The 144179-nt window shown below is 37.5% G+C and overlaps 5 protein-coding genes across 7 annotated transcripts; 1 reads left to right on the top strand and 4 right to left on the bottom strand.

Annotated features, from left to right (window-relative positions):
- Positions 1-2960: 2960 nt before the first annotated feature.
- LOC113048077 (shaker-related potassium channel tsha2-like) lies at positions 2961-5831 on the bottom strand. The gene has a single exon (XM_026209582.1). The coding sequence runs from the start codon at positions 5487-5489 to the stop codon at positions 4053-4055; it is 1437 nt and encodes a 478-aa protein (XP_026065367.1). The 5' UTR covers positions 5490-5831; the 3' UTR covers positions 2961-4052.
- A 44821-nt stretch (positions 5832-50652) lies between these two features.
- Positions 50653-91161, bottom strand: LOC113048076 (PHD finger protein 21B-like). Of its 2 annotated transcripts, none has more exons than XM_026209580.1 (13): positions 90701-91161; positions 66873-67094; positions 60486-60578; positions 59473-59817; positions 59184-59309; positions 57601-57652; positions 57289-57365; positions 57148-57202; positions 56840-56862; positions 55931-56089; positions 54533-54599; positions 54355-54458; positions 50653-54219 (listed from the first exon to the last, which is right to left on the bottom strand). In XM_026209580.1, the coding sequence occupies exons 1-13, from the start codon at positions 90752-90754 to the stop codon at positions 53962-53964; spliced, it is 1635 nt and encodes a 544-aa protein (XP_026065365.1). In that variant the 5' UTR covers positions 90755-91161; the 3' UTR covers positions 50653-53961. The 2 variants fall into 2 exon arrangements, with proteins under 2 accessions (XP_026065365.1, XP_026065366.1); XM_026209581.1 differs by lacking the exon at positions 90701-91161 and adding an exon at positions 90278-90639.
- Positions 91162-99316: 8155 nt separating this feature from the next.
- LOC113048074 (nuclear pore complex protein Nup50-like) lies at positions 99317-110599 on the top strand. The gene is made up of 8 exons (XM_026209578.1): positions 99317-99478; positions 100150-100228; positions 100362-100445; positions 100530-100722; positions 106203-106817; positions 107588-107669; positions 107750-107868; positions 109570-110599. The coding sequence occupies exons 2-8, from the start codon at positions 100160-100162 to the stop codon at positions 109767-109769; spliced, it is 1362 nt and encodes a 453-aa protein (XP_026065363.1). The 5' UTR covers positions 99317-99478; positions 100150-100159; the 3' UTR covers positions 109770-110599.
- An 838-nt stretch (positions 110600-111437) lies between these two features.
- On the bottom strand, positions 111438-121119 carry LOC113048075 (uncharacterized protein KIAA0930 homolog). The gene is made up of 10 exons (XM_026209579.1): positions 120851-121119; positions 117536-117684; positions 117153-117257; positions 116925-117002; positions 115399-115500; positions 114654-114794; positions 114379-114567; positions 114106-114265; positions 112485-112640; positions 111438-112394 (listed from the first exon to the last, which is right to left on the bottom strand). The coding sequence occupies exons 1-10, from the start codon at positions 120972-120974 to the stop codon at positions 112354-112356; spliced, it is 1245 nt and encodes a 414-aa protein (XP_026065364.1). The 5' UTR covers positions 120975-121119; the 3' UTR covers positions 111438-112353.
- A 2634-nt stretch (positions 121120-123753) lies between these two features.
- On the bottom strand, positions 123754-142625 carry LOC113048073 (LARGE xylosyl- and glucuronyltransferase 1-like). 2 transcript variants are annotated; one of them, XM_026209576.1, is made up of 15 exons: positions 142113-142625; positions 140055-140234; positions 136328-136620; positions 134847-134929; positions 133132-133255; positions 132580-132751; positions 131883-131987; positions 131594-131706; positions 130452-130577; positions 130100-130255; positions 129804-129967; positions 128932-129210; positions 127658-127804; positions 127223-127418; positions 123754-126362 (listed from the first exon to the last, which is right to left on the bottom strand). In XM_026209576.1, exons 2-15 carry the CDS (start codon positions 140158-140160, stop codon positions 126165-126167), a joined length of 2262 nt encoding a protein of 753 aa, XP_026065361.1. In that variant the 5' UTR covers positions 140161-140234; positions 142113-142625; the 3' UTR covers positions 123754-126164. The 2 variants fall into 2 exon arrangements, with proteins under 2 accessions (XP_026065361.1, XP_026065360.1); XM_026209575.1 differs by having other exon boundaries at positions 140055-140239; positions 142113-142624.
- Positions 142626-144179: the final 1554 nt, after the last annotated feature.

The following is a 144179-nucleotide window of genomic DNA, read 5'->3' as shown; positions in this document are numbered from 1 at the left end:
CTTTCCAAAAATCCCTGGAATATTAAATAAATAAATAAAATCCTGGAAAGTTTCCAAAATTTCTGGAATTCCTCTGAAATTTGCTGGAAATTTTCCACCTTTTTGCAGCCCTAACTGTAATCAACAACACCATTCAAATTCAAAATTATAATATTTAAAAAATAACATGTAGCCTGTATATTTTACTCAGTTTTTAGATGTTACCCGCCTAAATACTTTTTTTCCCCCACTACTGTCACCTGATAGAGTTCAGGTTCTTTTGCTTGCTGAACATAACTGAACTGAGCTGGATAATGACACTAAAAACATGGCAACATCACCACAGTTATGAAAATGTATTGAAACAACATAACAATGAATTGAGCTGATTAATGACACTGGTGCCTTCTTAGAGCTGCTTTACAGTAACAGTTGGAGTTAAATGTTTTATAACTGATGAATTCTACTATATTAACACTGTTACTTTCCTCTTAATTCATGTGATACTGCTTTGAAACAATCGGTACTTTATAACACAGCTACATAAACACCATGACACTTTTTGGCTGATGGCCCAACAAGAAGTTCTTAAACCTTTTTGGTGCTATTATATTGCAGTGACATATATATTAAAATCCACATATATTAAAATCAGCGATTTTTTTATTGTAAATGATTAAATACAATTTTATTTATTCAACTTTTTAGTTATTTCAGTTTCTGACAAAGGTTATTTATACAACATTTTACTGTACAACTACACAACACACTTTTATGCATCCTTTATTACTTTTTTTAACTGTAAAATGTCTGATTATGGAGCACAGATATTTAAAAGAATAATTACATTTCATGCCACTCAGCATTGAAATGACGTACGCGTGAGTAATAATGAATTGTTGTTTTTGGGTGCACTATCCCTTTAAGAAGTCAAGCTGAATCAGTTTAAGATTGTTAATAGTTCAGAAGAAACCCTAACTAGACTGTCTTAGGAATATCAACACTATGTTGCCATGTAACCGTGTAAATATCACCCCAGTGAAAGCCAGAGCTAAAGCTGTGCTGTTTCATTTTCACTGCGGCAAGCCACAAAGTCACACTGACCTATTCAACACCTGCGAGCTGTAACACAAGCCAATAGCACGAGTGCCACGCATGACAACAGCATTACCCAGTCGCTCTTATTGTGTCTAGCTCGGCATATTTTCCAGCAGAAAAAACAAAACAAAAAAACCTATGCCCGTCCATGTGTATTCAGATCCTTAGACAGAGTTCTAAGGGACAATATTCCTGGGCCATGAGGAGGTATATGAAAGTCACATGAAAGCCACTAATCAACTTTAATTGCCAAAGGTTCCTGGATTATGAAAATATCCACAGCTTGAAATAACATGACCTTTGATAAAGTGAACATGGCAGTCAACACACAATACATAAAAAATACAAATATATATATATTGTTTTTATTATTATTTTAAGATCCTAACTATTTAATCTGCATTATCTTATTATATATTATAAATAAAATATTGACGGCTCCAAACATTTTTTGTAAAAAATAACTAATACCTAACTGAAATCATTCAATCTTACTGTACACGGACTCAATTAAATGATCAATTCTGGCTTTACAAGCAAACACTACAGAAAAGGATAAAACATGCACATACTGCCACCTAGTGTACATAAAGTAGGTCAATTTTAACTTGTGGGGTTATTTTAGAATGAAAAATTCTAGTTTTGCAATCTGCATACTGCAAGCCTTACATGTATCTCATACACATATAGACAGAAACACTCACATTGTTATTACTACATGAAAACAGGAATTAATAACAGTATATGGTATATTTCTTAACCAATAAAATTATATATATATATATATATATATAAATAATCAATAGTGAAGAACAAATATAAATATATATATATATATATATATATATATAATTTTTCTTCATTATTGATTATTGATTTCTTCATATGGCTATATTTTTTTCTTTTTCTTTATTCATTAGAAATTAGATTTTCAATATATGAAAAAGTTTCTAAATATATTTCCTCTTTTTGGGATATTTATTTATTTATTTTTTATGTTCAAATTTACTAAAATGCTTTGGCAAAATATTTTCGATTTCTACGATTATTATAGACTGTTTTGAAAGAATGTGGTACCAGGCTTTGTTGATTACCATAAAAAAAAAAAAAGACTAATACGTTTCATCCTGTTCTTTTGCACATTTCATTTCACAGATCCTCATATTCAAATTCTAGACCTCTCTCTCTCTCTCTCTGTGTATATATATATATATATAATTAATTGTGCAATATCTCACATAATTTAAATTGCCTATGAAAAAAAAAAACATCTATGAACAAAAATTGTTAAACTTTTCAGTGCAATTTTTGTCTGTTTTAGTGACATAATACTTTCAGTTTATACTGTTTGTGGTTTTATTTTTGTATATGCGCCTAGAAGTATTGCTTTCATATGTTATAAATTGAAATACTACAAACTCTAAATATTTTTCACAAATAGCTCTTAGATACTTTACACCACCTGCACAGTTATTTTTCATGGATGAGCAGTTATTACTTACCTCTTCCTGTCTGAACTCTTCTTGTTAATGTGAAAATCCGAGAGAGAGAAAAAAAGGAGCAGGGAGTTTTAAAAACATGCAGTCAATTCCATTTCCGGTCCATTACTGATCCTGCATGAGTCGATTCTCCAAGTCCAGTCAACAGACTTCCTCACAGTGACGTCATGATGAATCCCTGTTTGTGCTGAATTCATGATCCCTTTTGATGCTGTTGCAGTGCAGAAATATAGACGTTTCTCCATTTTCACGGATGCAGGCTATACGCTGTTATACTGACACTTTGTATTCACATTTAATATGTTGGAAGCCTCTGTGGGCTCTTTTGGTTTAACCAGGCCTAATAAGAATGTAAACCTGCCTACCTGAGATTTTTTTTCCCCCCTTTTCCTTCTTCAACTTAACTGAATTCATTAATGTACCTTGTTTTAAAATAAAAACACCCAAAGCCATCTTTCCTGTGAATAAATTAAGGGAGCAATAATACCCAAATGTTTCCAGAACCGTCTGGAAAGTTGCTATGGAAACACATTTAGTATTATAAAGACTGCAGTTAGTGCCTTTTCCCGCTAGATAACACTAGTGTATAAAGAATAGCTCCTAAGTGTCCAGATTTGAGCGCACGTTGTTGAAATCAAACCTTTTTTCATTCATTCCCTACGCGTCTGTTGATAATGATGCGTAATGATGCTTCTCAGTGTAAGTCTATCCCTGAAGTGCTCTACATAGTTCGAGTGAAGTTACCAAGTACTCTTAAGATGTCATGATAACCTTTCAATGTTATTGCAGAGCCACTGATATGATGACAACCTGAAAACGCAGTGTGATCCTAATTAAAAACCAAAAGCTGGTTTGCTCTTCTAGTCTACCTATCGTCCTCAATACAGCTCTGAGATATGTGTCTCAAATTTCCAAATGTAACGTTACACAAGACACAACTAGCTTTTTAAATGGTAATAATAATAATAATAATAATAATAGTGCCATTTTTTAATAAGCTGGGGCAAGTCTTTTTTTTCTCTTTTTCTCTCTCTCTCAAAACGACCTTGCAGTTGAGCTGTACTTGTTAGAAAACAAATAACAAAAAATTACATATATTGGTCCTACTATTTCTTTCAAATGAGCGCATTTGTAAACTGTATCGCACTGTCAACGAATTTGTGGAGAACTAACGAATCACGAATCCGCGGAGCTACACGAATAAAGTGCTACACATCGATTTAATTCAGCTTTCTAATACATAATGCGCGTTCTATTTGATTCTCTTTTTATTTTCGCGCCTACGTCTCGCGCTTCGATGCTCTACATTCACAACAATGGAAGACCGTTTAGAAAACAATCGAAAATCACGTCACGGTATAAATCCACTGTCGTCGTTTCCAACTGAAAGTGTTCCTCAGATTATGACAGGGGATGAGGATGTACTCATGGAGAAAGGTGCTCTTCTTTGGGTTTAGAATCGTTGGCTTTCTACATTCATACATCAGTAAGCCTCCCCGTGTGTGCTTTATGGGGGCTGCAGTTGGTGTACTTGACCGAATCTCCATCCTCCGAATCCAAATAGTCTGATTTAGCAAGGGACGGTTTGCTGTCACTCGTATTAAATTCACCGAACGAGGGCTGCTGCTGGCCACACGTCACGTGCGTGTACTCCATCTGCTCCTCGTGCTCGGTCTCCCTGTGGTAGAAGTAATTGAAATTGGACACGATGACGGGCACTGGAAGCGCAATGGTGAGCACACCGGCGATGGCACATAAAGAGCCCACTATTTTGCCACCGATGGTGACTGGGCACATGTCCCCGTAGCCCACAGTGGTCATGGAAACCACTGCCCACCAGAAGGCATCGGGGATGCTGCTGAACCCCGATTCGGGGTCGTCCGTCTCGGCGAAATACACGGCGCTGGAGAACAGTATAACTCCAATGAAAAGGAAGAATATGAGGAGACCCAGCTCTCGCATGCTCGCTTGCAGGGTCTTGCCCAAGATCTGAAGCCCTTTTGAGTGTCTGGAAAGCTTGAATATGCGGAACACCCGCACCAAGCGAATGACCCTCAGGATGGCCAGAGACATGGCCTGCTGGCCGTTACCCTGATGCTCGGCCAACTCCAGACCCAAGGTGATGAAGTAGGGGATAATAGCCACGATGTCAATCGTGTTCATGATATTCTTGAAGAAGGCGGGCTTGCTTGGGCACGCGAGGAACCTCACGAGCAATTCAAAAGAGAACCAGATTATACACAGGGTCTCCACAATAAAGAAGGGGTCTGTGAATGGATTGGGCTTCTTTAAACTGGCCGTTCCATTGAGTGCGAGGCTCTCCTCGTTCATTTTCCCATCCTCCCTAAACTCAGGTAAAGTCTCCAAGCAAAAGATGACAATTGATATCAAGATGACGAGCACCGAGACGATTGCGATGCCCCTCGCGGGTCCAGAGCTCTCGGGGTACTCGAACAGCAGCCAGACCTGTCTCTGAAACTCGTTTTCGGGCAAAGGTCGCTCTTCCTCCTTGATGAACCCCTCGTCCTCCCTAAAATTCTCAATGACTTCTTCTCCTAACTCGTAGAATTTGATCTCCTCCATGAAGATGTCCACGGGAACATTGACGGGTCTCCTCAGCCTGCCCCCAGACTGATAGTAGTAAAGGATGGCATCAAAGCTCGGTCGGTTCCTGTCGAAGAAGTACTCGTTCCTCAGAGGGTCGAAGAAGCGCATTCTTTTCCTGGGGTCACCGAGTAGGGTGGCGGGGAACTGCGCCAGTGTTTTTAGTTGGGTTTCGAAGCGCAAGCCGGAGATGTTGATAACCACCCGCTCGCAGCACTCCTGGTCTGCCCGTTCAGGGTCGTAAACATCTTGGGACAGGGCTGCCAATGCCACAGTCTCTTCGAGGTTCTCCCCGGGCACCACAGTCATGTTTGTCCCCTCAACAGGGCGAGTCCTTTTCGCGCCCCGGTTCTCGCGCTGTTCTTGGAATATCGTTTAGAGCACTTGTAGAGCGGCGCGTGTCGCGTCACTTCGCGCGCATTTTCCTCACGGAGGTTTCTCCACATTCCCTCCCCAAGCTGAGGCTGACAGTCTGGTCTATTGGCTGTCACATTCACAGCATTTTAAGCAGCAATGCCCTCCCTCACTCGCTCGCGCGCTCCAAGAGCTATGGCAAGCCGTTGTAACATTTATTCCTTTAAACAACAGAAAAAATGTTACAGGTGCTTTTTTGTCATTAGTCTAATATTCTAGTATTCAAAGTATACATATTAAGATTACACCTTTTTCAATTTTACTAGCAACTTACTATTCCAGATGTGGACAGATTAATAATCAGTTAATAATAAGCAGTTGGGGTTCCAGTGCCTTGCTTAAGGGCACCTCAGTCATGGTACTGAGGGTGGAAGAGAGTATTGGTCATTTACTCCCCTTGCCTCCAACCCCTGCCAGCACTGAGACTCAAACCTGTGACCTTCAGGTTATAAGTCTGACTAACTATTAGTCAACAACTGCCTAAGTAAAGAATCTTTTCTTTTCTTTCAAATATCAGTATTCAACATTTTATGGTTAAAATATCATAACATTGTTTACGAATTTGTTTACTGCAAGTTAAATCTTTCCCAGTCCCTCTGAACTGCATTAAACAGTATGTAAACACATCTGAATGTCACTTCAGATGCAGTTTCTGTGTTTCCTCTGCATTGCAAAGATGAACTTAGTTGCTGATTTCAGTTTCTTGGTTACAGCCCAAATATCTGATTAAATGACTGATCATGACTGTATATATATTTAAACTTGATATATTTAAACTTAATGGAAAATATAAATTTATATCACTTCTTTGAACTGACCACCACACAGTATATGAAGAATATCAAAAACTTTAGGACTTCGCTGTCCACAGTAGTCCTAAAGATACCAGCACAATAACAGACTCGGCAAAATATTGTCTAATTATCATTATCTATTAAATCCCAGAAAATACTGACATATCATTTCTAGTCAATATCGCACACCACTAATCATAGCAACATGAAAAAGGCTGTCTCATTTCAAAGGGTAATTTAAATGTGTCCTCAAAATGCATCCTTTGTTTCGAGGCCACAATTAATGGTTCCTTAATGGCCCAGACTATACCAAGATTCATTGCACTCATGTGACGACAAGATTTCTTTCAGAGAAAAATACCTGGATTACACATTTAAATTTGAACATTAATTTTCAACTTACCCAAAAATCTAACTATACAAATTTAAACACACACACACACACACACTTGTTTAAAGGTGGGGTGAAATGCTCGGTTTCACTCAATATCCTGTTAATCTTGAGTACCTATAGAGTAGTACTGCATCCTTCATTACTCCAAAAAGTCTTTAGTTTTATTATATTCATAAGAGAAAGATAGTCTGTACCGATTTTTCCCGGAAAAACACAACCGGCTGGAGGTGTGACGTGTGGGCGGAGCTAAAGAATCACGAGCGCGAGTAAGCTTTTGTGTTGAGAGCATTTGGAAGTTGTGACATTACGGTGAGGAAAAAAAAACATTATCCAAAACAAACCATGGCTAACAGTCAGATTCAGCTGTTTATTTATGATCCAGAATCAGATCCCGAGGCTGAAACTGAACGAGAGCAGCAGCAGCAACGACTCGCTCCAAGCGGGGCTCGAACCCCGGTCTCCGACATGGGAGGGGACGCACTAACAAGGAGGCAGAGATATTTTAAGCAGTTTTACTCACCGCCTGTGGTTCCAACACACGATTGTAACCCTTTTTCGTTGGGATTGCATTATCCTTAAGAAATAAACGATGTGCAAATCCGGCGTCAAACTGGGCCTTGTTTGTAAAACAAGCATCTTCGAAATGCAGGGAACAAACACAAAGTACAGTGTAAAAAACTCAGTATATGAAATAGCATTTCAACCCCCCCCCCCCCTTTAACAATGGTTCAGTTCAACCTTCATGGACTTTGAAGGATGTAGCCTCTGAATTAGAACAGCGATATTATTTACAGAATCACAAAAATAAATAAATAAATAAATAAATTTTTGCTTGTTGTTGTTTGACAGGATAATAAATGTAGGCTGTAAGTTAAATAAAATGTACTAGTAACATAAAAAGAGATTCATTTTATTTATGACCTTGATGCAAAAACTGCTTGCCATAGAGATCCGTTTATGACTGTACACACTTAGAGTTAATATGGGAATGCACATAAAAATACAGCTGCTGTTTAGGAATAATATTGTTTGAAAAATTTAAACAAACCATTTAAACAAAACATTTAGTTGCTTAGAAGTTGGTTTGTAATTTCATTGGTATTTTGTTGTTTATAAGTTGTTGGAGCAAAAAGCACAATGGCTCTACATTTGAGATTCTTAACATTCCTGGTTAGACTGTGCTTAATTTTAAACAATATTTGTAGCACTCATCTTGTGCGGTCATTATTCAAATACTCTTAACTATAAAAACACTTGCAGCTATTATGCAAGTGTCTGGAAAAAACTCTAAAATGCTTCAACAGAACATTCACTGGTGGTTGGAGTTGTGGGCCAAGTTGAAAAGTATGACGTGGAGACCCAAAATAGAAATAGATTTATTTTCCCATGGAGTAAATCCGGGAGCAGCACATGGGGGAGAGAGAAAAAAACACTACATAAGGGTCATACCCTTTGTTAAAAAGAAATTTGCATAGTTCCTAGATTTTCAAGACACAGATTCATGTTTGAGGGACACTGCGTGTTATTCAAATTGTTTTAAAATAGACAGAAATTATATTTGAGTTATATTAGGTAAACTTTTTAATATGAGAAAATTTTCCAAATTTTCAACGGTCAAAAAAAAGGTAAAAATAGACAATCAATCATCTGGTCTAAAGTCATTTTTGCACATCAGGTTCATTGGTAATTGACTCATTCAACCCTTGCTTTATTACAGATGTGTCCATTTCATACCCATAACATAATGTTTAATTAGATTCAGTGAGTGTTTTAATGACCTTCACACTATTAACTATTTTAATTAGTAACTCACTCTAGAAATCTGCCAATTGGTTTATAACACCATGGTATTAACTTCCAATCTTGAAAAACATTTGGATGTGATGCCTTTAAGCTGTTTTCATTTACCTTTTTTTCTTTATTTATCATAATTGGAGATTGAAGGATCACAGCAAGGGCATTGCTGTGGTTTAATTGATCCTTTGATATTTTTATATTTAGTTTTTGTGCCGATTTTTTAATGAAATCAGTTCCTACCGTATTTATCACATTGCTGAGTCCCCTTTGAACCCCCTCTGAACCCCCAATCATTACTCAAGAACACAGCTCACTCTCTCACACACACACACACACACAGCTCAGGTATCTAGCATCCTGCGGACTCTATCAAGGTGACTTCCACTCCATCAGCGAGCGACTGCTGCAGTGATTCATTTGAGAGGACATGTTTTTATGCTGATGCAGATGAGAAGAAGGTTTTCTTAGACAGTCTATGTAGGGATGCATTTAGGTAATGCACAGGTCAATGCCGGTGTCCTGAAAGATTACATTTACATTCTCTGCCTGTATAACTTTATAGTAGGGTTTCATTCATCGTGAGTATGTGGGGGACATATAGAGGATTCAATTCAATTCAAGTTTATTTGTATAGCGCTTTTTACAATACAAATCATTACAAAGCAACTTTCTACAATATTTAGTAGTAGCTTATAAGTGGTGACTGTCAGTTTGTGCACTTATTTTTCCGAAAAATTAATACAAGACATAATCAGCCAGACGATGAACATTATTAAACGCAATTATTATATGATGCAGTCACATTTGTAGCAATAATTGTTAGTTCTGTTTGTTGATTCATGCACTATATCTTTATGCTTAAAACCTGGAACATACCAAATGTATTATCAAATAGACATGAACATGATTTTAATTTGAAATCTGTTTATAGATGGTGAAGTTGATATATTTTCGAAAATGTAACTTCTCAAAATGTTTTCACTATTCTGAATAACTTTTTTAACTTCAGAATCAGATAATTGCAGTGATCCTGTGTTGTAACAAAATATTTTTAAGTAGAAAAACAACATACAAGTATACAAGTAAAAATACTAAATGCAGATCATCAAGTAATATGAGCTTGTGAATATGGCATGGACGATAATTATAGAACATTTATTTATAAAAATGCTCTTTTAAAAAGATTTTAAGTCATATTGCATGTCACATGCAGGGCAGTTCCGCTATTTGGACCCACTGGATTGCTGAAAATATTTATTTTTCCATGGTGTGGAGGTGTCAGTGTTCTTGGTACATGAACAAGGAAAAAGTTCTATGTAAATATTATTATATTATATTATTAAATATTATAATTTAATTAATAGTATGATATGAACTATGAAAACCTGTTTATACTCAAACTATAAAATGTTAAATGTGACATTTTCTATACATGATGCAGAGACTACCAAATGAAGTCTGCATTACAGCTGCTTACATGCTGACTTACTAACTTTGAAGAAATATGCTTAAAGGCAGCAAGATTGTTGTTAGTTTGACCCATTATTGCTGTCATTACACAGTCATCATATTTACTCAGGATTTGTTTGGTAAAATGCTCATTTTATTTCCAAATACCCAAAGTATACATACAGTATCATTGTTATACACTTTTGTTAATCCAACAACAGTAACAAGCATTGGAAATCTTAATGCTAGAATGCACTACACTTTGCATTGACTTTTGCCCTGATTTGTAGTGTGGAGGGGTCGACTCTAGCTGCCGAAAATCAGAACCATTCTGCAGATTTTGGCCAAAAGATAAGGCATTTGACAGAAAATCGTGTGGTGCATGATGGGTACAGTTTGCAGTGTTTTAGATTTAGACTAGGATTAAATGGATTCCACTGATATGAATGTTTGATCTTCTGAGGTGATTTTGACCTAATAAGCTGCTTGCAGCCTCTCTTAATGACTTCCATCAGCTCAGAGTTATTTAATTAGTGCGTAATTATCTTTTGCTACCTCACAGGAATTTGAATGTAACTAACTCTCAGCAGTTTGAAAAGTCTGTTTTCTAAAAGAAATGCAAGAGCTATGTAATGCTCATGTTAACTTAAAGCATGATCTTGTTGAACAACAGAAAACAAACCATCATACTTATACATCATACAAAGCATTACTTAACTTGATATTTGTCATATTTACAACACTTTTGGGTCTGTTCGATGTTGATTTTGCTGTGTGATGCCTGTTTGTTAGAGTTCTGGCTCTCAGCAGTGGTCAAGCCTGTAGCGCTGCAGCAAACAGTGTGTCATTAAAGAGAAGCTCAAATTTTTAGTGTGACTGCCTTTACATAAGTATGAATAATAATCATGCCATTGATTGCAGCGTTACTAGACTGGGAGTGCTGTGGATCTTTTGTAATTCAATTATTTGTCTGCCTTCCACTGTATAGCAAACATTTAAACCTAGTTTTACAGTCGTGACAGATGACTCAAATAAAGTGTTCACTTCAAACAACTATACATGTGGACAATGATTGTGAGATCACAGATAAATGTCCTGCTGTTTTCTGTATATATACATGTACATTAACTGTACTGACAGTCTTTTTTTAACGAGCTCAAACACTAATGATGAAGCAGTATAGATCATTCAGTTATGTGAAATGTTTATTTGCATCTTGTGTTATAAATATGCTGTCAGGTGGAAAGAACTGGTTGGTGAAGGAGACTGAATATGTGTATATGCTGCAAGAATAATGCATAAGAAATCAAATAAATAAGATTTTTTTTTTACCATTTCTTTTTGGTATGTCAACAAGATAAAAATTGCTTCTGTGACATGCTTGTGGTGGCATTGTGCTCTGTGTCATGCCAGTCCCACTAACATCATTATTCACATTACTACTTCAGATGAACAAATAAGGATCTACATGAGCTGACTCCAAAATAGAGCTCCACATAAAAAGACACTATGAGCTACGGTTGCTTATAATACAAAACTCTGCCTGTAACCTTGGTAACAGTACTGGTTCTTGTGTCTAAGCATTGAGGTGACTGTCCGGTCAGATTTTATCTGGGAATCAATTTTGTGATGAACATTCTTCAGTTCATGATTGCCTTAGTCCCTTCAATAAAATGTATATTTTCCCCAACGTTTAAATACTGCCATTTACTGACCTCATCGTCATTCAATATTTCTGTGTTTGTGTGAGCATTTTTTTTACTGTGCAGCATGAAACAGCACAAGTTTTGAATCATTCTTCATGCAGCTCTATTTCATTCATACTGTAGAGTTCTTAGTGACCATGACCGTCAAGCTCCAAAGCTATCAAAAGACCAAAATATTCTAAAGCAGTCCATCGTCATCTGAAGTCATATAAAAACTATCTGTTATCCGTCAATTTTCTGCTGCCACTTGCTGACAATAATGCAGTTCGTAAGTCGGGATGAAGGAGGTGGGAACCGGCGAACATTCAAATAAAACTTTAATGATAAATAAACACAAAACAGCGTGACAGCCCCTCACGGACGACTGCCGCGCACGACAGAAACCAACACACTAAATAAAGCCCAGGCCTGGTCCTCTTTCGTCCTTCACTGTCGTCGCTCCTCTTTTGTATCCTTCTGATCTCCTCCGTGGGACTCGAGACCGGTGAGTGGAGAAGGTGTCGCTCATTTCCAATCACTCCACCGGCCTCGACCCGTTCCTACGACTTTCAGCCGCGCCCCACTCGTCACACTGACATGACATTCATTTTCATATTTTTCAGTGAATAACAATTTATTTCTTCACACTAACCTAAAGTATGACTTCAGTATTAGCAATATAATAATATTATTTTTATAATTATATTTTCATGGTGTATTTGTCTTCCTTTGTTAAGCCATAATCACTATAAATTTCGTATGGAAAAGATCTGCATGAAGATTCTTTAAATGGTTCTACTAAAATCAACTATCACTTAAAGTAAAACAAGAGCATAAATGTAACTGACAAAAAAGAAATGGAGATCTTATGAAAGTCCAGAAGTAAACAAGGAGTTCCCTGCCTTCCTTCAGTCTATTTTATGATCAACAGATCCGATTTAGGTCAGACCAAAGGTTGCAACATGAGACTGTAGGATATCTGCGCTAGCATCTGGTGGGATATACCACAGCCAAACCTCCTTGGGTGTTTCACACATTGATTCTCCTGTGGCTATACGGCCTCACTCCAACTTGTCCTACAGGTGCATCTCAATAAATTAGAATGTCGTGGAAAAGTTCATTTATTTAAGTAATTCAACTCAAATTGTGAAACACGTGTATTAAAGAAATTCGGTGCACGCAGACTTTGGTTCCTTAATTGTGATGATTTCGGCTCAAATTTAATAATAATAAAAAAAAAAAAAAACCTCAAAGACTTGGAATATTAATGTTGTTTAAGAAATCATGATGGTAGTTGTATCTGCCAGTTATATATTATGACTTATTGACAAATGGTAGATTTAGGGGCAGGGGTTTGGTTACATGCTCATGAATGTGTAAGTACTGTAATATAAATAAAACAGTTGTGACTGTTTACACTGAAAAGTCACAACCCAACATATATGCAATAATGGCACTGTTATTGCCCAATATATAATTTAATCATGACGATAAGCCTTTTGCATCAGCATATTGATGGTAAGGGTTTTTTATTTAAAGCAATGGGGGACCCTGCAGGTCTAAAAATTTCAATAAAGTGGTAACCCTGTGCATCAAAAAGTGACACCAAAGTGTTCTGACCAAGCGTCAATATGTGACGAGTTGGAGCGAGATCGTGTTGCCTGTGGAGAGGAGCTGTGCAGCAAATTTACATCAGACAGACTACAGCTCATAGTGTACCTCAATGATAGCCAGCACTATCAGTATTTACAGGCCTCAATGAGACATTCAGTAGTTCTTATTATTGTGTTTGTTGGAAATTCAGCATGAAAAATGAACTAAATTGATACTGATAATACATAAGCTAGCAAGCACACATTCACCCCCCCAAAAAAACACATCCTAAAACAATGCTTTGATTATTTTCAAAAGTAAACAAACCCTCTAAGGAGGAAGTATCAGTGTTTGAATTTTGGTTCTTCACCCTGTTGCTATGTATTTATCTTGTTGGTTAATCATAAAGCTATTTGAAAACCAAACAGTATTGTTCATCTTTTATCTTATCGAATTTTATTTCTTATCAGTAGACCAGGATGTTTCAGGTGTACCTTTGGTCTGTGTAAAGATATTTACTGCACTGTAGTTATTAAAACAGTTTTTATGTTAAGGGGACCGCTAACATCTAATATATGCAAAGATGCTAATTATGCAAACCTTCAGGGAGGAATAACCTTGCAGGACATTTACAGGAAACATGGCAACTCTGAGACATCTGTTCAGTTAGAGAATGTATTACCATTTTAAGTCAAAATAATACTGACATATACTGTACACTGTATACAGTATACTGTATAGATGAACAGACACTAACATTTTACTACATGTACTTTCTACAACAATGAAATGGAAACTATTTTTCTTACAGTGATTTTAACTGAAAGAAGGAATGTGGAGCCATGCCTGAGCTTGGCTTTTGGGTTGCTTAGTTGGGGACATTTAATTTTTGTCAGTATTATTTACTTGACTGCACTGACACTACATGATAAGAATTGTGCTGGATGATGAAATTGCTGCTTTATAGATGAACTTTTTCATAATTGATTTACTTCAAGCAGCTATTGAAGTGAATCAACAATTAACTGGTTATAGTTGAATAAAGTATACCAACTTGTTTTGCTGCTTTAGAAGTTCACAACCTGTTGTTTTGTTAGCTTGCCCAGTAACTGTACCCTATGCTGTTGTATGAAACTTGTGATTCTTTGTTGTAACTGATGTATTGTCACTTATATCACTCTGCCTCTGAGAGTAGTCATCATCTTCAACTGAGGGAAGACGTGGTGGTGAGTGAAGACTATCTCCCACTGAAGCAATGTCAAGAGGAATGAACACAATACAATTTTTCAAGGAAAACTGGTGTCTGGGTAACGGATGCAAGGTTTTGTGTTGTAATTCATTTTTCCTTTTGGAATCAAAAACAGAATTGTTCAAATTCTGAAAATTCTGACTGTATTCTATTATGTTAAGAGAACAGATCTGAAGCCCAGTTTTGGGCCTTGACCCACCAGTTGAGTACTGTTGGCCCATAGCATTTGAAGGCTCTTATCTAAAGTTGTTTTATACAAATGAGTAATCCAGTTGTTATCAGGAACTCATGAGCAGATGTTCTGACAAGCAGAAGACTCCAATGACTCCGTTTACTGAGGCAAATTATCTGGTGATTATTAACCCAACGGACACGGATGTTTTTGCTAGTTCAAACTTTGCAGGGCTGCTTCAAAAGACAGTCATTGTTTTATAGCTTACAGGTGCTGGTCATATAATTAGAATATTATCAAAAAAGTTGATATATTTCACTAATTCAATTCAAAAAGTGAAACTTTTATATTATATTCATTCATTACACACAGACTGATATATTTCAAATGTTTATTTCTTATAATTTTGATGATTATAACTGACAACTAAGGAAAGTCCCCAATTCAGTATCTCAGACAATTTGAATATAACTTAAGACCAGTACAAAGAAAAGATTTTTAGAAATCTTGGCCAACTCAAAAGTATGAGCATGTACAGCACTCAATACTTAGTTGGGGCTCCTTTTGCCTGAATTACTGCAGCAATGCGGCGTGGCATGGAGTCGATCAGTCTGTTGCACTGCTCAGGTGTTATGAGAGCCCAGGTTGCTCTGATAGTGGCCTACAGCTCTTCTGCATTCTTGGGTCTGGCATATCGCATCTTCCTCTTCATAATACCCCATAGATTTTCTATGGGGTTCAGGTCAAGGGAGTTTGCTAGCCGATTAAGAACAGGGATACTATGGTCCTTAAACCAGGTACTGGAAGCTTTGGCACTGTGTGCAGGTGCCAAGTCCTGTTGGAAAATGAAATCTGCATCTACATAAAGTTGGTCAGCAGCAGGAAGCATGAAGTGCTCTAAAACTTCCTGGTATATGGCTGTGTTGACCTTGGATCTCAGAAAACACAGTGGACCAACACCAGCAGATGACATGGCACTGTAAACCATCACTGACTGTGGAGACTTTACACTGGACCTCAAGCAACGTGAATTGTGTGCCTCTCCTCTCTTACTCCAGACTCTGGGACCCTGATTTCCAAAGGAAATGCAAAATTTACTTTCATCAGAGAACATAACTTTGGACCACTCAGCAGAAGTCCAGTCCTTTTTGAAGCGAGATGCTTCTGACGCTGTCTGTTGTTCAAGAGTGGCTTGACACAAGGAATGCGACAGCTGAAACTCATGTCTTGCATACGTCTGTGCGTAGTGGTTCTTGAAGCTCTGACTCCAGCTGCAGTCCACTCTTTGTGAATCTCCCCCACATTTTTGAATGGGTTTTGTTTCACAATCCTCTCCAGGGTGCAATTATCCCTATGGGTTAGTTGCATATCTCCGCCACCTTGGATTTCCGGTCTTGCGAGTGTGTGCGTAGATATTTCCGGTTGTGCTAAATGTCAGTGCAGAGAACCGGAGAAGTCCAAATATTACCCTCATATATGTTTACAGGATTTATAATATCATTTCATATGCAAATAAGATATATACGGCTATTATCACTATACTATGAATGTTAACTGAGCCAGTGGATTTGAAACTTGTGTATGTTTGAGTCCGGTGAATGAATTAAATACACTAATGATCCCTACTGTTTACGAGATGAAAGTTGAACTCATGGTGTGTATACACAGCTACATAATGTATTTTTATCTGACCAAATATGTGAATGTACAAATGACTTATTTCTCGAAAATGTTTACATTATTATTATTTTTTTATATATTAAATATTTACCTTGTGAGACGTGGGCTGCGATTTATCTTCAGAATATCCATTTCTCAATTGTACACATACATCAGTCTGTTTCATTGTTATTTTCACAACATTATTTTATTATTTTACACAGTAAAAAAATACATGACTAATTTTAATATCTGTTTAATCTGATAATTAATGCAAAAGAATAACAATATACATGGCTGCTCATAGACAGATAATGATTTATGCTGCAGATCTTTCACAAAACAAATAAACATAAAAACACACATGAATGCAAACAGCGATCTTTTATTTAATGCAAACCTACAATAATTATATTACGTTTAATTGTACAGTTAGTTATAAATTATGTTATCAAATAAAGTTAATAAAACATGCTTTATCAGAAATCTCTGTGCGTCTTGTTTGACAGACAGAAACATTGCTCTTACATAACAGAACAAAACCAGCTGTTCGAAAATGAAAAGTTTTGCATATTTGAGTGGTTTGTGTTTGAAAGAAGAAATCCCTGTGTACTGATTAACCTGACGCTGATCCGCATAATCAACAGAAGAATGAAGCAATTTCCGCGTTGAATCTTGATTAATTTCCACACAGAGGTACGCAAAATCTAGGGAGGATGTTTCCCCATGTTTTTGATATACCACTATCTGCTGTTAAATTTGACAATTATTAATTATATACATCTAGCCAAGTTTCGTATGTGAGTTTCCCTTACAGTCAATGCGAGCGTCGCAAGACCGGAAGTAATTATGCACACACTCGCGTCGCTGAAGCTCACCGGCGCCATCTTTGCACCTAGCCCATTGCTTATACACTTTTTTTCTACCACATCTTTTCCTTCCCTTTGCCTCTCTATTAATGTGCTTGGACACAGAGCTCTGTGAACAGTCAGCCTCTTTTGCAATGATATTTTGTGTCTTGCCCTCCTTGTGCAAGGTGTCAATGGTCGTCTTTTGGACAACTGTCAAGTCACCAGTCTTCCCCATGATTGTGTAGTCTACAGAACTAGACTGAGAGACCATTCAAAGGCTTGCAGGTGTTTTGAGTTAATTAGCTGATTAGAGTGTGGCACCAGGTGTCTTCAATATTGAACCTTTTCACAATATTCAAATTTTCTGAGATACTGAATTTGGGATTTTCCTTAGTTGTCAGTTATAAACATCAAAATTAAAAGAAATAAATATTTGAAATATATCAGTCTGTGTGTAATGAATGAATATAATATACAAGGTTCAGTTTTGAATTGAATTAGTGAAATTGACTTTTTGATGATATTCTAATTATATGACCAGCACCTGTAGTTTGACTTCCTGGATAACACAGAACTTGATCTTTACAAGTATTTCCACACCTCTTTGAATTTATGGTGGAAATGGAAATCAGCACTTGAATCTTTGACAGGAGATGTGCAGGAGAAGACTTGATTACAGAATATCGACTGAAGCTCTGAGTGAGCAATAGATAATGCTTTGAGTCTTTTTCTGCTGCACACAAGTGCCTAGAGGAGACCTCTTCTGTTGTTTTTATCTCTCCCTTCGGTTCTCCTTGGCTTTGCTTGTCCTTGGTTTGTCTTCTGTATTAGGATGCTGGCTGAAACTTTAATCCCCTTACCCAGACACAATGAGAGAAAGTTTGTCACAGGATATTTAATATTTGTGTTATTATAATGACAAAAAAGGCACTAGTAATGGGAGATATCTTGACAGTTATATACTGTGTATTGTGTATGTTAGAAGATCCCGATGAATGCTAACAAATGTCATTAATGTTCCGTTTACATATAATACTTTTTTACATGTTCAAATGTTGTGATTATTGTAAATATTTGTTCACGTTTTTGCATTTACCAAAATAAAATTGAAACTATTTATAATTTTTTTTTTTTATGTTTATAAATGTTTAATAATTGTTTAGTATCTTTGGTAACAAATTCTATGAATATATAAGGGTATTCTTCAGGCATTACAATGGATGCATTGTGGAAAACCTTATAATATGTTTTATCATCTCATGATTATTCATAATAACAGTTTTTATTAGCTTATTTGTGGTTATAGCTTTTAAGAGTATGATGATTTATAACACAATAAATTTCAAGTGTAATTGGACACATTTGCTTTGAACCATTTGTATTGTAATATCAGTATGATTATTTTGATGGTGCCCTTTAGACAGCTGTTGATAAGTAACTCTGCAACTACAAGTCAATAGCAGTCAATGGGCTATCATAATGGGCTATTTATTACTCCCTTCTCCTGGACTCCCCTGTCGCACCCATTGTCCTTGGTCACCCATGGCTGGGTAAAAACAATCCGTGAGTGGATTGGGGTTCCAACTCCATCACAATGTGGAGCGAGCGTTGTCATGAGTCCTGTCTGGTGTCTACTTGTTCTGCTTTGTCTGGTTCTGTGTTTCAGGAGAAGTAAGCTGCACTAGGTGCTTAATAAATCAACGATTTTGGTTGCCACTTATGGCTCACGGCATTCACGATTTTGTTTTGGCCTGCTTGGTTTGTGCCAGTGGTAAGACATCTAACCGGCCTCCAGATGTGTTACTGTCCCTTCAAGACCCTGGTCTCACATCCCACTAGATTTTGTTACTGCCCTCCCGCCCTCTAATGGCATTAGGGTTGTTTTGACCATAATGGACCGATTCTCGAAGGCGGAAAGGAAAAGATTGCTATTTAAATGGAACACCTAGGTTCCTAACTGATGACGAATAATTGACAGAGCAGCCATCAAGTCTTAGACAGTGTTCTAGGTTATTACGTGCAGAGTTTTTAGGTCCTATAATTAACACTTCTGTTTTTTTTTGTTTTGTTTTTTTTATTTAGCAGTAAGAAATTACTCCTCATTCAGGTTTTTATATTGACTATGCATTCCGTTAGTTTTTCAAATTGGTATGTTTCGCTGGGCTTTAAAGGAATATAGAGCTGAGTATCATCAGCATAACAGAGAAAGCGACCATTGTGGTTCCTGATGATGTCTCCCAGGAGTAAAATTTAAAGAGTGAAAAGTAATGGCCCTGGTACTGAGCCTTGAGGTACTACTAATTGTCCTATGAATTGATGGTGGTCAGATAAGTATGATTTGAACCATGCTAATGCACTTTCATTAATGCTAACAAAGTTTTCTAGTCTAGTTTAATATAAAGCGGGACCCAATAATCTAACCTTAAGGTAATAAACACATGAATCAACATTTGTGCATTTAACACTGAAAACATAGGTTCTAATTAAGATATGTGGTCTTACAAATGCTAGAAACATGGTTTTCAAAGGCAAGATTGCTATCAAATATATATAAGAAATTTTACCAGATTCCAATGCACAGGCAGCTGCAATTCAAAACTCAAACGTTAATTGTGTTTGTGTAGTAAAAAAAAAAAACAAGATGCCTTGATTATATTTTTTATCTACTTTACTATTCTATATTTTACTATTATAATTGATTTTCCATCTACTTAGCAAAATGGCTTTATGATGGGTTCTCATACAGGTTTGAGCAGTCCGATACCTGATGTATTTTGCTTTTGTCTAAGAATTTGTCTCAGGTTGCCTTTCACATTTCTCTTTCAGGCTACCTGCCATTGTGTTCATTAGCTTGAGTAACCCTGTCAAACTGCTGAAGCTTCGAAACATATCTATTTAACCTTGATGCCTATTGCAAACACATATCTGCAAATTTATAGGGCATTTTAGACATGATTGTGTCCATAAGACCAGTAGCTATACTTTGTAGGTCTTTTTGGTGCTTACAGGCATAATAATATATTACATAAACTAGTTTTGAGCCATTTCAGGCTATTTCGCCTTCTTTAATCACTGACAAAATCAATAAAACTGTTCCTCAACAAACGTTATCACCAGTAATTGTGTAATTACACTTGTGTTAAGTATGATTTTTCTTAAATACTGTTATGTTCCTGGATTGCTGATCGCATGATTTTACCACCTCACATTTTACACCAAGAATAAAGAGTCCAAAGAGCATTCAAATTACATTCAAGGTTATGTTTGGTTACATTCAGGTACCTTCTCCATTAACTGACATACTTCGAGGTCTTTAACAATTTCTCCATATTAAACAAGAGGGGCACACTTTTATGCACAGAGGTGCCATTATCCATTACAGTCTCACTTGAAGCAAGATTTGTTGCCCCATGGATCTGAAAGCTTCCAGCAGCAGCCACAAAGGTTTACAGCTGCAGTTTAGCAGGAGAGGTGCATGTGTTGACAGCGCAGTGACAGGTGCATATGCTGTCACTCTTCTAAGTATAGCGGATGGCGTACTAGCATTCTGCATATGTCGTCTTGTGTTTGGGATTAAAATACAAAGCTGTTTGACTGACTGAAACTGATGAAGTGGTGCATGCTGTGGTGCTCATTTCTCAAACAAGAGAAACCCCTTAGTAATTTCTTACTGCTAAATTCTGAAATAAACAGAAGCGTTAATTATATGACCTAAAAACTCTGCATGTAATAACCTAGAACACTGTCTAAGACTTGATGGTTGCTCTGTCAATTCTTCGTCATAAGTTAGAAACCTAGGTGTGCTATTTGATCATAATCTTTCCTTAGAAAGCCACGTTTCTAGCATTTGTAAAACTGCATTTTTCCATCTGAAAAATATATCTAAGTTACGGCCTATGCTCTCAATGTCAAATGCAGAAATGTTAATCCATGCATTTATGACCTCAAGAGTTCTTACTAGAACCAGGAAGTATGACCATATTAGCCCGGTCCTGTCCACACTGCACTGGCTCCCTATCAAACATCGTATAGATTTTAAAATATTGCTTATTACTTATAAAGCCCTGAATGGTTTAGCACCTCAGTATTTGAATGAGCTCCTTTTACATTATACTCCTCTCCGTCCGCTACGTTCTCAAAACTCAGGCAATTTGATAATACCTAGAATATCAAAATCAACTGCGGGCGGCAGATCCTTTTCCTATTTGGCGCCTAAACTCTGGAATAACCTACCTAACATTGTTCGGGAGGCAGACACACTCTTGCAGTTTAAATCTAGATTAAAGACCCATCTCTTTAACCTGGCTTACACATAACATACTAATATGCTTTTAATATCCAAATCCGTTAAAGGATTTTTAGGCTGCATTAATGAGGTAAACCGGAACCGGAAACACTTCACATAACACCCGATGTACTTGGCATCTACGCTAATATTAGTCTATTTCTTTCTTATTGCGAGGTCACCATAGCCACCAGTTCTATTCTGTATCCAGATCAGATGGTCACTGCCATCACCTGGATCCATTACATGTCCAGCCCAGATGGTGGATCAGCACCTAAAGTGAAAGTTAAAAAAAAGTGAAAGTCATGACATTTGCCAAGTATTGTAGCCCATACTCAGAATTGGTGCTCTGCATTTAACCCATCCAAGTGCACACACACAGTAGTGAGAAGTGAACACAAGGTGAACACACACCCGGAGAAGTGGGCAGCTATATATCCAGCGCCCGGGGAGCAACTGGGGTTCTTTGCTCAAGGGCAATTCAGCCATGGGTATTGAGGGTAGAAGAGAGCACTATTCATTCACTCCCTCCCACCTACAAAGACAGTGGAGACCAGGACAACTAGATGAGCCCCAGAGACAGACCCACAGTCAATATCTATCTCTTAAATGCATTATTGCATTATTGACACACTATTTACCTATTTAATGCTGTTCAGTTGCTTTGACACAATCTGTATTGTTAAAAGTACTATATAAATAAAGGTGATTGACTTGACAAAAGCATGGGAAAGTCTGATAGATAGATAGATAGATAGATAGATAGATAGATAGATAGATAGATAGATAGATAGATAGATAGATAGATAGATAGATAGATAGATAAATAGATAGATAGATAGATAGATAGATAGATAGAATAACTGTAATTTTAACGTAATGTTAATGTGTAGTGGAAAAGCACACAAAGCTGAAGGTCATCTACGTATGTTTAATAGAATCCAAGAATATGATAATCCATGAAAGCAAAGGGAACACACAGCAAATCAACATCAACAATAGCAACAAGGACTGAACAGAAATGGGGAATACTTGTACAAAAGCAGGAGTAAAAGGACTAATGACTAAATTAACAGGAACACAAAATGAATTAACTAATCAAGGGAACTAAGGAAAACCAAGTCAAGGGACTGGAACAAGGCAGGAGAACAGAAAAAAACACAGAAAACAAAGTTCAAACTGTGACATTAACCTTGTCATAACCATCTTCAGCAGTTCTGCAGCCTGATGAACTACCACGTGACTGAGGCAGTCCATGATCCAAAGAAAAATTGGAACTCAAAGGAAAAAGCACAAAACAAAATAATACAAAATAAATAAATAAATAATTTAATGGCAGAGGTCTCGGAAACAGAATTATTTTCACGAATTTATACAATGTATTGCTGAGAACTAATCAATTTTTTATAATCAACAATATTTTGCTATGCCTGATTTTCACTTGTTTTATTTTACATATCAGCATTCACCAGAGTTGTGTGACACATTCATTTATTAACAGTTTTGATCCACCTCTCATTTACATTTTTTGTTCTAAATTTACATTGATGTGACACTTTAAGGTGCATGTCCTCCATAGTTAATTACATACTCCGGATCAAATCCTGAGTTTACAGTGAATGTTTATAGGAAGCATTGTGAACCTAACCTGGAAATGGTCTTTAAAAGGTTGGATTTGTTTGGTTTTATCATCTCTAAACTCAGCTAACTTTATTTAAAAGGCACCAGAGTTAATCATGCATTTGGCTGTTGACAGACATCTTTGAATGTTAAGAACATTGAACCTGAGCTAAACCTGACCTGAATCTGCTCTTTGGTTTTATCAACTCTAAACTCTGTTCAGTTGTTCAGTTTCAGCCTCGTTCAGTTCAGTCTCATTCTACTGACATCATAATAATTGAGAAACTACAAAGTTATACATTACATACATACATTTTGTTGTCACAATTAATTGAGTTAATTAAAAGTAGTTCAACATGACTGCCAGTCTGATATGAATTAATTATTACAGGGGCAGTCAAATTGCCAAACTTGAAAATAGGTTGCATTAATGTGTAGCTAGTACCATGATGTTGTGATTTTGCCATCTGTTGTGAAGAACACTAGACTCACAAGGCCTCAGATATGAGACTACATATAGTTTCAGCCCTACAACCCAGAGGCTTTTAACAGTGATTGTCCTACACTTCTGTTTGTTCACAGCCATGGCAACCATCAACTATAGCCCCTAATATATACTGTACTTCCACAGCCCCAACAGCTGTCCCTTCAACATTCAGTACTTCTGCTTCTGTACAATAGAGGAGTGATTAGAGAGATTAGACAAGCATTTTCATCTGGTCTTTGGATTCACAGTTCCTCAGTTGATGACCATTTTTTTGTACACTGGTTTGTCACATTTAGGCTACAAGTATAATTCAACAATAACAGCTACAATAATAAAAAAAAAAACATAACTTCATCTGAGGTTCAGAAAAGAGAGATTTGAGATCGGTCTGTAATTAACGAGTTCTTCGGGGTCAAGTTGTGTTTTTTTTAGGGCTGCTCCGATCACTATCGGCCGATCATTAATGCACATCTCGAAGGTACAGCCGGTTCTCTAATCAGCGGTAAATTCCATCCGGTGCATGGGTTGGATTTCACATAGAGCAGCTCTTACTACACAGAGCCGTTGTTAACTGAGAAAATGAGCAAATAAATGCTGAAAATGAACGTGGATTTACCCACTAGTGACTCAAGCAAAAATAATTACTATCCAGAATCTTACAGAAACCTCAAAAGCTCACAATGATTTCAGTCATTAATAGAGTTATCATGCTATTCGCTTAAGAATACTGATTCGAGTAATTACTAATTGCTTTTAAAGAATTTGGTAACACTTGAGACACTAGTTAGTTATCTTGACCTTCACTTTAGGATCAATTATACATAATGCATTATTCATTTTAATTATGAAGCTGTTTACAGTAGTTCTTAGTGGTATGGAAAACATAGTAGCTCCTGACTAACTAATAGTGAACTGCCACATTAAATTAAGCACTATTACTTACTAATTCATTAATCAGAATTGCTTGTTAGTTACTAGTAGTTTTTAGAGTGCTACACGTTACACGTGTTCTTGTGTAGTTATTCATTTCTCAAGCGTTACTCAAACAAACCATAAAGCAGCACCTGCTTACCATTTTGAATATGAATCATACTTTACACTTTTTGTCATCACTTTATTCATTCCAGTTGGATGTTATAAAAAAATATATAAGCGTATATGAAAATATATGCATATTGAAGATGACGTAAGATTAGATATACTGTTTGTGTTTGTCTGACTTCATTGTTTATATCTTCAAATCACTTTGGCTTTTCTTCCCATGCACTCAGAGTCATCTGCTTCAACGACTGCTCAATGCCTTTGGTCAAAAACCCACTATAAACGTTATTCTGATAATCCACTTTGACATTCTATTGACTATAAGTAACTACGTCAACTACCAGTCATTATGGTATTAGTAGAGTCTCTGCTTAATTGCTTTCTTTTTACAGCAATCTAACTGGCCGATAATCCCCCAAAAGACGTTCTAGTGACTATAATTAACTCTGCATGTTAACTTATTCTACTAACCCTAACCATAACCCCTATTTGTGTTGGGAATCAGGGCAAGCTGATACAGAGAGCGGAAGTGGAATGAGGAAAACACGAGGATGAACATTAAAATGTTGCATGCATCCATGCATTTCATTGTAGGGAAGTTAAGTCCTGGAACTGGTGTGATTAGTGTCGTATAGACTTTGAGCAGGTTTGTCTAGGGTTCAGGCATGTTGCTGATGGGAAATTGGCCCTGCAACACTTCTTCCCCCATATATCTATAATTAGACTCAAACTCATCTCTGTTCAACGATTAATAAATATTTAGTTCTTGTTGTTGTGGTTGACAGTCTTTAGCATTAGCAGCATGCCAGAGGATGCCAGCTGCATGGATGTTGGCTCCTCCACTTCATTCATTTATTAACACTATTCACTCTACAAAACCCTCAATGTCAATCAAATACTGGCTGATAAGAGGTCGCTCTTTTATAGCTTAGAACATTTCATGATTCTCATGTATATCGTTTGCTGTTGTTGTATCGTTCAAGTACAGTATCAACAATGTTTCGTACAATGTTTTTGTCAAATTCCCTCTAAAATGCTCCAACTTTGTTGTCTAAAAGAGTCTGCTAGGCACAGTTTGAGACACTGCTGGAAACTATTTTGAAACTTTAAAGGAGGCACATTTGGATTATTTTGTTTATTGCTTTTGTTTATTTTTGTGGGGCACAGATGCTTTATCTGTTCAATTCTGTGGACTAAAAGATCCATTTAGATAGAGCGTACATCCTGACCTCTGTGAGAATAAACAGCATCACTGTGTCTGTCTTATACGGAATAATAAATTATATTCAGTTAGTGTGTGTGAGGTGCCATAAACCCTTGAAGTTATGTTAAGGGACAGCCTCACTTTGCTCCATGTCATATTGTGGTTATCCATTTCTTGTGATCAAAGTAAGCATGATTGGTTATTTCTTTCTTAGCCTTTAACATGTCGATAGTCATGAGTATTATCGCAATAATGGGACAATTGGGGCGCTTTTTACTTAAGGTTGTAAATAATGTATTAGGAACTAACCTTTTATATTGCTTCCATGTCAGTTGGAAATAAGTAATCTAATCAACATAGAGACGCAGGTCATAGCTCTAAAAGAAAATCATCATTCAAAGTCAGAAATCTACAATGCATTAATGATTCCACTCAAAAGTAATACTTTATGGGAAAAAAAATGCTTTAAATTTCTTAATAATGCTTTATGATTTGGTTAAGGAAACCTCTGTGTGCTTGACCAATTGAAATTTCCATAAGACTGTGACCAAAATATGTTGCGTCTTTGTAGTATTTGGAGTCTACAAAGAAATCTAGACCTCTAAAGCATACTCCCGAGAAACGTTCCAGTCTGTATGCATTTCTAACCCTCAACACCCCTGCACCACCATGCAGTGACATATCCTGTTTTGTCTTCAGACCACTTCCAGGAACAGTATTCCTATCATAGGTTGATTTTTGGCCATGTACTACTTTAGAATCTTTCACTTGTGTGGCCTTCCAGCGTGTTGATTTTTCATTACATCCACTTATGAGCTATTGCATTTCCAAATCACTTTATTTAGCCTGCACAGATGATGAAATGAAGCCTCCCATCTCAGGGTCAGCATGGTTGAAATCTGAGGTTGAACCTATTCAGCTTGTACCAGGGGGACAGAGGCAGCCAGCCAGTGAGCGATATTACCAGACAGCTGAACTAGCAACATTTAAAAATGTTAAATGTCAGAGGCAGATTCATTTGTGATGAGGAGTGGGGGTGGACAGAGGGAATATTATGATTAATATGTCGTGTTTGCTTGATCAGCCTGATTCAAAAGCATGAGGAAAATAGTAAAGGCTTCTGACCACAACAAACAGGGTTGGACTGCTGTCTAAAATTGTTCCTATCCTCTCTGGAAGACATCCCCAGGGTCTATATCTGTGACATGACTATTAATGGATCAGGGCCCGTATTCATAAAGAATCTTAATGCAAAAAGTAGCTCCTAGTGACAAAATTCAAAGAAAATTCTTAGAAATGTGGGCGTTTACTCTTAAAATTAAAGAAAAAATCCAAGTAAAGAAAAAAGTAATTCAGAAAGCATCTTAACCCTTAAAAGAGGTCTTAAGGTCGAACTTGTTAGGAGCACAGACGAGGCTTAAGAGTTTCTTTAGCGGAGGAGAAAATGGCAGAAAGACGAAGAGGCAGAAGAAATGTGTTGCAGACAATGGATGACAGTGAGTTAATAAGACGCAATAGATTATATAATAATTTAAAATTTAATATATAAATTAAAGTAATCACTACATTACGATATTTGGCAACTGGGAAAATGCAACATTGCAATAGTGATGATTTGGGTCTGTCACAATCTTCTGTAAGCAGAGTGATCACACAAACAATTACAGCACTTTCAGAACATCTTATTGTGTCGCAGTTCATTTAGTTTCCACTGGACATTCCCACCTTTCAGGCTCAAAAAACTGCATTTATGAATATAGCAGGCTTATAGGTGTGCGCAGGCAGGGGGAATGAACCGTTAATAGTTTGTGCTTTACGCTCCCATGTCTACTTCTTGTCTCTTGCTGTGACACCCGGACAGAATTTTCCTTTAAGAATGGCCTTGTGTTCATCCACTAACTGGGGAACGGTAAACACGGTCCAGTTTGGCTTTCTCGCCCTTCTTGGTTTTGATTCCATGTTTAATACATTAAAAACAACATTCAAACCACCACTTAAACAGGACAGCAATCACTGCAATTGGAAAGAGTGGAACAATTTTTTATCATTCTAAGCCAATCAAATACCTTATAGGAAATTAAAAGCAATGTAATGTGTGTTTGTGTGTGTGTGTGTGTGTGTGTGTGTGTGTGTGTGAGAGAGAACGGTCAATAGGAAAAATTACATGTGTAAATTCAAAGTGAGAATTAGAATAGACCCTATACTTAAAATCACTCTTTTTTTCCTTCTTGGACAACCAACCAATCACAGTCTTCAAAAGATTGTGTCATACATAGCAACAGGGTCAACCCCGCCTCCTCACTAAGATGAAAGTTTTTGTCTTTTCCTTACTCAGAGTTGCTCTCAGATCGGTCCCGAATCGCTCTTAAGCTAAGACTCCTACGTAAAAGTTTTTAAGCTAAATTAAGAGTTTTCTGAGAGGATTCTTAGAATCTTTATGAATACGGGCCCTGCTGTTTAATAGAAATTTTACCTTTTTGCTTTTATTTGTGAACAAAATCAATCGTCTCTTGGGACGTTTTGGTCATTATTTTCCAAAATAAATAAAAAACTTTTCTCTCCAACTCACCTTAAATTTGTTGAATTTTTGACTCAGAAATGTCTTTCCTGAAATGGGCCCAGGAGAGAGCTTTGGGGAAGTTGCATTATTTAGAATGCACTGCAACAAACTGGTTGCCACACATATGGTGGCCTTTAAGTCAGATAAACCAGATAAAAAATCATTTATTCCATTTATTCCTCTGCATTGGGGCCAGTATGGTGTTAAAGAAGAATATTCATGGAACTTTATACTTCAAAAATAAATGAATAAAGATTCTTGGCTATATATTGTAGGTCTCTTGGGTTTGGTATATGTTTCTTTGGAGACTGAAAACAATACTGATCCTACATTATAGGTTCATCAGTCAGATAAATGTGTTCTGTTTACAGAGCCAGAACATAGATGGTTCTCCTAGAGCATCAAGACTATTGTGGGTCCAATTATAAACTTATATAAAAACATTTTAAAAACTGTACTAACCCCAAACTTTTGATCGATAGTATACCTGCTTTATTTTGCCCATTTTCTTCCTAGGAAGAATTTCACTCTTATTGACTCTCAGCGACAGTCAGCATTCAGTGTATTTGCTTACATTTTTCTTGAAAGCTTATCTTATTGTCATTTTGAATGATAAGTCCCAAAATGTAATAAAGGGTGGGGTGATTTAGACAAGTCAAGTCAAGTCACCTTTATTTATATAGCGCTTTAAACAAAAAGGGTTGTTTCAAAGCAACTGAACAACATTATTTATGAAAACAGTGTCTCAATAATGCAAAATGACAGTTAAAGGCAGTTCATCATTGAATTCAGTGATGTCATCATCTCAATTCAGTTTAAATAGTGTCTGTGAAATCAAGGACTTACTGTATTCATATTCTTATCTCTCGACTTTGGTTCCTGTAACTCCTGGTTCCTGGTTCCATTTCTTATCGCTGTGGTACGTGTCTAGACACGTTTTCATTTAGTCATGTGATTTAACCTGATAAAGCAACTACTTAAGCCAAAATACATCGGCACCCAAAACTGGAAGGTCAACCTGGTAACTAATAAGATTACTGTTTATGAACATAAATCTATAAAATCACCATTAGGATAATGACATTACGCTTGGCGTTTAATTTATTTCTGATGTTGTCTAAACAAATTATGCTTAATGATACAAGAATAACAGCAGAATAGCTCTTTAGAACTGCTTTGCATGATTTGATTTTTCTATTAAATTATAAATTCAAAGTGTAATATAAATGAATGATAATGACTTTTGAATGAAATTAAGGATTTAATTTTGGATATCCATTAAATCAATTCAGTTGTTGAGGCTATGGTAGCCCTTTGGGAATTAAAAACAAACACATGAAATAATTAGGATGCAGAAAAATTGGCCATATCAGTAAGGTCCTGAAAACTGCATTTAGTAACCATCACTTCACTAAAGTCTATTATATTTTGGTAATGTAAACAGTCTAGAGTGTTCATTAACAGCGGCTGTTAAAATGTTATATATATATTTTTATATATATATATATTTTATATATATATATATATATTTTATATATATATATATTTTATATATATATATATATATATATATATATATATATATATATATATATATATATTTTTTTTTTTTTTTGTAAGTTTTGCATTAAGAAACTGAATCTACATTCTTGGTAGTTCTCTAGGCATGAAAAATAGTCAATAGACAAAATTGTCTTTGTTCCTAATAATTTGTTTTTGTGTCACTTAACATCTTAACACTTAACAGCTACTGCCATAATGTAAAAGAATAATAATAATAATCATCATCATTATTATTATCCAAAACAACAAAAGTTTAAATGTGTTTTTGGGATGTGTTATTGGTATGCATGGTGGTGATTCGCTGCTTTTTAGAGTCTTTTAGAGTCTTACTTCAATTCTTGTAATATTCAGTTAACCAAATAAATCATTTTTCTACCTACTCTAAAATTGAATCAAAATGTATCAATGAAGGCAAATATCCCCTAAAGCTGTTTGACTGATGTTAAAGACAGCAGACAGAGAGAATTAAAGTCATATTTAAAAGGCACATATAATATTCCAGTGAATAATGCTATTCTGTTATTATGGTGCCATTTATTTCATACTGACTAAAAGCTTGCAACAAACTGTATATGATCACTTTCGCGAATTGCATTCCGGGGGACGGGGGTGGTCTAGTGCCCTAGAGTCTAGACATTAGTCTCAGCCTCAGACGTCATGCCCACAGACCGTTTCCTGAACGTCTGATGCATACAGCACACAAAATTAGAAACACCTTGGGAGTTTTGAAGTCGTCATCGGACTGGTTGAAATTAAATATACAGGATTTCCGGGAGACGTGTGTGTCATGGTCTTTAACCTTCCACCTGTAAACAAATATGCTGTGACATCAAACCCCCTCATGTTAGAAGACAGCCGTCATGTTTACAACTCTGACAGTGAGTGCTTATCAGGATCAACTGAACATTAAAATACATCCAAGAGTTTTACAGTCTTAGAGTTTTAAGAGTCTGTTATCGTGAGGTCATTTCTACACCCCTTTACATGACGCGGCAAAAAAAACTGAAACATGAGTTTCTGGTCTGGCTATGCAAATCTAGGTTGGCCTATGGGTTAATCCAGCCCTCACTGTAACTGACTCATGGTTCTCTAGCAAAGCCTAGGTCATGGGTTTGATTCCCAGGAAATGCATGAGCTGATTAACGTGTTAATTTTGAATGCAACGTGGGTTTGGATAAAAGCATCTGCCAAATGTAAGATGCAATTTCATAAATGTAAACAATGTAATATAATATGTAATATACTACAACTGCATTATATATATATATATATATATATATATATATATATATATATATATATATATATATATATATATATATATATATATATATAATGCAGTTGTAGTCACTTCAGTGTCTAGCATAATTCAGGATCAAACCACAGCAATACTTGCCTTATGAGGCAGCACTGTAAAACACAGTCAATATCAATAGACATAAACCAGTGTGCTTCTTTATGGATCATTATTTCCTTTCATGTTGTTTGCCCTCATCCACCTTCATGAAACAAACAGGACATATAAACACTGACTAACTGGCCATACAGTACGATAGAAATTCCCAAATGTGATGTCACACATGAATGACCTTGCAGTTTTATTCCTGTCCCCCAGCAATCAAATGTATTGAACGTGTGGTCCAGCGTGCACTGACGTTGGGGTAAGCGTATGGTGCCCCAGCACGCATCACTGTCAGTACAGCATAGCTGAGGGGTGGCATTAGAGATTGATTCACTCGTGCAAAGGAACCTATTTATATCATGGAATCTCTCATGAGCAGTAAAGAGGCTGTGTGGGAAACACACATTGAGCGGAGCAGCCGCACAAATGAAAACAAATACTTTGGCAAAGCACGATTACAAATAGCATCATATCTGAGGTGCTTTATTGGCACTATGACCCTGAATATATATATATCAATTCGAAATGTACTGCATAGTGGGGTTGACACCAAAACATTTTTTATCTTGATAATGATAATCTTGAGAAAAACTGCAAATGTGACAGCAGAAGTAAAATGTTTCTTGAAAAGATTATGCTGTTTTATCAGTAATCATGAAAATAAGATTATAGATATATAGAAATGGTCCTTGAAGGTGACAAGTCTACTTGTTATGAGAGATTGTTTGATCATTTGTTGCTGTCTTTGTAAGTCATGGGTTCCAGTCCCTGGAACTTCCAGGGACTTCAAAAAAGGGTTCCCAGATTTTATTGCTTTGTAAAATGATCACACTATTCAGCTGGCCAGCTTCTTTGCTCTCAGATCTGACCAGATCAGATCTGTATTTAGCTTGGATGTCATCTGAGGTGGGTGGAACGTAAATTAGCATGGAAAGGGTAACACAAGCCCGCTGGTTTCCGGAAGACATGTCTCCAAGCAATATATAGAATAGCCTGCGCTCCATTTTCATGTCTTTAGACTAAGAAACTAACAGTCATGACTCATCCACATGTAAACTTCGCACATTTCATTTTGGGTTATTTGAGATACACAGATTTTCAATGGACATCAAATGAGAATGGAGCCATGCTGAGCTGTCCAATCACAACAGCCAGTAAGTCAATGAGCACAGTTGATCGTAGTTTGATTTTACAGTTTCAAACATGATCAGATGCGTAAGATATTCGTTGTCTAGTATGGCACAACAAGGCGTTTGACTATCATCATATATTGCATCTTTTTTTTTGGCCAGCTAAGAAACGAAGAGATCATTTGACTGATATAAACCAACCACAGTTGATTTTATTTGTATGTGATGTTTATTAATGGGTTTATCTGAAATAACTGACACCCCAACAGCAGAAATATGTGTAGACTTTACCATTTTTGTCCATCCAAAAATAAGGTGGATTAAGTGCTACAAAATGCCTTTAACAAAAATCTTGATTTGATGATGTAACACATTTAGCTAAATCCAGTGACCAGTTCCTCCTCATTTGTGCTCAGTTTTGTTGGCTTTATGCATCATATGGTCTGTGAACGGACTGTGGGCGGTCTGTAGGTGTGCCATCTGATGCTGAGTCTATGAAGAGGGTTGTGAGAATGGATAATTCCAAATTACAGGCATTAAGATCAACTCAACTGGCTCAACAGGAATCTGTCAGATAAACTCTCACAAGACCAAATGTGTCAAAATACCCAAAACTTGTAACATACTAAAACAACATTAGAAGGAAATAAATACTACATTAAAGCATTTCTAAGACAGCATTCTGTGTGTATCGTGTGTATTTAGAGCATGTCGATCAACATTAGAGCGCAACCCTCAGGCTTAATTATGCAAGGACGTTAGACAAAAGTATGCTTGTATTTGTTCAGTGGTTAGAATATTACGACTACAGTCGGGGCTGATGACCTCATGCAGTGAACCGACATGTAGTGTCATTGCGCTTAGGGCATACCAGATTTAAGTCACGGCTTGTGGACCCTTCCCAATCCCACCCCCCTCTTTCTCCAACACTTTGCTTCCTGTCAACCTACTCTCTTTTATCTAAATAAAAGGCCTTAAATGGCATCTAAAAAATTATATAAAGACTACAAACTTTTTATCATAAGCTAATGTTAAGATCCAAAATCTTCCCTAACTAAATTAATAGTCACGAGCTGCTACCAAAAGAAAGAAATTGTAAACTGAACTCCACTTAACTGTGATAAGTTGTACTTCTTGAAGTGAGGGACTCCAAAACTTTTTTCCCAAGATACACCTCATTAAGTAGTGTCTGGCAAATAAGCTCAAATAAAAGAGAGTCTAAATGTGCTTAACATTCTTGGTCCACTGTGTCTGTCATTGTTTGGTGTATTTTGTCTTCAGAAAATAATACTATATTTATACCACAATTATAGCCTGAGCCTTCTGTTTTACTAGAGTGAAATAAATTGAATCTGACAAACTAAGTGTCACTCTTTTATAAAGTTTAAAAAAAAAATCGTATATCGTACTATAATATGGCACACCAACAAACTAATCATTCAATACAGTGATGAATATGGCTGAAATTAAATGAAAACAATTGATCTGTTGATACAGCTTGATGAAAAGCTCAACAAAATCCACAAAAGAATCTCTATAGTGATAAAATATATACTATAGTAAATATATGACTTAATATATATATATATATATACATATATATATATATATATATATATATATATATATATATATATATATATATATATATATATCATGACAATTCAGTGGATAATTAGTGCAATTTAAAATGTAAATTTATGCAAATGGTAAAGTTTTTGGTCTTGACAGAATATAGTGGCCAGTTTTACAAACATCTTACAAAAATCTGGATTTTTCTGGTCTGAGCTGGTATTTGTGGTAGTCAGTTGCTGGTGTATGCAGTATTAATATAAAAAAAAAATTGTTAATATCTTTTCTGTAAATCTGGCCCCAGACAGGCTACTGGTTCTGCTGCTGTAATTGTTTCTGCAGTTACTGTTATTGCTGCTACTACAGTTGGGGTACTGCAGACACGGAGACTTTCAACTGACATAATCTTGCAAGAAAAGCACACTCGGAATTGCTTATAACCATTTGAACATGTGAGAACAAACTGAATCTGACTGCATAAATTTGTTTTCTTGTTTTCGCTTACAAATGAATGGAAATGCAACATTCATTCATAACAGTTGTGCAAAGCTTGTTGTATGCTACATTCATACATATGCAAACAGAGGATATACAGTGCCTATAGAAAGTCATCATACACCTTTGAAAGAGCTACTTTATTTGTTGTACAGCCTGAAATCAAAACCTAAAACCAAAACCTCTAATTACATAAATCTTTTTGAATGTGTCTGTACTAGCATTGCACACCTAGATTGGGGAATTCTGTGGTGAGTGACAATGCACTGCTCTATTCAAGTGCATCAACAGATTTTCTATCAGATTTAAGTCTAGGTTCTCAAAAAAAAAAAAAAAAAAAAAAAAAATAATAATAATATTTGGGAGCATCCCTTTTACCTTCAGTTCTGACCAACCCAACATCTTGCTGCCACCACCTTGCTTCACTGAATGTATGGTGTTTTTTGCGTGGCGTGCTGTGTTTGCTTTTTGCCAAATTTAGCGCTTGGAGTACAGCCCAATATATTTATATTTTGGTTTCAACAGGCAATAGCACCTTCCAGGTGTGTTTTTATGTAGCGCAGACGAGACTGAGTGTGGCACTTTTTCAGGGAAAACTCCTTTCTTTCAACACTATGTTTGGCTTCATATCCATTTTCTCTAATTATCAGTAGTTTGAATCAGGTGAAATTATATTTTCTTTGGAAGCTGATCAGTGCATCTCTTCTTCCACCCACAAACTGTACACAGAGCTGTTATTTCTGTCCTGACGGTATACAAGTATTATGTTCATAATGTAGCCACAATAAGTGTTTAAAGTAACTCACAATGCAGTTATTTTAGGAACAATTTGGGGACGTTTTGCCTTTATTATAAGGAAATTAGGTGATTATAATTATAATGATGCCATTACGCCGAGCGCTAAAAAAACGGTGAACTGTTTTCTTCAACCGGTTTATCGAATCGAACAGTCTGAAAGAATTACTGGTGATCCGCTTCAAAAAATTCTAACTGACCCTATGATGTCACATGGTTCACTGGTTCTTTAGCGCTCGACGTAATGGCATCATTAGACAATGCTGAATAAAGTTGCTCAAATCAGTTGCTAAAAGGTCCAGTTTAACTTGGAATGCATGCATCTGTTCCAGAAGGTCGATGACAGTTTTGTCTGTGCCTTGTAGTCCCAAATTGAGATCATTCAGGTGTTTGAATATGTCACTCAGAAAGCAGGCATCGACCATGAAGTTGTCGTCCAGTATGCTTTTCTGCCTTTTTTCTTCCTGCGGAGGAAAGTTACGATCTCCTCTCTGAGACTACAGAAATGCTCCAGTGTTTTTGCCTTTGGACAGCCACCTCACGTCATTATGCAAAAGCAGGTCGTGGTGCTCAGCAGACATTTCTGACAGCAGCATGCGGAATAAGCGGTGTTGGAGGCTTGATGTGGAGCTAATAAAATTAATTGTAGCCATCACGCTGTCCATTGTCATTTTGAGCGCCCCGCATAGTTTATCGCACAACACCGCCTGATGCACAATGCATGTGTATGGAGTCCTTACTTTCCGTCACCCAGTTTCCTCGCATTCCTAGTTTTCGAGTTCCTGTTCCTGTTTGTTTGTTTGTTTATGTTTTGGACTGATTTTTGGTTTTGACCCCCTGCTTGTTGGATTCTGATTTTGGATTACCCATTAAAAACTCACACTGCTTTTGGATCTCTCGTCTCCTGTGTCCATGTGTTCCCGATCGTTACAGAAGGACTCCATCATGTCTAGATCCAGTGGTGTGGATCTTCATACCCGTTCCCCAGCCAGTATGGTGGAGCGGAGGGCAAAATTCATCAAATTAACCACTCTCCACCAAGAAGGGAATGAGGAGGGTGGTGTGGCACAAGTGTTCTGGACCCTGGTGGGTCCAATGGGATATAATGATGCGGCCCTGAAAGACCTTTTTAACGCCGGTCTGGATGACCCGGTGCCAGAAAAAGAAATGGCCACCCACACTGGTCTCTCTCGGTGGGATGGCTCTAGATCGGGGTCTACAGACAGGAGGACCGCCAGCCCAGCACAACTGCACAGTATGACTGCCATGCCTAGGGCCACAGCACAAGGTGGTCGCCAGTCCAGCACCACAGCACAAGGTGGTCGCCAGTCCAGCACCACGGTGCAAGATGGCTGCCAGCCCAGCGCCACGGCGCAAGATGGCCGCCAGCCCAGCGCCACAGCACAAGGTGGCCGCCGGCCCAGCGCCACAGCACAAGATGGCCGCTGGCCCAGAGTCATTGCACAAGATGGCCGCCTGTCCAGCGCCTCTGCACAAGATGACATCCCCATTGACCCTCCCGAGTCGAGTCAGGTTCCCGTTGACCCTCCAGAGTCAGGTAAAGTCATCATTGACACTCCAGAGTCAGGTCAAGTCACCATTGACACTCACCGTTTACACTCCAGAGTCGGGTCAGGTCACTGTTTACACTCCAGAGTCGGGTCAGGTCACCGTTTACACTCCAGAGTCAGGTCAGGTCACCATTTACACTCCAGAGTCAGGTCAAGTCATCATTGACACTCCAGAGTCAGGTCAAGTCACCATTGACACTCACCGTTTACACTCCAGAGTTGAGTCAGGTTCCCGTTGACCCTCCAGAATCAGGTCAAGTCATCATTGACACTTCAGAGTCAGGTCAAGTCACCGTTGACACTCCAGAGTCAGGTCAAGTCACCGTTGACACTCCAGAGTTAGGTCAAGTCAACGTTGACAATCCAGAGTTAGGTCAAGTCACAGTTGACACTCCAGAGTCAGGTCAAGTCACCGTTGACACTCCAGAGTCAGGTCAAGTCACCGTTGACACTCCAGAGTCAGGTCAAGTCACCGTTGACACTCATGAGTTATGCACTACCACAGTTAGACCTCAGGAGTCAAGTCAAGTCATCGGTGATCTTCAAGGGCAAAGTCAAGTCACCAATGATCTTCCTGGGCAAAGTCAAGTCACCAGTGTTCTTCATGGGCAAAGTCAAGTCACCAGTGTTCTTCATGAGAAAAGTCAAGTCACCAGTGTTCTTCATGAGAAAAGTCAAGTCACCAGTGTTCTTCATGGGCAAAGTCAAGTCACCAGTGTTCTTCATGGGCAAAGGCAAGTCACCAGTGTTCTTCATGGGCAAAGTCAAGTCACCAGTGTTCTGCATGGGCAAAGTCAAGTCACCAATTATCTTCCTGAATCCAGTCTAAACACAACGGATCCACCAGAATCTCTCCACGTCTCTGCTGAACTACCAGAGTCTCTCCACGTCTCTGCTGAACTACCAGAGTCTCTCCACGTCTCTGCTGAACTACAAGAGCCTCTCCACATCTTTGCTGAACTACCAGAGTCTCTCCACCTCTCTGCTGAACTACCAGAGCCTCTCCTCATCTCTACGGAACTTCCAGAGTCTCGTCACATCTCAGCCGAACTCTCTGAGCGCTCGACTTATCCTGTCGTGGCCACGGAGGCCACCCTTAACCTGTTCATGTTCTCTGTTTCAGACTTGCGTAACCAGACTTGCTCTCCTGTGTCATCGATCCCACTGTGGTGGTCTTCGGCGCCTCCCTGGTGGGCTCCTGTCCTGACCGCACGGCTGTGGTGGTCTTCTGCGCCGCCCTGGTGGGCTTCTGTCTCGACCTCATGGATGTGGTGGTTTTCCGGGACTCTGGTGGGCTTCTGTCTCGACCACACGGATGTAGTGGTCTTCTGCACCGCTCTGATGGGCTTTCATTTATCTCCTGGCCTTGTGTTTTGTTGTTGTTTTGTTTTTGTTTTTTGCACTTCCTGTAGCTGTTACCCTCTATTACCTGTCCCTCCATCCCTCCCCCTGGTCCTCCCCCATTCCACTTCCCTCCTGGTCTCCTTGTTTTTGTTTTTTTGCACTTCCTGTCTCTGTTTCCCTATATTACCTGGCCCTCTGTCCATCCCCCTGGTCCTCCGCCGGTCCAACTCCCTCCTGGTCTCTTTGTTTTTGTTGTTTGCACTTCCTGTTTCTGTTTCCCTCTGTTGCCTGGCCCTCCGTCCCTCCCCCGGTCCTCCGCCGGTCCGCCTCCCTCCTGGTCTCTGTGTTCCTTGGCTGTTCTTGTGTTTGGGTGGAGCATCTGGTAGCTGCTCCGTAGAGGAGGGGTAATGTCACGGTGTCTGTTCTGTCTTTCCCCGGGTGTCCACTAGTGGTCTCACTTCCCCATAGGCACCTCACCTCAGGCACTACAATTCCCACAAGTCATTGTCCCTTCATCACAGTAATTGCACTCCTGTTAATTGCACTCAGGTGTCTTCACTTCATAGTCATTACTCTGCCTATTTAAACCGGTCTGTTTCTGTTTGTGTATGGAGTCTTTACTTTCCGTCACCCAGTTTCCTTGCGTTCCTAGTTTTCGAGTTCCTGTTCCTGTTTGTTTGTTTGTTTATGTTTTGGATTGGTTTTTGGTTTTGACCCCCTGCTTGTTGGATTCTGATTTTGGATTACCCATTAAAAACTCACACTGCTTTTGGATCTCTTGTCTCCTGTGTCCCTGTGTTCCCGATCATTACAATCTGCAGTTGTGTGTCCTTATAGAGGCAGTAGGCCGAGCAGCTCCTCTCGAAAGCATTTGCTGTAAAAAAAAAAGGACATATCTGCACAACTGAGCAGTATCAGTTTTGTCTGTGGACTCATCTACTGCTATAGACATAGTATCAGCATTGCTCAGGTCTCCTGTAGCCGGCATTGCATCTTGATTACTTGACCCAAATTTGACAATCTCTTCTCCGAATTGAAATTGTCAATAATTGTTCTAGTTGTGTTAATGTTGAAAGCTGTTCTGTGGTTGGTTATCTTGCTTCTGACTTGTGGCACTAGGAATGATTTACAACATCCTGTTGCCTTTCTGAGGAATTCGGCTTCAACCACGGTCCTGACTTACGCTTTAATTTGTCTGGTTTGGGTCTGATACGCTACATCTGCATTTTATCCATCCAAAGTGCACACACACAGCTCTCAACACATACACACCATGAACATACACCCAGAGCAGTGGGCAGCCATTTATGCTGAAGCTCCCAGGGAGCAGTTGGGAGTTCGGTACCTTGCTCAAGGGCACCTCAGTCATGGTATTGCTGGCCCAAGACTCGAACCCACAACCTTAGGTTTAGGAGTCAAACTCTCTAACCATTAGGCCATGACTTCCCCCTTAATTAAATACAGTGGCTAAATAAACTAAAAATAAAGTATCAACAGGTGTTGACATTTTCCTACAGCACAGCAGTAATGACTATATTGACTACTTTACTTCCAAAATCAATAATATTAGAGATAAAATTGTAACCATGCAAGCCGTCAGCTAGAGTATCCAATGAGGAACAATTCCACCCATTCTCTACTATAAGAGAGGAAGAGTTTTATAAACTTTTTAAATCATCTAAACCAACAACATGTACAGTATGTTAGACCCTATTCCATCTAATCTCCTAAAAGAGGTGCTTCCAGAAGTCATAGATCCTTTTCTGACTATTATTAATTCCTCTTTGTCATTAGGATATGTCCCCAAAAAACTGGCTGTTATTAAGTCTCTCATTAAAAATAAAATAAAAAATAAATAAAAAACATAACTTGATCCCAAAGAACTAGTTAATTACAGGCCGATCTCAAGTCTCGCATTTCTGACCAAGAAACTAGAAAAGGTAGTATCCTCACAATTATATTCCTTCTTAGAGAAAAATGGTAGCTCTGAGGATTTCCAGGCAGGATTTAGACCATATCATAGTACTGAGACTGCTCTCATTAGAGTTACAAATGACCTACTTTTATCATCTGATCGTGGTTGTATCTCTCTATTAGTGCTACTGGATCTTAGCGTTGCATTCAACATTTTTGACCACAACTTTCTTTTGAATAGAGTAACAAACTTTGTTGGCATTAATGAAAGTGCATTAGCATGGTCCAAATCGTACTTATCTGACTGCCATCAATTTCGTAGCAGTGAATGAAGAGGTATTATATTGATCACAAGTGCAGTATGGAGTACCTCAAGGCTCAGTACTAGGGTTGTTACTATTCCACGCTTTACATGTTACCCTTGGGAGATATAGTCAGGAAACACAGTGTTAGCTTTCACTGTTATGCTGATGATACTCAGCTCTAAATTTGTGTTCATACCCTGGTGAAACATACCAATTTGAAAAATGAACGGAATGCATAGTCAATATAAAAAACTGGATGACGAGCAATTTCTTACTACTAAATTCTGAAAAAAAAAACACTGTCTAAAACTCGATGGCTGCTCTGTCAATTATTCATCATCAGTTAGGAACCTATGTGCTATTTGATAGCAATCTTTCCTTTGAAAGCTTCTAGCATTTTTAAAACTGCATTTTTCCATCTCAAAAATATGTCTAAATTACAACCTATGCTCTCAATGTCCAATGCAGAAACATTAATTCATGCATTCATGACCTCAAGGTTAAATTATTTTAATGCTTTATTGGGTGGTTGTTCTGCATGCTTAATAAACAAACTCCAGCTGGTCCAAAATGCAGCATGCATCTACTAGAACCAGTAAGTATGACCATATTAGCCCAGTTCTGTCAATACTGCACTGGCTCCATATTAAACATCATATAAACTTTAATTTATTGCTTATTACTTATAAAGCCCTAAGTGGTTTAGCACCGCAGTATTTGAACAAGCTCTTATTGCATTATTGTCCTCCATGTCCGCTGCGTTCTAAAAACTGATATCAAAATATCAAAATGAACTGCGAATGGCAGATCCTTTTCATATTTAGTGCCTAAATTCTTGAATAACCTTCCTAACATTGTTTGGGAAGCAGACACACTCTGTCAGTTTAAATCTAGATTAAAGACCAATCTCTTTAACCGGTCTTTAACCTGCCTTACACATATCACACACATTTTTAATATTCAAATCCATTAAATAATTTTTAGGCTGCATTAATTAGGACAACCGGCACTGGGAACACTCCCCATAAAACCCAGTGTACTTTCTACATTATTAGAAGAATGGCATCTATGCTAATATTAATGTTTCTTTCTTATTTTGAGGTCGGCGTATCCACCAGATCCAGTCTGTATCCAGATCAGATGGTCCCTGCAGTCACCTGGATCCAGTACATATCCAGTCCAGATGGTGGATCAGCAACTAGAAATTTCCTCTATAGCCCTGAATGTCAGCAGAGACCAGGACAACTAGATGAGCCCCAGAGACAGATCCACAGTGAAGAACTTGTCTCCTAGATAACCACTGTAAACAGATTATACTACAGGAGGAGAACTGGCACCCTGACTGAGCCTGGGTTTTCAGAATGTTTTTTCTCCATTCGATGGAGTTTTGGTTCCTTGCCGCTGTTGCCTCTGGCTTGCTTAGTTGGGGACACTTTATATCAAGGAAAATCAACTAATTGATTGTACTTATACTACTTAAACTGCACTGAGCTTGATGATGACATCACTGAATTCAATTATGAACTGCCTTTAACTAAAATATATTCAGATATAGGTCAGACATACTCATCAAGAGCAATTATTTAAGGCATCTAGAGGCAGACTGTTTTTGCACCAATTATTATATTGTATTTACTGTATAAGTCTGTAGTAATTACCAAAAGTATACTAAATGTATATATTTTTAATTGTTCATTCATATAGAACATTCAGTATTCTTTACACGTTGAAGTTACAGCACCACAGATTTATACCAATATACCAATTTAATTTGCTCATATAGCTACTGTAGGCATAGTTTCTGAAATAACATTTAGGCTTGATCACTGTGCAGTTTCTATTTTGTGTTCTTTCAAGTTCACTCAGACCAGAGTTTCTGACCCAACAGTAAATTAGCTTGTTTTTCTGTCCTGCTGTGTGAATGATTATGTCAGTATGATGAGGGAACCTCACTTTGTGTCTGGACGCATGGGAACAAATAGTTTGGAGAAAATAGTTATGGAGGGAAAACCCCTGGGACAAATAAACATCCGTTAATGTTTGAATCACGTCCTCCAGTAACTTACTGGGGCTGAAGAAACCTTTTATTCAGTGATACAATTTAATTTGAATGCAATTCACCTAAAAAATCATCCCTCAAATAGAATTTAAAAGTTGAGATAATAGATGAGTCGATTATTTTTATTTTATTTTATGTAGTCCAAGGGTGTGCGTTAGAACTAACAACACATATCAAACTTTCAGGGGTTCAACAACAACAAAAAAGTGTCCATCTTTCAAAACATGTTTTATGCCTATGCTGTTATATTCAAAATGTCACTTGTGCACAAAACTTGTTTGTAAAGTGATATTTACCTTTTCTGTTTTTCTTTGTTTTCTTCACACATTCAGTGTCCCATATTTCACCTTAAAGGGATAGTTCACCCAAAAGTGAATATTTGATGTTTATCTGCTTACCCCCAGGGCATCCAGTATGTAGGTTTCTTCAGTAGAACACAAACGAAGATGTTTAACACAAACTGTTGCAGTCTTTCAGTCAAACAATTTAAGTGGATGAGAATCACGACTTTGAGAGCCAATATATATATATATATATATATATATATATATATATATATATATATATATATATATATATATATATATATATATATACACACACACACACACCAAACACCAAATTAAACCCTGTAGCTCGTGACAATACATTGATGTGTAAAGACACAAAACGATTGGTCTGTGCAAGAAACTTCACAGATTCACACAATGTCCACTCTGTTCGAACTGTCCTAAACGCAAGTCCTGAGCATGTTCTCAAAAGCAGGCATGTGAACCGTCTTCTTCTATAAGTGCATTACCCCCATAAAGCAAGAAGAAGAAGAAGATGCGTCATGCACCTGCTTTTGAGAACGTGCTCAGGACATGCTCAGGACAGTTTGAACCAGAGTTTAAAAAAAAAAAAAAACTTTATAAATTATGTTTAGTTTTTAATGCACAGAACAATCATTATGGATGCCCTGGGGGTAAGCAGATAAACATCAAATTTTCATTTTTGGGTGAACTATCCCTTTAAGCTCTTCACTGATACTGTTGTCTTTTGGTAAATGGAGTATGCTATCTTATGCTACTTTAAATTTGCTAACTAAATAAAAGAAGTTATTAGGGCAAAATCTGTGGTTGTGATCGAAACTTAGCGACATCATTTATTTTCATATTTTAAGTATTGCTAAGGGTATGGTGGTGGACAAACTGTGATATTGTGGTGTTGGCAAAATGAAAGTGAGAAAAAAAAATAGTTTGGAGAAAATGAGATTCTCCGTTGCATGTGGATCTTGATTGTTTTTCAGGGTCACTCAAGGACATTAACCTTTCTAATGTGATCTTTCCCTGAGGGAGTTTTTGCTGTATGTTTTGGATCATTGTCTGCAGTGGATTACAGCACACTTCCCTTTAGGGTATGATCTCCTTCCTTTTTTTTTTTTCACAAGAATTCCCAAAAGAAAGTGTCATCGACCACCAAAATTCACTAAAGGGATAGAGCTCTGCCTGGGTTGTGCTTTGCGTATTGCCTGAACATCACAACAAAGACACTCCATCCTGAGTTCTTGAACACCAAATGACTGCTCAAAGGAATAGTTCAGTCAAAAGCTCACATTCTTCTAATCTTTTGGTGGAGATCAAAATTAGAGAACAACATACAATTTCCTAAATTTCAAGGTAAATTCTTAGTCCTGTTTGAAGTTAACCTAACAGGGTAGAAGGGCAGTTTTTAAGCATATCTCATAAATTAATTGTATTCGGAAGCACAGTATATAAAAAAAAAAGAAAAAAAAAACTTAAATCAGATATTTGAAAATGAACTGTGATCAAAATTAGAAAACACTATTTCCATGTATGTCCAAGTCATTGGTGTTAATCTGGTACCTGGTGCTAATTTCCTGGCAGGGATCTTCTAATTTTCACTGAGATTGCAAGATTGCTTGCCGCTGCAAGGTGACCGAAACCCTGCAACAGCAAGTTGTCTAAATGAAGACCAAAGGGATGATCCTTTCAGCCAATGCAAGAGAAGTTGGTCACTTCATTATGTTCCTGTGGCTCAAGTGGTAGAGCATTGTGTTAGCAGCACAAGGTTGTGGGTTTGATTCCCAGGGAACACATGTTAGGTAAAAAATGTTAGCCTGAATGCAATGTAAGTCGCTTTGGATAAAAACTTCTGCTAAATGCATACATTTATTTATTATTTAATTTATTTCAAATATATAATTTCCTGAATATTGCAGCTTTACAATGACACTAATTCATTCAAGCTGCCCCAAAATGCTGGTCATCCACGTAAGACAAATGCAAGGGATGACAGGATATCAGGATTCTCAGTTGGGAATCGGTTAAACACTGCAGCTGGAACTTCTCACTAGATCAGTGCTGAACAGGGTAAGGATCTGTCTCCGCACATTGAAGAGAATTCGGACTGAAAATGCACTCTGCCGTGACCAAGCCTTTCATCAGCAGAAAGGATCACAATGCTAGACTCGCCTTTGCTGAGGAGCATGTTGTGTTGTTTTAGTGATAAGAGCAAGTATATGAAAAACAAGTGCATAAGAAAGTCAGTGAAAGGTGGAGGAGGACGTGTGGTTTGGGAGATGAGGTCTGCATCAGTTGCGTCTCTTAAATAGATACATGGAAGGTGAATTCAAATGTTTATCAGAACCTCCTTCAGCAACATGCAATATCTTCCCAAGATCACACCAGCACACTGCGAGAAACTAGTGATGTCCAGCGGCCACAGAGTATTTATAGATTGTTCTCTAATTTCAATCTCCACTGTACATGGCTAAATGTATGAGGTGTGTGCTATATTCCAAGTCTGCAGACGTCAACCTAAAGCTTTGTGTGAGGGACTAGAGCTTTGAAATGCTTTCAGTCCAGTAATCAAATCTGGTACAGTTGTAAATGTATTGTTTACAATTTAACTTTAATATCATCTAAGATTATAATATAATTTATTATAATAATGTTGTGTTGGGCAGTCATGGCCTAATGGTTAGAGACTTGGACTAATAACACCAAGGTCATAGGTTTGGGGAAGTCGTGGCCTAATGGTTAGAGAGTCAGTCTCCCAATCGAAGGGTTGTGGGTTCTAGTCTCGGGCCGGCAGGAATTGTGGGTGGGGGTAGTGCATGAACAGCTCTCTCTCCACCTTCAATACCACGACTTAGGTGCCCTTGAGCAAGGCATCGAACCCCCAACTGCTCCCCGGGCGCCGCAGCATAAATGGCTGCCCACTGCTCCGGGTGTTCACAGTGTGTGTGTGTGTGTGTGTGTGTTCACTGCTCTGTGTGTGTGCATTTCGGATGGGTTAAATGCAGAGCACAAATTCTGAGTATGGGTCACCATACTTGGCTGAATGTCACTTCACTTTCACTTTCACTTTCACTTCACTTTTGAGTGTCAGTACTGGCAGGAATTGTTGGTGGGGGAAGTGCTTCCTGGGTGCCGCAGCAAAATAGCTGCCTATTGCTGGACATTATATTATCTTCTCATATCCAGGACTTGCTTGTTTGGTCTACACAGGATATTATAGCTTTAGGGCAAAGCATTTTTTTTTTCATTTCATTTTATTTATTTTTTCGATATCTGCATTAAAGTCATAAGGACAAATTGAGTTACAATAGTGTCCCCGTTTTCAGAGAATGGTCTAGGATTGATTTACTCTGTGTTACGGCAATCCAGTTCAGCTCAGCAGAATCTTATACAGCTCCTCACTACACTGAGGTGTAATATTTCAATCAATATATCTGTTATCCAGTCCATATTTCCTACCAACATCATACTATGTTGGGTGTACCGTATAAATATTTAATGTCGATTCAATATTTACACATTACACCCAACTTACTATGACACTGAGTAAAGAAAGCAGTGCCATTGCTCAGCATAGCTCTCACCTTGTAAAGAGGTAATGCTCGGCTCATCATTACCGCTCCGTTCTGATGACAGGTCACTGATTCTGTCCAAACTCTTAACATCATGGAGCCGCTTGAAGAAGCGCTTGCATTACACAAGGATCTGTGATCTGTGAGTCTTTTTGGTCACATTTTGCTGATAAAGGTAATGCTGATAAAATAATAATAATCCAATGTTTTGTTTTGTTTTTTCAGGCTGCAAAGCAACAAAATGTGGTTATTTTAAAGGGGGTTATCCTTTCTATACCCACTATATAATAAAAGTCAAAGAGAGTTAAAGCTGTCAAGCTTCAAAATTATGAGTTTACCATAAATTAATCTTCAGACTATAATAAAGGTGCTCCTGTCATCATATCATAGCTTGGAGTAAGAAACAGACCCAAAATTATAAATTTCTTTACTGAAAATCTTCCCTTCTGCTGCAGTTCTAACATTATTTGTGGCACCAGTCATATCAATGAGCACGACATTTGGCACTAAGAATTGATTCCCAGACAAAATTACTTACAGTAAGTGAGGATAACACAAATCTGACCTAACAGTAAAACCCTTTTGAGTGTCTAAATGATGGTGTTTTTCTCATGTTCTCTTTTCAGATTTTTCTCAGGACTAATTGTCTTGGCCGGCCAAGGTCAAAGTTGAGATGATGTACTCTATGGCACTTATTTACCACTTTTCTCCATTTATAACTGGGAGAATAATACCTGTTTATGCTCATTTGACCACCAATACATCACCTCTACTGTATTGTTATGTGTTGAATAGGCTATAAACCATGATTAACGTCATTGTGTTGGGCTAAAGCTGTAAATAAAAAGTCATCAGGTCCTTAAAGAAAATCAATGCTCCTGTGCCCTTGCGGGATGCTGGTGGTGGACAAACGGGTGGGCTGCTTGACTTTCAGCAGTAGCGATGTCTCCTAACAGAGGTCAGCGCTTTTATTAGTCCATTCAAACCACAGACACAAGAACACACTATCAGCACACTGATCTGTCATCTAAGGTGGTGCTGTTGTGGGGAATTGTGTGCTATCACATGAGATCAGATGTGGCTCAAGCAGGATTACGCTGGATGTGGAACCACTCACACAGAGGACGTGACGGCCCTGGCGCCATCACCTTTGTTAACTATCTGTGAGCCAAGGGGGTATATAATAGAGCACCACAGCCTATTGTATACACCGTACAGAGACGATACGTCTCTCAGGGTTTCCCAACACATGGATGCATGTAACACGCAAACATTGAGATGATAATGAAGCCTAAAAGGGTATAACAAACATTGTTCAGCTTTCCATATGAGCCCAAAATAGGCTTTATTGAACTAAACACAGTAAACTGCAATACTGCCATCTGCTGGATGATGCACTAATCTGTCGCCAACTAATTTAAGTCGTTTCTACTTCTGCAATTCACCAGCTTGAGATTTTTAGGCCTGGATATATTTGCTTTGACATAATAAACGTTCAGTAAGTGGCTGTAAGTAAATAAGTGTTCATTTAAAAGATTTTCATCCATTCGGACAGGTTTCCTTGCTATGCTTTGCTGTATAGGACTTCTCCAAAACTGTTCTCAGACCAGCATATGAACACTTAAACCAAACGCAGTGGTGAAATTGTAATCTTCACTTCTCTTTATTCTGGGGTCTTCCATTTTCCATTTGCTTTGCTCTTTTATAAACAGCAACTGTTCGAACGAGGTCTATATAAGAACTCGAAGCAGCCTGTCTGAATTCCCACACTGGGTTAAATATACATGAGGAATTGCCCAGCCCCTCTGTCTATACTTATTATAACGCGATTATTCATATCCTAAATGCATTAGCTCCATACCACTAATAATAACTGATTCTGTGTACATGAGCAACACTGCACGAAAATAAAACCTGACGCCTTTCCAATGAACATTTTTTTATTTTATTTTTTTATAATATTATATAAATTAATTATTAATTATATAAAATAGAAAATATAATCAGAGATTATAATCAGAGATTATATTTTAGGACAATAAATACACAATAAATGCACTGTCAATGCAGTACCCTATTAAAAGATATAACTTTGTACCATATTTACAGATAAATGGTGCATATAAGTACATTAAAGGCACATAATAGTATCTTAAGTGCTTTTGAAAGAGCACTGCCCAATTGACAGATTTTATACCTTTTTTATACCTGAGAGTGTAATAGTGTGTAAATGATAATGAAATCCTATCTCAAATAATCTCTTAATGATTCATGGTGCATCACTTTAGGTATAGGTATGATACAACGCTTTCCTACCAGTATTACAGACAAAATGTATGATCTTGAGATTTAAAGCTTAGCAATCTTCCTGCATCCCTATACAGCTAGTTTTTTCTTTAATAAATAAGTATACATCTATACACGTTGATGGCTTAAATTCAGTCCCTAGTTTCTCTGCAAAATGGAGTGAATACCAAGCATTGCAATTGCCCTAGATTCAACCATGTACCCACGACCATGGATCACATATCTCAAGTGTTTATAACATGTGAATGGAAGAGCATCTATACCAGAAAACCTTGCATGTTGAACATTCCTTCAAAACCTTTGTAGGTATAAAGCTGGTTTTATTTCATATGCATTAAAAAGCATTTCAAAACCTTGTTCCCAAATGAATCTTTTTTTTTTTTTTTTGTAAATAGGTTGAATGAATGATCTACTGACTCACCTATAAAGAAACTTGTATTTACACTCATGTGTTTTGAAATGGTCCTGAACACCACAAGTGTGTGTATTTTCAACAGATTTAGATTTTCTTTGAAGGTTCTTTCCTTCATTTCCTGATTTCTGCCGTTTGGACGTCACTGTTGACAAGCCATCTTCGTTTCTGTTTCACTAAAAGTGACCAAAGCTACATTTTTTTCTGTTGTTATGAACACTCGTGCTGCTCGTGTGATCGCTGATATTCGAGAAACTCTGAGGGCTTATAAGAGCTTTCGATGACCATTCATTCATTCATTTAGACCATTAACTGCAGCTGTTATACCAGGAAACCTGGAGCAATTCTCCAGCTCTGGATTAAAGTGTTTGGAGCAGCAGTTGGAAACATTCGAAAGCCAAATGAAGCTGATCAGCATCACAACGGTCCAAATCTGAGGGTCATGGGCTCTCCTGTGCTGTGATTGGCTGTGAGAGGGGGATGTTGCATCAGTCATCATCCATCGTCTAATCAGAGGCACAGAAGGAGGGGCTCTCGTGTGTTGCTGGGAGGCGATTGTTAATTTTGGGTTGTCAGTGTAGTGGTTTTATTCGTGCAGTTGAATGTGCATTGTTTTTGTGATATGCTGGAAATCAATAATGCAAAATGAGCGGCAAGAGAGCAAAATTTAGATAAAAAGAAAATAGCAAATACACTTACATTGAAAATCTAATCCATGAAAACAGGTCTTAATATTATGTTGCTTGTGAGGATTATAGTTAAAAGCTCATTTTTTAGTTAATTAAGAGCTCATTAGGACGTTTTCTTATGTGTTTGCTAAGGTTTTCTTAGTAGTTTTTAATATGTTTCTATGCAGATGGTAGGGTGTTCTAGATAGTTGCAGAAGAGATTTTTATGTAGTTTCTTAGCACTTTTTTTTTGCGTTTCCTGTCTATGTTTTTTTGCACATTGAAATGCAATTTCTAGGGTACAGTGGGTAACTGCTAGAGTATTGCAAAGTGGTTACCAACAATTTTTATAGGAGTTTTTAGTATGATACTATAGTGTTGCGGGTGGCTGCCATGGCATTACCACACAGAAGGATTTTCAGAGTGTTTTCTTCAATCTAATCGCACAGGAAAATGTAACTATGTTATGTGATGTGATGTGGATCATATAAAATCAAGCTTTTTAGCGCCAACTTAAACTTAACTGTCATTGGAGCGTAAGCAGACAGCATAAAACATTAAATACTTATGAATTGCCATGAGATTAGTTTTTTAGTGTGTTGGCATGCGATTAGTGATTGTTACGCCATTGTCTATAACTATGCACATAAAGTAGCCTCACATCTAACCACAGTAAAACACATGATTTGTTCAAATCACTAACATTAATAGGACTCGACTGTTATAACCCTAACCACACAATTAACATAGTATCATATTCCCAGAATTCTCAAGAAGCACAAAAAGGGAGACAAGTCTTACAATTGATGAACTTCCATCACTCAACTTTAATAGATCATAAGATGATGTAAAAACTACATTGGCATATGTAAGACAAACACTCTTCTATATGTACTATCCACTGGACAGTCCCCTTCAGAATGACGAAGAAAAACACAGTCCAAAGACATCTAGCTAAACACCTCTGGGTTGTCTTAACTGCTTCGCTTGGCTTCCTTCTCCACTGCAAAAGGACACGTCACACATCGCAAGCTAAGTCAAAATGCATAATTAGCAAACAATAAAAAATGTTTTGTCTTCCCTTCATTTGTTCATTGATAAAAGAATATAATTAGATTTTTGTTCAACGTAGTGTTGAGTGTAGTAAAATAGATCTGTATAAGCACTGCACAGTTTCTCCCGGAGAGGATATCTGGAACATGGGCGACAGCGGGTGAACACCATCAGGGAAGTGCAGCAATGCAGATGGAAGTGATATGAAGAACAGAGCACAGGTACAGTTTAATAACAAATCAATAAATTAAATACAAAATAAATACAGATATTACATGAAGAAATATTAATAAAAATATCTTGAATATTCATGGAAAGGGCTAATATTAACGTCACATCCCTCTGCCCTGCCATATGTTATTTTCTCAATCAGTATCATCTTGTCGTCCAACAAAAAACAAGTAAACATCTGTAGAACAAGACTAATTACTTTAAAATAAAAATCATTTCATTCCCAGAAATTCTTTTCTAAAAACAAGTGTTAAGTAAATTAGGGGTGTTCACTTTTTTTTGTTTTTTTCTTCTACTGATCTCAATGCAGTCTGAACTTTATAGGAGCGACTGTTACAACAGATGATATGCAGTCCAGTTACATTCTGAATATGATAATACAGAAACTGAAAGAGATTGTGTCAGATGAAAAAACACTTTTTATGATGTCTGTATAGAAAATGCTTCATAATATATACAATAAATACTTATGGTTATACCTTTTAAATATCGGACACAAAACAACAACAGCGTTGATCTCGTTGAATGTATTGTACTGACCATTAATAAGTACTGAAATATTTTGTATATTATTTATAACTTTTTATCTGTTATAAAATAATTTGACAATAATACTTTTTTACATGAATCAATCTTGGTTCGTTTTAATTTCTAATCTGTAATAGCAACAAAATAAAAATAGGAGAAAAAAATTTGAAACTACAAATATGTTTAATTCTGGATAGAGAACTAACATGAGCTAACAATTCAATATTTATAAATTACATAAATAACAAAGGTATTATAAGAATAAATGCTTTATAGTTTTAGTTTTTAATAGTTAATGCAATAGCATATGCTAGCATACACAACCTGACTGTAATGTGTCTACACCTGACGCGACAGCTAAAGTCTCTCTACACTAGACGTGACAAAGCGTCCGTTGAAAATCATTAGAGATTTGTGTCAGCACATTATAAATAGAACGCAGCAGCAGTTTACTGTCGGGAATTTGTCGCGCCGTGCCACATCCACATACAGATTCGGTTGTCGCCTCTGGCTTGCTTAGTTGGGGTCACTTCATCTAAAGCGATATCATTGACTTGATTGCAAATAAATGTACAGACACTATTTAAACTGAACAAAGATGACATCACTGAATTCAATGATGAGCTGCCTTTAACTATCATTTTGCATTATTGACACACTGTTTTCCTAATGAATGTTGTTCAGTTGCTTTGACGCAATGTATTTTGTTTAAAGCGCTATATAAATAAAGGCGACTTGACTTGTATTTTGTCGCGTCGCGTCATTCCGCTCGCGTCCGATGTAGACACAGTATAATGTTACCACATAATATTACATAACATATACAGACTTCATAGAAAATGTCACACAAAAGACAATTTTTAATTTCAGTAGATATATATTTTAAACTGGAGAAAGAAAAAAACTAATTGTACTCCAAATATGGTTAAATACAATTCTGTTAGCCCTTAAAGATACACATGTATAATAATGGTATTTATTATGTAACACTAAATCAAAACTAAAAATGTTTTTTTTTTTTTATGAAATATTCTTTGTTGAGATTGATAGTGCTGTCGTTAACCGTGTATGACTTGTTATTTCTTATTTACTTCTTTTTGTTTTTCGAACCACACAGGAAGACAATCCACTCAAATGTACATGCTCAACTTTCCCTCCAAATAAGTACCATTCACATTATCCCATATTTTTCGCCACTGAGTGTTTTAGATATGAATTCTTTACTTTTATTCATCAGGCAGTGTTCACTTCTAACATCTAAAAAAAATAATAAATTAATAATAATAATAATAATGCAACATGTTATAATCCTGGAGTGACGTGAAATACGAAAATGAAAACATGAAACACTTCAGAGAAAGCGAGATGAGATGAAGACATTATACAGTTAACGGTACAAAAACACTCAAGGGTTTTTGGCATATTTTAAATACAGGGGAGACAAAACAAGTTTTTGGATTCCGGGATCAGGCACTCAAAGAACTCAAATGGCCTTTTTGTTTGTGTTGTTGGGAGAGCCGAAATAAAAGAAGAATCATATATGTACAAAAATCCCTCACTCCAATACTTTGAAAATCATTAACAGGCATCGGCATGAAAATACTAAACTCTTCACTAAAAAGGCTAAATTCTGTTGTTATCGTAAATACTTTGTTCTTTTATCTCTATTAATACTGAAAAATTATCTCATGTTGTTGTTTCTTTAAGTTTGTATGCTCACAAGTACACACAAAATGAACAAAATGAAAACATTTCCCTGTCTCACTTTAACCTGAATTATTATGGCAAACATTGTTCATCAAAAAAAATAAATCAAACAAATGTTTATTCGATATATCAATGTACAGTGCTCTTCGTTTCATATGTCGCTTGTCTTCAGCTATAACTACGCTAACCTTCTCGATAACTAAACGCGAAACGATTATTCCCCCCGATACGCAAACACACCAAACCCCAGTAAAAAAAAAACCCCGCAAAGCATAAAAAGAAATGTTTCTAACTATGTAGAATACTTATTTCATATACTTGCGACTGCATCGTAATATAGTCATAAATACATTAAGGCCGAGAAAAATAATACATAAAAAAACGGGGAATAAAAAAAAAATCTTGTGAGCACTGTGTGTTGGCTTTAGAAAAAACGTATGAATTGAGTGACGCTCATAATCTTGTCCACTGTTTTATGGTAAGACGTTACCAGAAGAAAATGCACGTTGGTTAGATATCAGCGTCCGTGTCTCTTTACAAAGACGTTCGGTGGTCTTGTAGCGAGAGTTGTTCTGTGTGTTTGTGTGGGTTTGGGAGTCAGTTGTTGCCGTGCGGCTGAAGTGTGGTTTTGTGCAGTACTGCGGAGGAGCCAGCTGTTGGCGCCGTGGAGCTGGTGCCCGAGGCTTTGATCCACGGCAGCGAGAGCAGCGACGCTCCGGTGGTGGTGGTGGCCGTCATAGTTACTTGGATCATCTGGTCACGCTGGATGAGTCGGATCAGAGTCTTGAGACGCTCAAGGGACGTCTGAGTCTCCCGTTTCTGACCCAAAAGATGCTCCTTCTGCTCAACGCATTTCTGTTGAACACAGGTTTCAAATGATTTACTTAGATTTTACTAAATATGTCTGACAGAGAAATGTTTTTAAACACTCTTTTTTAAATCAATTGATTTTTTAGTCAATATTTCAACTATTTTGGCCCATTTTCTTACAGTGAGAGCATCGTAGAGGTTCTTGTCCTCTTCACTCAGATGTTCACACTCTAGTTTCAGCTCAGTGTTTCTCCTCATTAGCTTCCTGCGTTCCTCCTCTCTCACTGCACAAACACACACATCATCATCGTCATCATCACTCGTGAGTGCTAGTGCATTCAGATGTTTGACAGCTCACCTGTTTTATGTGTAACATACGACTGGATGAAGTTCTGGGGCCAAGACAGGTTCTCTTTGTTCAAAACCTTCCAAAAAAGAAGCAGAACAGAGAATGACCGGATTCAGTTTGTCTTCTTTGCACAAACAAAACCTAGAGAAATGCACACTTTCATTTTTGTTCAGGGTTTAGTTTTGCATCACTTGTGTGAGTAAAATGTATTCTCTCTAGCGTACGAATGAATAATTCACGAAGAAAAACAACACTTCAAACTTTCTAAACAACACCGTAATAATTATATTGTTCAACGTAAAAAGCGAAAACTTGTAGAACATTATTGTAAAAAAAAACAAAAAAAAAAAACAATGCTTATAAATAAAAAGGTATTTTTAAAAACATTATATTGTCTTTTAAAATACAGTGTAATTTGATGGAAACGCTTTACAATAGGGTTAATGTATTAACTAATATTAACAAAAAATGAACAATACATTTATTACCGTATTTATTCATCTTTATCAATGTTAGTTCATGTTAATTAACCGTGCATTAACAAATGTTAACAAAGCACAACTTTAGATTTTAATAAAGCATAAGTAAATGCTGAAATTAACATTAAGATGTATAAATGTTGTTAGAAGTATGGTTTATGCTTAGTTCATTTTAACTAAAGTAGTTAACTAATTAACCTTATTGTAAAGTTTTACCAATTTTATTTTATATGGTCATGGATAGTTTTACATGCGTTCTAAATCAAAAACATCTTACAGACATTTTCTAAATGTCTATTTGACGCCTAACAGGAAACGTTCTAAAGACATATTGAAAAAAATATGTAAACTCACGCATTAAATAGTCGTCTCTAAGATGTAGGCATGCTATCAGGGATAAGGCGACTAAATTTAATAATGCTTACCAAATTAAAGCTTTTAACTGTAGACATTTTTATATTTTTTCTTCTAAAATAGCTAACTGTTTACAGTAAAGAATATAATTATTCCCCTAAATTATTCCGCTTACCCCCTTAATTATGTATTTGTGACAAAAGATAATTTTCAGTATGACTTGGGCACTTTCATCAAAAATGTTGAATTTATTTATGTTATAATTATGACATAAGAGGACAGCTATATATATATATATATATATATATATATATATATATATATATATATATATATATATATATATATATATATATATATATATATATAATTTTCTAGTAAAAATATCAAATTATTCCTAAAACAAGATAAATTTATTCCTTTAATAACTGCATGAGACAAACATTTAGGTTGTATCCATGCAGAATATTACATTGTCCAGATGAAATGAAAAACATCAAATAAATGTCCTGCAGACATCCTTGTGCTGTTGGGGGTTTTATAATGTGTGTGTTCAGAGCAAAGAGGAACATACTTTCTTCTGGCACTTGGGGCACATCCATATGCCCCTGGTGGCAGTTTTGAGAAGTGGATGCAGGCAGTCAGGGTGATAGGCGCGGGTACAAGTGTGGCACGGCTGAAGATCTCCTTCCTGTTTACACACTGCACAGTGATCATCATGCTGCCGCTCCTCCTATGTCACACACACACAACTGTCAGGAATTGTTTATATACACTTTTAATATTACTTAAAGATATAACAATTAGCCCTTTCACAAAAAAAAAAAAAAAAAATCTTAACATTTTAAATATTCATTGCCTCTTTTGTGATTAAGGAGTGCATAATTTTAGAACACATCACATTAGTATTTTCACTGCAATGCATCAGGTTGGTCACATGAAACTCTGTGTGCTTTATGATAGTGCTACTGGTTTAGTTGATTTTTTATTTTATTATAATGATCATGGTAGTTGATCAGTATTTTTGTTTACGATGAATTTTTTTAAATGATATTTCCATTTCAATAAATTGAATGTCTTTTACTAACTAAAGTGGTTTTACCGAATACTTAATAAAAAAAAATTACTTGTGTATACATTTGGTTGAAGCTGTAACGTATTTCAATTGTAATTTCCTTAAATAGTATTTCAATTTTACTTCATTTTTAAAGTACTTTACCCTGAGAAGTGAGTATTGTAAGTGTAAGTCAAATGAGAAAGTACCATAACAGTGTATTTTGTGTGGGTATGTTCCACAACAGAAAGTCATCTGTCAACTGAACAGAAGTGGTTAATTAAATGACGCCTGAATTCACGTTTTTCTGTGATATATTTTGTTCATTTTTGTATATTTAAAACATGTCAGAACAATATCTGAAGATCTTTCTACATCATTGTCACAAGAGACTGACAAACAGAGAGCGATGATAGAGTAAAGATGTACCTTCCAGCAGAGCTCCTCAGAGTCTAGCGTGTGAGTGAAAGCAGACAGTAGGTTAGTAGCCGTCACACTGACAAAACTGACTTATTAGAGTTAAACAGCAATGTTGGCGAAATGCAGCAGGTTAAAGCAGTTAGCATTTAGCTTCATTAGTCAACCTTTCATGTCACTGGTTAAAGAACTATTAAGACATGTGTATTTATGATGAATGTGTGACTAATTTATCCTTTTCAAACACATTTCTGTTTATTCCATGCATTACTTTTAAGCTCAACCCCATTATTTTGAAAAGAAGTAGAAATCTATTTTACCTCTCGCCGACAGAAACATCGCACTGTTCAGGTAATTGGAGGCAAGTCGTTTGCGCTGAAAAGCAAGATACAAGATGTTTACAAATGAACAAAGCCATAAAACGAACATAATTTAAAGAAATTATGACTGGGCAGACAGACCTCTGGTTCAAACAGTCCGCTGTACGCAGGGTTAGCTGTGCTTCGCCTTTTTCTCTCCTGCCGTTTACTCTGGATCTCTGACAGAAATGAAAACACCATCTGTGATGGATCTTTAAACCCCAACATCTCAAACTGAGTCCTTTACTTAGTTTTTGTTTGTGGGGTAATCAGCAAACTGCAGGATTTATTCATGCTTTTTTATGCTAGGTTGGAGTTATACACAATGATTTTCTGTCATGGTCTATGGACCTCCTAAATAAGCCTTGGCCACCCATGTATGAAACTATTTCTCTGCCACTAAATGTAACTCACCTTCCAAGTGTTCTGTGGTGACCAGGCCTAGTGCGACCATGAAGGCAATTTTCTGTAGGACAGAAGGTTAATAAAGTTAATATATAAAACATTGAACTACCTTTGATGTGAATTAAATTTTTTCTCTTCAGAATTAAATTCACTTGACAACATCCAAGCACCAGCAACAGTTATTTGGGCTGAATTCAGGGCAGCGGAGAGAAAATGGCGCAGATCAAAAGATTCAGCTGATCTCAGCAGGTACTTTATCAGTCACTGCTAAGTTTATTTTCCACCAAAGTTCACACTGCTAAAACTAGCCTCTTCCATAACAAGATCAACAGAGCAAACTCTTAAAAACCTTCAATACTCTCCTTTGACCCCCTCTACCACCTCCCACCACCTTTTTACGATTTTGCTAATTACTTCACAAACAAAACCACATCCATCAGCAGTCTCAGGAAACCCTACTACTTTAAAAAAAACCTACACTAGACACCTCACTTAATGACAGCTACAGGCCTGTGTCTCTCCTTCCTTTCAAAGCATTGTTTTCAAGCTAGTGTCTTCCCTCCTCTCACAAAACAACCAGCTGGACAATGACCAATCTGGATTTAAAAGTGGCCATTTTAGAAACCACTTTGCTATCAGTCAGTAAAGCTCTACGGAGTTCGAACCTTCAGTTCTCTTTCTCCTATATCTATAAGCTGCATTTGACACTGTTAATCATCAAATTGTTCTGTCCACCTTCTCATCGCTAGGCATTACCAGAACTGCACTCCACTGATTGGAGTCTTACCTCACAGGTAGGTACTTCACGGTTGCTTGGGGACGAGAGGTATCCAAATCATATCAACTGGTCTCTGGGGTTCCTCAAGGATCAGTTCTTGGACCCCTCTTCTTCTCTATATTTACCATATCACTGGGACCCATCATTCATGTGCATGTTTTTTACCTATCATTGTTATGCGGATGACACACAGCTCTACCTCTCATTTCAACCAGATGATTCCACAGTACCTGCTTGGATCTCAGACTGCCTGATGGACATATCGGCATGGATGAAAGAGCAACACCTGCAGTATACCACCAGTTTACCATTCAACCAAACTCGTCAACGATAATCCCATCGAGTTCGGACAGCAATCTTAGGCTGATCCTTGAAGATCACATTTCAAAAACAGCAAGATCATGTAGGTTTGCACTACACAACATCAGGAAAATCAGACCCCTCCTAACAAAGCATGCAACACATTCTCTCGTTCAGGCCCTTGTCATATATATATATATATATATATATATATATATATATATATATATATATATATATATATATATATATATATATATATTTATATATATATATATATATATATATATATATATATATATATAATATAGTCTGAGTTCAAGACTATATTTTCAGGAATATTGTGACTCGGCTTAGACTAATAAACTAATTGGACTCAATATTACAAGTATTACAGCACAGCAACTGCCATGCCGATCAGATGGTCTGTTCATGTCTAAGTGCACTCGTCATATCAACAATTAATTGTGATACAATTTTTTTTTCTAACAGTTGAAACTGCTTGTGAGTGTACCTCTGGTTCCTCCTCCTTTTTAGCTGGGGTCGAGGGGTCAGGGCTTGGCTCCTTCACAGGACTGTTAGTTTGTGAGGTCGGAGAACTCTTGGAGTTGCTGGGAATCTGGGGCTGAATGATTATTACCTGGTTACACACATTAAAAATCTTAAATTAACTGAACAAATACGGTGTATCTTATTAGCATTTGCCACAGCGTGACACTAACAGCATCATGCAAGTTCAAAACTAATTTGGCATGCTGCGCAGCATGTTTAATTGTTAAGTAGGTGATGAAAGGTCTTCTAACCTTGCTGTCAGGGCTGAAAATCAGTGGTTGCACCTTAATGGCCTCGGTTACTCCTGACACTCCATGGGCTACTGGCGAGGCCGCTGAGATGATGGCGTAAGCCACCCCTTGACTTGCAGATGCTGTGGATGTGTTTGGCGCAGACAAGGGCAAGGAGGAACTCTCTTCCTGCCCGTTGGAGAGTCTCTCGTGACTGAAGGTGCTGTTGGCAGTTGGCAAAGATGCGCCTTGGCTCTTTGGGCTGACCACAGCCATGCTCTGCAGCACGGCCAGCGTTTGACCGGACTGCTGCTCTCGGCATGGGCTGTGGGGAAGGCTGTCTGGAATAAGAGTCTTTGGCCTGACCTAAACAGACACAGACCACAAAGTTTAGTCCCCAAAGCAGCAGATGGCTCTTGGCTTTGGCTTGAAATCATAGGTATACATCCATCTGAGGGTCGTCCAGCCCATAAAATTATGATTAAAAACCACACGGTGTATTGATAATAACAATGTTTTATACTTTAAATAATTGTGTAAATGGTAAAACAACGCAAAATGCGTTTTAAAAGATTCTAAGTCCTCCCCTCCCTTGCCTCACATCTGCGCTGAGGGTTGAAGCGACCCCAATAATGTGTATTTTAGCCCCTGAAAGATTTTTTAGACATACACTTGCATATATGTAAATATGCAATATTATTCAGAAATCTTTGTTGATGAAAAGGATACTACGTAAGTCAACCAATCGACTTACTCAGTTTAATTCAATTAATTCATGAATCAATTATTAATTACAAAAACAAGAAACTCTCTTAAATGAAAGAATAAAGTAGGAACAAAAACAAATAAAATAAAAAAATGAGGCAGTTATGAATCTCTATTATTCGCAATTTTCAGCTGCTCCCGTTTTATTATCTGCACTTGACACTTGCCGTGTCTTTGACGTGTTTTAAAAGTGTCTGCTATGGAAATGATTTGTAAATAATACGTTTTCATGACTAAAGGGTTGAATGTTATTTAATGCTGTGTATCACCTGAGGTAGCACACTGGCTGAGTGTCCTGCCAGCCGCTGCAGAGAGCTGATGTGAGGCACCTTTATCGGGATCGCAGTGAGGGCTCCCAACATCTGTCAGACAGAAACCAAACACATGATGAGACAGGGATCATTTCAGATGTTAGGAGGACACAATGCAGTTACTTCATCTTCTGTTCAAGCAAACCAGCCGAACAGGACAGAAGAGCCAGATTCATTTCCATGAAGTGGTTCCTCTTAACTGTGCTTCTCAGGAAACTGAAACCAAAACTGGTCCACACACATTCTCTTGGGATTGACTCATTTCATGGCTCATTCTGAGTCAGTAAGTGTTTTAGTGAGGTAGTTTAACTCATGTATTGATCAGAATAAATCAGCGGATCAGTGGGTTGAAAGACCAATCTGTACAGTGATTTCTTTATACTAATCTGTACAAGTTTTATTAACCCTCTACTAACCCTAACCCTAACCCTAACCCTAACATCTACATATGAAACTGCATTAAAAATGCTAAACCGTTCCATATTTTCTCTTTTTATGAAACAAGCATTCAAATAATCACTGAAGTAACTAGCATAAAAGTTTCTAGTTTGGATCTGACGCTGACGTCTACGGTTTCAGTTAAAACAATAATAATAAAAAAGGTTGAAACCGCATATTCTCTAAGTAGGTACTTTTTTGAATACGCTCTGATTTTGCAACTATTTAAAGTTTTAAATAGCTTTTAATTTAAACAATTAAAAGTGTGTTCTATGTTGTTTATGTGCAGACGTACTACATTAGTCACATTGTTACTGTCAATCAGACATATATAATAGTATTATATATACACTAAGTATTAAACTACATTTGTTTCCTAAGCTTTAGTTTGCTGTAGACGCTCTAATGTCGTCCATGGCCACTGTGAGCACCAATTTTGTACTTTATGTCCAACTGTCACAGGGGGGTTATATAACCAGAAGAAATCAAGACGAGAGTTTGAGATGTGCTGCTTTAAAATCCCTCTCAGTCACTCATCTCTGTCTATTATGCAGGAGCGAACCGACGTGAGGAGGGGGGGGGGGGCAGCCCGCGGCCTGTTCCCATGACAACGGTCCGGATGAAACGTCTTGCTCCGTCAGGGCTGTGATTTTAGTAATTGCTGAATCCCAGCAGACAGAGAGACGGCAGTAACCTTGAGCTGCGGCATTCAGCTTGTATTTTGTGAAAGTACTGAATTAAGCAGTAGGCCTGCAGTGAATTACCCATCAGCCCATGCAGCTGCCATAAGATGGAAATGTCAGGTGAACGCTAACAATTCTGCTCTTTCCGGGAATGTCACGGACCGTTTGAGGATTCAGAGGCCCGATTAGACCAGTGTAGGACAGAAATTTGGGTTTGCACAGACTTTTCACACAGAGGAACAGGCTGAAACATCTCCAGCAGGAGTTTGTGATCAGTCAGAAGCTATAAAGCTTATTCTGGCCTGGAGCCCCGTTATGATTTGTAAATATAAACTGAAGGTACCATTTTTAACGGTTTACCCGAACATTTAAAATGCAGTGGTCTATTTTAGTGGTAAAAAAACCCCCCAAAACAAAGTATTTCAGGTTTGGAATGAAACAAGTTTTTAGCTGTATTCACTAACAGTCAAATCTGACATTTCTATATTACTGTATGAGACCTATATATATCCTAATGTGCAGAAAACTAAATAATGTTTAATGAGTTTATTAATTTTTTACCTGTTTTCCAGTAAAATAACTTCAAATCTTTTAATTTTATTTCATTTATAAGTTTATTTTGTATAATAAGCCTTGTTATGAGATCAAACGGTATTATTAACTTCAAATTCTGATTCTACAATTCATCAATCAATCTAAAAATGTTCATGCAAGTCTTCCCGAGGCATTTTTTAGTAAAATGCTGTGGTAAAAAAATGACACTAGATATTGTTATTAATTGTTATATTGCCATAAATACAATTTTTTTCTTTTTCCAGTACAAAAATACCAATACGTTCTATGACAATATTCTACGAGGAATATAAAATGAAATAACAAAAAAAAAACCTGTAGGTAACCAAAATTGTTCTTATAATATTAAATTAAAATGAATATATTTAGCAGACGCTTTTATCAAAAGTGACTTACAGTGCATTCAGGCTATACATTGTTAACCTAACATGTGTTCCCTGGGAATCGAACCCACAACCTTTTGCACTGTTAACGTAATGCTTTAACGCTGTGCCACAGGAACAATAAATAAAAACAATGACTTGTTTTATCGCATCTTACTAGTGGTTCAGTACCAGCAGACTCCACAAGGAGGCGCTATGAGCAGTTAAAATACTCTATTTAATAAAGCCACTATCTTCAGCCGTTTGGCCTACAAGGAAATGTCGCTTACAGATGACTGTTCTACAGCTGGAGAGGGAAAACTTCAGTGATGTTTATCTCAATAAAGTTGGACCACAAGCATATACATGAATTATGATGTTTTTCCGCACAAACTTAAATTAGCCCTTTGCTGGGAAGGACAGCTGACTTCAACCATGGAGACAGACAAACAAACAATCTTACGAAGATGAAATTAAACTAACATCTATTATTTTGCAATTTTGAAAATTGTCGTACCACAAAAAAATATTATTTTACACGTCGGCTGAACCAGGACAGTAATAACCTTCTGGAAATGAAATAAAGCAGTGAAAATGTATCATTAGAACTCCCCTCTGCTTTTCTCTCCGCATATGTAGACGCTGTGCAATTCAATTAACACTTGACACTTGCTGTTTCACTGGTGTGTGGGAGTTATTAGTGATGCTCTTTGGACCGGCGTGTGCTACTGTGCTGTTTGTAGCACAGTACAGCGGGGCATAAACATCGGCACAGAGCCCAACTCTGTTTAGGTGGTTTGAAGGAGCGCTGTAAGCCTACACTAGATTCATCTGAGGGGAACATTTCTGAGGCAGTCTACACTAGAAGCGTCAAAGCTGCAGATCATAACACAACATTTACTAACACTGATAAATGGAAAAGAAGGCATGGTTTTGAACTTTTAATTTGACACAGCGTCTTAAAGACAGCGTTCATGCATGAGAAGCTGAAAACAGCAAGATATGGCAAAATGGTTAAAGACTGCCATCCAAGACATGCTTACATAAAAAAAAGAAACTGAAAAGCAGTGCAGTGAAACACAAAAATTCACTTTTCTCTCCATTTCTGTTACCAATGGCGTTTTGGTTCCTTGCCACTGTCACCTTTGGCTTGCTTAGTTGGGGTCTGACAACATTGTTAACTTAACTTAGCAGACTATTAGAAGAGAACTGAGCTGGATGTTGACGTCACTGAATCAACAATGAACTGACTTTAACTGATAAAATGACTGGTTTCTGTTGTCCTCTTGCATTTTCAGCACACTGGTTAACACTGTAACGCTCTTGGAGTGTCATACGAAGTGCTATATAACTAAATGTGACTTGACTTGAGTTGTTTCAACAATGGTAATTAAATCTATTCAACTGATTCCTGGAAACCAACATAAAGAATTTCCGCTCAAAAAATAGGTCTCTTTTGTTCTGCACTGACATCAATGCAAAACAGCAGAAATATACTTCTGACTGCTACTTAAAAGTAAAGACATCTGTAGAAGGACGGTCAGAGGGAGGTTGTAAATCAGCAGACAGAAGAACGAACTTCCTTAAAGATGTGTCGCTGGACTCCATTTTTAAAGTGACGTGACATACAAGTATGGTGACCCCTACTCAGAATTCGTGCTCTGCATTTAACCCATTAACGCACAAATTATATGTACTTTATTATTGTAAGGTGTCCTTGAGTGTCTTGAAAGGTGCCCATGATTGAAAAAAATTATAATAGTAGAAAAAAGTAAAACACATAATACAACTATTTGCTGTTTTATCCTTGTTGTTTTGTTCTTGGTAAAACTACTCCATATGGTACATGTGTGCTGAAATTAAGCAGTTAGCATATGCATCCACACCGGACAACAATCAACTTATTATCCGGCTCCAAATGACTGGCCAGGTGGTCTGAGATGTCTCCCCCCTCCTGTATTCATCAACAAAACAAAACGGCTGTGATTGGTTCTCCTGCTCCAGTGTAATGGGTATTTCAGGGCTTGAATCGGCGGGCAGCTGGGAGAGCTGAAAACAGCTTCACTCTCCCAAACAATACAGCTATAAAAGGCAGTAAAACAATCCCAGCGTTCCAGCAGGGGGAAGGGAGAGAGAGAAGGGGGCGGAAGAGTGAAAGAAGCAGCGGAGGGGGCGACTACTCATGCGAATAAAGAGTCTCTTTTGTTGGGAAGGTGCTATTATTTATAAAAGACCAGCACCAGGAGACACTACAACCAGAGCAGAGCATATTTTTGATTTGATCTAAACAACAAGCCTACGGGTGACTGTACAAGATTTGGAAAACGCGTTGTTTTCAGAAGTTTGCGGACAGATTATTTAGACTATTTCAACAAAATAGCCTGATAATAAGTGACAGAAGTACAAATGTATCACGATACTGTCCTTCGAGTGTGTCCAGTGTTGTATGATCTGAGTAAATAAAAAACGTCTGTAGACGTCCGAAGAAAAAGTGAGTGAGTGAATGGAAGAGTGAGTGAGCGAAGAACAATATGCCAATACCTTTAGGTCAAGTTTGAACTAAAAATTTAAAATACAGTATGTTGTTTACGGAAATTGCATGATTAATTGGAATAAAATGTATGTATAACCATGCACTGTCGCAGCTGTGTGTTTACTGTCTTCATGTTTAATCAAAGTTTTCCTCATTATTTTTAATTGAGCTACAGCAATAGCTCAATGTCTGCATCCATATTAGGGATCTCCTGGAGCGTCATGAGATATATTACTTCTGGGAGGCAGTTTTGGAATTTCTGCACTAATGCACCTTCCAGCTTCCAGTATGAATGAAATATTACACGTGTTTAGCACTCAATAATGCTCACACCAACCTATTTTGGTTAAAAATAGGGAAATAAAAAATTTTCTCTAATGAAATTTACACTGTGGGGATGTATAGTAGTTTAGTAGAGGTCTCTAAGAACTGTCCAGGGCTGTGTTTCTCAAAAGCATCGTAAGTTCATGGCAGCTTTCTTTGGCCAAGGCCCGCCCAGGAGGCCATTTGACTGACAAGTCAAACAACCAATCACAGTTCGTTTCGTTCAGCGTCATGTATCGGGGCATGGAAATGTTGCAACAATAACAAACCGGTGTGTAAAATTCTCCAACGTATTTTAAAGATTCTATGCGGCAAACTTCAAATATTTCACATACTTCTGAAAACCCAGCGTTTAGTTGATCCTGAAAAGCGCTAGTCATCACAGTTGTAAACACTACAGATTTCTTCTTCCGTGAGGGGGTTTGGCGCCACAACATCTTTGTTTCCAGGTGGAACAATTCTCCTGTAAATCCTGTAGAATTCAACCAATCCGATGATGACTTCGACACTCCTGAAGTGCTTCCAGATTTATGTCCCACATGCATCAGACGTTTAGCCAATGGTCTTTGGATGTGACGTCTGAGGCTAGGCTTATGATGCTTTTGGGAAATGCAGCCCAGGAGTTTTTTTCTCAGTGGATGTATAAGAGGCTGACATTGCATATTAAAGGCACGGACTTCTGACCTCCTGGCAAAAATTAAGAAAGTGTTGCTGTATATTTTATCATAATAATATAAAATGTTATGATAAAACCTTAAACCTTTCTAATGGTTTATAGTTACAGGTATATAGCTGATTAACAAGAGTGCAGAAGCACCCATCCCTGATTGTAAGCCTAAAACAGATATTTCCTGAAAAGTTACATCTCTCAATTACATCTCTGATTGGTTGATTGGAATGTTGTTCCAGGATCACCAAGGATGTACTTGTTGTACTTGGCGAAATCACGCTCACCTAATAACAATACCAATCTTTCTTATCAGTCACTGATTTACAAGCACAATCTCAATTTTAACCAGAAAAACGAACATCTGTCTACAAATTAGGGCTGCACAATTTTGGGAAAATGTACCCAAAGGTTACAAGTGACGTAGGCAAAAGAACCGAACCAGTGTTTACAACGCAAACCTGCAAAAAAAAAAAAAAAAAAGAGTAAGATAGCCTTTACAAAAAAGGTCAATCAACTATGTCGGACGACTTTGAAGTTGGAGGAGAAAATGAGTTTTTTAACAGTTTTTCTATACTATAGACAAAGTGCTAACCGTGCAAGACCTTTCCAACGTGATTACATAATGTATGAATCTGTGTGAATGTCGTGAGGTTGAGGTCTGAACTATTTCAGAATGATGAAGTATATCTGTAGAGGTTGTGATTGGAAGCGCTTCGGATGAATGTACTGTATTTGTGGCTGGCTGATGTTAGTATAGTGTACCTGTGAGCGGCTGATGTGCTGTCCAGCGGGTGTTTGGAGGTTGATGGGGGACGTCTGGAGCGTCTCAGAACTCAACGCCTTTTGTCCATTAATGTGTGCTGTCACCATGGAAACAGGAGTCTTCGCCGGCACCACAGAGATGGCGATGCTCTGGCTGGGCGGCTTGATGAGGGCGAGGGGTTTGGCGGCCGTCCCCACAGGACAACTCCTGACAGCGAGCTTCTGTCGCACAAAACACACAAACAGCAGCAGGTCACTAACCCTGAAAACACTGATAACCTTAAGACCTCGGCAGTGGATTCAAACAGGCCATTCGTCTCTCGAGTTTTCTTTTTGAACCAGCGCGATTCATGTCAGTTGTGTACGCACATGCTAATTGTCATGCATAATCAAAGTATCTGCCCAATTTCCGTGTATTGATTCTTGTTCATGCTCTTGCATCAGCTCAAGTTCAGGGACTCGGATTTAAGTGTGCACTTTAACGCAAGTGTGTTTCTTTGTTGTTCAAAGTCTGCTTCCATTTCCTCTCATTTACCTTGGGAAATAATACAGCACATGATCAAACAGTCTTTAAACGCAGAAAGTAGAACAACATTCACTTTCATGTGCGAGCTGTTTAGAGCCAAGCACACTGCAAATACAATTATTAATCAGTATTTGAGTCATTTTTTCAGTCAAACAACCCTGAAACAGGATAATTTAGCCTACGTTTTAATAAAAGATTTAGATATTAAGATTCGTTTTAGAGAATACCTCATTTAATTTGTGTTATCCATTCAGTATAAACCTAATTTATTCATATATGTGTTGTTTTCAAGTTAATTCAAGATATATTCTTTGAAATCAAGTATTAATTATCTCATGCAGAATTATTTCTACACAATGAAATGTATCTTGATTTAAGGGTTTTTAGGATTTCTAAGAAAACAAATACACTAAACTTGCTTTAAAGCATAAATCGATTACGGTCAATGCTTGTGAAAATTAAAAGCTATTACCGTATTTTCCGGACTATAAGTCGCACTTTTTTTCATAGTTTGGCTGGTCCTGCGACTTATAGTCAGTTGCGACTTATTTATCAAAATTAATTTGACATGAACCGAGAGAAATGAACCAAGAGAAAACATTACCGTCTACAGCCGCGAGAGGGCGCTCTATGCTGCTCTGTGTTCCTGTAGTCTACACTGAAGACACAGAGCGCCCTCTCGAGGCTGTAGACGGTAATGTTTTCTCTTGGTGCTTGGTTCTAAATAAATGCGACTTATACTCCGGTGCGACTTATATATGTTTTTTTCCTCGTCATGACATATTTTTGGACTGATGCGACTTATACTCAGGTGCGACTTATAGTCCGAAAAATACGGTAATAAAACGTATTAATACTTCTAAAAAGTATACAGTTTATAAATATATTTATTTTTAATAAATAACTATTTATTTTTCTGATAACAAATCTTAGTGTATTACATAATTCCACTTCAGTAATTTTAAAAACATTTGTTTAAGGATAATTAAATATTGTACTGGAAAACAAGTCCAGTTTTGACCGAGTGGATTATAGAGTCTGACGGTGCATGAGGAAGTGTCATCATTGTTCTACACACAGAACCCCTCTTACCCTGCACAATTCACACTATAAGCGCTCTGAATATTTCATATTCCATTTCTGTTCTCATTTCTGAACTGCTTTTATGGTTTTCTGAGAACTGTGAGGGGGAAGGGAGCAAGAGAAAGGGAGAGACAGGTCTTTCATATTCAAAGGCCGTCTATCTGTAAAGGAGCTTTTTCAATATGTTTTCACATGTGAGCACCTACAGCCAGTAAACCCTGACTGACACACATATTCATAATGTAAATTCAGTTTATGACTGAAGAATTGCATTGCCTCTGCAGTGTGATGCGTTTGCATTGCTCTGACTGCGCAATATACGTTATCAAGAATTTTATTCAGATCACGGTCAAAGCTGCAAAACTGAAGGAAAGACCAAACTTGCTCACGGTTACCTATGGCCAGGGCAGGACTTAGTAAGGGCGGGGGGGCCTGGGCTTGAGGTTATGTTTGGCCCCTATACCTACACTTCTTTCTAACATAGCAAAATGGAATTCTCTAAGTTGTTGTTTACTATACATTTGCAATCTTGCAGATATATATATAAAAAAAAAAAAAAACAGAAAAAAAGGAAGAAAAAAAACAGGACTTGTTTGTGTGATAGGCTAAGTCCTATATCATAGGCAAGGCTATGATATAAAAATGAAAAACTCATGAAATAGATATTTTTTTATTTAAAATCATTTTAATTACATGTCTTACCAACTATGTATAATGGCAGTAAGATATGAGAGAGCACTCAAAACATTAATATATTAAAATAAAATCATGCTCTGTAAAGAAATGAGGTGTTAAAATTTGAGAATTTGTAATTATCTTCATAATGTGCGCTCTTTGGGGCTAAAGTCTTAATGGAGCTGAAGTAGCCATGTGATAACAAACTAATCAGTGCAGATGCGATTCAGAGTCCTTCTTCTGTGTGAAATAATCATAAATACCAGTTTATGCTGTTTGATTGTGGCCTCAAAGGTGGTAGTTGTAAACTGTAGTAGCCTCGGCTGGCCCGTTTAGATCTTCTGTGCAGGGTTGCCAGGTTTACACAACAAAACCCACCTAATTGCTACTCAAAACTAGCCTAAACTAACCCAATTGGGTTTTGAGGGGGTCCCATGCTAAAAATTGCATTTTAGGGGCTAAATATCATGTTCTTTTGGTCGCTTAAACCCGCGGACATGAAAAACAACCCACAGAAACAGTGTTAAAGTAGACCGATTCTGCAGGGAAACCGCGGACTTGGCAACACTGCTCACGTGTGCAGTCAAACAAACATAAATGGGCAAAGTCGGGGCCCTGGGTTGCAGCCCACTCGAGCCCAATGGTAAGTCCAGCCATTCCTATGGCACACTGACGACCATGTTTCTAAGGAATGAGGTCTTAAGAGGAGGTTAAAGGGAGAGGGTGGAGTATAGAGGGGATAAAAGATCTCCACAGAAACACAATTTTTGATTTGTTTTACAAAATCCCCTCAATTCTGCACATCGAACAAACATGCTAATGTGGTAGAAACACATCAGGATCCACTTCTCAGTCTCTCATTCCCTTTTTTTTTGGAGTGTAATACGAATTGCACAGTAAAAGTAGCTCTACATGCATGATGTTTTAGTAAGTACAGACGTTAACGCTCTGATTATGCGAAATGTGTGTCAAATTTTCATGTTGAGATTAATTGCTTATGCTTTTATCATGGTATACGATTACGGTATTGAATACGGTATTGAAATTAAGTTTAAAAAAAGAGGTCATAATACAGTATAACAGATTTCATAATGTTTTTTCTTACAACAAAAATAACTGAACATTTAAATACAATAAAGTAATAAAGAAAAATATATCAAGTTTTACAAAGGTTAAAGTGCAAAAAACTATAAAGACCACTAGGTACCACTTACAATAAGACTTCATCAGTTAACCTTTAACATTCACAATACTAGGACCAGCCAAACTATGAAAAAAAGTGCGCCTTATAGTCCGGAAAATACAGTTTATTTTGCTCAGAGACTAAAAGTTCTGCTTTGTCTTTATATTTTCGTATGCAAAATTGTGTAAAATAACACAATATTAACTTCTTACGGAACTGTTGTATAAGTCAAGTCAAGTCACCTTTATTTATATAGCGCTTTAAACAAAATACATTGCGTCAAAGCAACTGAAATACATTCATTAGGAAAACAGTGTGTCAATAATGCAAAATGATAGTTAAAGGCAGTTCATCATCAGGGACATTCTAACTATGTTCTCTAGGCTCCATTATGCAGTGAGTTGTTGCCCTGCCTCATATTCATCATCAGTCAACCGCATAAGGTCTGGGGCAGGGCAAGTGCGTTAAATGCGTTAATATTTTCACCGTGTTAAATTACCAGCCCTAATATATATGTAACTTATATACACACACATTACATGTATATGACGTTTCATATACAAGGGTAATCTTCCAGCATACTCAGCAACAGTGAGTTGACAGGTGTTGGTTGACGATCTGACATATATACACACATTAAAGACTTTTACAGCGCTATAATGAAGCGCTCTGACTTCTCTTGCCTCAGGCTAAACAAATCAGCCACATGTCTCATGTCAACACTGAGCTTCCAGTTTCATTATTCCTTATAAACAGAATGGAATAGAAATGCTCTCAGATATAAGACACCTTTAGGGAGACACTTTTATTTAAATTCTGTCATTAATTACGTCCCAAACATGGAGGACCTCCGTTCATCTTCAGAACACAAATTCAGATATTTTTGATGAATCCAAAAGGGAAAGGGGCTTAATTTGGCATCAAACATCCTTTGCAGAAGATTTATAGAGCTGGAGAGCTGTAGAAGATGTAGAGTAGGTTACATCCAAATGACCTGAGCACCTCCTCCCATCACTAGAGAATGGGATAATCCGGGTCTGCCTCATGCTGTGTGATTTGGCCTCAACACCGCTACCCTCCTGCCAAACAACAGGCCATGAGCCAACCCTCCACTCTCTGTGATGATACGACTATGTGCACATCAGTCAACACATCAGAAGACATAAACCTATCAGTAAGAGCTTTAAGATTATTTTTGCTCAGGGACTTCAAGACTGTTTGCAGCTTCGTCATAGCCATGACTACCGCATTCAATCTGGTCCACACTAAAGCTTGTTCCAACCAAGAACCGCCCACTTAGACAGGAAATACAACTACAACTAAAGTGAATCTTCCAAATGAGACATTTAAAATGGAAATGGGCACTGTAATAATACACAAAAATACAGAATATTCCTTTTTGTGTGAGCTATGCCTTTAACAGAATACAAGAACATGTTCAATACACAAATACAAGTCAAAGTCTTTTAAATGCCTCCATCTCATTTATCTTGAATACCAAAAACATATTTATTTCATCACGTCTGATTAAAGCACAGCTCTCGTTCGTTTTTTCTGCACAATGAAAGGGAGCTTGAGCATTGCACTATATTCAGAAACGGATCATTTTCTCGCTTTAATAAAGCTGCCGTTCAATATTCAGACAGCTGCCTATGCTTCTGCGTTCTGCCTGTGAGATTCAACACAGCACTTCATCTCAGAAAGCATAACTATTTCATTACACGCACACAAATGAAATGCCAAATGTGAGCTCCTGTAGCCTCTATGACTGTTCAAGAAATCAATCTTTACTGAGCTATCGCAGGCGTCCGCGTGTGAATGTGACGAGTGAAACTACATCTTGTTTCTTTTATTGTGTGTGGTGGAGCAAGACGGCCTGAGTTCAGTTCAGTTTGACTCCTCTGTTGGCTGGATAACAAACAGCTTGCATCATTTCCAGTGTCATTTTCCAGATGAAAATGTGCCACACGCTTGACGTTTCGTCGATGTTTGCTAACATTTATTTCCAGTGGAATCGTGCATGAAATCTTGATTAGGTTTCTCTCCCAGGAAATCTGTCTTTTACTGTTGTTTGCTATTGTGAGGGGAAAAATGGTTCAACATTACGATTCTTTCCAAAACATTTCTGGATCGATCCACATAACAACAAATAATTTGAATTTAATAATTCACATTCAGGAGCCTTTGAGATAATTTTAACAGTCAAGAAAAAACAGGCTAAATAGGTTTCATTCTTCATCATAAACCATTTCACATTTTATAAAAATAATAAATTAGGTATGCATGATATTATCAGAATCAGGTGATAAAGGCTTAAAATGCAAACATCGTAAAAAAAAATTATTCTGATATGCCTTGTAAATACGACTAATAGCTCAGGGTGTACTAGCGATAGGATCACATCAACAGTGTGGTCATACTTGAAGCAAACCTTTGCCTAAATGTTAAAGTGACACGACGTGTAGCCAGATATGGTGTCCTAGATCCGAACCTCCGACATTTGGGTTACAAGTTCGACTCTCTTACCATTAGGCCACAACTGTAGTCATAAATTCACAAGTCTGTTTTGATTCAAAGGTCATAAGCTATAGCTTACATAAATACAAAAAAACACTTGTAAATGAAATCATTTAATATATGCAGATTTATTTTTGAAATGGATTATGAAAACAAATACAAGAAGGTTTTTATACCTTAAATATTATTATTGTTATAATGTCTGATAATGTTAAATCTACTAATAAAATGTAAAATTCCAACAGCATCTGTCTGAAAAAAAATACACTCATTAAAAAAGGAACATTAATAATGTTTATTACTTCTAGCAAATAAGTTTCTGCTCAAAATGTAAAACAAATGGTTTATGATTTCTAGACAGGAGAAACTTGGTGTTGTTTCAAACAAAAGGAAATATATCGGTATCTGTATTGGCATCGGCTATCGGCCAAATTATCGGTATATTCCGATATCGGCAAACATTTTATAGCGTGCATCCCTAGAATAAACGTATTTACATAAGACTCACAAAATGTCTTCCACTTGGAAGTAGATCTTTCTCGTGCACATCCACTGAAAAAACAACGTGCGCATTTCTTGACTTCAAGTCAAGTCAAGTCAAGTCACCTTTATTTATATAGCGCTTTAAACAAAATACATTCAACAAAGTTTAGTGACATTTATGAAAGTTTGTGACATTTCATTTACACAAAACATTATAGGAGCATATACAACTTTAACCATAACAACATCGCTGCCTACTGTAGAACTGCCTATAGCTGATCGACTAACTTCACACGGTTATTGATCTGAACTAACTTGTATAAATGATACTATCGTCTTTAAACATTGCTCCACAGCAGAATCTGAACAGTCTCTTTAGCAGTTCACATAATTATGTTGGCTTGGCAACAAGCCAACATACTGTTATGCTATTTAAACTTCTTCTTTTTCTTATTATTATTTTTCTGACAGAAATTCTAAACGCTACTCCTCCTAGGGCTTTAAAGCCACAAGCCCCAAACTCGGCAGACACCTGCGGGATAGAGCGGTGCTGGTTGCTATATCTTTTCAGACTGATCAGACTTAAAGTTTTTTTTTTTATTAATTTTTAAATGTCAAAATACATTACCCATAGACTTACATTGTCTGAGAAAAATTGCGCCCCTAGTTGCAATAACCGAGATTAAAGGGAGGAGTCGGGTTTTGTTTCACTTTTAAACCGGTTAAAAATACCAAGTAAATAATACAATTTCCCTCAAACTGACAAGCTAAACCAACATATCTGATTATTACAGGGGTTAGGGCTCATTAATAATTGATTTCTGGGCAGAGAGCAGTCGAGAGAAGAATCACGGCTGCTCATCTCATGCTGTCTCCAGGGAGCTCACAACGAGCGAATTCATTCTTATTTAAGACCTTTTAAAACGGCGATTGCACGCAATCCACACGTTAGAACATACCAAGAGCTAAATTCAGATGTTTCTGAACTGTTTAAAGTAATAACATGATATATTCGCGGCAGCCAAATGTCCGCGAGCTCGATGTATTTCTCTGAACACTTGAAGTCCACATGACAGCCGCGTTTCGGGGCGAGATCGGACAAATAATAATAGGCTACACATTTCATTCACACTGACAAGCTAAACCAACATATGTTATTATTACCGGGTCAGATCTCATTTATAAATTATGTCTCTGGCCAAAGAACAGCGAGAAAGACGAGAGAGAAATGAGCGCGTCATCAGCATTTTTTAAGCGCTTCCAAAAATAATATCACAGCGAATTGCACTAATCCACCCATTAGAACACAACAAGAGCAGAATTCAGGTGTTTTTTAACTGTTTATGTGGGCAAAATGAAATATAATTTGACAGCGTGATACAGCTTATGAATACTTGATGTCTGGGCAGAGAGAAGTCAGAAAGACGAGAGAAGAATCACGGCTGCTCAGCTCAGGCTGTCTCCACGGAGCTCACAACGAGCGAATTTATTCTTATTTAAGACCTTTTATAATTAAATTATATCGGCGATTGCACGCAATCCACACGTTAGAACACACCAATAGCTGAATTCAGATGTTTCTGAACTGTTTAAAGTAATAACATGATATATTCGCGGCAGCCAAATGTCCGCGAGCTCGCGATGTATTTCTCTGAACAAGTCTAAATAGAGAATTCACAGCCTTTCACATTAAAACCCTGCAGCGAAACGGCACAAAACAATTAGAAGAATATATTATACACATGAAAATGAGCGTTTATATGTGCTTGTGAGATTTTATCTGTCAGGCTGAAGTTCTGAACGTCACATCAATTGCTATCCATCGTCACAACATGATAAAGTCATTTATATATATTTTTAAGAGCTTCTTAAGATATTAATGCACACAATCCACTCATTAGAACAAAACAAGAGCAAAATCCAGGTGTTTGTTGAGCCGTGCAAAACGAAATATCATTTGACATCGAGGGGAAAAAAGTAACTGTAACTCCATGAATACTCAACGAAGAGACAGAGATATATCTATAGAAAGCTTGACATGTCTACTTTTAAACCAAACAAGTGCTGCCGAACAAATATTCTGTGATAAAGTAATCCATATCAAAACAACGCAATGTCCTTTTTTCACGTCTAATGTGTGGAAGGCCAAGAGGGTCAAATACACGTGAATTTTAACGTGTCTCTGTGAAGGGTCTACTTTTTTTGGATACAAACATAATAACAACAAAACTTTGGGCACTTATAAAATAAAGATAACAAACAAGGTGTGCTGTCTGCAGACTTGGTCTGCGCTGATCTTCATTTACAAACACGTCATTAAAATAAACTGTAACTCCATGAATACTCAACGAAGAGACATGAGAGATATATCTATAGAAAGCTTGACATGTCTACTTTTAAACTAAACAAGTGCTCCCGAACAAATATTCTGTGATAAAGTAATCCATATCAAAACAAAGCGATGTCCTTTTTTCACGTCTCCTTTCATTATATCTAATGTGTATGGAAGGCCAAGAGGATCAAATACACGTGAATTTTAACGCGTCAACAACACGTTAAATACGTGTATTTCATGCGTAGACAACACGTATTTAATATTATTTATTTATCGGCGCTGCACAACATGGTAAAGTCATTTATAAAAAATTTTGAGAGCTACTTAAAATACTATATTACTCCAATGTTATATCCAATATTATTTAAAGTGTTAAATAGTGTTGTTTACAAGTGAAAAATCAGCAGGTATTTAACATGTATTTCACGTGAAATACACTGAAGTACACCTTAAAAATCAGTATGAAGAGGTCAATGTCATTGGCTGCTGAGGACTTGGGTCAAACCACTTCTGTGAGCTTAGTGGTTGGGGTGTACCATTCATAGACAGGCAACCACCATTTAACATGCTATAGATCAGCTTATTCAGCCTTATTATTTAGTCTTTTTTCGTAACTGTTTTGTATAGCCTATAGAAATAATATATTTAAGTTTCAGTTTAATGAAATATTTATTTTTTAATAAATATTAATTAAAATTTTGTGGTGATAGTATAACGTTTATAAAAGTTACAGTATTTTGTAATGAAACAGGACTTTTTGTTTAGCTCTTGACTCACCGAAGTATACTATATATAGTGTCCCTTCTTTAATTTTTCAGTAGTGTGATAACTTAAAATATGTTGTCAGTACTATTAAAATTGATTATGGTTTTTGCATGACTTATTTCGCATTCAGCTAGACAACCCTGTCGTAGCTGTTATCATAGCCTAGGCTTTTTATTAAAAAAGAAAACAGCAAGGGACCATGGAAAAAAGACTGTTGCAGGTGTATTTTTTATGGTATTATTATTTTTTATTTTTTGCAGTGGGGCAACTCAAGAATGTTGGGCATACAAGTACTGTGGCTCTTTTGCCCCATGGCCAAGATGGCCAAGCCAACATCAAAGTTAGTTCACTAACTTTTAATTCTAGTTGATTCTGCAATTTCCTGTTTATATCGGTGAAGCTAATTTCACTTAATATGTATAAAGCACTATAGAAATGAAGGTGACTTTCCTATACTCAATTTCTATTGACGCGTCAGGACAGGCATATTATTTTACTACAACACAAGCTTATTCATTACCTGGCAAACAGGTGAACAGTTTTAAAGATGTCTTTATGGTTTGATTAGCATGAATTATACAGACAGCAGCAGGTTTGTTATGCTGAATACACAGATCCAATATATTGATACACATCTGGTTTTCACTCAACTGTTTCTATTTACTTATGACATAAACGACTGTGTTTAATTACTCCACACGTTGGGCATTTTGACATAACTGTGTTTGTATTTAACGATTCAAACACAACAGGACGTGAAAGAGAACTGAACTCAGGATTTCATGCTGTCTCAGAGAGGTATTGCATATTGCCCTTAACTTGAACTGTATTAAAAATCAATACCGTGTAAGTTATCAATACAATCAAAACATGTTCTGCCATTTATTTTCTAATTCATGAATGATTTTGCTCTTGTTTTCCCTAAAGGTGTCTAAACTGCAATATATAAATAGTGTTGCTAAGTGTTTTATTTGTTATTTTTAATAAAACATGTAAAAAAAACAACAATTATTGATCCTCTTTTGTTTTTGTCTTTCTGTGTTTGTGAATAATCCACATGATGAGGCTACAGATCTGTTATGATCAACTCATAACTGATTCAAGAGATGTTAAAAACACTGTCATGTTCTTTAGTCTTTCTAATAACTCTTTCAGCTTTTATTCATTTGTTTTGCTTTCAGGTTATGGTGTTAAATAATGTTAATGGATCCCAGATCAGGATGTGACAGGTAAAAAGCACAACCATAGGACACACATTAGCAAAGCCGACAAAGCTTTCTATGTCTCAAGATGGATTATTCTCTGTAATCCTAATGTGTCTGTGCTTAATGTGTCTGTGATTGTCTTTTATACACTAAAAAAGGGAATATGTCTCTGCCCTTAAAGTATCAAAAACATACAACATACTAAAATGGCATCAGTACTAATAAGTAACAATGTCATTTAAAGCCCATGATAACATCTATGGCATGTGTATGAAATATATGAATGAAACATGAAATATATATATATATATATATTTTTTTTTTTTTTTTGAGCAAAATAAAAAAAGATAAGTTGTATAAGTCACATTAGGCCTAATAATTATACATTTTAGAAATTTTTAACACTATATGATACTTTAGTTCACCGTACTTTGCAACAAATCCTTTAAATTTAACCGTATCAGAACAGATCAATAATGAAAAATATATCATTCTAATGGATTAATGGATTATTATATACTGCAATAAATATAATTGCATTATATAGTAATATGGGCTTAGCAAAAAAACAAGCCAAAACAAAGTCATTTAAAACGAAACGTAAAGTTGGTCTTACCTCTCTCATTAGGCACAAATACAAATGTGTTCATATTCGCAATGTAGCCTATTCGAAGTTAACTATTAGTGTATTTATTAGGTAAAATAGGAATTGTAGTTTACGCACATTCCAGTATTAACGTAAAATATCATAATGAGAAAGATCTGGAAAATCCGCAAATCCACACGCAAGCGGAGAGATTGGCGCTCGCGCATTGTATTAATGTGCTTTCGCACTACAATAATGCGCTCTCGACATTTGTCACATAGTTATTATTAAAGGAAATACAACAGACACATAAAAATGAAGTGCTACTAAATATTTTCAATGAATAGCAACTTAAATTTGGCCTGTTTCTCAAACAAAGCAATTATATGACTTGAGTATACTTGGGATAAAGTGCTATAGTGAATATAGTAGCGTTACACATACTGCTATTATGGTGTTTTTTGTTTTGCTTTGTTTTTTTGCCTTTTTAAAGCCATTTACTATGGAAGTTAATTAATATAAGGATCACTATTATAAGAAAAGAATTATAAGGTTAATTATAAATTATAATTTTAAACCATAAAGCTATTCTTGCTATTTTTACAGATGTTTTAGGGGGTTATGAAGTTGTTAAATTGTATATGACTTTACACAGTAAATGCCAAAATCATGACAACATCCCCTCTTTGTTACACTGTTGGTTCCACAACTTAACCAAATTTTTTATGAAAACAAGGGATGAGTCTTAATTTTTTGTTCATTAATCGACATTATGCCACAAATGCTGTCAATTGAGCTTAAATTGTATTGAATCTCATATATCTTTTTAATTATGACATACCTTTAAGTTCTTCGGGTGTATTGCCACTATTAAAATCACTGCCGCCAGCTCAAGAACATGATGTTCATCTCACAAAGAAGAACATAGACGACTGTTCAGGAGTTCTTTTCTGTGTCTGTCTTTTTGGCCATGTTCATACAAAGTGATTTTTTTGTGACCTCGTCAGGCAAAAAAACAAATCAAAGTCTCATTCATTACAATGGGTGACTCTTTGTTTTCCTCCCCTGTCTTTGAGTGACAGCACAAGCACATCCTCTCTTTCCTCAGTTATTTCTGTTCTCAGCTGTTTTACTGCCACCCTACAAAGACAGGCCGTGAAGCTGAAGCTTTACAAGATACACGCTACACCAGGACTACTTTAAAGCAGTTTAACTCTAGCCACTTTTCTCTGGCGTCACCTGACCGCTCAGAAGGAAAACGCATCTGATGGGTCGAGCTGATCTCACTATTGATTACCGAAGTTAACATGGTCAGATTACCACGGTTTAAAGAATCCTACCAGATTCCAAAGCTTCCTGGGAATTCTCCAAGGATGTGAGAGGAAGTCCAATAACCGTCCACATGAGACACTGACACCCACCGAACGCTGATCAATGGAAACGATCCCATCACCTTTCAGCCGCACTGTTATAAAGTGGTTTATTTTTGGCCTTGCATCACATTCCAGGTTTTGAACTTCAACTCTGACCATCCGTTTCAGTTTGTCCACCATCATACTGGGATATGAATACATTTCTGCGTCTAATGAAGATGTTACGCTCAGCTAAAGGTCTTCAGTCACATTCTAACTGGCATGAGCAAGGGCATGTGGTGTTTTAAATGATAAAGTAAGTTAGCTCTGCGGACAGGAAATGTGAAGTGTCTTTGAGAGCTTGTGAGGCTCTCTTTATTTACAGTGAGTCACTCGAGCGCTCTTGCGACTCTTTCCCAGAGGGCGTATGTTTCAACTGTCCTCGAGCTATTAATAGCTCTGCTGCTTTATCTGTGCATGCTGAATATGAAGCATGCCACCTTCCGGCTGTTGGACGCCAGCAACACCAGGAGAAGAATGGCATGAACCCTGAAGCACCATGTGCTAGAAATGCCAAGATAACACTGGGTAAACCATTTAAGTAAACAAGAAGCCTTTATCTAAAGTGACATTTATAACTGTCTATGAACACAGTTCCCTTGTTTCCCGTGACTTTGTATAAACCATTTGAAGGCCAAATCCCTTTTTTTGCCAGAATAATTAGATCTGATAACATGAAAAGTAGTTTCCATCCCCGTAAAGTAATGATTTTGGCCTGTCCCACCTTTAAGGTCATGATTTTCGCAACTGAATCATGTCATAATTTTAACATAATAAGTTAAATAATCAAACGCACTGAATATGACGGCAAGCTTGGAATTCTGGTAGATAAAGCAAGACACTAAACATGATCAACTTCTGTTCCATCAGTTATTAAAGATGTATTCAATTCATACATGCAGTCCATATATAAAGTTGCTGAATATGTAAGCATTTTAGCATTTTATTTAACTAAGAGAGATATATTTACAGCATTTACATCATTTACAAAATACTGCTAAATAATAAGAAAAAATTATATATTTTTTAATTTAAATAAATGTATTATCCCTCTCTTTTTCTTACTTGATAAACATCTTGCAGATTCTGCACATGAATAACTGCGTAAATGGAGTCATGAGGGTTCAGTAAAGCAGCATTAGTTAGAATTAGAATTAATTTGACTTCCCAGGAATGTTAGTGACAGAATGTGAAATATGAACCAGCAGTCGAGCCTTTACTTGGCTGGAATAAAAGCATTTCTCTCAACACTTTGATTCCGTTTGGTAAAAAACTCAAATGCTGCATGTTTTCTCCAGAAATGAACCTTCAATATTGTTCTTTTACAATCAATAGAGCTTTTCTATAACAGTTTACTCTAGAAAAACATGCTAAGCATTTGAATACCAAGGGTAAGCATAACTGTGCCATCATAAAGGTTGTGCTTCTATCCTATAATACTCAAATACCCTTGACAAGAAAGTTTCTGCACAGTATATAAATGTCAACGCTCAAAACGTTCTTCAAAGCCACTGCTCCTCCACTTGGATACAGATGTTTTGATGTTCACCATGATCACTGTGGTTTGATGCCGGTCTACAGGTCTTGGGACCACAGCCTAGTTGAATATCCCTCTGAATCAAAACATTACTACTGGGACACCCTCTGTTTTCATTGAATTGACAAACACAAGGCCAGATCAACAGCACCAAATGGGCCATATGTTCCACAAGAAGCACACATGGGCTCTGGGCACTTCACCATGCTTCAAGGTCAAAAGCAGGTCCACATGACTACAGAAAGCTCAAAAATTGGTGATGCACCGAAATTTCATCAAGCTAAATATTTGGCCACTATTAAAGTGTAGGTTCACCCGAGAATGAAAATTCATTCATCTTCAACTCACCCACGAAGCATTCTAGGTGTATGTGACTTTCTTAATTCGGAATAATCCAATCAGAATTATATTAAAAAATCTCCTTGGTCTTCCAAGCCTTTCAATGGGGTAAGCAGGCATTTGTTGTCAACAGTTCAGAAGATGCGAAATGCATCTGTAATAAAACGTCCCTCACGAGGCCCCGGAGGGTGAATAAAGTCCCCCTGTTGCGAATCCATGCGTTTTTTTAAGATAAATATCCAGATTTTAAATATAATAAACACAAGACATATGCGCATGCCTCTGGGTAATGTAGGAGTAAAGGATACAAAGTCTCCTTACTTCAGCAAAAGAAAAACCAGTCTCCTCTAGGCTTTATTTGAGATCCTCAGACGTTTTTCTTTACAAATCCTCGTTTTGTGCTTCTAATTCGTGACCAGCATTTTCTTTTGTTCTCTCTCCGCGCTCGTCGTTTTATTACTTTATTTCATGTCTTCTGAACTGTTGACAACAAACACCCCCATTGAAAAGCTAGAAAAAGCAAAGACTATATTTAATATTAGGGATGCACCAGTATCGGTATCGAGCCGTTACTGAGCTCATGTACTCGTAGTCGTACTCGTTAAAATGCCCTGATACCAAACGCCGATACCAAACAACATATGATAAGTGCCATATTCAGACAAAGAAACACCGGACAGCAGAGTGGAGTTATTAGAGATTAAAGTTGTCTGTGTAGGATATCTATGCAATGAAAATTATTTTAAAGGGGGGGGGGGGGTGAAATGCTACTTCATGCATACTGAGTTTTTTACACTGTTAAAGAGTTGGATTCCCATGCTAAACATGGGCAAAGTTTCAAAAATTAAGTTGTACGTTTGAAGGAGTATTTCTGTTCCAAAAAAACCTCTTCTGGTTTGTCACAAGTTTCTGAAAGTTTTTTTCGAGTATGGCTCTGTGTGACGTTAGATGGAGCGGAATTTCCTTATATGGGTGCTAGGGCACGTCTGCCGGAAGAGCGCACGCTCCTGTATAGCAGAACACTGAGAGCACAACAGACGTTTACTGATCAGAGCGAGAGCGTCATGAAATGTCACAAAAGGAGTGTGTTTTTGGTTGCCAGGGCAAGACAACCCTGCACAGATTACCAAAGAAAAACAGCATTAAGGGACCAGTGGATGGAGTTTATTTTTACAGAGCATCAACGGAGTTGTGCAAGTGTTTGTGTTTGTTCCCTGCATTTCGAAGATGCTTGTTTTACAAACAAGGCACAGTTTGACGCCGGATTTACACATCGTTTATTTCTTAAGGATAATGCAGTCCCAACGAAAAAGGGTCACGATCGTGTGTTGGACCCGCAGGTGGTGAGTAAAACTGCTTCAAATATCTCTGTGTTGTTAACTTAGCTATCAGCGTGTAAGCACATCAAGTAAACCTCTTGTACACCTTTAAAGAAAAAAAAAAGACCACATAAAGTGGAACTTAGTCATTTTCCAAAACCGCTAAGTGTAACGGAGGCCAGCGAGTAGTGCTGTGCAGGTAAACCTCCCCGATCTCAAGAGACGCACTAGCAACAGACGCTAGTGGCTGTAGCCATTTAGCCTCCTTGTTAGAGGAGAACCGGGTTCGAGCCCCGCTCGGAGCGAGTGCGAGGAGCGTCAGAATGGACCCGGGAGAGAGGGGTTACATAAGCAAATATATACAGTTTCAATTCATACCACATAGAGACGCTGTTGTAGTCATTGCTGATGCTGCTCTCGTTCAGTTTCAGCCTCGGGATCTGATTCTGGATCATAAATAAACGGCTGAATCTGACTGTTAGCCATGGTTTGTTTTGGATGATGGGTTTTCCCTCACGGTAATGTCACAGTTTCTAGCGCTCATAACGCAAAAGCCTACTGGCGCTCGTGATTCTTTAGCTCCGCCCACACGTCACGCCTCCAGACGGTTGTGTTTTTTCTGAAAAAAATCGGCACAGACTATATTTCTCTTATGAATATAATAAAACTAAAGACTTTTTGGAGTTATGAAGAATGCAGTACTACTCTATAGGTACTCAAGATTAACAGGATATTGAGTGAAAATGAGCATTTCACCCCCCCTTTAAACATTCAGTATTGACTCCTCTATAGCTGATGTACGCGAGCTGATAAAGCACACTGAGTGGATTGAGCACGCAGCGGCGGAGATGCGCGAGCTTGTCTAGTGAACATACAGTTCAAACAAGTAAAACAATGCACAAGTTACAGTGCTTAACGGTGGAGAGAGAGCATGCTTGCACACTTCTGTTGTGTGATCTTTGATGTTCACTCACTTAGCACACACATTTGGATTAAAACTAAATCGTAAAAAAAAGACAATTTATAGGGATGAACGAATTTTCATTCTCAGGTGAACTAACCCTTTAACGCCAATATTGACAATATTGCAAATAACAATAATGCTTTCCTATTTTTTTTTTATTGATCTTCATTTTGATTAACCAAGATCTTAAGGTGTACTCACAACTGCCCGAGCACGATTACCCCACCCCCCCAGTGCACTGCAAAAAACATTCAGGGCCCGAGCACTATTACGTCATGTATCTGACAATAGGGTGAAAACCACTTTTGCTAATAGATGCCTAATAGATGCATCATCTATACCATGATCATATGGGTGTTTTTAGTTGACAAAGCACAACTTTAATAAACATTATCTGTAGTGTGCCTACCATCTAATAATCACAATAAGCCTTTTGCTTTTATTAGTTACTTTTGATATGGAACAAAGTCTCAGTCAGTTTTATAAAAAAAGAAAAAAGAAAAAAAGAAATGTTGTTTTGAAGCTTATTGATTTGTTGTTACAGATTGCTATGGCTGTCTCAGTTCATGCAGCAGCGTGGACTGCACAAAATCCCAATCATATCTTTACTGTTAATTATAGCACAAAACAAACATGAAAGAACATCACAAGGACTGTTAAAAGAAAAAGCATAAAAGTGGAGTAAAATAAAACAAAGATGTCATGTTACGCTACATGTAAAAAAAAAAATAGAGGAGTATTTTGCTGGATATATTATCTTCGTCATAAAAACAGAGATCTGTGTGTGCATCGTCCCCCTGTGGTGTTACTCCGAACACTTTTTTTGTATATGTGAAGGATGCTGTTTTAAGTGGATATTGGGACATGACTTAAGTACAAATCCTTTTTTACACAATAAATAATAATAATAATAATAATAAACAATGAATAGTTTAGCAACCAAACGTTAGACTGCAACTAACAATTCATGCCAAAAAAAAAGGTAGCCTATAGTAAGCCCACCATGGATTTGTATAGGCTTGAAGGGGAGAAAATCCTGGCTCCAAAAAGTTTAAAAACTCCTGCGCTACATCATATATTCAATTATATTTTTACTTAACTTTTCGTTTTCATCATATAATGTATGTTCCGATAAATCTGTTGAAAAAACAGATTTCTATGCATCTCAATTTTTGCTTTATGTCGGTTTAGGTGTTTTGGTAAAAAATAATAATTTCAATGTGTCATTATCGAAAAGACATCTAACAAAATAAAATACAATAGGTTTAGTCATAACCATGAGTAATACACGCAGTTTTGTTCCATAACTGTACTGTCAGATGGACAAATGAACACTTACTTGAACTTTAGCTTCTAGTTTACTAAAACTGAATGTTTTCATTTTACTGTGAGATGGACAACTAACAATCAAATCCCTGAGTATCTGAAATCAGTGAGGGTTTTCTAACAAAGTGCGGTTGTAACGTGTAAGCAACGTCTCCAACATAAGAATAGCAATGTAGAGTGAGACACTGAAGAGTATTTACAGTTAAATGGAATGACATTTTTATTACTGCTGTCAAACGATTAATCGCGATTATTCACATCGAAAATGTTTTTGTTTACAAAATATATTTGTGAGTACTGTGTATATTTATTATGTATATATAAGTACACAAACATACATGCATCTATTTCACACACACACACACACATAAGAAATTGTGATCACAAATTAACTGGCGGACCCCCTGCAGTGCAGCTTTCCATAAAGGATCTTTTTTTGGACTGGAGAGGGTATTTTCAGCACTGCATGTACGTGTTCAGTTTTATTTCATTAAGATCAATGAAGCAGCAGAAGCAGCTGTTTTATTTTTAAGAGAGTAGTAAACACCTGTACGCATGTGGAGACACTTTCAGCTGTTGGTGACCTACTAAACACTGCCCTGCAGCCCCAATAACACTACAGGCAGCATCACGTGAGCATAAAGACACAACCTCATCTCATCAATCATTGAACAGTCTTTATGTATTTTAAGGGCACCTCAATAATGCATCCACTACTGAGTCTGACGGCCTAGAAGAGCATGCAGATTAGAAGGCAGAAGAGGGTGGCACATCTGACAAGACACAACCCCAACTGAACAGTAGTGTAGTGCACTAAAAGGGAAACTTCAAAGCACATGAGCAACCGTACTGACATCGATCTGTGTCCAGCATCCACGCTGATCACTTTCAGCTTTCCAAAATAGTATGCAGGGTTATCTCAAAAGAATATTTCAAACTCCTCAGGAGTACTGCATCAAAGAAAAAACATAAACAAAGAAAAATTGTGGAGTAAATCTGACAGACTTGGTTCTTTTCCAAAACCTACTAACTGTCTTGCTGTATAATATGAACCGGCAGCTGCCTTTTAAAACAGCATTATCATTTATTAGAGACCAATTCAGACTTTTAGAGGCAATTATTGTATAAAATGATTGTGGGGCCAGAATACTTAGTTTTTTCCCATCACAATGCTGCTTTAAAATGGGCCGAAACAAGCCAAATCTTATGAAGCACCAAAAGCAGGTTTTGGAACAGAGCCGTACGCTCATCTTTGAAAGCGCCAGCTTCAGATCCAGTAATCCTATTGGTCATCTAACGTGATCTAATCTCTTTACCTTATTAGCTCATTACAGTTTCACAGAAGAGAAAGCCAGAGTGTTAAATCAGACATTAAGCTCAGACGCCTTTCACTGACAGAATGAACCTTGTGCACTCTGGAGAAATGTACTACAGTTCTTATAGTGACCACGTCTGTCAAGCTCTAAAAAAAGACAACAAAAATAATGCACCATAAGAGCATCACAGAAATGGTCCATATGACACAACATTTCAATTTCTGTAAAGCTGTGTAATAGCTCTGTGTGAGGATCAGACTAAAATAAAGTCCTTATTCACTGACAGAATTCCCCTCTGCTGCTTTTGTCTACAGTCCAAAAAATGGCTTTTTATGTCCTTAATGAAATTCGAGAGCTACTATGAAAAAAAAAAAAAAAACATCATTAGATGACTACTTTGGTCTATTCCTCCCAACAAAAGATCTTCAGTATGACTATTTTGATCCATTGGAACATAGTGCACAAGTTCTGGAAAAGAGCTGCTTGAGTGTTTTACTAAGTATTTCTTTTTCTGTTCCTCAGACGAGTGAAAAATGAAAAACATTTACATTTTACAGGACATACAGTATAATTACATACTGACTGTTCACAGGTCATGTAGTTTTGTAAGAATATAAACACATACTTTTTCGGAATGACATTTAAATAGAAAAAGAAAAAGGTTAAATATGCAAAGAATAGCGTTGTTTTGTTCACCATGGAGTCAGCACCATGTGTGCTGTTTCACATGTTGTGTCTTTACTGAGGCACCAATTTAAAGACATACAGTTAAACTCGATTTATAGAATCTGGAGATATGTCCTATGTCTTTGAAAAACACTGATATCTCGAGAAGAATATTAAGACAATGTTGATGACAAACGTAATCACGTCGGTCTTTAAACCTCTAATGCATCACAACTGTTTTAAAAGCATGGCACAGATCACTTATGTGACTTAATGTTGTATGAGATTGTGAATGAATGGCTGCAGAAGCATCTGACAAGAATAGAGTGAAATACATCAACAGAAATAACCGCATGAATGATTTACCACAGACAGTGTTGCTATGAGACACCAGCACAGATCAAAACCGGTACAAACCAATTAAATCCATTCAAATGGAGCTCCTGCTGGTCATCCATCGTGTGCTTTTGGATGTTTCCTTCAGGTCTTATAGCCTCACACACTGAGCTTGAGTCTAGGCCTTCAGGGCTTCACTTGTTTACTTCCAAGTGTATATAATATGTTTATAATATTTTTTTTTACAATTCCAGTCAGATGTTTTTACATAGCATGTCAGTCTGTGGGACAGGGTTACACAAATCACTCTGGACAGAACGCTCAACTGCTTTCGGGCAATGAGATACAAGTCACTTGCATTTGTGCTAATGCACATAACTTATGCAACTTGCACTTTCTTCACTCTCTATGAAATGAGATTTTGGTTGAACTATTCATTTATCACATGTAGCAGAATTTGAATAAACAGACCTTTCCCGCAAGCTAACGTCTTCGCAGGAAGGAACTATTATTTCCTTCCAAAAGACAAAAACAATACAATTCATTTTACACAGTGCACGAGGGACACACATGAACACACACAGGGATCATTTTAAAGAAGGATTTGTAAGCCCTGAGAGAGACCAAAAAATTGAGTAGAAGCGAGTAGATCAAGGCTCAAGACTCACACCAAGTTTATGAGCGTTTCTGGATCAGTGATGCAACAACCAGCAAGAAGACAACAACACAAAACCCTCTCACGCAATATGTATTAAAAACTCACAAGCTAAGATAGATATTTATATGTGGATGAAAGACGTTTGCCCTGCGGGGAACACTAGATACTTACAAAGGCTTCACACAATTATGATGTTCTCAGCTAATAAATGCTGGAGGGTTTGCTTCCCCTGTTCATCTGCATTTCAAGCCTCCTTCAAATGAAAGTTCGAGTGAAATATAAAGAGGATGGGTCAGTACAGGCCCAGACGTGCAAAAAATGTCCAGTGCAATGTTCAGTTAAAGCTCAACAGAATTCTAGTTAGACTAGATTTTCACAAATAGAGTTCATCAGATTTAATTCTGACAACATAACTGCAACGTTCACTCTGAATTCACATATAAATGTTGTGGTTAAGTTTGCAACACTCTGGGTCATCTATTAAACCACTGCATACGGTACCTTCCACACATTTATAACACATAATTCACTTCTTAAAATTAGCAGGACAAATATGTGAAATTAAAATGTAGAAACTAAACTGCAAGGATCCAGCTTTTATATGGTTTGTTAAAGCCAATGTTTAACATTTAGCTGTGTATAATACCCTTTAAACCTTTTGGCTTTAGATCTCTGAATGTATTATATTATTAATTCATTATAAATGCATCATCATGCCTTGTGATACTGTAAATCATTTGATATGATTACACAATCTACAGTTTACAATACAATTAACAAATCATACCAACATTAGGTAAAACAACAGATATATAGTGTATTTTAATGTATTGATGTATTTAAATGCATTTCATATAATATACTTAATGCATTATTTTACTCTTAAGAGTATCATTGAGCATTCTAACTGTGATAGCCGCTCTTAATTACAGGAATCTCATAATGAATGTATTATAAGGCCAACAGAGGCCTGCGTGTAGTGTCTTGTGTGATGCTGACTAGTGTTTTCTGCTCCCTTCCCCCTCTTTGGTATGGCCATGAATGAGCCCTCCCCCCAGCCAGAAACTCTGCAGACTTTTGCTCCATGTTAGGAAGAAACCAACACCCCTTCAGCACAAAATGGAAGCTTCCACTATCAAACTGAGGTACACCAAAAAGCCTCACTACAAACATTTAACACACACAGCCGCAGCACTGGACGTGTCAGAAGCAGGCGTGCGCCGCTGTCCGAGGTGCTGAATGTTGCCTTCTGAGCTGAACGGCCATGGAACGCGCCCAAAATCCTGTCGTTCTGTGTGGGGTTCATCCTGACAGACGAATTCAGTGAATGATTGAGAGTTTCTCGAACAAACGCATCAAACCAAGGCCAAACAGACGAATTACCCATAAACATGTTAATAATAGCTATCGCGACGCCATTAAATGACCTTCCTTATGAGTCGCGGTTATTAAAAAAAGTGAAAGTGAACTGCAGAGATCGAATCAAATTCGACCACGTCGTCACGTGACCAAAAAAAAAAATTCCATCTGGAAAGACTAAGTATCGAATAAGTACGTTTAGGTTAAGAACACGTTTTAATGCAACTTGTCTGAGTGAGTGAGTAACTTTCCTTCACAAACTCCCTATGTGTCGACCTACCCGTTAAACGATAGTACCAATCCAATTTTCGTGTGTAAATAAAGCAGTTGAGATTATTTCTAGTGGTTTTCATTCATTTTGTGGGGGCGGTGGGCAAATATGTTTCTAATGCACGCGTGACGCAAAATATAATCATTAATACTAATAGTTGCAATTTTGGAAACATTACTTTTCTTACTTTTTTTCACTTAGATGTTATTCTATTTTGCCTTCATTGTACTTGTAGCTATCTCATATATATATATATATATATATATATATATATATATATATATATATAGATATATGATATACATAGATATATGATATACATATATCTATATATATATATATATATATATATATATGAGACATATTAAATATATATATAAACAAGCAAGATATTTTGAAAACTTGACTAAGCCATGTGTGTTATTTGGCAAAGTCACGTAAAGGACAAAGCATAGCGAACGACCGTAAGAACTACTGATGCCGACAAAGTTTCTCACCCACTGTAAATGCCTCATTCTTCAACGCTTCAAATAAAACGAATTACCTGTGGGTCCTGCTTCATCTGTGCAACTAGTTTCTAAATGAAGTAAAACAACGAAAAGACGTTTCGTTCAAAGTGTTTCAAGTTCGGATATGAGGGAGGAACAAAGCGACGAGCAGCGAGTCCGTTTGAGCCTCATAAATATTCAAGTCTCGTCCCGATCGCTACACAAAACCGCCGCATTATTAGTGCAAATCGCAAAAAACCGCACCGCACGCTTTTAAGTGCATCAAAGAGCGTTTGAACAATCTGCGCTCAAAGTGATTATGGCGTCATAAAGACGAAAGAATGTTACCGATGTATCACTCTAAAAGGCTACGGATTCCAACCAAATGAAGACGTTCGAACACGGCGGATTCTGTCTTCCAGCGTGTGTTCACATAAGAAGTCCCGGGAAAGCTTCAACAAAATGCCATTTTTATTTACCTGATGACATTGGACTTCTACTTTCAATGCTTCTTGAAGGCCTTGTAGCTCCATATTCCGACTCCAGAAGCACTTTTCCCCCACTTTCGACGCGATTCGCGTTATTTGTGGCGTAATACAAATATTTTTAAAGCAACAATAACAATCGCAAGAACTACTCGGGCTGCACAGCAAGTTCTCGCTTCTTTACTGGCCGCGAGACTCATCACCCACTTTACGCCAGGATTAACAAAAGTGCTCAAAAGGCGATCTAAAGATTTCAGCGGTCACATAGATCCACTCCGAAATCCGCACGGCAAAAGCCTACCCGACCTCTCCGAATCGCACGGCTTTATTTTTAAGACTCTGAGTTGAAAACGTGGAACTATATTTCGTCCGAGTGCGCGGCTTGATTTCCCTTTGCCTGGGTGAAAAGTTGCGCTTTGGTTGTCAGTGCTCATTCGGAAAGTTCCCGGATGGAGCAGTGAAAAGAAGAACTCTCCCTTCCTCTGTCACGTGAACGCGCTCCCCTCAGTTATGGAGTCATGCGCGCTCCCACTCACGTCTACAAAACAGCAGATAGTTTCAAATGTTCACCGAAATGTGGTGGTAAAGATACACTGATGGGCTGTAAATAGAGTCTGTAACGGTTTTACAATTTGAAAACAACATCATAACACAAACCAGACGTTTTGGCAAGGTACTGCCTTGAAATGTTTATGAATAGCTCACCAACTAATATTTATATTAGCCTAGCAATAAATGATATGTAAATCAAATACTGTTTTTTTTTTAATTATGGGGAGACCAAAGAGTGTGTATTTTGATTAAGTGTGAGCTGTATGATTGACGTTAAGGTTTGGGACCCCACCAGCCCCTCACAGACCTCACCCCCACAAAGCTTAAATGAACACAAATCCCTCCAGCTATTAAAATGCAAATATGAGCCCCTATACTGCCTTTATTGGCAGTCTAACACTGCTTCTACTTCTATTGGTCTGCTATTGGTACACTACCTAATGTATCTCTTTGACAAATTGTTTTCTTGCTAACATTATTCAACATGACATCTGATGTCTATCACTGAATATAAAGTTTATTGTGTTTACTTCTATGAAAAGCTTTGTTCAGTTACTCGTATAACATAAATGAACCAAAACCCTGACCGTGTATTAACATTATTAGATTTACCCCCTGACAGCAAAGTTATAAAATGAACATCCATACTAATGTGTTTTGCAATTCACAGTACTCTCCCCTCCAGCTGATCATTTTTATCCCAGTTAAAGGGTTTACTCCACCCTGCCCCCATACCAACCCCCATCCCCTCTCTCATCCGCCCTCCGCCCCTCTCAGTCCTCTAAACACAAGTCAAAATGTCATTGGAGCATTACGGCGTGTTCATGCGCTGCTCTGCCCTGCTGCCCTATCAGGAGTTGCGGCTGTAGCATATGCATCCAGACTGACACCAGCCGAATGAATGAGAGCCAATCAGCTTTCAGGACAGGGTGAATGTGATGTGGAAGTTAATGTGATGTAGAAAGGACAGTCCAGTGCATTTACTTACAACTGACTGTAAATCTTTTTATTTGTAATGCATGTCCATATGAAAGAAGTCAAAAAGCTTTTTTTTTCTTCTACTAGTTCATTTCAAATGGTCATGTGGTCCCTGTTTGATATGAAAGCTGCATGCAGTAACTATAAAATAATGTATCACATTACTAAAAGAGTTTTTAAAAGCATTCCATACAGCAGGACATTACAAAATTCGAAAACAACTTTATTTCAACTCTCCACTTTTTTTGGCAGTAAACAGAATTGCTGACATGAAACAAAACACTTATCCTGGTAAGTTATTTGTAAATAAAATTTCCAAAAAAAATAACTTTTTTTTTTTTTTACTCTTGCAGGTTTTGTGTTTATCAATTTATTTTTTCCAATATTTATTATTTCTAAGCAGAATTTAGAAGAAACTTGTAATGAGACAGAGACGTTCGGATCCATGTGCAGAACTTTAATGATGAGAATGGTCAGACAGGCAATGGTCAGTAATGGCGTCAGGTATGTAGGGATAATCAGAATCGATAACAGAAACAAGCAGATGTCGGGGGCAAGCAGCAGAGAATCAGAGTCGGTATAAACAATCCAAAGGTCAGGTACAGAAGGAAAACACAAGTAAAACGCTCAGAAATGTCAGACTGGCTAAACAAGACTTCGCAGAGAGTGGGAGTGAGTGTGCTGCTTTTATGTGTGTGTAAATTAGGTGCAGGTGTGGCAAGGAAATTGGCTGATGAATTATGTGCAGGTGTGGCAGGGTGATTGTGATGCAGTGACTCATGGGGAATGTAGTTTGGGTGTGGTGCAACAGATGAGAGGTGCTAGAGTTCGAGTGACATCTGGTGGTTGATGTGGAATGATCCTGATTGGAGTGCCCTCTACTGAAGTTCATGGGCACTCCATCTAATGATCGTGACATAAGCCCCCCCCCAAAGGAGCGGCTACCAGACGCTCAAAACAATCTAGGAGGGCGGTGGAGCGGAGGCGGAACAGCCGACGACCACCACAGCTGAGAAGAGGGGACAGAAGCCCACCAGGGCGGACCAGATGACCACCATAGTTGAACAGACATGACAGAGGCCCACCAGGGCGGAGCAGAGGACCACCACAGTGGAGTTGATGGCACAGGAAAGCAAGTCTGGTCAGGTGGGACTGAAACAGGGAACATAAACAAGTTAATAGCGGCCTCCGTTGCCGTGACAGGGCAGGCAGTGAGTTCATGGAGGACCTCCGTAGCTATGACCGGAACGAATGAGAGCTCATAGACGTGACAGAATAGGACGAGAGCTCTGGAAGTGCGGCTGAGATGTGACGAGGCTCTGGTAGATCCGTGGTGATTTGACTGGATTCATGAAGATCGACTGTAACTTGACTTGGTTCCTGAAGATCACCGGTGACTTGACTGTGTCCTTGAAGATCACCGGTGACTGTGACTTGACTCAGAAAGGTCAACGGTGACTAGCCTGGTCTCTGGAAAGTCCATGGTGACTATTCCGGACTCTGGAAGGTCAACAGTGACTAGCCCTGACTCTGGAGGGTCCACGAGCACCTGACTCAACTCTGGAGGGTCAACCAGAACCTGACTTGATTCTGGACAGTCAACTGGAATTTGACTCGACTCTGGAAAGTCTACGGGGACCTGACTTGACTCATGAAGTTTAACTATTGTTTTACTTGACTCTTGGGTGTCAGTGGTGACCTTACCTTGTTCTGGACGGTCAGTGGAGACTTGACCGGACTCTGGATGGTCAATGGTGACCTTACTAGACTCCAGAAAATCAACAGGGACCTGATCAATGGTGACCTAACTAGAATCAAGAAGATTAACTGTTGTTTCACTTGACTCTTGGGTGTTAGTGGGGACCTGACTTGACTCTGGAAATTCAACTGAGACTGCCATCTTGTGCAGCGGCGCTGGGCTGACGGCCATATTGTGCAGTGGCGCTGGGCTGGCGGCCATATTGTGCAGCGGTTTTGGGGCTTTAAAGTCCTCTGCCTCTCCCACAGTGAAAGGAGAACCACATAACAAGAGTGCAAACTCCATTATGTCCCTTAAGCTGCAATTAAACTCCCCTCTAGGTAACCATGGTTTTACTGGTTCATTGAGTCCAAAACGGAATAAACTTTAAACAAGACTTCATCGTCCAATTCACAGAACTGTTGAACATAGTCCTCAATAGATCGATCTCCTTGCTTTAGATTTAACAGCAAGTCAACTGGATCTGTGGTTAGACTGGATTGGTGATATGCTGACATTGAAACAGGAACCGATACCTCAGTGACAAGGGGATACCGGGCTGCTGGATCCTGGTATGGCGAAGTCTTCTGTAATGAAGAGACAGAGACGTTCGGATCCATGTGCAGAACTTTAATGATGAGAATTGTCAGACAGGCAATGATCAGTAATGGCGTTAAGTATGTAGGGATAATCAGAATCGATAACAGAAACAAGCAGATGTCGGGGGCAAGCAGCAGAGAATCAGAGTCGGTATAAACAATCCAAAGGTCAGGTACAGAAGGAAAAACACAAGGAAACCACTCAGAAATGTCAGACTGGCTAAACAAGACTTCGCAGAGAGTGGGAGTGAGTGTGCTGCTTTTATGTGTGTGTAAATGAGGTGCAGGTTTGGCAAGGAAATTGGCTGATGAATGATGTGCAGGTGTGGCAAGGTGATTGTGATGCAGTGACTCATGGGGAATGTAGTTCGGGTGTGGTGCAACAGATGAGAGGTGCTAGAGTTTGAGTGACATCTGGTGGTTGATGTGGAATGGTCCTGATTGGAGTGCCCTCTACTGAAGTTCATGGGCACTCCATCTAATGATCGTGACAAAACTGACGTGTATTGTAACTATTAATTAGTATTTATTTGTATATTTTAATTTTAATTTTAGCATTTAGTTATGTTTTAGTGATTTTGTTGTGTTTTGTTGTCATTTTATTGTATGTATATATATATATATATATATATATATATATATATATATATATATATATATATTAGTTATTTTAGTTTGAAATTTAGTTTTGTAGATAATTGAAATATAATAAGTTATAATTAAAAATTATATTTTATTTTATCCTATTTCTATTTGTTTAATTTGTTTTATTTATTTATTTTTATTTTATTTTTTTTGGGGGGGTAGTTTTAATTTATTGCATGTGTATTAACTAAATATTTTTACTATAACTATATTAGTTTTGCACAATAGCTAAATTAAAGCTTTTGTATAAGCTTGCACTCTTACAGTATTTAAATGTATGCATTTAGCAGATGCTTTTATCTAAAGCAACTTACAGTAAATTCAGGCTATCAATTTTTACATATCATGTGTTCCCGGGGAATTGAAGCCCCAACCTTATGCTCGATAGTGCTATGCTCTACCAATTGAGCTACAGGAACAGATTGTTCATATGATTCAAGCAGCATCTGGGTCAGACCGTATCGACTCTTCTTATACATCCACAATCTAATCCTGTTTACATTAAACAAAGCTCTGGAGCTGTTACTATGACAACAACTCCAAGATGTGAACAGAACAATCCAGGATTGGGTCGAACCCCTAAAATACAAAAAGAAGACGGTGCCAAACACTAAGTATGAAAACTAGCAATGCCAATATATGTAGCATTATATAACATAAAATATATAACATAAATTCCACCTTTCCAAGTTTCCTTTACATTTAGTGTATATGAGTGGTCATGACATGAATGGCATCAGATATTTGCCAGCACATTATCTTGTCCTGAGAGACCCTCTGACTTGACTAAGGGAGATTCCTGGAACAGATGTGAGTACGTCACTTGAGCTCTGCTCTTACTGTAAGCATCAGATCTGATCACACCGTAACCTTCATGTTCAGATGCCAGCACTATGACTATCACACAGTGAACTCATGTGCTGTCAGCGGGTGGAATTAACATACAAAACAAACATGAAATCACTCAAATACATCAATATCAGGGGCGTGCCAACCATTATGCATTTCAAACCTATGACACATACGCTAAATATCCTTTAGAGTTATGTTAAGCTCTCCTGAAACTCTGAGGTGGTCCGTAAACATTCATATTTAATGGGGGTAAATATACATAGTTGTAGACTGAGTTCTGTTGAGTTTTAATAATCCATCACAACCACTTCTAGATTTCACATCTTCAGGCCATTTTAATGTAATCGTTGTTTCCAGTGACAACTTTCATTTAAAAGATTACACCGATTGTACTGCAGTGGCTTAATGGTGCCGAAATAATGTTCAAAGACAAGCAGATAATGTCAGAGAGATGGTTCCATTAAAAGAAACCAATTAAATTTCCTCTTAATTTGTCCATTCACTCCTCTAATTACAGCATGTTAACTAAATCTGCATAATTAGACTCTCACTGATCTGTGCTGCCTGACTGACATTTAAATATGTCCTCTGAACAAATTAACCATTAGAGATGCAGACAGCATAATAATAATAATAATAACAACAATAATAATAATAATAATAATAATAAAGAGCCCTCGTAAAGTCATTCAGAAACTAGTGAGGGGGGAACCCATGACTGCTTCAAGTCAAGGTCACAGATAAGTCAAGTCAAAGGTGACCGAAATTATTAGAATCATGTTGGGAACACAGAAAAATGGTCTGCATTATTACTTATTGACCGAAAGAAATTCAGTTTTTTTTAAAGTCAGGATGTCTCCCCCATTTCTGCTATATTTAGAGAAGTTTCTGTCTAAGTGGGTGGATCTTGGCTGGAATAAGCTGCGATATGGACTCAATCTTATGTTTATAGTAAAGGTGAGATTAATGGAAGATTATTCCCATCAGATTTATGAACATTTTAGTTAATCCTTCTGTTAATGGAAACTGGAAAAAAGAGGCCTGCCAAGAGCCTCTTCCCAAGATCTTTCAAATCTTCAGAACAGTGCAGAAATGCTTTAAAATGCTTACCTAAACCTTTAACACATTCTCCACTGTTTTGTTCGCTTATACTTATCTAAATTTTTAAATAAAAAGCTTCCATTTAGACTGAAAAAAAAAGTTTTGATAGCTCAATATCATGGATGAAGGTTATTTTTAGCCTGTTTTAGGGCTGTTGCGCTAAAAATAGGGGTTTCCAAACTTTTTGAGGCCAACCAAATATAAGGATTCCTCATGAAGGACCCCTTCCTATAATATACATCCAGCCATCTATTTTCATCTACAAAGACCCAATGTTTGAGTAAAATATTGTGATATTATAAAGACATGTTTCTTGGTTGGTTTTTCCAAAAATAAAACAACAGGCTTTTATTTTGTTTTTGTGATATCATAAAGACATCTTTGTTGGTTGGTTTTTCCAAAAATAAAACAACAGGCTTTTATTTTGTTTTTGTGATATCATAAAGACATGTTTGTTGGTTGTTGTTGTTGTTGTTTTTTTATTATAAAATAAGAGGCTTTTATTTTGTTTTTGTTGTAATGCAAACTGTTGCTTATTGTTCTGATATTATATATCTGGAAGATATTTGTTTAGTATTATGTAGACCTAACAAGTTAAACACATTTTCAACTGAAATCATTTTATCAAATTTTTTGCTTATGACAAAAACTATTCTTGAACGTATGTGAAATACAAAGAAAGATTTAAACACTAATTTTGAACAAAATAATAATAATAATAAAAAATAATGTTATGTCTTACATTTAAAAGCTGATGTCAATAGAATAGAACAATAGCTATTAATCTTATTTTGCCCATTCAGCCTTTAGAAAACGACATGAAACAGTATTCAATTTGTGAAATGCATTAATGCCACATTAAACATTTAATTAATATCTTTAGTTAACGTTTTTTTTTTTTTTTTTTTGACAGCCCTGAAAATTGCATTAAAAATCTAAAAAAATATATAGGTTTTTTTTTGGCAGAAAATCTTGCACCCCCTGGTGGCCCCATGGGGGTCCCCCAGACCCCTGTTTGAACCCCCTGTTTTTAATCTCCAAAGAAGAAAAGAACCATATACAGTGAAAATAAAGATTATTGATGTACTAGAAGAATGTACTATTCTGGTACTCTTTTTATGATACTATAATTCAACTTTCAATTTAAACCTAAGGTATAAATAAACAATATTACTCAAATATATGATCATTACCTGTATTGTTTTGCTTAAATGTCACTTTGGATAAAAGCATCTGACAAACAAATTAACTTAAAGGTTATTGGCTATAAACAGAGATCCTGTCCAGACATCCACAATCACTTCAGTGCTTTATAACAATACAGCTGTGGCCTAAATGTTGACATGACAAGTCATGAAACCATACACATTCCTGTACCCTAAACAGTAGAGCATGGTGCTAGCAGGGCCAAGGTCACAAGGAAATGCATGAACAAATAAAGTGTTTAACCTACCTTAAACGCAGCATGCATCCTAAAATCTTTTTGGGGGAAATGCTGTCCGAAAACCTTCTATATTCTTTAATGAACTCTCTTTTTCACTTTTAATTATTAGAGATGATTGGACACAGCAGTTGGCCTCATATGCTGTCTACACATCTTCCTCACATCCAGCTGGTCAGGGGTCTCCTGTGGCCATCAGGACCTCTGGCATCACGTCCTGATGTCTGAAACACCTGCTTCTGAGTTGGCACAGAAGTGTGGGATCCTGAGAGATTGAAACACAGCCATCTGTTCCTCCGCGGCGCTGTAATCAAAAGTACCTGCAACTCTGTCTACAGGAGGAAACAATGCTGGATGAATTAACCGTGGTTATTATACTGTAGTATAACAGCAATATATCTGAAGGTGTGTGTACTGCTTATAGCCTAGTAAACATAGTAACTCTAATGTGTGCTGTCACTAGCAGGGTGACTATCTAAAAAATACTAAACCTTATTACTTAATTATAAAAAGTTTAAACAATACAACATTATTTAGCTTACAAGTTATTATGAAATAGATATAAAAACATTTGTTCACTACTTCATACCCGATGCTGTACTGAGAGACTACATTTCCCACAGAGCCCTGTGTCCGCTACTGCTCTGTGCGCATGCGCAGTATGAGGCGCGCGTGGGCGCCGCTTCTCTGTGCGCATGCGCAGTGTGCTGCTCTGGGCACACTGCACAGGCGCGGTGTGGGACGCGTTTGTAAGATGGCGGTTTGAGTGCGCGGCCTGCTCCTCTATGCGCGAGATCCCCGCGGTCATCATTCAAACACTCGATACTGTGTGCGTGGCGCGAACGGTTGGCGGGAGACGCCGTGAGGTATGTAACAAACTTCAGTAAATAGTGGTTTATTCCACACTGGTCCCTGTTACATCATATTCATATTTCCTCAAAAACCGGCCCGTCATTAGCACATTTAAAGCATCACATTCACATAAACACACTATATAAACATATAAGAAACACTGCGAGTGTAGTATAATACGATTTGAATCAGAAACTAAGTGATTAAAATCATGTTTGACCTGTCTAATATTTATCTGCCGGTAGTTTGCGCAATCCGTAAGGCCATTCAAATGAAATGCTCTTCAAAGACCTGACATTAACTAATAAGTCATGTTTAAATCTGAGGGGATTTTAGCACTATTTGAGTTGTTTAAGTCATTGTGATATAGCTTTGAATGTCATCTTGTCTTTAATAAGTCACATGTAATATTATGGTTATGAACAGAAGACTCCGGTTTGAATTTTGGTACAGGAACTGATCCTGCTTGTGCACGTCACATAAAGCTAGTTAACAGAATAAGGCATCAAAACTATCCATTTTCAAATCAAAGTTATGAATATAGATCTGTGGTGAAAGAAAAAAAATCACTTAAGATTCTTTTTTTCTTTAAATTTAAAGAAATATAATATAATCTATGTATATTATATCTATGATTACAATGTAATATAATTTGGTATTTCTCCTTTTTATTTGTATTTTACAGCTGAGCTGTGATGGCCAAGCGGATTGCAGAAAAAGAGTTGACGGACAGGAACTGGGATCAGGAAGATGAAGGAGAGGAGGTGTGCAACCTTTCAGCATCTACTACACTTTCACTGTCAAACATCCAGTGTTTCCCTGTGGAAACACTCCAGTATATGAAAGTTTTAACCAAGAATGATTTTTTGAGGGGGAAATATTATCTTGTGTCCTCAGGCAGGATTATTTTCAGTTGCGAGTGAAGATGTGATGAAAAATCGTGCCATCAAGAAAGCCAAGCGTCGTAACGTAGGAGCAGAGGTAACGCGTCTCTTGTGTCCCAGCAGACCTCAAATTATGCGTTCTGTGTGTGTTTTATTGATGAGCTTTGTTGTTTTGTCACAGGGCGAGAGTGGAGGGGCTTTCAAAGCATTTAAGGGGTTCTCTCTGACCTCCGCCACAGGGTCAACATTATTCTCGGGCTTCGGTAATGGAGCTGGTTTCAAACCTGTGTCCAACCTGACCAATGGCAGCGTAGCATCGGTGGCTCCATCTTTTGCTGGTTTTAACGTTCCCACGTCTGCTAAAAGTAACAGTGGTAAGTCTTTTACATGAGCCGGGCCGTTTCAGTAGTAAGTTCAGGTTCCAAAATAAACACATTGCCTCAGATTAAATGTAAGTGAAACTGAGTTTTAATAGTAAATAAAATGAGTTACTGCTAGCTGGTACCTTGATCATGAATTGCAAAAAGTCTTTGGTTCTTTTAATTGTGTTGATTTTGGCTCCTATTTAACAAAAACCCACCAATTCATTATCTCAACAAATTAGAATATGGCGACATGCCAATCAGCTAATCAACTCAAAACACCGGCAAAGGTTTCCTGAGCCTTCAAAATGGTCTCAGTTTGGTTCACTAGGCTACACAATCATGGGGAAGACAGCTGATCTGACAGGTGTCCAGAAGACAATCATTGACCCCCTTCACAAGGAGCCACAAACATTCATTGCCAAAGAAACTGGCTGTTCACTGAGTGCTGTATCCAAGCATGTTAACAGAAAGTTGAGTGGAAGGAAAAAGGGTGGAAGAAAAAGATGCAAACCAACCGAGAGCACCGCAGCCTTATGAGGATTGTCAAGCAAAATTGATTCAAGAATTTAAGTAAACTTAACAAGTAATAGACTGAGGCTGGGGTTAACGCATCAAGAGCCACCACACACAGAAGTGTCAAGGAATTTGCTGAACCACAGACAACATCAGAGGCGTCTTACCTGGGCTAAGGAGAAGAACTGGACTGTTGCCCAGTGGTCCAGATGAGCTGAAGGCCAGTGTCAAAGAAACCTGGGCTTCCATACCACCTCAGCAGTGCCACAAACTGATCACCTCCATGCCAGGCCAAACTGATGCAGTAATTAAAGCAAAAGGAGCCCCTACCAAGTACTGAGTACATGTACAGTAAATGAACATACTTTCCAGAAAGCCAACAATTCACTTAAAATGTTTTTTTTTTTTTTTTTTAATTGGTCTTGATTTGATGAGATTGTGAATTGGTGGGTTTTTGTTAAATGTGAGCCAAAATCACCACATTTAAAAGAACCAAAGACTTAAACTACTTAAGTCTGTGTTCATTTCATTTAGTTAATACACAAGTGTCACAATTTGAGTTCAATTACTGAAATTAACTTTTCCACAACATTTTAGTTTATAGATATGCACCTGTATAGCACATGGACTCTTTTTATGAGAATTACTGGGCTGTCTCTTAATTAATTATAATATTTTAGTCAGTTATCACATCTTTTGCAGTCTTGAAATATATTTATTGCCCAAGATTCGCACGTAGTCCGTGTGCAGTGCTTGTGTACGTGGTTCAGAAGCAGCAGCGAGAGTGCATTATTGTATTATTATTATTATTATTATTAATATTCTTATTATTATCAATATTTAAAACAGTTGAGTAATTTGAGTAATTTAGGATTCTTTGATGAATATAAAGATCCAGAGATCAGAATTGATCTGAAATGAAATAGAAAGCTTTTGTAGCATTATACGCAATACCATTCAAAAGCTTCGAGTCGATATAATTTTTTTTTTAAATATATTTTTATTGGGGTGGGGGGAGGGTTATTGTAGAAATGAATACTACTATTTAGCAAGGATGCTTTAAATTGACAAAGACATTTATAATGTTACAAATTATTTATATTTCAGATAAATGCTGATCTTCTGAACTTTCTATTCATCAAAGACTCCTGAAAAAATTATATTCAGCTGTTTTCAACATAATAATAATAATAATAACAATGTTTTTAGGAGCAGCAAATCAGTATATTAGAATGATTTCTGAAGGATCATGTGACTGGAGTAATGATGATAAAAATTCAACCTTGAAATCACAGGAATAAATTACATTTTAAAATAAATTCAAAAATAAAACATCTAATCACTTACCTCTATTTTGTTTCTTATCCATAGCATATACTTGCAAAAGGAGATGTTAGGCAGAATGAGCTGTCATTCAGTTAATTTTAGTAACATAAGTAATTAATATATTAATTAAATGTTAAATAAGAAGGTTTCTCTGTCATTTCATTTTGTGTCAAATATATTTATTTGTATAAATTGTATTATAATTGTAATTACATAATATTATTTCTCAAAGCTGAAGTAATTAGACTTTTTTCTTTTATTACGTATATAAAATTTTATGACTAATTGCAAGAGCTGAATAATCAAATTCTACTGATTAATCAGTGAAATAATCAACGATTAGTCGATTAATCGTTCTAATAATCATTAGATTTATCGATTACCAAAATAATCGTTTGTTGCAGCCCTAGTGTGCTCAGATACACACTGCTATTCAGATACAAATTGCTATAAAGCAATTTAGAAATCGCGCACGCTAAAATCGTTCTTTTATTATGATTCCGATCAATCGCACAGCCCTAATTTAATATAAAGCTCTTTAAAGGGTTAGTTCACCCAAAAATGAAAATTAGCTTGTTTTACTCACCCTCAAAGCATTCTATATGTATATGACTATCTTCTTTCAGATGAGTCCAGTCAGAGTTATATAAAAAAAGTTATCCTGGCTATTCCAAGCTGTGTCGTTGTACTGTAGTTGAACAGTCCACATGTCGTCAAATAAAGCTTGCGCATTCATAACAAAATGTGCCACAGATGGCTCCCAGGGATGAATAAAGGCCCCCTGTAGCGAATCCATGTGTTTTTGTAAGAAAAAATATCCATATTTCCAGTGGAATGATGTATGAATCCAAGCATTTTAAAGTCTGTTTTAATTTTAAAAGCCATGTAGTGTATTTCAGCCTTAACTATTTTCTAAATCCTCCTTTATGCCAGAGTACAATATCTCTTTTTTTTAAATCAAATTTTTAATGAAGTGAGGGAGATAGATAGTTCAGTGCCCCACTGTTCGTTCACTTGTTTTTTATATATATATAAATTTAAAAGCATAGATCAGACAAAACCATGTCAAATGCAGATGTGGATTGATTAATAATTCACTGATTTAGGTTTTTATTTGGAAAGATTGGTCTAACACAGGGGTTTTCAATACTGGTCTACATTCACAAATAATTATTTGATAGGGTTCTTTACTCCTTAATAAAAATAATCAGACTGTTTGTGGCTCACTCTGGATCTGTTCTCAATTCATAGTCTATTTTGGGCAGAAGTATTCTCAGCTGCTTTTGTATTTGTGCATTATTATAGCTCTTCATTTGGCAATCACAGCGACTGTTTGCCCTATAAACCACAAACTGGTATTTTTAGTGTTGTGGCACCAACCCAGTCTGATAATGCCCAGTTCTTAGCACATTGAGAATTGGCTTCCTTTCAATTCATGAGTTCAACAATAACACGACCAAGGAAATTACTATGAAACAAGTTGTGACAAAACATAATTATATGATTGATTGCTGTGTTCATCTAGTATTCTACTCGGGAAAATCATTTTACAAATGTCTATTAGTCACTGAATACTACACTGAGATGGAGAAGGGTCTGGCTGCAGACTTGCACTTGCACTCTCAGACTTGCACTCCCAGACACTTATGCTTCCGCTAGCGACGTCACTTGCAGTCTTTATTATTATTATTATTTTTTCTATTTATTGATAACTTTTTGTTTGAATCTTTCAACATTTTACAACAGTAGCCAGGTGGTGAAGACAAGAAAAAAGAAGCTAAATTACAATGTCACTTGCAATCGCTACTTGCACTCTCAGACTTGCACTATCCGACACTTGTGATTCCGCTAGCGACGTCACTTGCAGTCTTTATTTATTTTTTTATTTTTTTTGTTCTATTTATTTATTAGTTTTTGTTTGGAATTTTACAACAGTAGCCAGGTGGCGAAGACAAGAAAAAAGAAACTAAATTACAATGTAACTTGCAATCGCTACTTGCACTCTGCGCTACCTGTGACGTCACTTGCAATCAACACAAATCGTGCTTGTTGCCAATGGAGACAAGACGCTGTGGCGGTGATTAAACGATTAAAACTAAATTAGTAGGTCTACTACTATACACAAAGTTTTTCGTTAAGCGTTGTCCTCCTGTAGAAAAAAACAAACACCTAATATGGCATAATCTATTACGATACATTAAGTTCAATTAAAAGACCAAATTCGATATATAGTTATTATTTAATGTACAATAAGGCAAGCAGATGGCTATGAACACAATGCGAACGCTTAATGTGGCCTAATAACAGACTAAGATGATAAAGACAATTCAGTAGGCATAGCCTATATGTCTTGTTGTTGACTCAAAGTATATACAGACCAGCAAATATGAATGGGCATTATGCATTAAGTGATTTTAAAAGGATCAGCTCCGTACAGGCAAGCAGACGAGTACAGAACACAGTGCGTTAAATTGTACATTAAACGTTTTCCTCCTATACAAAATCATTATAAATAAAACACATAATGTAGCTCAATGGACAAAGACAGTGATATAAACGAGTTGTAGACAGTTTATTCTATATGGAAAAATGTTTAACGCGAAACTTCGCGCGTTGCGTTTATTCATCACCACAGCTTCTTGTCTCCATTGGCAACAAGCACGATTTGTGTTGATTGCAAGTGTTGCAGGTAGCAGAGAGTGCAAGTAGAGATTGCAATTGACATTGTAATTTAGTGTATTTTTTTCTTGTCTTCGCCACCTGGCTACTGTTATAAAATGTTGGGAAATTCAAACAAAACGTAAAAAAAAATCAATAAAATAAAAAATAAAGACTGCAAGTGACGTCACTAACGGAAGTGCAAGTGTCTGAGAGTGCAAGTCTGAGAGTGCAAGTCTGCAGCCAGACCCTCTTGCTGAGATGTGGCATAGTATTTCTGGCACATCCCTCTCCCCCGCTTAACATATTTAAGAAAACCAGATTTTGTCTGTAGCTGCCAACTTTCATTGTTCTTATAGGTCAATTATCTATTCTTGTCATTAAAATGCACCTATTATGCTATTTCCAATATTGCCTTTCATGCAGTATCTAAAGTTGTCTGCAAAGTTGTTAAGCTGAAAGTCCACGATAGTTATTTAATAATAAATCTGTACAGCCTAGACGAGTCATTGGAACTACTTGACCATGCCCACAAACACATAATTCTACTGACCACTGCTTCTCTAATAAACACTTGGATCAGTATCCTGTTTACATTTGAATTACATCCTGCGAGTATGATAAATAATAGAGGTTTATATTTTATACACCTCAGTCATGGTATTGCCGGCCCGAGACTTGAACCCACAACCTTATGGTTAGGAGTCAAACTCTTTAACCGTTAGGCCACGACTTCCCCGATTTCTTTTGAACGAATCGTTTGAGAATCCCTGGAAAATGAAGTGATCTTAAATGCATATTTTGAGAAAACAAAAGCTACAATTCCTGTTGTAGGAGACTTTCAAAACAATATTAGGAACCATAAAAATGACTTAATATAGGGGCACTTTAAATCAGGTCGTATGACTGACACAACACTCTGCAGTCAGAGAGGGAGAATGAGCATCATTTAGAGCAGTTAGTCACCATTATGTGTCTCCTTTCATCCTCAGGTCTCTTAACATTCAACAGCTCCGCCTCCTCCAAGCCCACAGATGATGTCACCTCTAATGGCTCCACCCCCAACAATAAAGAATACAGCCGGCAGCTCACCGCACTAAACTGCTCTGTGCGCGACTGGATCACCAAGCATGTCAATGACAACCCCCTGTGCGACCTTAATCCTATCTTTCGTGACTACGAGCGACACCTGGCCAGCATCGAGAAGAAATATGGCAGCGCTGCATCAGAAAGTGGGGTGGAGAGCGTGTCATTTGGAGGGGAGCAGAAGCAGCCTCTGATGAGCGGAACAGGAGCTTCAGTTTCCGGCACGGGTGCTACAGTGTCTGTCAGCGGTGCAGCGCCACAGCTCTTCTCTTTCAAAGACAAGGATGGGGCTGCAGCAGACAAACCAGCAGCCGTAGCTCCTCCAGGCGTCTCCTTTAATTTCGGCCAGAAGGTGGACAGCTCTGTGCTTGGTGCACTCGCATCCAGTGGAGCACCGTCTTTCTCGTTTTCTTCCTCTTCCTCCTCCTCTTCAGGCGTATCTGTGTTTGGAGCAGCAGTCAGTAGTGTCAGTCCTGCGGCGTCGTCCTCTCTGAACACAGCCAGCAACAGTCAGACCGCAGGTGATTGTTTTCACACATTCACTAATGCAGAAAACACTGATTCACATTCACAGCTCAGTGCTGTCATTTAGTCTGTATTTCAAGGCAGTTTACAGTTTTATTTGAGTCTAATCTAATATAGGCTAGTGTTCACTTTTACGGTATTTTCTGTGATTTATTAAATGTTATTTGGAAGTGCTGTCTAATGGACAAAACATGATACAATTAAGTTAAATGTGGGAGAAAATGTATTCTTTCAGTAGAGATGTAGAAATACAGTGCAGTGCAGTTAGTCATCAGAGAAGAAATGAGTTGAATCTAATGTTCAGATTTAGATTAAAGTTTACCAAGACTATTTTTTTCAGCGGATTAACTTGCACATACATTGTTCAGCTCAAGCCTAGGCGCTAACAAAAATAATAGTGTACGTTTTGATTTCATGCAGATGTTAAGTCTTTAAGTTCAAGAAACGAGCGCCTATTTGAATATTTTGTTTCAAATAATTTTTGGGTTGTTTTCGGGTTTAAAATCTATCGATAGGAGTGATGTGTTATGTTTTTTTTTTTCGATATCTACTGGCTAAATCTTATATATCTTATGACGGTGTACTAAAGTATGTGTATTGTGTGGGGTTCGATACTCATGAAGGTTCATATTGATAATGAAATTGCCTTTGTGCTATTCTCATTATCGATTTTATCGGTTAAAAGTTGCAGTTGATGCATAGTTTAACAAAACGAAGTTCACACAGAACTAACATTTATAAGCATTATTTTGTTGTTCTGTTTTAGATGAAAATGGGGAGGAATCAGAGGAGCCGCCTGTTCCTGTGGTGAAAGAGATCAAGGAGAAAGACGCCTTCTACTCCAAAAAGTACACATCACGTCCTTTTCAGTCAACTTTTAAACATCTGTTTCTCTCTTAAATTATATTTGAGAATGATCTTTGCGCAGGTGTAAGTTGTTTTATAAGAAGGACGGAGAGTTTAAAGAGAAAGGGGTGGGAACACTGCATCTGAAGATGGTGTCTGAGAACAAACTTCAGCTGTTGGTGCGAGCCGACACCAACCTGGGTAAGTGTCTGCATCTGTGTGTCATCCGTGAACTCAGTCCCCATACACATTTATCTTTCCAGAAACGTTTTCAGGCTGATATTGATGACGACAGTTGAGCTCTGTGTTAATAAGCTCATTATTAATGAGATGTGAATTGTGAGCTATAAAGTCACCGTCACAAGAAGTAAACACAGTTATCACTGCCATTTTATCTGAAAGGGGGTAAGAAATAGAGTTGCAGTTATAGATATGAGGCAAGTGGTGTGTATGATTAACAGATCAAATTATTTGTTGAAATCGGGATCCCCCTGCAGGGCATTTCATGAAACGCTGTCAACTAGTTTGTAGTTAAACTAGCAGCATAATGATGTCATTGAGCACACCCTAAACCTCATCCTGATACGCTGATTCAGTGTTCAAGAAACAGTTTTATTATCAGTGTTGAAAACCGTTTTTGCTGTTAGGGCTGGAACAATAACTGCAATATTGTAATGCCGTGATACAGACAAACCACACAGTATGAGGAGCATTGCCACAACCGCGATGTTCACGCTTTGCCAATGTGCTGTGCCCTTCATTTTACACTTAATGCACGTCTATTGAATGCTCAGTCATCATAATTTAGGTCCAGGGTGACCACGGTTCCTTAAAGTCTTTAAATGTCTTAACGTTTTTCCTAATAAAAGGCCTTGAAAATCCTAAAATGTCTTACATTCAGGTACAATGGGTTTTAAATATTTTTGGTCACATTACGCCTAAACTTAATGACTATTTACAATCACTGGACAGACCGGATATTTTTTTTTTTGGAAGATACCGTCCTTTTTCTTGTCAGGAAACCTGGGGACTCAATGTCCTGATAGGCTGGAGTTAGTGCAACATCCACAAACGCAATCATTTACCATGATGACAAAATTGAAATACCAATAACTACAGAAAACACCCTGACTCACGCCACTCCATGCACGTGACGTAATATGACGCGATGTTAGAAAAAAAATCCGCTTTTGAGAGCTTTCAAGGAAGCTCTTTTAAATTTGTGCCATCACGTCTTATAAAACATTTTCATATCCTGCATTAACTGTTCATATGGTATTTTCATACAAGGTTATATATTAATTAGAAAATGTTTTTTAACCTGCAATATGCACTTTAAATCGAAGGATTTCTGAATGTCATACCCTGCTCCCGCCCCTTTTCACATCATCCCCCTAACAAATTTAGCATGCTCAAAGTCTAGTGTGACCGTGGCTTCTGACAGCAGGGGGTGCTGAAGGAACAGCTGCGATGCAGTGATACTGCGATACAGATATATCTTTCAGCATCTCTGGCTTCGGTTAACGGCCATTTGGTTTGGCGTATGGTTTACCTTACCCAGGTGATGCATTGATCATCGATTGAGCCTTGTAAAAAGGTGTTAAAAATTAAATCCATTTCAACACCTCGTTTCATTCATGAATTAAGCCTTTTTAAATGTTTTAGTAAAGACTGTCCCTTGCCGCCCCCTCCTGGCAGAACAATGCAACTGCACCGACTGACAGCCAGCGTAAAATGAACACTGTGCTCATACTACTGATCCGTCTACAACTCTGAAAGGCTCTTGTATCAGAACGAACTATTATACATATATTATTATACCAGTGAGCTTAATTATGCAGATAAATGGATAAACAATAACAGAACTATGTGTAGTTACTGGCTTCCCCTGCTTTCTCATAGGGAACATCTTGCTGAACATCATGGTGCCCTCTTCCATGCCCTGCTCGCGGACTGGCAAAAACAACGTGATGGTGGTGTGCGTGCCAAACCCTCCTGTGGACGACAAGAACCCCAGCACGCCCGTCCCAATGCTGATCCGCGTGAAAACGGCAGAGGACGCAGACGAGCTGCACCGAACCCTGCAAGAGAAGAAAGCCTAAAGCAGCATCCGCCCCCCGCTCATACATTTACTCTCTCTGTCTGATCTAGAACTGTTCGTTTACGTCCTGTAAATCGTCTAGAGTGATGGAAACCAATCGGTCGACCTACTGTGAAATCACTCGTGGTCCTACTGTAAATGCTGCTCATAGTATCAGAGGTGGTCGAGAGAAGGCCACGTTTGTTATAGCAATGACACGAGTCTGTATTCATCGACATTCCTCTGAGTTTTAATTTAGCTGCTATTTAAGGAACTATTGGAGATTTAGATGGAGCCGATGGTTTTACGAGGATCGCCTGTTGATTCGTTTTTAATCCTGTGACTCATGATCAGTTCTCCAGGCTTGCGGGAGGAATTGTTTAGGGGTCAGTGTTACATTGAAGATCTCGATTTGCTCCTAATGTTTTTTTTTTTTGGAGAACAAAATAGCCACCTGAAGATTTCCACCGCTCTAATCAAAAGTAATTCCTCACAGTTCTTCATATGAGGACGTGAGCAGATAGACCTAGTTATTTTCTATACATGTATAACCGTACTGTACTCACAGTGGTTTCCTGTGACGGTATTTATTTTGGGTTATGGCACGTGTGGATGTTGTTTTCTGTAGATTGAATGACCCGATGTATATAGGCGGAGGCTGAGAATGAATGCTTTATGGCAATCTGTCCTGAAGATGATCTCCTAAATTTGGTCTTTTTTTTTTTTTTTCTCTTCCTTTCCCTTGTAAGTGTCCTTTTACTGCCTTACACGATGAGGTGTGTGTTTTAAGTGTTGAGCAGCACTAGATCTACCTTCAGTTAATTCAGTGGTGAATAAATCAAATAAACCCAACATGGTTTCTTTCATTTCCAGTAAACGCATGGTGATGTAAATCACATCTGTGGACAAATGGGTATCTTAATTGCTGGCTTAAAGATTAAAAATATTGTAAAAATTGACCCTCTGTTGTTTTTGGTCGTTGCTGGTTATTTGGTTTGGCTACGCTGTTGCTCACTCTTGCCTAAATATTTAAAATATTTAGTACCCAACTGAGTCTGGTTTCTCCCAAGGTTTGTCTGTCACCGATGGAGTTTCAGTTCCTTGCCGCCGTCGCCTTAATTTCCAGCAATTTAATCGACTTTATTGCACAGATACTATTTAAACTCTTTTATTATTATTATTATAAGTTTTACTGAACTTTACAGTTATTGGATTGCACTCAATCAACACTACACTGATTTGAGCTAAATAATAAACCATTGTATCTTTCGAACAGCCGATTTAAAATTTGTATTAAAAGTTTGCGTCAGTCTTTACAACCAATACTGGTTCCTTTACCTTTTGCAGTCTCCAAGAATTTGTGCGATATCCCACAATTGGGCAATAAATTTGAACGAGATTTTTTTTATAATGTGTATTTTCATAAAGATGTACAGAAAAGGAGTGTATATATTACAACATAAATACAACAATGTGCACATTTACTGCCTAATTACCACTTGATACAAAAGCGCATGTAAAGCGTTTAACCAACTGGGACTTCCTTAAAAACAGCCTTCCTCCGAAGCTTTGCACCTCAAGCCAAACAATGAATTAAAACTGAAGACCAGGATCTTAAAATAGTTTGAACAACATCTTCAAATGCTGATATCAAATAGATATTAAAGCTGTCAGATCAGTTACAATTACATTCAGCGGACACACACACACACACGTACAAAACTAAATAATACTGACACTTTGGGTTGGATATACATGTTCAACTCCAAAAGCCCTTTAGTGCAAAAGAGTATTCAAAAACTGGACAGTCACGAAACTTGAACAAACCCAAAAATCAATTAAAAAAAAAGCAATGTCTGCTGGGTGGGATCATGTGATCTAGTGTCAAGGACAAAGTGTCTTTGTGGACGGAGATGTTTCCAAGAACTGTGCTCAGGTTGTGTCCTCATCGGCCCGCGAAACCTGCGTCAGAGTCTTCTCAGGAGATACGTCACGTTCACTAGTATTTGGAAATCAGGAATCCCCTCGAACATATCGTGTAAAGTACAGGAGGACATTTGCTGGACATCTGTGATTCATTCAACGATGGGCTATCAAAAGGACGACGTGTGATATATATTAGCTGGTTAGCGAAATATTAAGGCCTGGAGCTGCAAGGAAACGTCCTTCGGAAAATATACTACACACAAAATCAGTAATATTGTGAAACCTACAAGTGTCTTTTGAAGGAGGGTTGAAGGGAGACGGCTGTGGTCGGTACAGTTCACTGAGTATCTAAGCAGCAGTGTATTTACAACAACGACATTCGTTTCTTGGGTTTCATCTCCCAATAAACATTTCCCTTTCGTGTCACAGTCTAGTGCCACTTTAGATCCAGGTCTGGAGCCATTCTGGATGGCGTCTCTTTCTCTGAAGAACATATGGAAGAGGCACTTCTTGATGGGAGTTTGTTCCTTTCGGTTTCTCTTTTCCTCTTCTCGCTCAACTGTCGCGTATTGTTCATGGTTTGTGTTTTTGGTTATCTGTCCGTACGCCACACAGCGGTTCCTCGGAGGCCTGATGTGAGGAGGCACTTGGTCATGTGGTTTTTGGGGAGTTAGTAAATGCTATGTCATCAGAATGGGCTTTTGTCTCACCTCCAGAATATCTAAAAGAGAGACAACAGAGCCATTTAGCAACTAGCTAGTGTAGAAGATGGAAAAGAAGCATGATTGTATGGAGGGCAGGTGTGCTGTACCTGTGGTGATGCGATGCAAAGGAAGAGTGACGTAGGTGAGATGAGAATACAACAGAAAATACTCCTCTTTTCTGTTCAGCTTGAGCCATGAACCCACCAGCGAGCGGCCCGTTCCTGACAGAGAGCGGGAGCGCAGGTTTGTGGCGTTGCACATGTCTGAGGGAAGAGGAAAGTACCTTTAATTTCACTTCAGACTGAAACCATCACTGTTACAAGGAAGGAATGCTTTTCCACCCACAGAAGTGCATAAATATTTGTTTTTATCTCTTCCTGTTAAAACTAGGACTATCAATAAGCTAGACACATCTGATTTCAAGATTTGAGTCTGAATACAAACATAATTATATAAAGCATAAATATATAAACAATACTTTTTTTTTGCAGATTAATAAAATGTTATATTATATGAGTGAGTGATTGATTGTTATAACAATCACTAATTTAACAGTATTGGGTAATCTTTTTAAAATTATTTTTCAGATGAAGAAATTCAGAAATTATAAGTTATGAAAATTAAACGTTTAGTTTGAAATTTTAATTCAGATCATACAAAACTAGGCCATGGATTTTATTTATTATTATTTATTATTATTATTTGCTGCAGTAATTCGCAGTTTCAGACTGCAGGATATCATCATTAATAGATCAGAAAATGAAAGCTGAATTTTTTAAAATTCGTATATTCACAGCTATAAAAAAAATAAGAAATATATATATATATATATATATATAAATAAAGAACCAAAACAACCAGTGAAACTGCGTTCACACCAGACGCGACTTGTGCAAATAAATCGCGCTATTCGCGTGTAGTTGGACGCTTGAAATTTTGAGTGTAGACGCTTCATTCGCGCGTGAAATTAACTTCACAACAGATGCGCATCATGGGGGGGGCTTCTGCCAGTTGAGTTCATGCAGCATTTTCAACCACCATTTTTATTCGCATAATTTTCCAAATATTACTGTTATCGTGTCATGAAATGTAGTTTTAAAACTATTTCACACGAGAATGTAGTTGCAGTTTATTTATAAAAACAGCGTCTATTTAAAAACGTTTCTCGCCGATTTCGGAGACGAGCTCCACGTGATCACCCGAGAGCAGCCTCACCTCTGCTAGACCTTCTGACTTGTGCCGCTGACTCTGATGTCTCTTTAGTGGTTGAAAATAAAATACAACTCGTTTGGGGTAAATCTAATCTTTGGTCTTTATTCACTTAATCTATTAATGTTATATATACACAAGCAAGATCCTTTTTATTCCTATTTAGTATGAAAAGAAGTATCATACAGCTCCAGGTGTCCACATACAGCGATGAGAAGTTTGTCCTCCATAGTTGTTTCGGATTTTCCCTCCGCTCGCTACGTTGTAATTACGTCACTACTAGAGCAAGCTCCTGATTGGTTAACGCGGCACTAAATTTCGCCAAAGTTCAGATTTTTCAACTCGCGCCAAACGCACCGCAGGTTCGCGTCTTTGCATTGACTTACCATTGAAATCACTCGCGCCAGATGCTCTATTCACATCTGGTGTGAACGCACCATTAAGATACAAATGAAAAAACTAAGAAAGAAACTCTTCAGTGTTGTTAAATGTAAGTACTGTCCCAGTGTGTTTGTGTACCTTCATCATCCTCTTCTCTAAAAAACTCCTCACTGTCGTTTGCCGAGTGCGATTTCTTCATCTCAGCGTTTCGGTTTCGGGGCACTTTCCGTCGGAGTGACGGTGAGAAGAAGGAGGGCCTGTTTTTCTCCGGGGTTGGGGGAGTGCTGAATGATGTCACCTATGAGGAAAACGGGGCTATCAATTACTTCAAAAGCGTAAATGAAAAGAAAATGCTAATGGTTTGTGCATTAATTGAAAACATCTACTGAAGTGGCAATGGGTTTGACTGACCCTCTCGTGAAGAGGGGAGTCTTGGTCCTCTTCAGTGCCGCAGGGTGAGGTGTCTCCAGTGGGCACTCGACTCACAGCCATCTCAGCATGACCTTTCCCCTGAGGCCCCTTCATCCGCACAAACTCCATGTTGTTGTACTTGTAGAAGCCGAATGACATCCGCTGGGCCATCTTAGCAGCCACACTCACCTACGAAGATATAAACACCATGAAATACACACAAGAAGCTTTTATAAGACAATAAATCCTTTGGACAAATGTAAAAGGAAGCATACCCGGTTATCATAGACCTTCTTGAGCGCCTCGTAGCGGATGGAGCCCTGGAAGATGACGCCCTGAAATGTGTTGCTCTTGTCACTGGCCACCAGCTCCACACATACCATCTCACCTTCTCCAACAGTCATCTCGCTGAACACCTGACCAACACACACACACAACAATTACAGCACTGGTTATACAGAATTGCTCATTATTAGGGCTGTTAGTTAATGTGTTTATGCAGTACAGCTCACCAGAGGTATAATTCCCTTTGTTTTCTCTCCCTCCGTTTTGTTCAACACATTTAATTTTTATATGACAGCCACCCAGCTGTGTGTAACGGAAGAAAAACACACTTTGTGGTGGGAGGAGTAGGGGCTATCAGATTCTGATTATGAATGACAAATAACCTTACTATAGCTTTCATACACTACACGGTTGAGTACAAAGTGTAAAAGTGCACAGAGTTTAGCGCATCATTTGGGATGCAGCTTATGCATCGATAAACCTATGTCTTCTGAAACCAATATACAATTGACTGCTTGAACATTTCTGACTTAAAACTGAGTAACCTGACTGAGCTAGGTTTCAATGAAAACCACGTAAACCTGTCCAACCTGATATGACCTCAGAACAGATATACAGGTGTTTATTTCCTTATGTTAGATGACACGAGTAGATGTTGCAGTACACAGCTTTTGAAACTACCAGCAGTTTTGTTCAAGCACCACGATGGGATTTAAAAGCCTAAAAAAAGGTTACCTCCTCAAAGTTGTCAATCATGAAGAAGATGTTGGGGTAGCTCATTTTTGACTCCTCCCCTTTGCTGTCCATTGGGTGTTTGCTCGGAGAGGCGAACACTTGCTGTAAAGAAAGAGATCCTCTGTTTTCAGTTGCAAATTCACAGAAATACCATGAAATTGTTCAGCTATGATATGTCTGTGTCATCACCCCTACAAGGAAGTAAACTCTTCAAGGACTAGTTCAAGTCTCTTTTATCAGTTTGGTTTGGGTTTCAGTTTATGATGTAGAATGTATGGAAAGAATTTAATCAACGTCTATCAGACGTTTTTGGAGATGTATGTGTGCTGTCTGGGTGTGTCATTAGGGACTGAGCTGGAAATGTCAACCTTTTTACCATGATTTTGTGCAGTGATTGTATTGTAGCTTGTAGTTTCATTATCCTATTATTTTTTTCTAAAAACAGCTGACTGAATGATAAGACTATCAACCGTGTAATGAGTATTAGTGTGGTAAACAACTGATGCTTCATGCTTTAAACTTTAAGTAGCAAACTATAATTTGTATTGTATAACCTTATGATTTGTCTAATAACAGCCAGACTTTTACGATGATTTTGTGTGAACCAGACATTAGATTAAATGGTTAGTTCACCTAAAAACGGACAAAGCAAAGCTGACCTCATATTTCATCCACCCGGAACTGCTTCTGTTCACAACAGTGAGCGCAAACTAGATTAAAGTGATTATTACATTTTGAATATGGGTATTTTTCTAACAAAAACACATCGATTCATCACAGAATGCCTTTGTTCAACCCCCGGGAACCATGTGAGACACTTTTTTATGAATGGGCACTTTTTATTTAACTTCTTTTGGACTGATGCATGCAACACCCGCTGAGTGCCATTAAACAGTTTGAAAGATCAAAGACAATTTTTAATATAACTCTGACTGGATTTGTCTGGAAGAAGAAAGTCATATACTTACAGTTTTGTTTTTTTTAAAGAACTGATTACCGTATTTTAAGTCACACGTTTTTTCTTGGTTTGGCTGGTCCTGCGACTTTTAGTCAGCTGCGACTTATTTATCAAAATTAATTTGACATGAACCAAGAGAAATGAACCGAGAGAAAACATTACCGTCTACAGCCTTGGTTCTTGGCTCTAAATTAATGCGACTTCTAGTCCAGTGCGACTTATATATGTTATTTTCCTCATCATGACGTATTTTTTGACTGATGCAACTTATACTCAGGTGCGACTTATAGTCCGAAAAATACGGTACTTACAATTGCGATAACTGCTCTAATAATAAACACCTTCTAGTGTCAATCTTCAGCTAAAGCTAATAATGGATAACTACAAGACTCTCTATTCTGTTACTATGATTTTGTGCAGAAAACACCTGATTATTGACAAGTGTAGACAACTCCTTTTTTAATAATAGCCTTCTATGATCATAACCTAAAGACGGCTAACTGTGTTATCTTGTGTCTGAACTGCGTAGCTATATCCCATCACACGAACTGAACAAATGTGGTCTTACCTGTGATTTCTTCTTGTGGATGTGGATGTCTCCTGCATCGGACCGTGTGCAAACTGCACATGTGACCACATAGTCCAGCTGTGGGACAAGAAGACTACATGGGCAAAACTACACCATAATGACATTAAGTCGCAGAGAGAATAGTCTTTGTTTTACGGTTTCTGTTTCAGAGCAATTAATTGTGTTTACATTGCACTTCATAGCGTCGGATCATTGAGGTTTGCTTACTTTCTGCAGGATGAGATTGAGATAGACGCTCTCCTCCCAGTCGATGTCAGGATCACCGAGTCCAGGCAGCTTTTTAGAGTCTCTTCTGTAAACCTCCACCTCCACCTGAAACCAACACAAATCGTAGCAAATCAAATGCAAGGTTTAGAACCACATGAGGGTGAATAAGTGACGGTATTTTCATTTTTGGGTGAACTACCCACAATATAATACACATTATTACATTAAGGCCCTAATGAATAAATGCTACCGTTTATAAGATGCAGTGCTCACAAAAAAATCTAGTGCATGTATGAAACTGTCCAACCCCCAGGTGAGAAATTTTAGAAAACATTTCTCTGTCAACACCTCACTCAATGAGAATTAAAAAAAGTTCATCTCACCTTCTTCCCTTCTGTGTTGTCTGCACCAACGTAGGAGAGCTTACGGCGCACATAGAAGAGCATATCGTCCTGACGTGGTGCCCATTTCTCCATGAAGTATGTGGAGAACATCCATGTCCAGAACACTATGCGGTCATCCTTGAAGCACCCTTAAAAAAAGAAGAAAAAAAGAAGATTCTAATTAAATACAGTGAAATCATAGCATTTTAATCAAAAGCAGCGCACAATTTCAGCTGTATCTACTATATATATACACATTTCTTTGTTAGAAAAACAATAACTGACTGCAAAAATATTTTTTGGTCAGATTTCAACAATTTTGCCCATTGCTGTCAGATGTTATCGGTGATTTTCAATGTTATTGTAAGTTTAACAAAAAGTTAAATAGATTTACAGTCGACATGAAATCAAAATCTATTTACTTGCTTAATACACATTATTGGTCTTACTGTGAACGATTTATTATTACATTTTAGTCTACATTTTTATAATCTTTCATCAATTTTACAATTTTGCTTTAACTCAGGAATTGTTTTAGCAATTTCTGCGTTTATTCTATTATGAAAAGCCTACTTTTCACGATCCAATCAATTCGCAAAAAAGAACATGGATAGAAAAATAAATGGATACAGACATAGTATATGATAACAAGGTTTGAAAACATATTTCAAAAGAAATTAGAGTCAGTGTCTGTATGTGATCATTAGCTGCACTGTACATGTGAACGCTGGCATCTTTATTGATGTTAATGAACCATTTAGTTTTATTGAGTGTCAATCCGGAGACCGAGTGTTGTTCTGAAAGCTGGAACACTTCCAGATCTGCTCCAGCACCCTGTCAGCTGAAAATGAGCTACAGTGCTGCGTAAGGTCCTACCATGACATTTACTTCCATGGTTTTCAACCTACAAAAAAGGAGAAATGATCACAGGACCTGGACTTCCACATCCCCATTTAGAAAGAGGAAGATACAGCTTGATATCGGTTCAGTTCTTCCCGATGGTCCACTACACTCAGCAAGCTTAGAGGGATACAGTAGATCACACAAAAATGAAAATGATAATTCACTCACCCTCAGGTTGTTGCAATGAATGTATGAATTTCTTTCTTCTGCTGAACTCAAAAGAAGCTGTTTAGAAGATTGTGGGTGACCAAACTGTTGCTGGTCACCGATGCCTTCCACAGAAGAAAGTTCAGCAGAAGAAAGAGATTCATTCAGGTTTGGAACAACTTGAGGATGAGTAAATAATGACACATGAACTACCCCTGTAAGCTTGTTGAGAGGAGGATCCTCAGGGAGAACTGAACAGATATACTTCCCATTTGCAAGTTTTAAATCCATGAGCTGAGATTAATGCATCTTTTATAACAAACAATGTTAAATAAGTCTGATGTCAAGACAGTGTGCACTGTGTGTGTACTTCTTTCTTCTCTTTAATTCCACTAGAGCTAGAATCAAATGGCAACTTCGTTGGAATTTAATCAGAGTAAACAGTATAAATCACTGAGGATTTGGTTGTTGTTGTTTTTTTTGTACTAAAAGTCTGGGTTTTGGGCCTTTTGTTGGATCAATTGTATAGTAGTTGAGTTACTAACAGATACTGTAATTTCTAGTACTGAATGCCTCCATTAGACACTAACTGAACCATTTGGACTGAAAGGTTTCAGTAACATCACAGATCCGTTCCTTAAACAGAGCTTGCTTGTTTAACTGGCTAAATTCAGGATAACTTGGCATAAAGTTGCAATATTTACTGCCAAATTTATACCCAGTGGTCAACAAACATGTTTCCTAAATATATAATTCAAATGGTAACACAACTGGATAAAGTTTTTTACTGCTCTGAAGCACAGAATCCCCCTGGTTTATTAATAACATATCCTGAATATTTATCCAGCTAACCAAGCTGTGCTCAAATAACAGGATTGATGGGGGGAAAATATGTAACATTTTTAAAATTCAGTTAATGGAGTAGGTTAATATTGTACTTATTACCATAATTAACCAACATTAATAAATGTTGTATATCTACATTTTTGCCATTTAACATTTCTGTTGTGTAAATTAACATTAGTCACTGTATTATGTACAAGCTCAATGAACAACATTCTTCTATAATAATAAAGTGCATTATTAGTTTATAGTGCATTACTAATTAACGTTAACAAACTGAACCTTATGCTAAAGTGTTACCAAAAAAAAAAGACATGTGGCAAAGACAGCGAGAGAGACTAGACGTGTCCGTTGTAACCGAAGGAAGATGTGCACAAAAGCAGAAGTGAAGAGCTGTGCAAAACAGCAAACATTAACCGTGTGTTGCACAGAGAATGAAATATTTAAAAGGGACAAATCATCAAAGAAAGATGACAGAGAGAAAGAGAGAGAGAATGAAGCACAAAGACCACATCAAAATCAAAAATTCTGGAGAGGAGAACTGAAATATCTAGTACATGATCTCGAATGATATGTGTTTGTTGCGAGTTAAGATGATGATTTTGTGTGTGACTTGAGTTACTCAGTAATCAGCAGAACTCTACCCCTGACAACACGACAGTCGTCTGTAAGAGCAGCTCTGGGATCTCTCCTCGGGGAACGCTTCAGAAAGGAGAGCTGGTCTGAATGGGGTCAAACATGTAACTCTGACAATACAAGACAAATAGGGTCGGTAGAAACTCATCTTCTCTTCACATTACACTGTAGAACCCACCTAACATGATAAAAAAAAAAATACTAAAATAAAATAAACAAATCATCAAAACCCTTGCAAATCATTTCCATGTTAATAGGATGGGGGGAAACAAACCAAGCCAAAGGCAATGTCAATGAAATCAATAAGCCAAAATGTAATTTTTTAAACATTTGGTCTATATCATCAGTGTCATACATTACAGCAAGGCTGTTTTTCAACAGGTGTTAGCTAAGAAAGAGTTGTTTTGTGATTTTATCAACCATAACATGAAGTAAAACATCTATATCTAGACCTTACATGATTACACAGACTGACAGACGTGTAGTCAGGAAGGATAGATAGATAGATAGATAGATAGATAGATAGATAGATAGATAGATAGATAGATAGATAGATAGATAGATGACAGGACTATGACATCACAGACGCGAGAAAGCGGCGGCACGCCTCGCGAATTATGATGTCATGAAGGAGCACGAGCTGAAACAATAGCAGATGACCGCGGCCCGTTTTCGCCTTTGACCGTCATGATCAAATCAGTTTCCGTTGACGCGTCTGCGGCGCTCGTGAAGGACAGAGGCTGTGTCAGGCTCGAGGGGCGAGTGTTGACGGCTGTATGTACTGACCCAGTCCGCTGAGGTCCTGTCTGACGCTCAGGCGGTTCCGCTCGTCCGCGATGGCCTTCAGCATGTGCTGCAGGGACTGGTCCGGCTCGGCGGGATCATCGCTCTGACTCGACGGAGCTGCCATGATGCGCGCGGATGTCACGACACGAGCTCACCGCTCATCTCACAGACACGAGCCGAGCACAACAACACAAGCGCTCTGCTCTGCACTTCCGACAGCTGCGACGCGTCGCGTCGGGAACACCCCGTGCTCGGCCCGTGATGTCACGCCGTAGGCGTCACTTAAAGGGGACGCCGAGGAGCCACTTCTAATATCACTAATCGCTCTCACCTCATAAGTGCAATAATATGAGAATTATGTAACTGTCAGTCAATTTTATATTTAAAAAATATCTTGTTAATTATTCAATATTAATAATGGACATGAAAGAAACGAAACATTCAAAACAAAAGGCCACTGAAACCAACATGCATAAATTAATAAATCCGAATAAATAAAATGCATTATTTTAAGTTGTCCCTGTTACACGTTACATGTACTTACTATTATAATAAAAATGACTTATGCATAATTACATGCAAGTAACCCGAAGCCAAATCCTAACCCTAAACCCTATAATATAGTTAATTAATATTACTCAGAACTTAAATGTATAAATACAATGTTACAAAGACACCTTAAAATAAAGCGTAACCTGATAAAATGATTACTTAATTAGTTATCCCTATTGCTAGTAATAGTAGTAACTGGTAATTAAAATACTTAAAGTATTCTTTGATATATAATTTAAACCACAGTGTCCCTTTATCACATGACAACTGCATTATCTTCTATTCAGTTGTCTGTTTTCTTTAACACGTTCTCTCTAAAATGAATTAGAACAGTTTATAGTATTGTTGAAGACTTTCATTCTAATTTACAGTCTAGTGTTGTGACATTTAGTTTTCAAATTGGCTGACAGATTTTTCTAATGTGATGTTCAGTTACATTTAATATTCTTGGCACTGACCTTACTAGCATGCTAATTTAATAAATATCAAAGAAAAAAATGGCAGCTGTTTGAAATCTTTTTTTTTTTTTTTATATAAACTGATGACACATTAATTCAGAGAATGACACTTCAAATTCTTTTTCAACAATTTATGCTTTAAGTGGTTACCAGACACATAAAGAAAATGCAGTGAATGTATGAAATATTCAAACGGTGTGCTGCATTTAAAAAAAAAAAAAAAAAAAAAAAACATTATTTGGCATTGTAACATCATGTGTGTGACAGAAAAATAAGCTGCAAAGACACAATGTTACAATGTTTAATTCATGAGCCGTTTTATCAGTGTTATCCTGGAAATGTGGCTGTTTATATTCATATTCAACACACACTTCAATCAGCATGTGCACATACAGCTCTGCACATCAGCACTCAAGCACAACCTCAGAAAATACTGACAAATAATGACACCGCTTCACGACAACCATCTGAGCGAGCGCTCAGAACATCAGTAGTAACTTGTATCCACATCAGAACATATCAGCACTAGAAGATTTTACTTAAAAGCAGCAGCCACAACAAATGTTGTCCATTAATAACTTCATCTGCTGGTTTCAGGAGACTGGGGCTAGTTGTCACAGAGAATACTGTCATTTTGTAATACAGGTTGAACAAGTGAAAAGTATTATGACATTCATCGTTTTCTATGATTTATGCGCATGTGTATGTGTCAAAATGCTTTAAGATTTAAATTCTGATGAAAAAGAATTTAAACAGCCTGACATATTACTCCATACAGTGCGACAACATGCCTCTGTACTTTGTTTTTCAGAACAGTACTGGTGAAAATGTCTCAATAGCTTTCTTAAGACTATAAGGTTGATGTCTTTATAGAAACTGACTTTAAAAATAAACCCACCCCTGAGAAAACGGTCACTAAAATTATAAAAAAACAAAAAAGGACAACTAGCCCAGGTCTGCTCTAATGGACCTGTAACTCTTGAATATGAGCAGCACACATTCATTGCGTTGTATACACAGACTATTTTTTTTATCAGCTCGCATTAGGCCCAAAACTTACTCCCAGTATGTAAACACAAACACTTATTCCAAAATGTGTCAAAATTGGTGCTGTAAAATGATTAATCGCGATTAATCGCATCCGAAATAAAAGGTTTTTTTTGCATAATATATAAGTGTGTACTGTGTTTATTATGTGTGTATATATATATATATATATATATATATATATAAATACAAACACATGCATGTATATATTATACATAAATATATTTATATATAATGTAAAATATAAATATATAAAATATACATGCATATAGATATACTGTATGTGTGTTTATTTCTATATACATAAATAAACACAGCACACATACATATATTATATAAACAAAAACTTGTATTTTGGATGCGATTAATCGCGATTAATCGTTTGACAGCACTAGTCAAAATGCAACTGGTGATGCAGTGCAAGTGCGAATGCGTTCTCAGCTTTGCCACTAGGGGCTCTATAGGAAAAAACGGGTCTATGGTCCATTCCAAATAATAAAATAACACAAAATAAAATAAAAATGGGATACTGTAATGCACATAACACAGACTGTAGCCTATTAAAAGCACTTCATTGATACCGCAGTAAACACACTGAAGAACGCATCAAGTTCTAAACATTGTGGTCAAACATCTTGAAAAGATCTGATTCACCAAGATTCACAATCATAAATGTGATAAACTGCTGAATGCCAGACAAGAAATGTTTTAGAGACATATGGCATATGAAAACTAATACATAGATGGCTCTGCAGCATTGAGTTTGTGTGCTGTCAGGGTGGCAAAAAATCAGCTGATAATTCAGTAAAAACAAGAGCCTGAGTCAGACTTGATGTTGGCTGAACGTCTGTGTAGAAAGTGACCACGAAACACACTCATGACATGTTCTGCCGCTGCATCAGCGTCAACTCCACTGTCTTTTACAAATGATGAAGTACATGACTGAGTCTTTGTTAATTAAGCCTGTGATCAAGCGCGTAAGTCTATTAGTATGGAGTGTGATGCAGTCAGTAGCACTTGAATAACCGTCTCTAATGTGTCAATGATGTGTTCACTTTGGCCTCTCATCACGTATTATTGCCAGTCCGATGAATGAAGATCCCTGTTTATTACATTTGTTCACATCTGCACTGAGAATGAACACACATCCAAATCGCTTCACCACACATAACATCTGTCGACACGGAGAAAGAAACCTTGAATCAAGAGGAAGAACGAGAGAGCAAAAAGACAGGCTGTGGGAGAAATAGTTGATATAAAGAAAGACAGACAGATATAAAGAGATAGTTTGTTAGATACAGGTGAATTGTTAGACAGGCAGACAGAGAGACAGAGAAATCTAGCCAGATTGTTTGACAGAGACTGTTAAAAGAGATAGATAATATTGTTAGACAGAGGGAAAGAGACAGAGAGAGAGAGAGAGATGCATACAAACAGATGTAAAGAGATATAGTCAGATTGTTAGATAATGGAACAAACATAGACATTATTAAAGATATAGGCAGACAGAATGGAAGAGAGATAGATAATGCTTCGATATAGTTTAACTGGGTTTGTTAGAGATATAGACTGTGTTAGATAAAGATATCAAGCAGAAACGCAAGGAGAGAGATATACAGTGGGTATAGAAAAAGATTCACCCTCTTTAAAATAATCACATTGGTTGATTTGCAGCCTTGCAGAACCTTCTTCCCATTGACATCTTTCTGGCAGAGGAAAGCAGATTTTTCTCAAGAATATGATGGTATTTTGCCCCATCCATTGTTCCTTCTATCCTGACAAGTGCTGCAGTCCCTGCTGCAGAGGAACACTCCCATAACACCTCCATGCTTTACTGGAGGAATAGTGATATTCGGATGGTGAGCGGTGTTGGATTTCCACCAGACATACAGTTTTGTTTGATGAGACCAAATAGTTCAATTTCAGTCTTATCTGAGCATAACACCCTATTGGCCTCAGAATCTTCTAGGTGTGTTTTGGTAAAGCTCAGTATTGACTGCATTTTGCCTTTCTTGATCAGTAGCAATGCTAAAGTTTTTTTGTATACATCTCCTGACGTGTGTCTGTCCAAAAATTTATACCAGAGCTCTTTTGACAGTGCCTTGTCAGATGATTGTTTGCTTCAGTTGCACTACCAAGGACTGAAATGCTCAAGTAAAAGCTCTTTTCATGCTGATCTTAATCAAAATGACCACAGCTGAAACTCAAATGGCATTGTGGGCCGTTGAGAAGGTGATTAGCCACACTTGATTGAGTTTACAGATCATTTTTAGAAGGTGGGGAAAAAGTATTTAGAATACTTTTTCCAATGCGTTGATTGTATTTTTTTGTTTATTACATTTTTTCGGACATGTTGGCATTATATCTTTCAATTGGATGTTACAAGCTGCACTGAGTAAATACAGCTGGATTAAACAAAAACTGTGTCCTTCATTTCCATTGGCAAAGCAAAAAAATGTGATTATTTTCTATATCCACTATAGAGAGACGGTTAGACGGTCCAATAGACAGAAAGGTATAGACTGATAGAAAATATGAAAATATTACTGAAAATATAGAAAGACTGTTAGATATAGACATGAAACCGAATGATTTATAGACAGCTAGAGAGGCAGAGACATACAGATTGTTAGATGGACAGTTTGTTAGAGATATAGACAGATTGTTAAACAAACAGATGTAGAAATCAAGATACTGCTAGATAGACAGCAAAACAGACTGTTAGACAGAGACACAGGCAGAGACAACTAGACAGAATGACATGAGATTGATTGACACAAACAGATCAATATACACTTTCAGAGAGAGATGCAGACATGTTGCTAAATAGACAAACAGAAAAAAACAAGTACTATATAGACAGGCAGACATACAGATGGATGGTTAGAAACAGAGGCAGAGAGAAACAAAAAGACTGACAGACAGGCAAGCGAATAGTTAGAAAGGCGGAAAGATAGACAGATTCAAGGCTTTAATCTGAAGTGCATCAGTGCTGCTGTCCTTCATAGGATCTGCTTTCCTTCTCACAAAAGTTCATCAATGACTTCTAATCAGTTTATTTCTCGGCACCTCTGTCAAACACCACTGATAAACGTCTTATCGGATCCCTGAATGAATGGATGATCACGAGCCGTGTCTCCTAATGACCCTGCAATCTCAGTTTCACTGAACACATCCATAAAGGTGCTGTCACACAGCACTCCTTGATCAGCTTATTTTATTGGTTATTTTATCGGTTCGCTGAACAATGTGCTCGGCTAGCTGTTGTTATCCACTGTCATGTATTTGAGCGCGGCGAAACCATAACGCCGAGACATATTCTGCTGAAACTCCTCCTTCAGCGTCTTCAGACAAGCGCGGTACTGTTTATTCGAGCGAAACTTGGTGATGTCGAAACTGGGCGCGTGGGGCATGTGGATCATGTAGGCGTTGGGCAGAACCACAAACTCGTACTCCTGAAAATACACGAAAAACAACATTTCGCATGCCGACAGATCAGGTCATTTCCAGAAAATAAGACCAGAAACGAAACCAAAAAGGGATTTAGATTGTTAATAACTGTCAAAATGCATCATGGCAATCTGTGAAAAGGTTCATTTAAGGAACAGTTAATGAAAAATTTTTTTAATTTATTTTGTAAATGTGCTTACCCTCAAGCCATCTGAGAAGTAAATGATTTTTGTCTTCATCGGAAGAGATTTGGAAAAATTACCCATTATGTAATGACACTTGGTTACCAATGGATTCGCTGCATGAAATTCCAAATGCTAATAAAAACCTCACAATAATCCTCACGTTTCAAATATTTCAATTAACAGATCTATCATTAACATCTTGTAAAGTGAAAAGCTGTATGTTTGTAAGAAACAAATCCATAAAACACAATCTAAAAAGAACAAATTATCAACGTCAGTCGACATCGGTATTGGACATCAATTTAACACTGACATCAGACGTTGAATTTACATTGAATTTTGGTCACCCGACGTCGCAACCGAAATTTAACCAAATATCAACGTCTAATGACGTTTTGTGCCAAATATTTTAGACTGAGACAATGATTTGAAGTTAAAAATGTCTTGATGGATGTGTTTATTGCAAAAATGCATAAAAGACATCAATTGATGAACTTGGGTCATGTGAATTACTTGCGGAGTGTTGTGATGTTTTTTATCAGCTGTTTGGACTCTCATTCTGATGGCACCCATTTACTGCAGAGGATCGATTGTTGAGCAAGTGATGCAAAAGCTCTTCTACTTTCTTGGATTGCCTGACGGTAAGCAAATTGTCATTTTTGGGTGAATGTAAGTGTTACCTGAGCATCCAGCTCCATGATGTGAGCTACTTTATTCCACCCGAACCCCACAAAGCGCCGGTCATACTCTGGGCTTTCTCGTCTGACCATCACATACGGCTCAAAGTCGGCCTCCCACTGAACTCGGTATGGTGTCGTAGCAGTTCTCCATTTGGCAAAGTCTGTAGGAGCGTGACCCTTTGTCCAAACATGATATCTATGGACAAGCAAATTACTTAACTTTATTAAGTCGATATTGACTTTATTAAGTCATTGTAAAACTGTGAAGAATCCACTAAATAAACTATGAAATATATATATTTAGATAAGTTTGTGATTGGTTGGTACAATTGATATTAACTGATTTAAAAGAATCATGAATGCTTCAGTCACATCTGAGAAAATCTCATCTGCCATTATTTTTCATCAGTCTTTCGTTCTTCTTAGATTAATCACCTGAATGTGAACAGAGTGCCCATGTCGAGTTGTGACAGGAGCTCTGCTTTTGATTTGGGAAAGGACAGCCGATAGCGCAGGGTTTCAAATGCTGGAACCACAAGAGCCTTTTTAGTGTTCCCCATATCCAGCTGAACAACCGATTTCCTGAGACAGAAACAAGACGGATTGTTTGTAGAGTGGACTGTAATGGATCGTACTCTTGTACAAATCACATTCACAACCTAAGAACATTTTGCTGGCAAAAAAAAACAACAACCTCCTTTAATATACAGTATATGGGTTTTCACTTTTGTATTTCTTATGATTTCTGAGCAAAATGAGTTTTGCGATCAGCTTTAATCAGATACAACAGTATTCACTTAGTATCTATCTTCACTTTGTTTGAAGCAAACATGCACTCCAGAGTTTGTTTTCAGACACAGATCTGTGTACGATTGAAGAATTACCCCCCCCCCCCACACATATAATAAACACTTATTATAGTTTTACCCTAGTGGTTCAGGACAAGCTAAAAACACGGTTTGGCAAATGGATTCATGGTGTACTCGCTTATTATATACATTTTTTTATACTTTGAACACAAAAAAAGTTTACGGACCGCAGCTCTGATTGGTTGTTTCTTACCGCTCCCAGTAAGATAAAATTAAAGTAACAAATTTTTGTGTTTCAAAATTTACAAATATATTTATATAATGAGTACACCATGAATCCATTTTCCAAACCGTGTTTTTGGCTTGTCCTGAATCACTAGGGTGCACCTATAATAAGTGTTTATATTCGGACTATTTTAGATTGCTTCGGGGGTACAGCGGCGGAGTAACCCAGTACCTTTGTGATTCTTCATAGACATAAACAGAGAGAAGTAGTTCCGGCTACAATGTTCTTCCGCAAGATGCAAGCAGTTCTGTTTATTAACCGCTAGAGCGTCAAAAGTTACCTACATCAGCTTTAAGTGAAAAAATATGATTTATTGTATGATCGTTTTTAAAAAAGATTTAAAAATAATAAATAAATAATAATTGCATCTGAGAATGCCCCACATCGAGTTGAATACTGAAATTTTATTTGCTTTAATAGAAAATATTTTGAAAACTGTCCCGTTTTGTTGAATTATAATGAGTGATTTGTTGTGCAAAACACCAAAATGGCAGTGACAGTACCAGGATGTACTCAGTTCCTATGAAAATGATAATATATGAATTTAAAACGTGAGATTAATCTAAAATTGCCCCGACATAATTTTACACTTCTAAATGTAGGTTTCGTCTCACCTGAGGTACTCATAGAGTCCATACATGGGCAAAAAGTCAATATCCGACAGAAACATGTAGGGTGTGTTGACCTGCCCCATAGCAACATTACGCAGCAGGTTAACAGGGTAGAACTGGCCTTCTTTATAGACTATATGGTATCCCACGTTGCTCCTGCTCATCAGGACCTCAGAGCCCTGAGAGTATCGCAGGAACTGCTGGGCTTCAGCGTCTGAGAGGTAGAGAGCCAGACTGATGGGCCCTTCCCAGTGTTTACAGATGGCCTCAAGCATCTGAAGTCTGGAACAAAGAAACAGCCCAGTAACTCACCAAAAACATGTAACATACAATTTTATGCAATAGGTCGACACACATCTTTCTGCTTTCACAAAATACGCTGATGTAAAAAAAATCGAATTATTACAAAATGTTTAAAGGTACAGGTTGTTGGACCTGCCACTAGAGGGTGCACTACCAAAACAATAAGAATCGGGTGGTTTGATGACGCTAAGAAGAAGCGTGGCATGATGGGATGTGTTGTCTTCTACCCAACCGCTGACGGCCATAAATCAGACGGAAAGATAAATCATGGATTTAGCACGAGTTCAACGATTTGCGCGAGTAGATTACATACAAAGTCAATGCAAAGACGCGATCAGACGATGAACATTATGCTGCAAATGCTGTCAATTAAGCTTAACTTCTATAAATGAACCCAGCTATTACTTTGAAAGCTCTTAAATGACATTATCCTCCAGAAAGTTTGGATCAACTTGATTTAACGTGCCTTATAAAAGTCTCTTTTTTAGCACAGTGTATTAAATATCTGTTGGTGAGGTGATTTGTGCGCTGTTGGTGTCTTTAAGTCAATGTTAATGTAAGTGTTTTTTTACCTGTCCATAGACAGCTGGGCCACGAGTGTCACGTCAGTGTTATCTAAGGCTGGTTCGTACTCATAGTGCAGGAAATAGACATGTGTGCGGTGGACTGTGAAGCGCTCCCGACGAAACTCATAACATGGGTCATCCTCATCCAGCTCAGACAGGGTCTTCTGGAGCTGCAGGGATATTAAGAAAACAAAAATGATTCCATCATGCTGCCTGAGCAAAAAAAAAAACATAAAAATACAGACCTCTGACACAATAAAAGCAGCAGTTACCAACATGAAGCACAGTGAGGTGAAACTCACATTCTCTGAGTTGTGGTCCGTTTCGCTAGGACAGCCGAAGAGCTCTCGCCTCAGCAGATTCCCGTCATATTCCAGGAACGTCAGATAGAGATTCCTGAAGAACTCCACGTGTTTGTTCTTCACACGCAGTTTCTTCGGAGAGTTCCAGTGAATCACCTGCACAATCAGATGCAGAAGTTCAGAAAGTGTGGACCCTGCTTGACCTCTGTCTCAAACTGAACTGCTTGTGTTTTAAGTAACAATTCCATATAAAGCACACATATGCATATACACGGGGCAGCTACAGAAGAAATTGTTGTTTGTCGTCTAGTATAAGTGTGAGCTCCCTTTTGTGTCTCCACTGTGATGTCACCTTGAGGTCGGACACATCTTTGTAGCACTTTTCGGAGCGGGTGTGATCCGACAGTTGAACATTCCAAAAGCAGGGCAGCTGGTGCACCAGGAATGGGTTTTGCTTGATCACAGCATTGAAGATGTCCTGCAGGCAAAATATTGTCAGCTGGCATTTTGATATGAAGTTCCTTTAATGTTTGTGTTCCATATTTTTCGTAGGTATCTCAGGTTTAGCTTACCAACCAAATAACATCAAATTTTAGAGTCTCCCATTGGCCTGTGCAAAATTTCGAATGCGATTTCATGCGCATCTCATCAGTAAAGACGCTCCTGGAATTAGAAGTATATCTCCAACACGTGTGTTCAGATCAGGGTTGCCAGATTTTCACAACAAAGCCTGTCCAGTTGCTTCTCAAAACTAGTCCAAATCTATCCCAATCGCGTTTCCAGGGGGTTCCCTGATACAAATTGCGGCCTGGGGATAAAATACACGTTTTTTTTGGCAGGGTTGCCTTGGTAAAATGAGCATTTTAGGGGCTAAATATCACACTATTGGTATTGTGTGCCGCGCACATGAAAAACAACCACAACACTGGTTCAGGTGGAGCGGCAGTTACCACACAGAGCCGTAGTTTACCGACAAGCTACATAAAATCGCTTTCAAAATCGACAAAGAATCGCCTGCGATTTTGAAATCGATTTCGTGTAGATTGTCGGTAAACTACGGCTCTGTGTAGTAAATGGCAACCAGTGTTGCCAAGTCTGCGATTGTTTTTCACATCCGTGAGTCGAAGCGACCCCAATCACAATAGCATGATATTTAGTCCCTAAAATGCTAATTTTACCAAGGGAACCCCGCCAAAAAAACGTGTATTTTATCGCCTGCAAAGAAATGTAATTGGGCTAGTTTTGAGAAGCAATTGTGCAGGTTTTGTTTTGAAAACCTGGCAACCCTGATCTGAACGCACGTGCTGGAGTTATACTTCTAATTACAGGAGCACCTTTACTGTCGAGATGCACATGAAAATCGCATTAGATTTTTTTTCGCAGCCCTAGTTTCCCATGTGCTTCTCATGACAGACAATGTCCCTAGCACAATACATTATGCTCTCCTGTCTAAGTAGACAGCAGGTCAGATTAAAACCGAGCTCACGTGTTTACCTGATCAGCGAGGGATGTAGACAGCATGCTCATGAGCTCTCTCTCTGCCGTCAGCCGCCACATCTGCTCCCACTTTAGCTTCCTCAATCGATCCAACAACAGTAGAATCACCCCTTCAACACAAACATCTTTTGTTGGCCATTACACTAATTAACACTTTTACAATAATGTCATTGTCCTGTTCAAAATCACAAAAACATGATTTGATTCATCAGGAACTTGAGTATTTCTTTTAAAACTGGTCTTCCCCTTCAGATAAGCCGGATAATCAGAATCATGGCTGGCGTACCGGTGTTAAAGCCTCTGCCCAGCGCTGGCCACGGCCGATGGTTCTTCCACAGGTTCCCGAGGTACCAATCACTCTGATTCTCCACCAGACCAAGAACCTGCTGACCTGAAACGCACAAACACCCCCACAGCGACATCAATGCGTCTGTACCGACTGATCGGAAGCTTTAGTGAACTGTGGACAAAAATCTGTGCAGTTCATTTAAAGCTTTTAAAGGTGTTTAAAAAAAAAAAAAAAAAAGTAGCACACCACACGACATGAAGATCCGAACAAATGGTTAATAAGACGAGCACATCTCTAGCTTTCCTAGCATCCGTCCTTCAAAACAGTAATCAAATCTATTCAACAACAGTGTGTCGTTGTTTCTAAGCAACAGGATTTCACGTCAAAGGCCGGTTGAGTTGGCCAACACCTGCATTCGGCTGGTGATACGGGCCATTGCTCTGTTGATAAAGCTTCAGGCATGAGAGCTTCAGGCTGTTCATTACTGAAATCATTGATCACTGTGGTTGCTGCGGTCAGTGTCTGGTGGAATAATCTGTGACATTATTGATCTGAGCTGCAAACACGTGCCTCATTGAACGTTAATTAACTGACAAAAGGTTGTCTTGTTATGGCAAGTATTTCTATGGGATGCACACGGTTTACATTGCATTATTCAATTCAAATGACAAATAAACAGAATATTCAAAAGTACCTTTGAACTTGTGGAAAACGACCCACAGCTCAGCGATGTCTGTGGCAAAGGTGATGTCAGTGTCCAGGACGATGACCTTCTGCAGGTCAGAGGGCAGGGTCTTGGTCAGCACCAGCTTCATCAGGCCGTAGATGCCGGAATAATGCTTGTTAGGGATCCAAGAGACCTCAGACTGATAAACACGCAAAGAGCAAATACGACAATTGCAAATGATCAAAAACTGCAACAAAGAAAAAAAAAAAAATGATTTTCTGATTGTTGATGTATAAATATGCACATTACAGAGCACCAGCAAAGCGTAAGAAGATTACTGTTAGAAAAAGCAAATATTTACACTGGTCTGACGCATTGTTTAATTATTTGCCTTCATGACAGAGCCTATTACTCCCTTGTACGACTGGCAATGGTTGGTTTAGTAAAGGAATTGGAATCTTAAAAAAACAAACAAACCAAAAAAACCTACGTAGAAAATGCATAGAGAAACATACTTCATCGTCAATTCTGCTGAAATACTGAGCATCACTGTGGAGGTCTACTGAGCGAACCACAAACCTTCAGCTCATCAGCGTCATAAAAGTTGACATGAACGGCTGGCACCATCCAGGTGTGGAAGAGATCAGCCAGGATCTTCCGAGCGATGGAGTCCGTGATGAAATGGAAGTGGAGAGGATTCCGTCTTGACACATAAAGAGAACAAACCTTTTCTGGCATTTAATATTGAACTAGTTCACCCAAAAATGAAAACTCTCATATCATGCATTCACTTTTCATTTGTTATTTTTTATTACATACAAAAAGCCAGGATATTCAGAAATTCACGTTCTGTGCAAAAAAAGGTCATTAGTTTTAAATATCATTAGGTATAAAAAATAAAATTGTCAATGCTGACTGAACTCTTGCTTTTATCCTTACCAACTAAGATGAGTGTAATACTGGTAGCAGCCATAACAGCACAGTAAAGCAATTTGACTGCATGTGATAAAACAGTGAAAAGTAATTTCATACACTGCATTACTGGAGGGTGTATAAGCAGAGAGCAGCATATCAGTAAAGCTGATGATGAAACTTAATTCTGACATTACTACTTGTTACACTGCATTGTAGGGGTGTAAAGGTACGTGTATTCGTACCGGACCGTTTCGGTACAGGGCTTTCGGTACGGTGCACGTGTGTACCGAATGACCGAATGCAATATTTTTTGTGCAGAACATAGGTACATTTTCGTGTTTCCAAACGAACATGTTAAGTAGCGGAAGTCTCCGCGTTCAGCGCAAATCCCGCAGCTGATTCTAAGGTCGGTGACACACTGGCTGCGTGGCGTGAGCCTGTGTTTCTGCTGTGTATCAGTTGCGTGACGGCTGCTTCGCGTTTTCTGTGTCTTTACACACCAGAATCGTGTCTGACTTGCTGCTACTGTAGGTGACATAGAGGGAGGCCGCCGACAGACCAGGATCTTGTCTTCACGACAACAACATCTACTTCATGTTGAGCATAAATATAAAGCCTACTGATAAAGGACACCATCAACAGTATTGACGGCAAAATAGACTATGTTCGACAGGTGCAATATGCCAGTGTGTCACCGGCCTAAGGTTTTCAAAAGGCATCACGCGAGTGTGAACATCACTACAACTAGGAAAAAAACGATTGTAATTCAAACGCAGCTCCCGTCGGCATTTAAACAGACCTTTGCTCTTAATTCTGATTGGGCCAACGCAATAACGAAATATGAGCAGGTCTAAAAACTGAAACTGTTGATGCTGCACTTTACACTTTGGAAAAAAGTATTTTTTTAAATATAAGCAGGCCTACAAGCTGGGATTGGTAATGCTGCACTGTAACCATAGTTATTTATTTGAATTTTCCATTATATTTTATTATATGATATTGGTTTGAGAGAGTATTTTATTTCTTATTCTTTTTTTATTTTATATATATTTTATTAAAAAGTATTTTAAAAAAGTGTAAACAAATTGTTAAAAAAAGTTTATTGTAATAAACAACCTGCAGTTTACGGTTTGCATTTCTTTCGCTTACTGTACCGAAAATGAACCGAACCGTGACTTTAAAAATGAGGTACGTACCGAACCGTGATTTTTGCGTACCGTTACACCCCTACTTGCATTGAAGAATAAAATAAATTTCAGTCTAATTAATAACAATTACAAAGCATGTGGACACTCGAGCTATGTTCAAAATCTGTGCTCACTCACTGTAGGGACCAGTGAATATCCTGTGAATGTGGACAGACACAGACTTTAATTTACCTGTGAAACAGAACTGACTTGACCAAAGTGACAACATCTCTGCTCGCATTGTACCCCGCACACACAATGGCGATATGAATTGTCTGTGATGAGAAAGACAAATAGCAATTACAACAGTTTGAAGCAGCATTGATGCATTCAGTGTCGGCCGCTTCGGTCCCTGTGCCTCCGTCACCTTTCCGATTGCTACTGAGGGGTGATAGCATTTATTATATTTTCATAATAAATGAAAAACTAAAACTAAACTAGCAACAGTTATTGAAAAACTAACTGAAATAAAATAATAATTATCAAAAATAAGTATTTGTTTTCGTAATCAATAAGCTCTCATCCCGTGGCGGAAAATCTGACGTGGTTTAGTTTAAAACCAAATAGGCTTTATAATAAATTTACCTGTAGATAGCGCTTTATGCAAGTGACAGCAACATCCATTAACTGATAAATACGACAGACAAGAATGATGGCGGGGGTAGGAAACGAATTTAATTCCGAAACAGGAAAAAGCAAATGCATTGTCACGCTGGATACCGTATTTTTCGGACTATAAGTCGCATCAGTCCAAAAATACGTCATGACGAAGAAAAAAAACACAAGTAGCACTGGACTATAAGACGCATTTATTTAGAACCAAGCACCAAGAGAAAACATTACCGTCTACAGCCGTGAGAGGGCGCTCTGTGTCTTCAGTGTAGACTACAGGAGAACTGAGCAGCATAGAGCGCCCTCTAGCGGCCTCTAGATGGTAATGTTTTCTCTTGGTTAATTTCTCTTGGTTTGTGTCAAATTAATTTTGATAAATAAGTCGCACCTGACTGACTATAAGTCGCAGGACCAGCCAAACTATGAAAAAAAGTGCGACTTATAGTCCGGAAAATATGGTAATACACTTTGTGGTGTTGAAATTAAGGGGAAAAATTCCACAAAAAAGGTGCATTTGTTTGGTTCTTTTTTGCATCTCAAACCCTTGTTATTTTTATCAAGAGTTAACTGTAAACTGTGCAAAAATTACATTTTGCTGAAAATAAATGTATTAGTTTGGTCTACACTGGAAGTGTTCTGTTAGCTGCTAAACTACAATTACTAAAACTATAACTGAAACTAAATAAAAGAAAAACTAAAAAAATGTGTTGGCAAAATATAACCTAAATTAAAACTAACAAAACCATTCATGAAACTAACTAAAACTAAACTTAAATTTAAAGCAAAATTGAAAACGGTATTAAAATAAAAACTAATTTAAAAAAGCAAATCTACAATAGCCTTGCTGATCACTAAGTTAAGTAACAGCACATCTCTCCTCAAGAAATCATCTGATCTGAGGAATCGAAGGATGTCAGGGTTTTCCTAATGAATGTTGTTCAGTTGCTTTGACGCAATGTATTTTGTTTAAAGCGCTATATAAATAAAGGTGACTTGACTTGACTAGAGTCTTGATCATGAGTGAATCTGTTCAGTGGAAGGTCCTGATTCAGGATACTAACCTCACATTTGTTCACCACCGGCTGAGGCACACAGTCCGAGCTGTTGCCTGAGGCTGCTCCTTTTTTAGCCTCACTATCACCTGTACCCTCTTCTGTGGAATGGGTGTGTAACTGTTTCCCTTGGCGACTGTTGCTATGTGTTGGAACCCTGGGTGCTAGGCTAATCTCTCTCCGCAGTGCAAGGTTACGTTCTTCCACATCTCGTAGCTGCAGATCCACATCCTGATGCTCAGCAGCTGCTCTGATCAGCAGGGATGACTGAGGATCCAGCGGCGACAGAGGCAACAGTTTGACTGAGGGGAAAACACACAGACAGTCGAGGATCACTAAACATCTGTCCAGCAAATCACAGCCACAGCACTAAATCTGTCAATTGTACATCTTATGTTTGCACTTCAAGAGGTCTGTCTTCAAAAAAAAAAAAACATACAGCATCTGTAGATCTGAACAAGTAGAATAGTAAAAAAATAATAATTGAGTACACCGCAAATCCCATTAAAGCTGCAGTAGGTAACTTTTGTGAAAAATATATTTTTTACATATTTGTTAAACCTGTCATTATGTCCTGACAGTAGAATATGAGACAGATAATCTGTGAAAAAATCAAGCTCCTCTGGCTCCTCCCAGTGGTCCTATTGCCATTTGCAGGAATATCATCGCTCCCGGTAAGAAACAACCAATCAGAGCTGCGGTCCGTAACTTTGTTTGTGTTCAAAATGTAGAAAAATGTATATAATAAGCGAGTACACCATGAATCCATTTTCCAAACCGTGTTTTTAGCTTGTCCTGAATCACTAGGGTGCACCTATAATAAGTGTTTATATTCAGACTATTTTAGATTGCTTCGGGGGTACCGCGGCGGAGTAACCCAGTACCTTTGTGATTCTTCATAGACATAAACAGAGAGAAGTAGTTCCGGCTACGGTGTTCTTTAATTCAAAAATGCTAAATAACAGAATCCCCAATACACAAATATTTAACACTAAGAAATCTCCCAATATATCAATCTTGTGTGATAATACACAAACACTTTACTTCAAAATGTATACACCTAAGTCAAAAGCAATGCATGATGGAGAAATACAGTTAATTGTTCCAGGTCATGAGGTTTATCCATGCAACTCACTCAAATTTTTGAGTTGTTCAAGTTACAATTGAAGAATACTGTTTTCAAAGAGAATGAGCTATAATTCTTGAAACAGATTAGTGTAACCTTTCCATTTTCACATATTTTGATTAAAATGTACCAAAAATATTATTTGTTAATTAAATGCTAATCTCTTTTGTTGCATTTATTTCAGTAAATGATCAACTACAACAACCACTTAAATTATACTGAGAGATTTAATTAAAGTTATACAGGTTTAAGTTTTGTGGTATGTACAATCGCACCGAATGATTTTTTAGAGTGTATTTGATATTATTGACATTATAGAGGGTTGACAGGTAAGAATGTACTGCAAGAACACTTCAGAAAGACCCTAGAGAAAGAAACTTTAAGACATTATTTGAGCTGTTCAACATCAATGAGCATTAATGAGGGGATTACAGATTAATTCAGTTAATAAAGTGACAGCAAAGACATTTAACTGTCTGCCAAAAGTCATTAAAAGCCACTGGAGTAAATCATAAATTTTAGACATAAATTTTTCAGTGGACCTATAGTACTTTACTAACTAGAAAAGTACAAGGACTGGCGGAATGAACTCGAACATGTTTATATTGATATATTTTACAGCACAAAACAAAAAAAATTTTGAAAACAAAAATCATCATTCACATTCTTTTACAAAATTAAACAAACAAACAACTTTAGAGTTTGTTTTTGCATGTTTTTCAAATGGATTCAAACATCGGTTGGTACAAGGATAACACATTTGCACTGTATACATGCACATTCTCCAACCAATTATGCTTAAGCTAGAAGTGCATGTGCTCATTTAAATGCATTACACTTTTATCGAGTTAGGTCAAAAATGGTTAAAGCATAATCTGATTGACACAGCTAGATTTATGCCCATTATCCCAATTTTGTAATGGCATGAAAACACCTGTGTTTGAAGGTACAGTGATATAAACTACAGACATGAGGGGAGAATGTATTTGCAAGTAAGTCAGTTTCCTGCGGACATTTTGAAATACTCTGGGGTTTTAATGCTTTAATATGACAATTCACACAATGAATGGAAAATGCAGGTACACGGAGGATGATGTTGTGGTGTAACTATGTAATGTAAACCAGTACAATTTGTTATTTTGATAAGCTGATTGATGGTAGATAGCAACATATCGGTGTGCTTATTAATCTGCATAGTAGGGCTGCACGATGTGTTGTTTAAGCATCGATATCGCGATGTACAAATCCACGATAGTCACATCGCAGGATGTGCGATGTAGGCTGTCGTAGTTGATCCGTTATTCATTAACTGTATGGGCCAAAGAGCGCGGGCGCGAGAGAGAGAGAGAGAGAGAGAGAGCGCGAGCGCGCGGCCGGCGACACACTAGATGCGTGGCGCAAGCGTCTCAGCTGCGTGGCGTGTCCGTTTTTAATTCGGCTCCCATGTTAACAGGTTAGAGCTTGCAGACTGCCTGCATGAGACGCGCGTCTCAGGCGCGACTCAAGCCCCGCGGAAAACACGTGCATGCTAGAAATAGAGCCGACGCCGTCTTGCTCTCTCTCCCTCGTGCATATTAATCAATTGACACGATGGTGTCGATGTTTAAATAATTTAAAATGAGAATGTAAGTTTGCTCACCCCATGTTTGTTTGTAAGAATATTTTTTTTATTTCATATCGCAATATATATCGCAGAAAAATAAAATATCGCAATGTAATTTTTTCCCAATATCGTGCAGCCCTACTGCATAGTGTATAAAAAAATGCTGTCTATCAAGTCTACCAGAATATCATGTTGCAACAACGTAGATTACTTGGATAGCCATCAAAATTTTGATACGCACTGAAGTATTTAAAAACAAACTTCGTTGTCAAAATTGATCATTAAATTCACTGTCTTAGCTTTCAAAATTAGCACCAGTTGTGGTGATAAGAATGCATTTGATCAAAAACGGACCATAGACCATATGGCAGAGACACATCAGTGAAGAAAATGACTGAAAAAATGGTCTAGCATTTTATCTGGGTGTGGTAAATAAATATATAATATAAGCAGGGCCAAGTTCACACAATATTAAGATTGATGCTACCACACTCCATTAAGACTTTATAGAATTTAACTGATGAATGATGATATAAGTTGGAAATGCCAGCTGGAAATAGGTGCCCTTTTACACAGTATATGGGAATGCAGTTGTGCCAAACTATTCTGACTACAGGTTATAGACATTGTAATTTGGTGGTTTAGTAAAAAAAAAAAATGTAACTCTTAAACTATGCCTATTAGGTGACAGGTTCCAAATACCAAATGTATCAAAATGTGTACATTCTGTTATTATGGCAGGTTTTACAACAGTCAGTAGTTTTATTCTAAGACATTGAATGGGCCAGTGAAGTGGTGGAAAAGGTATCATATAAATCACGCTCAGCAGAGTACATGGTGTCTACTCACATAGTAAGATCTGACCTTGGTTTTAACTAAGTCAACATCAGTTACAACATAGAACTTCTTATTATGTTTATATAGAATTCCTCCCACCCCCATCTGAATCAGATTTGAGTTTGAGACCTCAGTGACAGAAAATACGTCTGTGATGTGTAGTCATATACCCGTGAAATTTGCTGATGACAGATAGAGCCAGGTAAGGGCTGGGATAAAGATCAGGGCGAGGGAGGCAGCCACAAACTTCCTGCGCCCACGACACATTCCCAGCATCCTCTGCAGCCAGAGGGTGTCTACTCAGACACCTCTATGTGGGCATCAGCTGTTTGGACAGGGGTTGCATGGCACTGCTCTGAAAAAATACAACAATTAGTGTTAGCGATAGCATAAGTATAATGATAACAAGTGATGGGCAGTATTACAGATACAGTATTTGGAATACAAAATAAAATAAATAAATAAATGATAATAATAATAAAAAAGACTAATAATTGCATTTTAAAGACTTTGAAAAACATTTTTTTATACATTTACCCCACAGTATTTTGCATTTGTATTTAAATACTTTTTCCACACAGTATTTTGTATTTTAAATAAATTGTCATGTATTTATGCCCATCTCTCATCAACAAAATCACAACAAAATACTCAACTGCCAGAATATGCTGTGCAAACATCAACGAAATGAATTCAAGCACTGCCAGTCCAAACAGATCCAAACTAGGGCTGCACAATTAATCGAGTTTCTAATCGCGATTACAATTATTGATGCCAAAATTACATAATCGTTGAAAGCGGCAATTAATCGTTCAAAGTCCACTTATGTTATTCTAAATTGCTTAAGATGCGTTTTTTTCTTTATACTTGTTATCTTAACGTTTTTTCCCGTTACTTCAATGTTAGTTGTAGTATAACATTATATTACCATTCATATTTTTAACATATTTATGAATATTAATAAAAATACAGAATGCAGTTGCATCAAACAATGGTACGAACATCATTCAGTGTAAATTGTGATAAATAATCATTTATAATTATTAATAATCGCAATTACAATTTCAAGGGAATAATTGACATTTATGATTTTTCTCATAATCGTGCAGCCCTAATCCAAACCATCTTTTGCTTTGAATAAGGACTGAAATGATTAGTCAATATTATCGACATCATCGACAATAAAAAAATGGTTGACAAATCTTTTTGTTTAGTAGTGTTTGATCGTATATGACCTATAATGTAAAAATCAGCAGTTATGTGGTTTGACCAGTTTGCACTGTAACGCAAGAGTGTAATTCAGCTCTCCTCAAATTAATTTAATACTAAATCAGTAAAACATTCATAAAATTTTTTTTTTTTAAATAAATAAATAAAAAACAAAGCCCCCTCCGAGTTGACAGTTTGAAGAGCCCCTGACTCCAAATAAAACGTTATAGTGACAACATCAGACTGTGGATAGTTAAACTATGATAAATCAATGTAAATATTATTATATGACTAGCTTAAGGAAATAATGGGCCTATTTCAGGTGACTGGTTTACCATTTAAAGAACTAGGATACCAACAAAGTCTGAAACTAAGTTAATCACAATTACTCAAAATGCCACGAATTAATGCAATAAAACTAGTAGCAATGGCTTAAAAAATAAATGGAAGAAATATGTTAAGGGTTGAACTTTGTCTTTATGAATATACAAACTTTATCATTTTGATTTGTTTTGTTGTTTTTGTGTTTCTCGTTTGACTTTTAGCCTATGTATTTAATAAGATCGACTAATATTTTTTATAAGCGATTTTCACACAATCATCCTTTCCTGTTGACGTCACAGTGTTTATAAACTATTTCAATATTTCTTGCATGAAAACAATACACACATTCAAATGTCGCAGGTATGACTGTGGACTTAGCTGTAGCAAGATAAAAGAGTCGGCCATTTTATTACCAAAATAAATAAATAAAAAATGTTTAAAATGTATTTCCCCTCACATAATGATTGGTGAATTGACATGTAAAAAGATATTTACCCATAACGGTACAGTGGAAATTACGCAAGTATGACTTTTGAGCGAATTAAATAACCAAATGAGAGTGTGAGAAGTGTTTTAAGAGTTTAAGAATGAGTCCATAAGGGCCATAGTGGCAAGAAGAAACAACCATTCATGTGATTTAAAGGTGTTTTTGGTAACAAATTGTAGGACTGTTATATCAACGCATGCCGTCTCACCTGTGACGTTGAATCACTTGTGATTGAATGAGTCCTTTATCGTCACTAAAATCAATCCAAAATGACCGACAGACAGATTCTCTTGAGTATCCGTGCGATAGGCTCGGTGCATGAATGAAGAACTAAGTTAACGCCTTAATGTCATTCGTCTTCACAAATCCAGTCAGAATCACCGAGAGGAGATGCCACAGATATTTCAGTCTCAGGACACGTTTGTGTTCAATTCATATGCAAGATCAGCGCGTAAGAATGCCGCATGCTGGACTTGATTGACGCGGTTTGTCTTTAGTAAAGATCAGCGGTAAATATCGTATTCCGTTTCCCTGCACACTGAGTGTGCGTTACAATCCGCCAAACGCGCCGTTTATTCGATCATTTTGTGATATCGATGCGGCCTCTAGTCCACACAACACTCCCTGTTTGTTTCCCAGCCTCCTCCAGTTCTGATTCCCAACATATCCTCCAATCACTGCTCCAATCCACAATCCACAATCCAGTCCAGGCGAATGTGTTTGCACTACGACCTGGAAACAATGGATAGGATTCAGTACAGCCAGCTAGCGCACAGTTGCTTTGCTTTCCATCGTGCTACAAAGTAGCCTATACTGGACGAGCAACGCCAATATATATATATATATATATATATATATATATATATATATATATATATATATATATATATATAAAACCTTATTTTTTTATTATTTTTTTTACACTTTGTAGTTTTGTCTTTTAGCCACCATTTGCCATATGAATACAGATTATTTTAGACCTGGGTGTTCTTTTCTATAATATAAAAACATTTCAAAAGTTCTAAAGTAAATTTCATGTACTGCTATTTTACAAAAATAAATAAATTAATTAAATAATGCAAACCGACCCAGGGATTGCATGTCATAACCTCAGTTTTTAGGAGTAAGTTGTGTTATATGAGTGGAAAATGAGTTTATTGTTTTGATTTTCATGTATATAAATGCAATATGTAAATAACATTTCAGAGACACTATATATATATATATATATATATATATATATATATATATATATATATATATATATATGTGTGTGTGTGTGTGTGTGTGTGTGTGTGTGTGTGTGTGTGTGTGTGCGTGCGTGTGTGTGTGTGTGTGTGTGTGTGTGTGCGTGCTCTTGTTTTTGTGACATATCAGGACACAACTCTGTATAATGACATGGGTATGACACAGGTATTACAAGGAGAGGGTGACTTATGAGGACATAACCCAATGTCCCCATTTTTCAAAACACTTATAAATCATACAGAATCCGTTTTTTTTTTTTTTTGAGAAAGTAAAAATGCACAAAGTTTCCTGTGAGTGTTAGGGTTAGGTGTAGGGTTGGTGTAGGGCCATAGAATATACAGTTTCTACAGTATAAAAACCATTACACCTATGGGATGAACCCACTTTTCACAAAAACAAACCTGTGTGTGTGTGTGTGTGTTTGTGGGCAAAGTAGCAATCAAGCATAGACATTTAAAAAAATAATAATAATAATTTATTAAGACATGATTTCATGAGACTTGCAATTATCCAGTTATTCAGTGGTCCAACAATTATACAATAACATTTTTAAGTTGATGCTCCTTGTAAAAGCATGTTAACGAAAGCACTTAAAACAGAGGAAAGTTTCAGTTTTATGCCCTTAAACAAATGGATGGTTTTCATCCGTGCGTAAGTAGTCGGGTTGTTATAGACATAGCTGGTCTTAGATTGTCCATGTAAATCCATCAAGGCAAATTATGTCCAGAAATCACTGCAATGCAACAATATAAGCAGTAAATAATGGAAACTAAATGTTTGTTTAATGCATGCAAGTAAATGACTTATGTTCAAATAATTTCTTTGAATACAATTTCTAGAAGAAAGACACTTATCTTCTTTTCTTCACTAGTAGGAAGTGTCATATTTCTTTTTATTGTAAATGAGATTGTTCACACAAAACTAGACTGACTGCATGGGCCTCTGTTCCCACTGTTCAGACATGACTTGTCTCTATTTTTCCAGAGATTTGTTCTCTATAAGAATTTCAAAATTACAACACGAAACT

The sequence above is a fragment of the Carassius auratus genome, chromosome 29 (genome assembly GCF_003368295.1).
Source record: "Carassius auratus strain Wakin chromosome 29, ASM336829v1, whole genome shotgun sequence".
Lineage (NCBI taxonomy): Eukaryota > Metazoa > Chordata > Actinopteri > Cypriniformes > Cyprinidae > Carassius > Carassius auratus.
This window is presented reverse-complemented; position numbering and strand designations above follow the sequence as displayed.

Coding starts and splice junctions, on each gene's coding strand:
- LOC113048077 (XM_026209582.1), bottom strand. CDS start 5,489: ATGACTGTGGTGCCCGGGGAGAACCTCGAAGAGACTGTGGCATTGGCA.
- LOC113048076 (XM_026209580.1), bottom strand. CDS start 90,754: ATGGAGCTACAAGGCCTTCAAGAAGCATTGAAAGTAGAAGTCCAATGT. Junction 59,818..60,485: donor CAGCCAGTGTGCTACCTCAG/GTGATACACAGC, acceptor GTGTCTGTTTAG/GTCAGGCCAAAGACTCTTAT. Junction 56,090..56,839: donor CTGAGGAGCTCTGCTGGAAG/GTACATCTTTAC, acceptor TGTGTGACATAG/GAGGAGCGGCAGCATGATGA.
- LOC113048074 (XM_026209578.1), top strand. CDS start 100,160: ATGGCCAAGCGGATTGCAGAAAAAGAGTTGACGGACAGGAACTGGGAT. Junction 100,229..100,361: donor AGGAAGATGAAGGAGAGGAG/GTGTGCAACCTT, acceptor TTGTGTCCTCAG/GCAGGATTATTTTCAGTTGC. Junction 100,446..100,529: donor GTCGTAACGTAGGAGCAGAG/GTAACGCGTCTC, acceptor GTTTTGTCACAG/GGCGAGAGTGGAGGGGCTTT.
- LOC113048075 (XM_026209579.1), bottom strand. CDS start 120,974: ATGGCAGCTCCGTCGAGTCAGAGCGATGATCCCGCCGAGCCGGACCAG. Junction 114,568..114,653: donor AGAAGGTCTATGATAACCGG/GTATGCTTCCTT, acceptor ATATCTTCGTAG/GTGAGTGTGGCTGCTAAGAT. Junction 114,266..114,378: donor ACTCCCCTCTTCACGAGAGG/GTCAGTCAAACC, acceptor TTTTCCTCATAG/GTGACATCATTCAGCACTCC.
- LOC113048073 (XM_026209576.1), bottom strand. CDS start 140,160: ATGCTGGGAATGTGTCGTGGGCGCAGGAAGTTTGTGGCTGCCTCCCTC. Junction 134,930..136,327: donor CGGTGGTGAACAAATGTGAG/GTTAGTATCCTG, acceptor TTCTCATCACAG/ACAATTCATATCGCCATTGT. Junction 127,419..127,657: donor GGCACTCTGTTCACATTCAG/GTGATTAATCTA, acceptor GCTTGTCCATAG/ATATCATGTTTGGACAAAGG.